The sequence below is a fragment of the Orcinus orca genome, chromosome 2 (assembly GCF_937001465.1).
Source record: "Orcinus orca chromosome 2, mOrcOrc1.1, whole genome shotgun sequence".
Classification (NCBI taxonomy): domain Eukaryota; kingdom Metazoa; phylum Chordata; class Mammalia; order Artiodactyla; family Delphinidae; genus Orcinus; species Orcinus orca.
In genome coordinates, this window is record NC_064560.1 from 57334045 (window position 1) to 57455940 (window position 121896).

Sequence of the window (121896 nt, forward strand, 5' to 3'; positions counted from 1 at the left end):
GTGTTACTCTGGTGGTCAGGCTCAGTAAAACTTTAATCCACTTGTCTGCTGATGGGTGGGGCTGGGTTCTCTCCCTGTTGATTGTTTGGCCTGAGGCAACCCAGCACTGGAGCCTACAGGCTCTTTGGTGGGGCTAATGGTGGACTCTGGGAGGGCTCACGCCAAGGAGTACTTCCCAGAACTTCTGTTGCCAGTGTCCTTGTCCCCACAGTGAGCCACAGCCACCCCCAACCTCTGCAGGAGACCCTCCAGCACAAGCAGGTACATCTGGTTCAGCCTCCTATGGGGTCACTGCTCCTTCTCTCTGGGTCCTGAGGCACACACTAATTTGTGTGTGCCCTCCCAGAGTGGAGTCTCTGTTTCCCCCAGTCCTGTTGAAGTCCTGCAATCAAACCCCACTAGCCTTCAAAGTCTGATTCTCTGGGAATTCCTCCTCCCGTTGCCAGAACCCCTGGTTGGGAAGCCTGATGTGAGGCTCAGAACCTTCATTCCAGTGGGTGGAATTCTGTGGTATAATTGTTCTCCAGTTTGTGAGTCACCCACCCAGCAGTTATGAGATTTGATTTTTTTGTGATTGTGACCCTCCTACCGTCTCATTGTGGCTTCTCCTTTGTCTTTGGAAGTTGGGTATCTTTTTTGGTGAGTTCCAGTGTCTTCCTGTCAATGATTGTTCAGCAGTTAGTTGTGATTACAGTGCTCTTGCAAGAGGGAGTGAGCACATGTCCTTCTACTCCACCATCTTGAACCAATCTCCCCTATTAAAGTTTCTTTAATCTGTTGCCCTGATTTCTAGTTCCACCTTACATTCTATGAGTTTTCCTAGTGACCTTCCAAAAAGTCCTACATCTTTGCTTAAGCTACTTTGTTTTGCTGCTTAGGTTTTGGTATTTGTAAGCCAAAGAGAAAGTAACTTTATTTGTTTACAGTAAATGTAACACAAAACAACATGACAACTGAAACCAAACCTTCACTAATATGAATAAATGTAAATAACCTAAACTCACTTAAAAATCTATATGTATATATAGATTTTAGATCAGTTAACAAAGCCAATGAAACTCTATGATTTTTTAAGGGACACATACACAAAACCACTTCAGAAAAGTTAAAATAAAGGGTAAAAAAAATTTTAAGGTAAAGATAAAATGAAAGCAGGTGTTATGATCTTTGTGTCAAATAATCTATAATTCAAGCTTAAAAGCATTGGGACTTCCCTTGTGGCGCAGTGGTTAAGAATCCGTTCGCCAATGCAGGGGACATGGCTTCAAGCTCTGGTCCAGGAAGATCCCACATGCCGGGGAGCAAATATGCCCGTGCGCCACAACTACTGAGACTGTGCTCTAGAGACCACGATTCACAACTACTGAAGCCCGCATGCCTAGAGCCCATGCTGCACAACAAAGAGAAGCCACCGCAGTGAGAAGCCTGCGCACTGCAACAAAGAGTAGCCCCCACTCACCGCAACTAGAGAAAGCCCACGCACAGCAACAAAGAACCAGTGCAGTCAAAAATAAATAAATAAACAAACAAGCCACTGGAATAAAAAAAAATGATTAAAAGCATTAAAAAATACAAAGAAGGATACTTTATAATGCTAAAAGTGATAATGCATAATGAAGTTGTACATAAATTTCTGTGCACAAAATAATATAGCAGAAACTTTAATAAACCACAAACTATAGAAGATAAAAGGAAAACTAGACAAATCCATACTAATAATAAGAGAATTTAAAACACCTTCCTCTGACCTAGACAGATTAATGAGAAAATATCTAGCAAGGATAAAGAAAACCTTAATACATAATCAATGAAGTATATCTTATAGCTATATATCAACCCTGTCCCATGATAATACAGGGTATTCCTTCTTTTCAATTACATTTAGATCATTTATAAAAATAGACCATATTTTCAGTCATAAAGAAAATCTAAATTAATTCCAAAGATAGAAATATTATTAAGAGCATTCTGATCAGAATAAATAGTGGTTGTGTCATGGTATCTCACTGTGGTTTTGATTTGCATTTCCCTAATAATTAGTGAGTTGAGCATCTTTTCATGTGCTTATTGGCAATTTGGATATGTTATTTGGAGAAATGTCTATTCAGATCCTTTGCCATTTTTAACTGGGATTTTGTCTTTTTGTTATTGAGTTGTAAGAGATCTGAATACCAGTCCCCCTACAGATATAGGACCTGAAAATATTTTCTTCCATCTTATGGGCTGTCTTTTAACTTTCTTGATAGTATCCTCTGAAATACAAAAATTTTTAATTTTGATAAAGTCCAATATAGCTATTTTTCTTTTGTCACATTTGCTTTTGGTTTCATATCTAAGAAACCATTTCTTAATCCAACATCATGAAGATTTACTCCTGTGTTTTTTCCTAAGAGTTTTACAACTTTGGCTCTTATATTTGAGTCTTTGATTCCTTTCAAGTTAATTTTTGTATATGCTTTAAGGTAGCTGTCCAACTTCATTCTTTGCATGTGGATATACAGTTGTTCCAGCACCATTTGTTGAAAAGACTACATATTCGTTCCCTTATTTGTTTTAGCACTCTTGTCAAATATTAATTGACCATAAATGTGAGGGGCTTCTTTTTTCCTGTATCCTCAATTATATCCCATCGATTTATATGTTCATCCCTATGTTAGTATCACACTGTTTTGATTACTGTACCTTTGGAGTAAGTTTTACAGTTGATAAGTGTGAATTCTCCAATGACTTTTTTGGAGAGGGTGTGCTATTTCAGGTTTTGTGCATTTTTGCATTTCTATGTGAATTTTAAAATCAGCTTGTCAATTCCTACAAAAATAGCAGCTGGGGCTTCCCTGGTGGCGCAGTGGTTGAGAGTCTGCCTGCCGATGCAGGGGACACGGGTTCGTGCCCTGGTCCGGGAAGATCCCACATGCCGCGGAGCGGCTGGGCCCGTGAGCCATGGCCGCTGAGCCTGCGCGTCCGAAGCCTGTGCTCCACAACGGGAGAGGCCACAACAGTGAGAGGCCCGCGTAATGCAAAAAAAAAAAAAAAAAATAGCAGCTGGAATTTTGATAAGGACTGTACATTTTACATCTTGTTTTGCTTCATTTAGTTTCAATGATGGGGTTTTTAATCTATGGACACTTTGATCAAAGTGTACTCCACTAAGCAGGAGACACTGTGCTGTTTGCCCTCATGATGCCAGCAGACATCCTAAAAGTCTATAAAGTGCCCTAATAGACAATGAGCCAAGTCAGTCTGTCTTTCCCTGTGTCACCCTGTGAACCCACAGGCCACCACTACTAAGGGACAGGAGGTCTGAAAGTGGAGACAAAATATTCTCTCCTCACCCCCATTTCAAATATTCTTATAAACTAGAAACCCTGTCTGAATATTGCAATTAATGTTCTCAGGTCAGGAGTGGACATAAATCAGCCCTTTCACTAAATCATACCAGTTTGAGTTTGCTACCCATCACACACACACACACACACACACACACACACACACTTCCCATTTGCCCTGCAAAGACTTAACACTTCTAGATAAGCTCAATTATGCATAGAAAAGTGCTTTTTCCTTCGTTTGACAATAGTTTTCAAGAGAGGCCTGGCAAAAGCTGAAAACTCAGCTGTGGGGCTTCTTTTGAAAGAAAAATTGGCCGCTGATTGTACATAAGTGATAATGAACAAGGAATACATATTATGTTGGCCAGATTTCATATGCAAATTAGACTAGCTTCTCTTCTTAACTTCTCTTTCTCCAGCAAAAATATGGTAGGGGATGCCTTAGTCTGATTAAATGTAAATATTCATGTAGACCTCAGCCATCTTTTGGTGAGTTAGGAGCCAGTATATTGAATTACATCAGACAGAAAATCATTCTCGTGATTTCCCTGGTGGAAATCTGCCTGCCAATGCAGGGGACACAGGTTCGATCCCTGGTCTGGGAAGTTCCCACATGCCGTGGAGCAATTAAGCCTGTGCACCACATCTACTGAGCCTGTGCCCTAGAGCCTGTGCGCCTCAACTACTGAGCCCATGTGCTGCAACTACTGAAGCCCATGCACCTAGAGCCCGTGCTCCACAGCAAGAGAAGCCACTGCAGTGAGAATCCCGTGCACCACAACAAAGAGTAGCCCCTGCTGGCCACAGCTAGAGAAAGCCCAAGCACAGCAACGAAGACCCAATGCAGCCAAAAATATATATATATAAAAGAAAATAGAATAAAAAAGTAAATCATTCTCACATCTATGTCCTAAATGTGGACTAACTTTGCATTAAATAAATTTATTTTTTCTTCTTAATGAACTTAAAATGGAGGCTGACACTATAAATAGGTGTGCATAGCTGAAATCCAGGTTTGACAACATACTAAATGCATTCTTTGTAAATTCATCCTTCAGGGACCAGACCCATGCTTTGAATGTTCTGTACATAGTAATCAGGTAAAAATAGTAACATATTGCTGACCTGGCAGACTCTCATCTCTACAGGTTCACTTGTAGTGCTGGAAAGCAGAGAACCTAAAAGCAGGAAAAAAAGATTAGGTGAAATAAGGTGATTTACACAGATGGTGCTTTGTAGGCTATTGTATGATAAAAATGTTATTTATTTCTATGATAGTGATTATTATTATCATCAGAGTATAAATCAAGAGGCCTTGATTCTACTCTCTGGCTATGTTATATCTTTTTTAGTTTTCTGATACTTTGGGGACCCTTGGCCAGATGCAATAGAAATTAACCCTTTCTTTCATGGGAAGAGTAGGATTTCTATCCCACAAGAATGGGATGAATGGGGCTATCTTCTTTTCTGAGTTGGAGACTACAGGCCTCTAATTTTGGGATTAACCTTCAGAGCCTGATTCCAAGCTCTTAGACTCTCCATCTCTTCAACCCCTCTCCCCTCCCACCCCTACTGCACTCCATCTACCACCTGCCAACACCATCTGAAAAGCTGAGCCTACACATGAACAACCTTAGCCTTGGAAATACAACCCATCAATGACAGATGTACAGGACCCACAAGGAGAAAGCTGAGGAGGCACAGTCCTTAGGCAGCAAGACACAAATTCTGACTTAAGACCTGTGGTAATCCATCAACAGAGGAATGGAGATTCCTTTAAAAGCTAAAGATAGAACTGCCATATGACCCAGCAGTCCCACTCCTGGGCATATACCAAGACAAAATCATAATTCAAAAAGACACATGCACCCCAATGTGCATTGCAGCACTATTTACAATAGTCAGGACATGGAAGCAACCTAAATGTCTGTCAGCAGAGGAATGGATAAAGAAGATGTGATACATATATACAGTGGAATATTAGTCATAAAAAGAAATGAAATTGGGTCATTTGTAGAGACGTGGATGGACATAGAGACTGCCATACAGAGTGAAGTAAGTGAGAAAGAGAAAAACAAATAACGTGTATTAAAGCATATATGTGGAATCTGAAAAATTGGTATAGACAATCTTATTTACAAAGCAGAAATAGAGACACAGACGTAGAGAACAAACATATGGAAACAAAGTCAGAAAGGGGGGTGGGATGAATTGGGAGATTGGGATTGACATATATACACCATTGATGCTATGTATAAAATATATAGCTAATGAGAACCTACTGTATAGCACAGGGAACTCTACTCAGTGCTCTGTGGTGACCTAAATGAGAAGGAAATCCAAAAAAGAGGGGATATATGTATACGTATAGCTGATTCACTTTGCTGTAAAGTATAAACTAAAACAATACTCCAAAAAAAAAAGAAATTCTGACTTACGACCTGTGGCAGTCCATCAACAGAGGAATGGATAAAGAAGACGTGGAACAGAGGTGCAAGGCCTTCACATGCAGCACCATGTGAGCAAGTTAAACTGTACCAAGCACAAAGGAAAGAAAGGGGAGACCTTCGAGGTGGTGGAGGAGTAAGATGTGGAGATCACCTTACACAAATACATCAAAAATACAACTACATGTGGAACAACTCCTACAGAACACCTACTGAACGCTGGCAGAAGACTTTAGACTTCCCAAAAGGCAAGAAACTCCCCACTTACCTGGGTAGGGCAAAAGAAAAAAGGAAAAACAGAGACAAAAGAATAGGGACGGGACCTGCACCTCTGGAAGGGAGCTGTGAAGGAGGAAAAGTTTCCACACACTAGGGAGCCCCTTCATTGGCAGAGATGGGGGTGGGCAGGGGGGAAGCTTCGGAGCCATGGAGGAGAGCACAGCAACAGGGCTGTAAAGGGCAAAGCTGAGAGATTCCCGCACAGAGGATCAGGGCCGACCAGCACTCACTGGCCTGAGAGGCTTGTCTGCTCACCTGCTGGGGCGGGTGGGGGCTGGGAGCTGAGGCTCGGGCTTCGGAGATAAAATCCCAGGGAGAGGACTGGTGTTGGCTGCGTGAACACAGCCTGAAGGGGGCTAGTGCGGCATAGCTAGCCGGGAGTCCTGGAAAAAGTCTGGACCTACCAGAGAGGCAAAAGACCACTGTTTCAGGGTGCACAAAGAGAGGGGAGTCCTTCCCCATCTGCCCACAGAAGGCAGAGCACCGCCTAAATGAACTTCAGAGATGGGCGCAAGCCACGGCTATCAGTTCAGACATCAGAGACAGGCGTGAAATGCTAACGCTGCTGCTGCAGCCACCAAGAATCCTGTGTGCGAGCACAGGTCACTATCCACACTCCCTGCCAGGAGCCTGTGCAGCACGCCACTGCCAGGGTCCCGTGATCCAGGGACAACTTCCCCAGGAGAACACACTGTACGCCTCAGGCTGTTGCAACGTCACGCAGGCTCGCCCCGCATTCCAATTATAACTACTGTACCCCTTCCACCCCCCAGCCTGGTTAAGCAAGAGCCCCCTAATCAGCTGCTGCTTTAACCCCATCCTGTCTGGGTGGGAACAGATGCCTCTATATGCAGAGGTGGGGCCAAAACCAAAGCTGAACCCCAGGAGTTGTGCAAACAAAGAAGAGAAAGGGAAATTTCACTGTGCAGCCTCAGGAGCAGCAGATTAAATCCCCACAATCAACTTGATGTACCCTGCAGCTCCGGAATACCTGAATAGAAAATGAATCATCCCAAAATTGAGAAGTAGACACATGTTAATCAAACTATCAAAATTAAATACAAAGAAAAAATATTAAGAGCAGCAAGGGAAAAGCAACAAATAACATACAAGGGAAACCCCATAAGGTTAACAGCTGATCTTTCAGCAGAACTCTGAAAGCCAGAAGGGAGTGGCAGGACATATTTAAAGTGATGAAAGGGAAGAACCTACAACAAAGAGTACTCTACCCGACAAAGATCTCATTCAGGTTTGACAGAGACATTAAAAGCTTTACAGACAAGAAGAACCTAAGAGAATTCAGCACCACCAAACCAGCTTCACAAAAAATGCTAAAGGAACTTCTCTAGGCAGGAAATACAAGAGGAGGAAAAGACTTACAAAAACAAACCCAAAACAATTAAGAAAATGGTAATAAGAACATACATATCGATAATTACCTTAAATGTAACTGGATTAAATGCTCCAACTAAAAGACATAGACTGGCTGAATGGATACAAAAACAAGACCCATACATATGCTGTCTACAAGAAACCCATTTCAGACCTAGGGACACATATGGACTGAAAATGAGGGGATGGAAAAAGATATTCCATACAAATGGAAATCACAAGAAAGCTGGAGTAGCAAGACTCATATCAGACAAAATAGACTGTAAAATAAAGACTATTTCAAGAGACAAAGAAGGACACTACATAATGATCAAGGGATCAATCCAAGAAGATATAACAATTGCAAATATTTATGCCCCCAACATAGGAGCACCTGAATACATAAGGTAAATGCTAACAGCCATAAAAGGGGAAATCAACAGTAACACAATAATAGTAGGGGACTTTAACACCCCACTTTCACCAATGGACAGATCATCCAAAATGAAAATAAATAAGGAAACACAAGCTTTAAATGACACAACAGACCAGATAGACTTAATTGATGTTTATAGGATGTTCCATCCAAAATGACAGAATACACTTTCTTCTCAAGTACGAATGGAACAGTCTCCAGGATAGATCATATCTTGGGCCACAAATCAAGCATCAGTACATTTAAGAAAATTGACATTGTATCAAGTATTTTTTCCAACCACAACACTATGAGACTAGATATCAATTACAGGAAAAAAAACTTTTAAAAATACAATAAACAATATGCTAAACAATACGCTAATAAATGACCAAGAGATCACTGAAGAAATCAAAGAGGAAATAAAAAAATACCTAAAAATAAACGACAATGAAAACACAATGACCCAAAACCTATGGGATGCAGCAAAAGCAGTTCTAAGAGGGAAGTTCATAGCAATACAATCCTACCTCAAGAAACAAGAATAATCTCAAATAACCAAACTAACCTTACAGCTAAAGCAATTACAGAAAGAAAAAAAAACCCAAAGTTAGCAGAAAGAAAGAAATCATGAAGATCAGTTCAGAAATAAATGAAAGAGAAATGATGGAAACAATAGCAAAGGTCAATAAAACTAAAAGGTGGTTCTTTGAGAAGATGAACAAAATTGATAAACCATTACCCAGATTCATCAAGAAAAAAAGGGAGAAGACTAAAATCAACAGAATTAGAAATGAAAAAAGAGAAGTAACAACTGACACTGCAGAAATACAAAGGATCATGAGAGAATACTACAAGAAACTATATGCCAATAAAATGGACAACCTGGAAGAAATGGACAATTTCTTAGAAAAGCACAACCTTCCAAGACTGAACCAGGAAGAAATGGAAAATATAAATAGACCAATCAAAAGCACTGAAATTGAAACTGTGATTAAAAATCCTCCAAAATACAAAAGCCCAGGACCAGATGGCTTTACAGGTGAAATCTATCAAATATTTAGAGATGAGCTAACACCTATCCTTCTCAAACTATTCCAAAATATAGCAGAGGGAGGAATACTCCCAAACTCATTCTATGAAGCCACCAACACCCTGACACCAAAACCAGACAAAGATGTCATAAAACAAAAGAAAACAAGAGACCAATATCACTGATGAACATTGATGCAAAATTCTCAACAAAATACTAGTAAACAGAATCCAGCAGCACATTAAAAGGACCATACACTATGATCAAGTGGGGTTTATTCCAGGAATGCAAGGATTCTTCAATATATGCAAAACAATCAATGTGATGAACCATATTAACAAATTGAAGGAGAAAAAACATATGATCATCTCAATAGATGCAGAGAAAGCTTTTGACAAAATTCAACACCCATTTATGATAAAAACCCTGCAGAAAGTAGGCATAGAGGGAACTTTCCTCAACATAATAAAGGCCATATATGACAAACCCACAGCCAACATCCTCCTCAATGGTGAAAAACTGAAAGCATTTCCACTAAGATCAGGAACAAGACAAGGTTGCCCACTCTCACCACTCTTATTCAACATAGTTTTGGAAGTTTTAGCCACAGCAATCAGAGAAGAAAAGGAAATAAATGGAATCCAAATTGGAAAAGAAGAAGTAAAGCTGTCACTGTTTGCAGATGACATGATACTATACATAGAGAATCCTAAAGATGCTACCAGAAAACTACTAGAGCTAATCAATGAATTTGGTAAAGTAGCAGGATACAAAATTAATGCACAGAAATCTCTGCATTCCTATACACTAATTATGAAAAATCTGAAAGGAAATCAAGAAAACACTCCCATTTACCATTCAACAAAAAGAATAAAATATCTAGGAATAAGCCTACCTAGGGAGACAAAAGACCTGTATGCAGAAAATTATAAGACACTGATGAAAGAAATTAAAGATGATACAAATAGATGGAGAGATATACCATGTTCTTGGATTGGCAGAATCAACATTGTGAAAATGACTCTACTACCCAAAGCAATCTACAGATTCAATGCAATCCCTATCAAACTACCACTGGTATTTTTCACAGAACTAGAATAAAAAATTTCACAATTTGTATGGAAACACAAAAGACTCCGAATAGCCAAAGTAATCTTGAGAATGAAAAACGGAGCTGGAGGAATCAGGCTCCCTGACTTCAGACTATACTACAAAGCTACAGTAATCAAGACAGTATGGTACTGGCACAAAAACAGAAAGATCGATCAATGGAACAGGATAGAAAGCCCAGAGATAAACCCACACACGTATGGTCACCTTATCTTTGATAAAGGAGGCAGGAATGAACAGTGGAGAAAAGACAACCTCTTCAATAAGTGGTGCTGGGAAAACTGGACAGGTACATGTAAAAATATGACATTAGATCACTCCCTAACACAATACACAAAAATAAACTCAAAATGGATTAAAGACCTAAATGTAAGGCCAGACACCATCAAACTCTTAGAGGAAAACATAGGCAGAACACTCTATGACATAAATGACAGCAAGATCCTTTTTGACCCACCTCCTAGAGAAATGGAAATGAAAACAAAAATAAACAAATGGGACCTAATGAAACTTCAAAGCTTTTGCACAGCAAGGGAAACCATAAACAAGACGAAAAGACAACCCTCAGAATGGGAGAAAATATTTGCAAATGAAGCAACTGACAAAGGATTAATCTCCAAAATTTATAAGCAGCTCATGCAGCTCAATAGCAAAAAAACAAAAACCCAATCCAAAAATGGGCAGAAGACCTAAATAGACATTTCTCCAAAGAAGATATACAGACTGCCAACAAACACATGAAAGAGTGCTCAACTTCATTAATCATTAGAGAAATGCAAATCAAAACTACAATGAGATATCATCTCACACCAGTCAGAATGGCCATCATCAAAAAATCTAGAAACAATAAATGCTGGAGAGGGTGTGGAGAAAAGGGAACCCTCTTGCACTGTTGGTGGGAATGTAAATTGATACAGCCACTGTGGAGAACAGTATGGAGGTTCCTTAAAAAACTAAAAATAGAACTACCATAAAACCCAGCAATCCCACTACTGGGCAGATACCCTGAAAAAACCATAATTCGAAAGGAGTCATGTACCAAAATGTTCATTGCAGCTCTATTTACAGTGGCCTGGAGATGGAAATAACCTAAGTGTCCATCATCGGAAGAATGGATAAAGAAGATGTGGCACATATATACAATGGAATATTACTCAGCCATAAAAAGAAACGAAATTGAGCTATTTGTAATGAGGCGGATAGACCTAGAGCCTGTCATACAGAGTGAAGTAAGTCAGAGAGAGAAAGAAAAATACCGTATGCTAACACATATATATGGAATTTAAGAAAAAAAAAAGTCATGAAGAACCTAGGGGTAAGACAGGAATAAAGACACAGACCCACTAGAGAATGGACTTGAGGATATGGGGAGGGGGAAGGGTGAGCTGTGACAAAGCGAGAGAGAGGCATGGACATATATACACTACCAAACGTAAGGTAGATAGCTAGTGGGAAGCAGCCACATAGCACAGGGAGATCAGCTCTGTGCTTTGTGACCGCCTGGTGGGGTGGGATAAGGAGGGTGGGAGGGAGGGAGACGCAAGAGGGAAGAGATATGGGAATATGTATATGTATAACTGATTCACTTTGTTATAAAGCAGAAACTAACACACCATTGTAAAGCAATTATACTCCAATAAAGATGTTAAAAAAAAAAAAAAACAAGACAGACTCTGCCCTCCTGGAGTTCTATTACGGATGCCCGACTTAAACCATCACAAAGACAAACATGCACTTACATACAGTCATGAATGTCATGAATGATAAGTACATGTCATCTGAGTTGAACGGCGTGTAGGACAAGGGGACATCAGGGAAGGCTGCTCTGAGTAAGTGACACTTAAGCTCAGACTTAAAGGCTGCATAGGGGTGGCCAGGCGAAGGGGAGGGAAACTCCAAGCAGATGGCCTAGCATGTGCAAGGGCCCCGCGGCAGAGAAGAGCTTGGCTTTCTCCACGTGCTGGAGAACATGTCTGGGGCCTGGTGGGAGGGAACCTGCTGGGAAGTGAGGCTGGAGAAGGATGGAGGGTCAAACCAGGCAGCCTAAGAAAGACTACGGATCCCATCCTGAGTGCCTTGGAGATCAGTGAAGGGTTAAAGCAAGGGAGGAACGGGATCCAGCTGGAATTTGGGGAGCTACTGTGTGGAGACAAGACACCTGGAGCAGCTCTAGTCATTGTGTTACCTGGGCCCAGCTTGATGTGGGGCTTCAGGGAAGACCAGCCTCCTAGGGGAGCTCTGGTGGGGACAACACACAAAAGAAATGTCAACATCTACAAGACAGGTCTAAATAAAAAGGTTCAGAAGAGGTGAGAAGGGGGAGATGGCATTTTGAGGCAGGCCTTGGAATATGGGTGATGTTGGACCTGAGGGTAGGTGTGGAGAGGGTGCCCAGGCAGAGGGGCCAGAGAGACCAAAGGCAAAGCAGACCAGGTAGTTGTCCTTGGTGTCCATCCGGGCAGGAGGGGGCCTGAGAGGGCACAGCTCCTCTGCTCCTTTTGCCACCACATTCAGCCTCGTGACTGCCAGTGCAGGTCATGGTGATGGTTCAAGTGTCTGGAGTGGCTGCTCTGATCCCAAGGGGCCAACATGGTCACTCAAGCCTGGGTGGGAGATCAAAGATGCCTGGGAGTCAGCAGGAAGCCACCTGAGGTCGTAGCTGGACGTCTGTTGGATGGGCTGGATGGTGGGTTTATTACTTCTAGTCAAACTCGCCCTTGCTCCATTCAAGCCCCACACAAACAAATGAATAACCACCTAAAACTACTTTTCAGTTTGGGAATTTCAGCAAACCTGCATGTGTGTGCGTGTGCATGCACACATGTGCACATTTGTGTCAATATGAACATGCACCTGCAAGTGTCCATGAATGTGCCCCATGTCAACATGCATGTAATTAACAGCTCAAGTTCACAGAGCGCTCACCACCACTCTAGGTTCTCACTTGAATCACCTTATTTAATCCGCACCGTGGCCCTGGGCAGTAGACAATATTGTCATTCACACTTCACAGACTGGGAAACTCAGGTGGGATGTTAGCCAGATACCTCTCTGTGTGCAGAATGCTTTCTTGCTCCCAGAATCCTAAATCATACATCGACTCCTAGAAGGAGAGAGCTTTTCATCTTTCATCAAGGTCACGCACAGAGACAACAACCCATGCTTCTTTCCCGTAAAGCCCTTCAAAAAACTCGAAAAAATTGGACCTGAAATAAAACTCTAACATTTTTCATGTAGTCTATTAGTAGGTGTCTGCCAGAATATTAGGAAAAGGCATGCAGTCCACCCAGGAAAAAGAAAAATAGCATGGTAGAATGCAGCAGAAAATGGCATGTTTCACGATTTCTCTGCTCTCTAATAAAACAAGTCATGGGGGCTTCCCTGGTGGCGCAGTGGTTGAGAGTCCTCCTGCCGATGCAGGGGACATGGGTTAGTGCCCCGGTCCGGGAAGATCCCACGTGCCGTGGAGCGGCTGGGCCCGTGAGCCATGGCTGCTGAGCCTGCGCGTCCGGAGCCTGTGCTCCGCAACGGGAGAGGCCACAACAGTGAGGGGCCCGCGTACTGCAAAAAAACAACAACAACAACAAAAAACAAGTCATGAATCTGATCTCCAAAGGCATCTGTTCTAAATCCACCACCTGATGTAATAACTCTTTAAAAACAAACAAGTAAAATTTAATCTGCTCATAATGAATATTGTTTTTAGGTTTCCAGCATATTAAAAAAAAAATTGTAGGGCTTCCCTGGTGGCGCAGTGGTTGAGAGTCCTCCTGCCGATGCAGGGGACACGGGTTCGTGCCCCGGTCCGGGAAGATCCCACATGCCGCGGAGTGGCTAGGCCCGTGAGCCATGGTCGCTGAGCCTGCGCGTCCGGAGCCTGTGCTCCACAATGGGAGAGGCCACAATAGTGAGAGGCCCGCATACCGCAAAAAAAAAAAAAAAAATTGTAGGTAAAAGGCAAAGCATTCAAGCCATCTTGGCTTTCCCATCTATTAAATCATTTCAGCCTCAGTCCAGCCTTTGACTATCCAAACTGACTTGTAAAATGACCCCGTTAATTAGTGTGGAGGAATGTAAAGCATGCCCGTGAAGTTGCTGGCCTTCCCTTTATGATGACTCCAAAGAAAACCATGCAGATCTTTGTGAATCCACCCTGCTGCCTTGCCCTTTGCTCATTCTTTCCTAAGGAGAATCCACAACACCCTCAGAGCCATGCCTGGCACAGGTAAGCACCATAAAAGCATGAACTACAAGCAGGATGCTGATGGTCCCCACCACCGGCCGATTTCCTCTCCTGTTTGTGCATCCTCTCAGCCCACAAAAGAAACAGCCTCCTACGACCCCTGCCCGCCCTGGAGTTTATCTTAGAAGTCAACTGAGCACCTCACTTTTCACCACACCACCCCATCTCTCCACTTCCACCACCCTGACCTTTCTTGAGTCCTTCAAATTTGCTTTTCTCCCTCCGACAATAAGACCTCGCACACTGTTCCCCAGCCTGGGACACCCTTCATCCCTCTCCTCCCATTTGACTCTTGCTCAGCCCTCAGACTGCTCCTTAGGTGTGGTCTCCCCAGGAAGCCTTCTCTGAGCTCCCCGAGAGTCAAACCGCCCTGCAGTGGACCTTCACCACTGCTTCATGTCCTGCTCCCTCAGGGCACTGTGGGGTGAACGTTCAACTTGTCTGATGGATGGTGTGTCCCCCTAGTGCATCTCCCCAGGTGGACTGGAATTCCAACGAGGCACGACCACAGCGCCCCAGAGCTGAGCACCTGGTCTGCAGCATAGTAGACACTCGGCAATACTAGCTGCATGACTTTACACAAAGGGGGCTGAAATAACAGCGTGAAAGGGAAGGGGCTAGAAGAGCGACAGCAAGAATGAGAACAGATGCTCTCCTTGGCTCTCCTTCATCCACCCTCTGGGCCTCTCCATCCCTATCCTGGTCCTTCCGCAGCCACGAGACACAGGCCCATGCCGGTCCCTTCAGAGCCCATCTGGCTGCAGTGCAATCACTCTCCCCAGAGCTCTTAGGATGCACCTGGTACATCTCAGTGAAGAAGTGGCTCCAAGTAATACCCAGTCCCTGTGTCCAACCCTCCTCTCCTCTCCCTGCCCTGAGGGGAGCTCACCACATTCCAGTGCCATCTGCTTGGGCACAGAAGGTCAGGCTCCCCCTGGCAGGAAGGGCCCTGTTGGCAACAACGGTCCCTGGGCCACCATGGAACCGGCAACCAGAGGAGGTGGGCAGAAGGTGGACACAATGGTCTGGGGTCAGGGACACAGTCCCAGCTGCTGAGTCCCATGGAGGACATGGGAGGTGAGCCAAAGGTCTCCACAGAAGGCAGGATGGTGGAACGGGCCGGCTCTGGGGGAAAACTGTCACAAGCCAGAGGGATGGCGTCCTGCTGGCACTGGGTGTGCCCTGAATCCAGAGGGTTCCTGCCTGGGGTTCCCAGGCTAAGGCAGGAGAGAAGGGCTTTGGCAAGCTCCGTGGGGTTCTGATCTAAGGGACACAGAAGGGGAAGGAGCTGGGAGGAACAAGAGACTGTTCATCACCAAGCCCTTTGGGGAAGTCATGTCAGGAACTGACACTCACGTGTGACTGTGGGCTGTTACCTGGGGCGTGCTCTCAAGGGAGGGGCTCTTGTCAGCTCACGGCCCCTGCAGGAGGCTCAGCCCACAACATGGATGCCGAGGCAACAGTGTTAAGCAGTCGTTTAACTAAACTCTCCACAAGGGGCTAATGTGTGTCCTCATGTACCAGCTGGAGTCAGGATCCGGTCTACACCAGCACAAGAGAAGGCAGGAAACATCATCCAGACCAGGAGAGAGGCCACCAACAGCAAATCCACAGTACTGCTCAACTGCGACAAGGCCCTTGGTGCTAAGATGAAGGCCACCTGCCATCTCTGAAACAGGCTTGCTGTGTGGTACTCCCTCAGGAATGTTAGTAGAAAGAGCAAGGCTTGTAAGTGGGAAGATGTGGGTATGAATTCCAGCTCATTCGCTACCAGCTGTGTGACCTCAGGTAAGTCACTTAACTTCTCTGAGCCTCCTCATCTATACGGGATTTGTAAACACTGCCTCACAGGATTAAGGAAAAGATTTAGGTAAAGTGCTTACTGTGTGCCAAGCTGTGAGCAAGGCTCTGTAGATGAAATTGTGAGCAAAGCCAGGCATGGCTCCTGCTCTTATAGGACTCGGGGCCTAATGGGAAAGATGGACATGAAGCAAGTTATCTCACAAATAAATGTTTCATCACAAATTGAAGTAAACGCTAGAAATAAAATGTATCAGAAAGCTCAACATCTCTAATAATTAGGGAAATGCAAATCAAAACTACAATGTGATACCCTCTCACACCCATGCAGATGGCTAGTATCAAAAAAACCAGAAAGAAACAAGTGTTGACCAGGATGTGGAATAATTGCAACTTTTGTCCACTGTTGGTAAGAATGTAGAAATGGTACAGTTGCTATGGAAAAACAGTATGGGGGTTCCTCAAAATATTAAACACAGAATTACCATATGACCCAGCATTTCCATGCTGGGGTATACACCCAAAAGAAATGAAAGCAGGATCTTAAATAGATATTTGTACACCCAAGTTCATAGCAGCATTATTCACAAGAGTCAAAAGGTGGAATCAACCCAAGTGTCCATCAATAGATAAATGGATAAACAATATGGTATATATACAAGGGAATATTATTCAGCCTTAAAAAGGAAAGAAATTCTGACACCTGCTACAACATGGAAACACCTCGAAAACAGTACATTAAGTGAAATGTCAGTCACAAAAGGACAAATACTGCATGATTCCACTTACATGAGGGCCCTAGAGGAGTCAAATTCATAGAGACAGAAAGTAGAAGGGTGGTTACCAGGGGCTGAGGAGCGGGGATGGGGAGTTAGTGTTTCATGGGTAGAGTTTCATTTAGCAAGATGAACAGAGTTCTGGTGATGGATGGTGGTGATGGTTGCACAACAGTGTGAATGTACTTGATGCCACTGAACTGTGCACTTAAAAATGCTTAAGATGGGGACTTCCCTGGTGGCCCAGTGGCTAAGGCTCCACGCTCCCAATGTAGGGGGCCAGGGTTCGATCCCTGATCAGGGAACTAGATCCCACATGCTGCAACTAAGTGTTGGCATGCTGCAACTAAGGATCCCACATGCCACAACTAAGGCCTCGTGCAGCCAAATAAATAAATATTTTTTAAAAAAATGGTTAAGATGGTAAATTTTATGTTTCATATATATTAACACATAGCATTTTTTCAATTGGAAAAAAAAACCATCAGAAGCTAGAGAGTGGGTAACAGTAGGCCTTGACCTGGTGTAGTTTTGGGGTCCTCCTGGAGAAAATGACATCAGAGTTCTGATGGGTGAGCAGGCAGATCAACAACAGCCTAGGATTAAAGGGGCGGGGAGGGGAAAAGAGCACCTGCCAGGAGAGGGGCGTGTGTGGCAGCTTGGGTGGGAGGACCTGGCACTTTGGAGGGACTGAGAGGAGGTCACAGAAGCAGCCGGAGGATCCCAGAGGGCACTGTCACCCCAACAGGAAGCTGTGACAAGCTTCCTAGGTCTGGCTTAGCATCCATCAGGAGGGCAACCCTCAGCCTTACACGCAAAAGAGCGCAGCACCTACCTCAGGATGGTTTCCAAGTTATTCAGACATTCCCCCAAGAGCACAGGGCAGCCTTGGTTGGGAAATCTTGGAGGTTTCTTGATTGAGAAGCCTCTGAATTGAGCAATCTTGATCCCTTTGTCCCCAGATCGGGCCTTAGTCCCCAAAGGCCTCTCTACTACTGCTCTTGGAAAGCCCAGCACATGCTCAGGACAAGGGTTTCTGGGAGCCGGGCTACGATCCCAGGATTCTCAGGATGGGTGTGCACATAAGGTGCGCTCTGCACCTACCTGCCCCGGCACCCAGCCTGCTCACTCAACAGGACGGACCACGGTGCTTACATCCACCAATCTCCTTGTCAAAGCACCAGCAGAGATTCTTCTTATGTATTTCTTGGCTTTCTCCCCCAAGTCACCTTTTCTTAGAGTCTCTGCCCACAAGCTCCAATAGCTACAGCTTTACAAAAGGGGGAATGCAACACAGCAGTTTCCAACCTCTCAGCTCCCTTAAGTCTCTGCCTCTTCTGTCTCTCTCTGTCGGCTTTGCCTCTTCTAGAGTGTGTAATTAAACCAAAAGAGCATGGAAAACCCCCTTCTAATCAATAAATCAAAACGTTGGTCCCCTGTGACATTTTTTTCATTACAGTTCTGTAGGTCAGGCATTCATTAATTCTCCCGGATGGAGTTCCCTGCTGGGACATCCAAGTAGAATTAATGTAGTCTTTGAGTAATTACGTATTTTTAAACTATCCTCCTTTTCTTTCCTAAACAGCCAGAAAGAATTGTTTATAAATGAAGGAAAATGCTATGGTCTCATGAGTTGGGTATTTGTAAAGAAGGAGATTCAAATGAGGGTACAAATTAGAGTAGCAGGAAACATTTGGGGTATTTGCTGAGTCAAGGAAGACCCATTTAGAAAGAGGTGAAAATAGTTCAAGCACCGTTTAGAAACTCCTGACATGACATTTCAGCTTTATAATGAGTACAACTGGGGTACCAGTGGCCTTGAGCTCTCGTCCTTATGCCCTCCCCCCACCCCCACCATCCCATCATCTCTTTCTTCCTAGCTGTGATAGACATTGCTAGCGGCTTATCCAACACTGATTCTCTCCTTCTCTCGATATTCTATTCCAATAATAGAACCCTGATTTTGTTCAGCATGTCAATATGTCTAATTTAAAACATCTCCCCAACTCCACTGCAGGTAGAAGTGACCTGGTGAATCTGACTAGCCAGTGATATGTCAACAGTAGTCTGCTGTGTGGGACCTTAGGGATAACAAAACCAATTTACCTGGCAAATGGCTGTGCCTTTCTAACTTCTTCCTGCCTGGGATGTGAAAGTGATGCCTAGAGGAAAGGCAGCCATCTTGCAACCATGAGGATAAAACCCACAGGTTAAGAATGACAAAGCAGAGGGCCAAAAGAAACCTAGACTCTTGTTTTCTCCCTTAAGCAGCTGCGCCGGCCCTGAATAGGCTTCTTTAGGAAATTCCTGTGTGTTTAAGCCATTGTTAGATAAGTTTTCTGTGACATGCAGCCAGTGCAAGCCCTATATGATGTACATTTCTAGCTATCAGGACTTGCAGAGCCAACTAAATCATCCCAATTTGCAAGAGTTCCCCTCTGTTAACTGGAAAACTATTACAACAACCCAATTCAGGCAGGACTGCTAATGACCTAAGCAGTAATCAGCAAAATGTAGCCCACAGGCCAAATCTGTCTCTCCATCTATTTTTGTAAATAAAGTTTTATCGTAACACCCATTTGTTTATGTGTTGTCTATGGCTGTTTTGCATTGTAACCACAGAGTTGCGTAGCTGAGAGAGAGACTCTATAACCCTCAAAGCCTGAATGTTTACTATCTGACCCTTTACAAAAAAGTTTGCCAATTCCTGGCCTAGATCCACCACGTAGGGCGTCTGCTGAAGGCAAAGGAAATATTGAATGAGTAATGAAAGAAGGTAATTATAAATGCCAGCTATGACCAGTTGTAGAAAATGAGACTATAATACTCATGAATATTTCTTTCTTATTTTGATATAAATATTAGTACAAATAAGCCAAGTACTTTTCCCTTTATCATCCCCTGATCATCTGCATAAGCTGTGTTAATAGCAGTTAGCCTTATATGTCAGTATTTAATATCTCAAAAGGAGAGTGTGAATTGGCTACGAAAAGAGCGAACATTACCCTAAGACCAAAAAAGGGACTTTATATCCTGTTCTGAGGAAGATACACTGAGTATCTTCCAAATGCAAGATATGCTTGAGGAGCTGCTGGCAGAGGAGGGGACAGAAAGCAATACCTGGACCTCCCACTGTGACAGAAGGAAAATGGGTTCCAATGGTTTTTTTTAGATTATTCATTCCTTTAATTTCTCCTCAGATGCAACCATAAATCCATATTATTAGATTTTCAATGAATACTAATTTCTTAAGGGAAATACATAGATGCTCTAATTTTCTTTTCCCCTCCTAGGTTTATTGAGATGTAAATGATGTAGGACATTGTATAAGTTTAAGTTATACAAAGTGGTGATTTGATACAAGTATATATTGTGAAATGATGACCACAGTTGGGTTAGTTAACACCTCCATAACCTCATATAATTATCTTTTTTAAAATTAATTTTTATTGGGGTATAGTTGCTTTACAATGTTGTGTTAGTTTCTTGTTATACAGCAAAGTGAATCAGCTCTACGTATACATATATCCCCTCTTTTTTGGATTTCCTTCCCATTTTGGTCACCACAGAGCATTGAGTAGAGTTCCCTGTGCTATACAGTAGGTTCTCATTAGTTATCTGTTTTATATGTAGTAGCGTATGTATGTCAATCCCAATCTCCCAATGGACACTAGGGGGTGGGGGGAGTGGGATGAATTGGAAAATGTGTTCCAATTGCTCAAATAAAAAGGAAAAGGGGATAAAGGCCACAGAACAGGTAAAAATAATGTGCTGCAGGGGTGTGGAAGTAGCTAGAGCTTTGGAGACGGCCAGACCTGAATTACAATCCTGGTACCACCACCTACCAGCTGTGTGACCTTGGTAATATCACCCAGTAGATGCCTTTGTTCCTTCCCCTTTTCTGTCTGGAAGGGAACTTCAGGGAAATGACATTTTTTGGTGGTGGGGAACACGTCAGGAAACGTTTCATAGAAAAAGATGTGCAACCAGGCCTTGCAGGAGAGTGGTTCGTATTTTTCCATGGCGTGTAGAATGAGTTAATGCATTTCCGTGGGACAGAGTGGGAAAAGGTCATTCTGCAAATATTCAAAAGCAATTTCATGAAACAGTGAGCTCTCATCCATCTGCTGTAACAAACTGGCTGGGCACTGTGGAGCCTTAAGCAGTATACATTCTGTGAAATTATGACTCCCACCGGGGATATATCATATTTTCTTCAAGGTTGAAATGAAAAGATATACAGTACACTGTACACATAGGCCTATTAGGCTGGGAGAAATCTCGGAGCCATTTTGCTGTTCATGGAAGATCAATGATAAATCAACCTGTGTAATCTGCAACCGACTGTTTCATTTGTTCTTTAATGTTCCTCTGATCTTTTGGAGATGAAGGAATTTCACATAAAACAAGTAGTCTGATGAACTTTAATCTTGCCCATAATTGGATAATAAAATTGGGTACGTGCAGTAATTAAAAGGATTGTGATAGAAGAGTCAATTTGCAGTTTCATATTGAGCCTCTTCCATAAACAGAGGAGTGCAGTTCAGGACACACTCAGCATCAAAAAGTGGCCCCATGGGCAGGAAAGCTACACTTTTTTGTTAGAGGAAAATGTATTTATGGAGAAGATATACCATGTCAGTCATGGCTCATATTACCACCTAAGGCACCTTGAGATCAGGGACATCAGTTTTAAAGATTAGGCTCCAACCTGTTAGTGAGCAGGAGGTTAACCGCTCGATTTTTACTTAAGTGAGTTCATTTTTCCAGGTTATCTGTAGATTGGTTCATCTATTACCCATTCTCCACTGCTGCTGGTTTTGCATAAGTGCAGACTTGCAACTTGCACACAAGTCTGCATGTGTCAGATCTTTGTTTCTGGGCTCCCCAGTGAGGCCTGCCATGCTTGCTCCCAGCCTTAAAAATCTCCAGCCTCTCCTCTGCCCAGTTGCGTCCTGCTGGGCTGGCTCCAACTCTTTTCTTACGGCCTTCAAGTCCTATATCTGGACCCTGAGCTGGACCTCCAGTGAAACCACCTTTCCTGGGTCAATCCCTGCACCCTGAGGAGCTTTCTCCATCATCACTTTCTAGGTTTTCCAACACTTCTCTTTGGCCTGCTCCAGTCCTGGCCATGGCTTGCTACCAACCTCTCCATCCTCAACTAGTAACTGACCACAGACCCAACAGTGTGGACCATCTGCCACCCAGATCCTGCCCAGCTTTAACTCGGCTACCACACCAGGCCATTCTAGTTCCTTCAAAGCCTTGCCCTTCGTGATCTTTAGGAAGACTTTCTTTGCAATACAGCACATAAAAATATGATGGATTTCTCATTTATCAACTGATAATAAAATAGCCAATGGCCTACAAATTGTTGATCTCCTTTGATCAATCCTGCAAGATACAGTTGTGAGGACAAAATCAAACAGTGGATTAAAAAAGGATCTGTAATCAGGAAAGTCCTAAACACATATGAATGCTATTACATGGAGCAAGGGCTGCCTCTATTTTACAGATAAGGAAACTGCCCCTGAAAGAACAAAGGTGACCTGCTCTAAGCCTCTCAAAGCACAGGAGGCAAATTCAGGACTAGAATGCAAGCCACTCTTCCTACACTCTAGTGATCAGTACTACTGCTTTCTTTCTACTGTCTTTAATAAATCATGTTTCTTTGATTTTTGTGTATGATAAAACAAACAGAGATATAGCCATATTAACATTTTAGTATATATTCTTCCATTGATTTTTTTTCCTACAAAATGCAATTGCTGTTTTTTCCCCACAAAATGCAATTATTGTGACACATTGCTTTGTAACCTGTTTTTTTTAAAACGTGAGAACTTGAACATTCCTCCTCTTTAAACATTCATCAACTATATATATATACATATATATATATATATATATATATATTTTTTTTTTTTTTTTTTTTTTGCAGTACGCGGGCCTCTCACTGCTGTGGCCTCTCCCGTTGCGGAGCACAGGCTCCGGACGCGCAGGCTCAGCGGCCATGGCCCACGGGCCCAGCCGCTCCGCGGCATGTGGGATCCTCCCAGACCGGGGCACAAACCCGTGTCCCCTGCATCAGCAGGAAGACCCCCAACCACTGCTCCACCAGGGAAGCCCCATCAACAATATTTTAAACGGCTATGCAGTGTATGATTGGTATAAATGTGCCAGTCCCCCATCATTGTGTGGCTATATTTCACCAGATAACACAAGTTATCACTATGAAAACAGCCCCATGCTGAACATCTTTGTTTATATCTCTGGGCAAATAGCTTACATTATTTCACTGGGATAAATTCCTGAAAGTAAAAATACAGGGTCAAAAGTCATGGAACATTATAAGATATCTGTTACATTTTGCCAAATTGCTTTCCAGAAAGACTGAAAAACTTATACTCTCACAGCAGTATATAAGAGTGTCCATTTTCCTGCATCAGAGCCAAAACTCACTATCATTGTTCTGATTAGTTTTTAGCACTCCTATGGTTTGACTTGTAGCTCTACGATGATATATGAAATTAAATATTTCTCACATATTTGTGGCTATTTGTGTCTCATTGTTTAATTATTTTTTAAACATCTTTATTGGAGTATAATTGCTTTATAATGGTGTGTTAGTTTCTGCTTTATAACAAAGTGAATCAGATCTACATATACATATATCCCCATATCCCCTCCCTCTGGCATCTCCCTCCCACCCTCCCTATCCCACCCCCCTAGGTGGTCACAAAGCAAGAGCTGATCTCCCTGTGCAATGTGGCTGCTTCCCACTAGCTGGCTATTTTACATTTGGTAGTGTATATATGTCCATGCCACTCTCTCATTTCGTCCCAGCTTACCCTTCCCTCTCCCTGTGTCCTCAAGTCCATTCTCTACGTCTGTGTCTTTATTCCTTTTCTGCCCCTAGGTTCTTCAGAACCTTTTTTTTTTTTTTAGATTCCATATATATGTGTTAGCATATGGTATTTGTTTTTCTCCTTCTGACTTGCTTCACTCTGTATGACAGACTCTAGGTCCATCCACCTCACTACAAATAACTCAATTTCATTTCTCTTTATGGCTGAGTAATATTCCATTGTATATATGTGCCACGTCTTCCTTATCCATTCATCTGTTGATGGTGTGTCTCTTCTTTTATGAATTACCTTTTCATATCCTTTTCCCTTTTTCCACTGGGCATATTTCCTTGTTTTCCTATTGATGTGGGTAGCATTTACTGCGTAGTCCATGCATTAGGACAGTGAGAGACCTCCAAAGTGGGACGTGTCCTCCTGAGCCAGAGAGAACTAGGGAAACTGGTCTTACCATACAGTCCAGAGAAAAGGAATTTGACAACTTTATCCTCCTGTCTGAGCTCCCATCTGCTGAGAGGTGGTTCTGGAGAGAGCTGTGGTGAGGAATGATAGAGGGAAGGTACACGAGAGGATACTACAGCCCCTGTTCTGATTCTGGAATAGGGAAAAGGAAGAAGAGGGGGAGTGGTGTGAGGAGAAAGAGGAGAGGAGGGAAGAAGGAGAGAAAAAGGAGCTAAGGAAGAGAAAACAAGGGGAAGACGTTAATGCAGGAAAATGTTATTGGGGGACTCAGCAGAACGGCAGGGAATCAGCAAGGAGATGGCAGAGGAGCCAGCAAGGGTTAAAAAGGATGTCAGTGGTGAAGTTCAGCACTGTACTCTAGTCTTACGACTGGCAATTGGAGGATGACAAACAGATATAGTCAAGCAGGCAAAGGGAGCTTACATTAATGCAGGGAGGAGAGGTGGTGGTAGGGACGCCCACAACTCCTAGGCCACCAAAGTACCCTGGGCTCATCCCTGATCCCCAGATTGCAGGTCCCTTTCTACATTATCACACTGCCTTCTGTGCTAAAGCCATTGCAAATTAATGGACTTCTAAGAGGCAAATAACTTCCTCTTAGACTGAAATGCTGGCAAAAGACCAGTCATTTTTCATCTCTGATTAAAACGTCTAAGGAAGAAATTGGAAATAATTCAGCAAAAGGAAGCTCCCACTCTTGGAGGTGCAGAATGCAAAAGTAATTTGGAGGGGGTAGTAAAAAGGCAGCACCCTGCCCTCTCTGCCAGGCTTTTTCTCACCAATATACACAGGGGTTATTTGTAGGTAGGTAGGGTCACTGGGGTAACTGGAATAAGCTTAGGCAAGCAGAATACAATTGGAAAGTGCTCAGGACCCTAGAGTCACTTGTTCAGTGTTTCCAAATTGTGCCTTTGTTAGAAGTACTTGTTAGAACCACAAATTACCAGTCTTTTCCCCTGGAGACTGTGATTCAGTATGCCTAAGTCAGGACCAGGAAATGAGACTTTTAAACGAGGGCCTCAGGTGGTTCTTATGATCTAGCAAGGAGTTGATTCTGTCCAGTGCTTCTCCCACTAAAACCCCCGAGAAGATCAGACAAACAATACCAAGGAGTTTCGTTCTATGGCACACCAGATCAACATTTCTACTGCAAACAAATAGAAACTATGAACAAAATTACGTTTTTCAAAAATTCTGTTTACAAAACAACAGAGAGCTAGCAAATGTGGCAAGATCTCAAGGCACTGAGATCTCAGAGAAGGAAATCACAGGAGGTGAACTTGACATTGGGCACAGCGTTTGGCCTTGAAGCATTTGCTGATTCTTAAGAAAATCCTAAAAGCTGAGAAGTTGTGTTTTGTAGAAACTGATCAGTGAAGAAGCCAAGAGAAGGAGAAACAAAGTAGAAACCAGCAGCCAACAGGGCGTGAAGCTAAACAGTGTTTTTGTCGTCTCGGCAAACTGGGGGAGAAAAATGGGGGCTCAGGGCAAGACGGGGTATCCTGGTACACACCCCAAGATTTCAGCTAGGATCTGAAACCTAGGAATAAGGACTAACCAGAAAGAGAGCCTTTTTCACAAAGACTAAAGCCTAGTTTCAAATCTGCTCAACCCAGACTGGATTATGACGATCTGCCCCTCCCTTAACTTCCAAAAGCAAAAGTAGATCCTCTCAGAGTCTCAAATTATCTCACAATTTTTCATACACAATATCTGACATTCGATAAGCAAATTACAAAGTATCCTAGGAGGTGTGAAGAGCCAAAAACCAAGAGAAAACATAGACATAGAAAGAGATCCAAGGAGATGCCAATATTGGAATTATCAGATAGGCTTTCAAGACAACTGTGAGTAATATGTCCAAGAAAATGAAGGACATAAAGAAATCCAAATTTCACTTTGCTGTACAGCAGAAACTAACACAATATTGTAAAGCAACTATACTCCAATAAAAATTAATTTTAAAAGTATTAGTCATCAAAATAAGGATTAATAATGAGTTCCAATCTGTAAGTTTGACTGAAGCACTTATCCTGCCTCTCTTGTAAAATCTATACCTCAATTAATCAAATAGTTGATGAGTGGAAGTTGCACCTTTTAGATGTTTTCCAGCTAATAATAAATGAAGATAGAATGATAGAGAATAGGACAGAATGTAGCCATTTTGCAACCCTAATAAATAAAGAAAAAAAAAGAAAGAAAAGAAAATGAAGGACAAGGTGGAGACTATTAGTAAAGGATTAAAATGTATTTTTAAAAATCAAATAAAAATTCTAGAACTGAAAATATATAACTAAAACTAAGAACTCTATAGATGAGTATAATAGTGAATTAGGCACAGCTGAAGAAAGGATTAGAGACTTCAAAGGTCACTAGAGAATATCTGGATTGAAAGAATGGAGAGAAAAAAATAGATGGAAAATATTGAACAGGGATGGGGAGGCAAGTATATAAGACAAAATGGGACATGGCAAACAGGTCCAACACACATGTAATTGGAGCCTCGGAGAGGAAAGAGCAAATGAACAGAAGTAATTTTTACAGAGATAATGACTGAGAATTTTCCAAAACTGACCAAAGACATCAAACCATAGATGAAAGAAGTGTTATGAACCCCAAACAGAATAAGTACAAAGAAAACCGTATCTGGGCACATCCAGTAAAACTGTTAAAAACCAAAAACAAACAAAAAATCTGTACAACAACCAGAGATAAAAATTAAACTAAATTTTAATTTATTAATGTATTTTATTATTTACTTTCATTATTTTATTAATGACCAATTATATCAGAATCCCTGAGAGTTGGGCCAGGACACAGAGTGGGGAGTGCTTTGTACATATGTAGGTTCTAGAGCCCCACCATCAGAGATTCTGATTTGGTCAACACGGAGAAAAGCCCACGAATATGCATTTTCAACAATCCATTGAGGTGATTCTGATGTAGAAGTTCACGAAACACACTTGCTCAAACCTGGCTATCTCCTTATCCCTTTATGTTATAGCTGAGGAAAATGAAGCCCAGGCCAGTTGCAGGGTCACAGTTAGTGTACTGCATAGTCAGGGGTCAATTCTGAGATGCAGCTCTTCTAACCTGGTACCTGCAGCATCCTAGTCCACTGCAGGGAGGGCCTATAAGGACTCAAAACCAGAGGAAAGATGGCAGGGAGGTATTGGAAATTCCTGATCACCTAGATGAGACAGGCACTATACAAGGCACTTTCACAGACTTCCTCTGATTCTAAAAGTGGGCTCAAGCTATATATACCATTTACCCAACTTACGGTGTGCCAGGCACTGTATTCAACGCTTTATCCATTATCTTTTTAACCTTTACCACAAACCTACAAGGTAGATATTATTACCATTCCCCATTTTATAAAGAGGCACAGAGAAGTTAAGTACCTTATACAAGGTCACACAGCTCCTAAGTGGGGGAGCCAGGATTTGAACCCACAGAGCTTGATTTTAGAGTCTATACTCGTAACTCCTATGTTCCACATGCCCCTTTCACCTACCAACTCTCACACATTTACCGCGGAGGCCAAAAGATGGCTCCTTTAACTGCTCCCCATCTAGACTGTTTTTGGTGGTGGGGTAGCCTGATAGAGCAGAAGGTGCACATGACCAGGACTTGGAAAACCCGGGCTACAGCCCTAGCTCTGCTGCTTCATCCTGTGGTTCTGTATTTAAATTCCCTCCCTCCTGTGCTCACCAATTTTCTTCACCTAGAAAATAGGGGTAATAATATGTATCTCAGGATTGTGGTAAGGATTAAATGCCTCTGCAGACCTATAGCTAATCCAAGAGTGAGCTCCAGGGTGTGGCTTGACACCGGACGGGATGAGTTTGGGTTCTACTGCTCTTGGACAGACCTGGACACTTTGCCTGCAGGGTGGCTGGCTGCACGGTGGCAGGTCCTAAGAAGCTGTGAGGCTCCATCTGCAGTGTGACCCCGTGCAGCTGGCCTGCAGCATGCCACAGTGGTTCATTTCCGCAACAGCCAATGCCAGCTGCCCAGGGTGAGCTCATCCTCTGTCCACAATCTGCACCACCGACAATTCCCACATTATTAAGTGGCTCGCCTAGCCGCACTTGTTTTTTTAAAATGGCATGAGCAGCCATGCAGTTATCTATAGGTGTTTCAATAAGCTTAGAAATCTGAGCATCTCATTCTCTGAAATTTCCCTTCTAGTGCCTGATGTGGATGGGATTTTTTTTTAAAACTTTATCTAAGTCTTAATTAAAAAATGGATGGATTCGATGGTAGAAATCAACGCATTTACAGGTGATAATAACACCGGCAGGACTAGGTCTGGGCAAAACTATCAAGAGGTTAAAATGAGGTATGGAACCCCTCTCCTTTTGTCACCTGCTCTCTCATTCTGGGGGCACAGATACCCACCTTCACCCCTGCAGCATCTGCCCCAAATCCAGCACCTTCCAGTGATTTTCCATCATATTCAGGACTCCTTTATGGTCCCTTAGTCCCTAGCAGAACATACCCAGGGCACTGCTTTCCGCTAGATAACATTGGAGGTCTCATAATCATGTGACAAGGACCCTTCCTTTGCAGAAAGCCCCGTCCCCCTAGGGTTCAAAGTGAGGGTGTTGGGGAAGAAGAGAGGGGAAGGGAGAGACATAGAGATGGGAGACGGATTTGGAGGGAGACAAAGAAAGAGGGAGAGAGAGAAGGAAAGAGAGGGAGCAAAGGGATGAGAGGGGAGGGAGATGGGAAGGAAGGAGAGAAAGATAAGGGGAGGGAATGCAGATGTGTAATGGTTGGACCATCTATAGAGAAACTGGAAAGCAAGGAACATAACCACTTGGTGGATGACAGAAAGGCTTCTAAGGAAATCGAGAGAAAGCGCAGACTTGGGGGAAGTAGCCCACTGAGGACTGGTTGAGTGCTGGTACTTTGTGATCAGAGAGAAGTAAGCCAAAAGGGCATTTCCGTAGGACTTCCCTGCAGTCTTGTGGTTAAGACTCCAAGGTTCCACTGCAGGAGGCGCGGGTTCGATCCCTAGTGGGGGAACTAAGATCCCACATGCCATGCGGCACAGCCAGAAAAATAGAGAAAAGCAAAAACAAACAAATGAACAAAACAGAAAGGCATATCTGAGCTGACAGAGAAACCCCAGCTGGCCCAGTCCTGGAAAAAGCTGATTTCACGAACTGATTTCTACAGACCCAACTGGAGGGGCTGAGATACAGCAGCTGCCCTCACGGGGCCCAGGGCTCCCCAGTGGGAGGCCCGGTGAGACCACTAAAGCCACCTTTTTGGCCTTATGATGACAGCCTGGCCTGGCCCCCAGGCGTAGGTCCTGAAGGGGAGACCAAAGTCCAGCTCCACATGAAGGGACCCCTCTCCCAGTCTTCCCATTTACGCCAGGTGACTGTCTCTTCCAATCTGCCACATGCCCAACTTTGTGGACTCAAGTACTCGAGGGAACTCAAGCAACCAAGCCCAAACTGAGCTGGTGGCCCCAGAACCCAGGAGAGCTCCCTGTAAGCGTTCAGGAAGAGATCGAGGAGCACCTCCTTTCTCCAGCATTCTAAACGAAGATGGGGGCACGGGGTGGTGAAAAGAACATGGGCTTTAAAATCAGGGAAGCCTTGGTTCAAATCCTGAGCCTCCGCTTATTTGGAATATGATCCTGGTCTCAGTTTCCTCTTCTGTGAATTGGGCACAGTCCTACCTCCTAGAGGGACAAGGCCCTGAATATGTTAGTGTATGTACATACATGGGGAGTAGCTGTCCTGCACTTCCGTGTCCCTGGCTCAGGTGGGAGACTTCAGCCAGAGTAATACTCCTGCCCTCTCTCCTTTCCTCCTCCCCCCACTGGCTGCTAGGATTCACAGAAGGACCTTGGAGTTTGAAGGATTCAGCCTTCCCTGGTTTCTTTGTTTTGGACCTGTCTCCCCACAGAAAAAGTGCTCTCTGCCACACGCTGAGCTCTTGCCCTGCTCGGAGGGCCTGTGGGTGTCTGGCCAGTTGTACTCATGACTGGCTGAGGATGAGTGCGGGAGAAGCCAGGCAGGAGCCAAGTCTTAGGAAGCCCTACATCTAAGCCCCATCCTCCACCCACTATCAACAAAGCTGAGTCACAGATGTAGAAAACAAACTTAGAGTTACCAGAGGATAATGGGGGTGTGGGAGGTGTGGATAAATTGGGAGATTGGAACTGACATATACACACTAATATATATAAAATAGATAACTAATAATAACCTGCTGTATAGCACAGGAGACTCTACTCAATACTCTGTAATGGCCTACATGGGAAAAGATTCTTTAAAAAAGAAAAAAGAAGAGTAGATACATGTATATGTATAATTGATTCACTTTGCTGTATACCTGAAACTAACGCAACATTGTAAATCATCTATACTCCAATAAAAATTTAAAAAAACAAAGCTGATACTTGACTTACCCTCTGTCTGAGCCCTGTGTCTGTCTCTCAGCTGGTTCTGAACTCAAGAGGAAGAAGAAAGTTAATGTTTGGTGGTTCCTGGTACATAGAAAGCACTCCCTAAAAGCCTGCTACATATGCATCCCCCAGAGGTAGGGTCCCTCCACCAAATCTGGCAGAACTTCCAGGATTCTCAGTCCACCTGAGGGACACTGTTCCTCCTATAAGAAGCCACCCAGCAAGCAAGAACCAGTCAGCAAACCTGTCTCCCATTTCGGTGATGCACCCTGATGGACTTTGGGTAAAGTTTCCAGGGTTTTATTTCCACTTGCTCCTGCCCCAGGGTCAGGGGCAATCCTGTTCTTTGGCAACCTGTGAGCCGTGGCACCCTCTGTTTAGAGCTCCAGTCCTCAGCTAACATATTCAACTTCTTCCTCCAAGGAAACTCCAGATACCGTGGTCCAGAAGACACTTACTGTTTTTCTTTCTTGTCTGCTGCTTCATGTAGTTCTGATGGGGCTGCAGTCACAGGGCCCTTCTTCCTGACCTTAACAAGCCCATCATATATTCCCTCCCAGGAATGTGAATATTGAGCAGAGATGCCCTGACATCCCTCTAAAGGATTTACAAGTTTCTGCCACTAGGATCCCCAGGGCTGCCCTGTTTTCTGTCCTTCGTGCGTTTAGTTCTTCCTTCAGTTCTGTGAACTCCCAGTATCAGATTTCCCAGGAAACAAAGTGAGTTGGAGATTGGTGTGCTGGAAGTTTACCGAGGAATGCTCTAAGGCTTTGAGGGAGGGAAAGAAACAGAACCAGGCAGGGAGAGAACTGGAACTGCAATGCAGCTGTGCACAGCACACAGGCCTCAGCCAGTCCCATGGGAGCGGCAGCTGGGATGGCCCTTCAGTGGCGGCCTGCCTTGAAGCAAGGAGCCAGGCCTTCGTACCTCTACAATGACCAGACACTGGGTATGGGCTGTCACCAAGAAGGGGTGTTAACCTTGGGAAAGATGACTTTGTTTAGCCAAGAGCAATTCCAGGCGAGGGCCTCAGCTCTGAGCTGCCAGCAGCCAACATTCTGGCAGCTGGAGCAAAGCATATTTCAGTCCTAAAAGGGGATCAGGCAGCTCATCACAGCACCCACTGCTCCTTCCAATATCTCTTTTTCTCTTACTTAAGTTCGGTCTCTGCTTGAAATAAAGGACCATAGCTGATAGAGTCAGACACAAAGTAACCTCAGACAGTAGACTCCAATTTACCTCCTGCCTTTGGAGAGCTCTCTTCAACAACTAAATCAAGGTTTATCTGTCCACTGTACATCACCCACGTTCAAAAACGAGAACAAGAACGTGAACTTCTATCAACAGGAATGCCGTGCACACTACTAACCACCATGGAGTTCCGCTTCAGTGATCAGTCTGTGCCTGTCAGCTATCCATGTACAATTACCATGTGTGAAATGTTGTTCCATGGGGCTTTTCCTTGTCCCTGGAATTTCTGCAGTCTCCATGGCAGGGACAATGGTGACAGGTATCTACACATTCTAAAGAGAAGTGATGGACATGTTGTTTTAGCCTGGTCCCCTGAAAATCAGACCCTGGGACAAGGAAATGCATGCAGAAGTATATTTGGGGAAGTGGCCCGAGAAACAGGAACGGGGGACTGAGAAGAGGAAGCAGAGAAAGGTCACGGAAGTTCAGCGCTACTAGCCTGGTGATCCTCTGAGGAGCAATGCAGAAGAGAACTCAGAATTGTCTGCCCAAAGGCTGGAAGTGGAGAGAATTCATCGACGGGGTCCTGACCTGCACTGGTCAAGCGCTGCCCCTTGGGATGCTGACTTCCCCGCACTGCAAGGTGTGCACATGCGCCAGGGTGACTGAGAGGGCTCTTGCAAGGGTCTTACTCAGACAGGACATTCCGGGGTGGGAAGCCCTGCAGGTGAGGAGAGATGCTGTCTTCACCTGTAGGCAGCCAGTTTGCTGCAGCAATGGCTGGAGGAAAACACAGCCCCAGAGGACACAGGAGCAGCACAAGAGGTGTCCAACACACATATCCGTGCCAGCTTTACCAGCAGGTAAAAGGTAGCCAGCATGGTTCTTCAACTAGCCACCACAATCATCCATCTCCAGGTTGTATTAGAAAAGATAAGAGATTAAGACGATTCTTTGAAATAAGGGACTTTGCAGCTATAGAGAAGGCTGTGTCATTTTCCTTGCCCTCCCTGTGCCTCTGGAGGGCAGGGGCTGGGAGGAGGCTACCAGAGGTCAGCGGGAGAGTGGTTCGGTGCACGCAGTCCCAGCAGAGATTCTCACAAAGTGCCTCTATGAAAGATAGCCCGTAAGTGGGCATTTGGCATGCAGAAGGCACTGATGGCCAGGTTACACCAGCACCCACTCAGGTGAGCTTTGTCCTTTTCCTCCACTGTCAGAACTTTCTGCGCCGGAAGAAAGGAGCAAGGGAAGTGAAATACCACACCGAGACCTCTCCCCACTTCCCCACAAGTGGAAGAAAGAAACAAGCATGGAGTTGGATGAGAAAGTAAACTTTTGATATAAGGTTGGACTGAACTTTTTGAAACCTGAGAATGGAACTTCTTTTTATATCTGAAGGTGATCCAAAAACTAGAGGATCTGCCCAAAATATGTTCCTGCACAGAAAAGGGAGATCCAAAAGATCTAAAGAAAAATAAGAGAACTATTTCTGGATTGTACTAACCTGGGTTGAGAGTCATCCCTGAAACTGAATGCAGCCTCTAGTCCGCACCAGATGTTAGCACCCGGTGGACCAGGAGGCATGTGGGATCAGAGAACACATCTGGGACAGGCTGCACACCTGCAGAACACTCCTGGCTTGAGCGGTTTATACCTCTTCCACCCTACATGGCTTTGGTGTCAGAGGTCAGCTCCACCAGGTGAAACCTATTGCACCTGTAGACAACTGGACATATTTCCCATGGCTGACAAGAAGGGCATTCCAATTTAAGCTGAGCTGCTTCTCCATGTTTGTCTCTGATATTTACCTATTCCCACATTAGACTTATCTCTAAACATCAGACTTTACAACTCTGTAAAAGTTTTCCTATAACTTTAGCATGCATAAGAACCCCCTGGGGTGCTTATTTACAATGCAAATTTCCAGTCCCCTATCCCTAGAGATTCTGATTCCGTAGGTGACCTGTAGAAAACAGTCTGAAAAACAGTGCTCTAGAAAACAGTGCTGTCTAATAGAACATTCTACGGTGTTGGAAATGTTTCACCCCTGTGCTATTCAATACAGTAGGCACTTGATACGTGGCTAGTGTGACCAAAGAAGTGAATTTTAAATTTTATTCAGTTTTAAACAATGTAAATTTAAAGAGCTACATGCGACTAGGGCCGCCATCCTGAACAGCACAGCTTAGGGCTTTGCTATTCAGAGTGCACAGCAAACCAGCAGCAACACCTGAAGGTTTGTTAGAAATGCAGAATTTCAGGTCCCACTGTGGACCTACTGAATCAGAATCTGCATGTAACAAGATTCCCCAGGCGGGACTTCCCTAGCGGTCCGGTGGTGAATACTCCACGCTTCGAGTCCCCGTGCGAGCCGTGCCGCCACCGCCGCCTCCAGCCGGAGCCGGTGGCACAGGCTGCGCTGCCGTTAAGTGCTTCTTGCACCCTCAGCGGCGGCAGCGGACCGATTCCCGGGTCCGCGCCGGGTGGGGAAGCCCGAACTCACAGAGGGGAATCCCTCTCGCTTCACCCCAGCCCCCGGCTGCACCCGCGGTGGGGCGGGGATGCTCTGCCAGCCCGCGAACGGCAGAGGCGGAGGCCGCGACCAGACCCATGCATGCGCCTCCCGAGCAGGAGGAGGAAGGAGCGAACAGGGCACCCCGCATCTGGAGGGGACAGCCGCGCGCCCCTCCCCTGCGTCCGGAGCGAGAGAACTCCGAGCCTCCCACCAGGCAAAGCACAGAGGAGCGGACTGTGCACCCCGGGACCAAGGAACCTTGCGCTCCAGACCCCTTGGCAGTGGCCGTCCGGGTCCAGCAGTGCTGACTCGCACGGCACACAGCTGCACCCAGCCTGCCGCCCACAGGGCAGGGCTGACCTGCCAACAAAGTTGCGGACAGCGTGGGAGAAGCCAGCACCCCCTTTCGCCATCTCCAGCTCATGGACGAATGATTCTGCCTGTCTCACCAAGGATTGATGCTCCAGAGTAAGTAAACTGCTCAAAGAACTCATGCAAGTGGAACTTACAGCTTCCTTGATCAGACTCAACATTCAGATATCAAAGTAGACTGCAATACCTGTGTGGAAATAGAGGACAGAAAGCTGCGTGGAGGACACGCTCTTGGTGCTCCAGCCAGGCGTCAAAGCTGTGCCACTGAGGTGGGAGAGCCAAGTTCAGGACAATGGTCCACAAGAAACCTCCCAGCTCCACGTAATATCAAACGGCGAAAATCTCCCAGAGATCTCCATCTCAACGCCAAGACCCGGCTCCACTCAATGATCAGCAAGCTACAGTACAGGACATCCTATGCCAAACAACTAGCAAGACAGGAACACAACCCCATCCATTAGCACAGAGGCTGCCTAAAATCATAAGGACACAGACACCCCAAAACACACCACCAGACATGGACCTGCCCACCAGAAAGACAAGATCCAGCCACATCTACCAGAACACAGGCACTAGTCCCATCCACCAGGAAGCCTACACAACCCACTGAACCAACCTTAGCCACTGGGGAGAGACACCAAAAACAATGGAAACTACGAACTTGTAGCCTGTGAAAAGGAGACCCCAAACACAGTAAAATAAGCAAAATGAGAAGACAGAGAAACACACAGCAGATAAAGGAGCAAGGCAAAAACCCACCAGACCTAACAAATGAAGAGGAAATAGGCAGTCTACCTGAAAAAGAATTCAGAATAATGATAGTAAAGATAATCCAAAATCTTGGAAATAGAATGGAGAAAATACAAGAAACGTTTAACAAGGACCTAGAAGAACTAAAGAGCAAACAGAGATGAACACCACAATAAATGAAATTAAAAATTCTCCAGAAGGGATCAATAGCAGAATAACTGAGGCAGAAGAACGGATAAGTGACCTGGAAGATAAAATAGTGGAAATAACTACTGCAGAGGAGAATAAAGAAAAAAGAATGAAAAGAATTGAGGACAGTCTCAGAGACCTCTGGGACAACATTAAAGGCACCAACATTCGAATAATAGGGGTCCCAGAAGAAGAAGAGAAAAAGAAAGGGACTGAGAAAATATTTGAAGAGATTATAGTTGAAAACTTCCCTAATATGGGAAACGAAATAGTTAATCAAGTCCAGGAAGCACAGAGAGTCCCATACAAGATAACTCCAAGGAGAAACACACCAAGACATATATTAATCAAACTATCAAAAATTAAATACCGGGCTTCCCTGGTGGTGCAGTGGTTGAGAGTCCGTCTGCCAATGCGGGGGACACAGGTTCATGCCCCGGTCTGACAAAATCCCACAAGCCGTGGAGCGGCTGGGCCCGTGAGCCATGGCCGCTGAGCCTGCACGTCCGGAGCCTGTGCTCCGCAACAGGAGAGGCCACAACAGTGAGAGGCCCATGTACCAAAAAAAAAAAAAAAAATTAAATACAAAGAACAAATATTAAAAGGAGCAAGGGAAAAGCAACAAGTAACACATAAGGGAATCCCCATAGGTTAACAGCTGATCTTTCAGCAGAAACTATCCAAGCCAGAAGGGAGTGGCACGACATATTTAAAGTGATGAAAGAGAAAAACCAACAACCAAGATTACTTTACCCAGCAAGGATCTCATTAAGATTTGATGGAGAAATAAAAACCTTTACAGACAAGCAAAAGCTAAGAGAATTCAGCACCACCAAACCAGCTCTACAACAAATGCTAAAGGAACTTCTGTAGGCAGGAAATACAAGAGAAGGAAAAGACCTACAATAATAAACCTAAAACAATTAAGAAAATAGTAATAGGAACATACATATCGATAATTACCTTAAATGTAAATGGATTAAATGCTCCAACCAAAAGACATAGACTGGCTGAATGGATACAAAAACAAGACCCATATATATGCTGTCTACAAGAGACCCACTTCAGACCTAGGGACACATACAGACTGAAAGTGAGGGGATGGAAAAAGATATTCCATGCAAATGGAAATCAGAAGAAAGCTGGAGTAGCAATTCTCATATCAGACAAAATAGACTTTAAAACACAGACTATTACAAGAAACAAAGAAGGACACTACATAATGATCAAGGGATCAATCCAAGAGGAAGATAAAACAATTGTAAATATTTATGCACCCAACATAGGAGTACCTCAATACATTAGGCAAATACTAATGACAGTAACACAATCATAGTAGGGAACTTTAACACCCCACTTTCACCAATGGACAAATCACACAAAATGAAAATAAATAAAGAAACACAAGCTTTAAATGATACATTTTAAAAGAAGGACTTAAATGATGTTTATAGGACATTCCATCCAAAAACAACAGAATACACATTCTTCACAAGTGCTCATGGAACATTCTCCAGGATAGACCATATCTTGAGTCATAAATCAAGCCTCAGTAAATTTAAGAAAATTGAAATCATATCAAGTATCTTTTCCAACCACAATGCTATGAGACTAGGTAACAATTACAGGAAAAGATCTGTAAGAAATACAAACACATGGAGGCTAAGCAACACACTACTTAATAACCAAGAGATCACTGAAGAAATCAAAGAGGAAATAAAAAAATACCTAAAAATAAATGACAATGAAAACACAGTGACCCAAAACCTACGGGATGCAGCAAAAGCAGTTCTAAGAGGGAAGTTTATAGCTATACAAGCCTACCTTAAGAAACAGGAAACATCTCAAATAAACAACCTAACCTTACACCTAAAGCAATTAGAGAAAGAACAAAAAAACCCCAAAGTTAGCAGAAGGAAAGAAATCATAAAGATCAGATTAGAAATAAATGAAGAAGAAATGAAGGAAACGATAGCAAAGATCAATAAAACTAAAAGCTGGTTCTTTGAGAAGATAAACAAAATTGATAAACCATTACCCAGACTTATCAAGAAAAAAAGGGAGAAGACTGAAATCAATAGAATTAGAAATGAAAAAGAAGAAGTAACAACTGACACTGCAAAAATACAAAGGATCATGAGAGATCACTACAAGCAACTCTATGCCAATAAAATGGACAACCTGGAAGAAATGGACAATTTCTTACAAATGCACAACCTTCTGAGACTGAACCAGGAAGAAATAGAAAATATGGACAGACCAATCACAAGCACTGAAATTAAAACTGTGATTAAAAATTTTCCAACAAACAAAAGCCCAGGATCAGATGGCTTCACAGGCGAATTCTATCAAAAATTTAGAGAAGAGCTAACACCTATCCTTCTCAAACACTTCCAAAATATAGCAGAGGGAGGAACACTCCCAAACTCATTCTATGAGGCCACACACTCTGATACCAAAACCAGACAAAGATGTCACAAACAAAGAAAACTACAGGCCAATATCACTGATGAACATAGATGCAAAAATCCTCAACGAAATACTAGCAAACAGAATCCAACAGCACATTAAAAGAATCATACACTATGATCAAGTGGGGCTTATCCCAGGAATGCAAGGATTCTTCAATATATGCAAATCAATCAACGTGATACACCATATTAATTAATTGAAGGAGAAAAACCATATGATCATCTCAATAGATCTAGAGAAAGCTTTCGACAAAATTCAACACCCATTTATGACAAAAACCCTCCAGAAAGTAGGCATAGAGGGAACTTTCCTCAACATAATAAAGGCCATATATGACAAATCCACAGCTAACATCGTCCACAATGGTGAAAAACTGAAAGCATTTCCACTAAGATCAGGAACAAGACAGGGTTGCCCACTCTCACCACTATTATTCAACATAGTTTTGGAAGTTTTAGCCACAGCAATCAGAGAAGAAAAAGAAATAAAAGGAATCCAAATTGGAAAAGAAGAAGTAAAGCTGGCACTGCTTGCAGATGACATGATACTACACATAGAAAATCCTAAAGATGCTACCAGAAAACTACTAGAGCTAATCAATGAATTTGGTAAAGTTGCAGGATACAAAATTAATGCACAGAAATCTCTTGCATTCCTATACACTAATTATGAAAAATCTGAAAGTGAAATCAAGAAAACACTCCCATTTACCATTGCAACAAAAAGAATAAAATATCTAGGAATAAACCTACCTAAGGAGACAAAAGACCTGTATGCGGAAAATTATAAGACACTGATGAAAGAAATTAAAGATGATACAAATACATGGAGAGGTATACCATGTTCTTGGATTGGAAAAATCAACATTGTGAAAATGACTCTACTACACAAAGCAATCTACAGATTCAATGCAATCCCTATCAAACTACCAAGGGCATTTTTCACAGATCTAGAACAAAAAATTTCACAGTTTGTATGGAAACACAAAAGATCCCGAATAGCCAAAGCAACCTTGAGAAAGAAAAATAGAGCTGGAGGAATGAGGCTCCCTGACTTCAGACTATACTACAAAGCTACAGTAATCAAGACAGTATGGTACTAGCACAAAAACAGAAATATTGATAAATGGAACAGGATAGAAAGCCCAGAGATAAACCCACGCACATATGGTCACCTTATCTTTGATAAAGGAGGCAAGAATATACAGTGGAGAAAAGACAACCTCTTCAATAAGTGGTGCTGGGAAAACTGGACAGCTACATGTAAAGGAATGAAATTAGAACACTCCCTAACACCATACACAAAAATAAACTCAAAATGGATTAAAGACCTAAATGTAAGTCCAGACACCATCAAACTCTTAGAGGAAAACATAGGCAGAACACTCTATGACATAAATCACAGCAAGATCCTTTATGACCCACCTCCTAGAGAAATGGAAATAAAAACAAAAATAAACAAATGGGGCCTAATGAAACTTAAAAGCTTTTGCACAGAAAAGGAAACCATAAACAAGACGAAAAGACAACCCTCAGAATGGGAGAAAATATTTGCAAATGAAGCAATTGACAAAGGATTAATCTCCAAAACATACAAGCAACTCATGCAGCTCAATATCAAAAAAAAACCCAAACAACCCAATCCATAAATTGGCAGAAGACCTAAATAGACATTTCTCCAAAGAATATATACATATTGCCAACAAACACATAAAAGAATGGTCAACATCATTAACCATTAGAGAAATGCAAATCAAAACTACAATGAGATATCATCTCACACCAGTCAGGATGGCCATCATCAAAAAATCTACAAACAATAAATGCTGGAGAGGGTGTGGAGAAAAGGGAACCCTCTTGCACTGTTGGTGGGAATGAAAATTAATACAGCCACTATGGAGAACAGTATGGAGGTTCCTTAAAAAACTAAAAATAGAACTACCATACAACCCAGCAATCCCACTACTGGGCAGATACCCTGAGAAAACCATAATTCAAAAGGAGTCATGTACCAAAATGTTCATTGCAGCTCTATTTACAGTAGCCAGGACATGGAAGCAACCTAAGTGTCCATCACCAGATGAATGCATACAGAAGATGTGGCACGTATATACAATGGAATATTACTCAGCCATAAAAAGGAATGAAATTGAGTTATTTGTAGTGAGGCGGATGGACCTAGAGACTGTCATACAGAGTGAAGTAAGTCAGAAAGAGAAAAACAAATACCGTATGCTAACACATATATATGGAATCTAAAAAAAAATGGTCAGAAGAACCTAGGGACAAGATGGGAATAAAGATGCAGAACTGCTAGAGAATGGACTTGAGGATACGGGGAGGGGGAAGGGTAAGCTGGGACAAAGTGAGAGAGTGGCATGGACATATATACACTACCAAACGTAAAATAGATAGCTAGTGGGAAGCAGCTGCATAGCACAGAGAGATCAGCTCGGTGTTTTGTGACCACCTAGAGTGGTGGGATAGGGAGGGTGGGAGGGAGGGAGATGCAAGAGGGAAGAGATATGGGGACATATGTATATGTATAACTGATTCATTTTGTTATAAAGCAGAAACTGACACACCACTGTAAAGCTATTATACTCTAATAAAGATGTTAAAAAAAAAAAAATAAGACTCCACGCTTCCATAGCATGAAGCACAGTTTCGATCCCTGGTCGGGGAACTAAGATCCCACATTACCCACCGTGCAGCCCCCAAAAGTAAATAATAAATTAATTAAAAAAAAAAAAAGATCCACAGGCAATCGATAAGTCACTTTCGAGAACATTTTCGTTCCTCATTGAGATCTCCCATTCCTGAACTACGTGCTGTTAACACAGCTCTCTTATTCTAGATGCATTCTAATAGCCAACTGTATAATGATCTAATCTAGCTCTTACCCAGAATATGGGATTCTGATGTAACTAGAACTATTGGTCTAGAAGAAATGAGGTGTGTGTGTGTGTGTGTGTGTGTGTGTGTGTGTGTGTGTGTGTGTGTTGAGAGAGAAAGAGGGAGAGAGAGATAAGAAGGGAGGTTGTAATAAAGTTATAAAGGGTCCTAGATGCTAGCCAGGGGTTTACATTTTATTCTTTAGGCAACAGAGAACCATCAAAAGCTGTTAAGCAGGCAAGCGATATAAGTAGAGTTATATATTTTACGACGATAACGCACGGAAGCATGGAGGGTGGAGGGGAGGATGTGCCTCCCCACACCGCTATCTCCATTGTCCACTGGGTCTTATATCAATATTAAGCATTACTACAGGGAGTAGCATTGGCCACCGTACCTTCTTGTTAGATTTGAGGAACAGCAAATATTTAGGACTTATAGGATCTATCTATTCTCCAGCATCAACGTCCACAAGTATCCAACCCAGATCTTCAGAATAATATAGTACTCGTTCTCTTTTCATGAGAGGAAATAACAAACACTTTTTGCATTTCAATTCTAAAGAGATTATTTCTCAGTGATAAACCAGATGTTCACCATTTCTAATAGTGAACTCCTTGGGATCTGATTCACCACTGAAACAATTGTTTGCTTCTTAAGTATACTTTTTAAACATATCATTTTAAGACTAAAAGTATAGGTAGGGACTTCCAAGGTCGCCGGCGTTCCGGAGCCCAGACGCAGCCTCTGAGTCACCCAACACCTTCTTTTCGGTCAGCTGCGTGAGGGTCTCGCCGGGGCATGTCGTCCGTGCCGCTCGGCCCGGGTACGCCTGTGCGCTCGCCCCGCCGGCCGGCCTGCGGAGCTCCCGCCCGTGTCCCCCAGCGGGTCCGGGAGGTCCTGGCACCGCCTCGATGGCGGCTCCGCCGGACGCGCAGACTGGACCGCAGCCCGCACCCCGAGCTGACGGCGTCATGAGGCACCTGCCCTACTTCTGCCGCGGCCAGGTGGTGCGGGGCTTCGGTCGCAGCTCCAAGCAGCTGGGCATCCCTACAGCTAACTTTCCTAAACAAGTAATAGATAATCTTCCAGCTGATGTATCCACTGGCATTTACCATGGTTGGGTCAGTGTTGGAAGTGGAGACGTCCATAAGATGGTGATGAGCATAGGATGGAACCCATACTACAAGAATACGAAAAAGTCCATGGAAACTCGTATCATGCATACTTTCAAAGAGGACTTCTATGGGGAACTTCTCAATGTGGCCGTCGTCGGCTACCTCAGACCAGAAAAGAACTTTGATTCTTTAGAGTCACTTATTTCAGCAATTCAAGGTGATATTGAGGAAGCTAAGAAACGACTAGATTTACCAGAACATTTGAAACTCAAAGAAGACAATTTCTTCCAGGTTCCTAAAAGCAAAATAATGAATGGCCACTGATGGAAAGGCATCTTATTTATTCATTCACTGTTTTCTAATATTTTACTGCTCATAACTCTACAGCCTCATCCTGGTTATATTTTAAAAATCAAACATTTTCCTACAGCTGTGAATTAAACAGTACAATGTAGTTACCATATTATGTTCCAACTGTTCAATTAAACCCATCATGTTACAGTACTAAAAAGGTTCATTTTAAAAATCAAGATTCTTTTTTATGTAATATGCTGATTAAAATGTACACTTGAGAGGTCTTAAGTGTTTTTTAATAGAAATGAAATATATATAAATATGGGTAACAGGCAAGTCACTAGTTTGAGATGAGAACTATAATTCTCATGGTAAAATTTTAGCATGCATGTACTGTGTAGCATGCTCTGCTAATCAGAAGGCTTATAAAAGTAACTATATTAAGCAGAGGTTTGACAGTTTATTACAAACCTAAGGGGAAAAATCCAGACTTCGTATTTTTGATATTTTGTGCATTTATATATTATTATAGACATAAAGACTTGTGAAATTTCATTTCAATTAGTCATTTCCTTTAAGGGCTCAAATCATTGTACTGGGTTCCATTTTTGTTACAGCTGCCTCAGTTCTAATTGGTCTAGACTCTCTCCCTATTAGTTTTTTTGTTTTTCTTTTAAAACAGTAAAATGAGTGTTTTTTGAATCTCTAGGTCTCATTTTTGTGTTGTATAACACTTCCCTCTTTAAGAGTAGATATTCTTCAACATTTTTCTTAACCTTTGTTTTCTGTAAACAATTGTGTGTCAGTTTTTCCATTTAGAATATCCAACTCTACATTTACAAAATGTAGAGTTTCATCTGCATCTGTATCTGCCATCCCATCCCTTCACTATATGAAGAGTGATTAAGTGCATATCTCTTGCATTTTAGAAAAAACACCCAAAACTTCATCTGTAGGTTTCCCCAAAGTTTAAATGAACACCTAGCAGTTCATTTATATATACCAGTTTCTTAAACAACACAAAATACTTGTTTCCCCCCTAGGGAAACTAGTTAAGAGCCAACTAAACTATGAAATACAAAGTTATTTGTTTTTAATGTAATTATATGTTCCTGAGCAAATGCAAACTGTTGTAGCTGTGTGTGCACAATGTAATTTAAGGCTAAAGAGTGCTATCTAGAAGGTAATTTTAAAGATAACTCATTATAAAACCATTTTCCCCTAATCTGCATAAATGAGAGAACTGATTTTAACAAAACTGTTTATATAATATTTAGAAAAACATCTAAAGCTAATGTTGGAGAAGGGGGAAGCAGGAATAAATTCAGTTGGATTGTTTTGACTTTTTGGTGTATGAATTTACGGCAAACAATGTAGTATGTGTCTTTTTCATTTCTTATTTATAGAAATACTTAGAAAATGTAATTTCATGTTAGAAATCCTATACTTGAAAGAAGCCCCAATTATCAGTGGTTCTATGAAACAAAGTTAAAAACAAACATGGAAGATGTAAAAAAGATGTGTTTCTTTGAGTAGCTTGTGACTGATTATATCCTCATTAAGTGTGAAAATTCTTTGATATTGTCACCTTACATTTTGTTAAATAACTTAGTGTTTTTGAAAAACCTATAGTGTGTGGTTTAGGACTTAGTTAATAGTGTCTACAATTTTTTAAGTTTTATATTAAGTGTTTATATATTATAAGAAATGGCAGTAGGGCCACTTTTGATTAGTCAGTGTTTTCAGGCCTTGAAATAAACCTTGATCAAGTGAAAAAAAAAGTATAGGTAGGATATTTACGGGACACATATAAGAAAAACAGCTGCAACTGGGGGGTGGGCAGAGATATGAAATGCAAAGAGAATTGAGGGACTTAAAAAGTGCTCCTCGTCTTTTATTTAGGCTCAGAAGTTCTCTGATGCACCCAAACAGTGGATACTGGTCAGCCAGGCGAAGTCTGAGAGGAAAAGAACCAAAAGAAAGGCATCTGCTGTTTCCTAGGTGACAGGGTTCTTTAAGGCACTCTGTTTGTCAAGGACTAACTTAGAGAAATTATTTCTCCTAGTACTCAAAACACTGTGGGCAAGAGAACAGCCCCAAAAGATCACTCAGAAGACAAGGAGACCAGTATTGGTACACAGGGGACCAGCGAGATGAAAGGGTCATGGGAGGTCAGATACAAACATGTGGTCAACAAGAGCCAAGGAGAGGAGGGGCGGATGAAGTCAGTGCCCTGCAGCTCAGGCCGTCTCTTAATGGAGGGACCAGAGAACCAAACCCTCTACCCATCCAGCTGGGAGGACATGTTCTTAGAGCACTGGTCTCCAAACAGGGTGACACGCCCCAGGGAGTGGGCAAGGTGAACCACTGGGGCTTGGGAAGAAATTAGAATCTCTAGTTATATTTATTTTTTATCTTTAAAAGACAAGGAATTAAGTTTTGCTGAAGCTTAAAACATAGATTGACGTCGGCCCCTCACTCTGCCAGCACATCAGAAGGCCCCATGTCCAGTTAGTATGCAAGCCAGAAAATAGCTGTTGGATACTGTGAAAGGAAGTGTTTCGTTCCTTTCAGCATACTGAGACGTACTGTGTTATTTTAATATTTCCAAGCACATGGATTTATGTGTTACATTATGTAGTTTTTACTAAACCAACCCTCTTAAAATGGAAAAGTGGCTTAAAAAGATTCTTGCAAAGAAACAGTAGCACAAAGATAATTCGAATAATGCAAACACAAGCGAGCAACAACAGCCGATATACTTCTGCTACGGGTAAAAGCTATTCATCAGCCATATGACAAGGAAAAAGAACAGTGAGATTTGCCAGCAAGTGAGCCGCCAAACTTGAAATGATCACAAAGATATTTTGTATCAGGGATCTGTGCTCATCATAGTAATGATGAACCTCACTCTTCAAATATATACTGAAAAGTGTGAAGCCACTGTGGTTAGCAGAAGCTATGGGTCCAGAAGATGAAGACAAACCTCCATAATGTTTTCAGTAATATTTAATATCATGAATTACTAACTAATATACTTTAAACAATGTTCCCTAAATATAATCCTAAATGTTTATGTCTTTTTTCTTCCTTAATAGTAAAAACCCAAAATGTAGCATACCATGTAGAAAACACTTGTTCTTCCTGCCATGGAAATATGGATGAAGTACTCATAAAACAATTTAGGGGTAAAAATATCTGGGCACATTTGTCAAGATATACTATTGGATACCATGTAGAAAGCACTGCTGGGACTTCCCTGGTGGTCCAGTGGTTAAGACTCTGCACTTCCACTGCAGGGGGCCTGGGCTCGATCCCTGGTCAGGGAACTAGATCCCACATGCATGCCGTAACTAAGAGTTTGCATGCCACAACTAAGGAGCCCGTGTGCCACAACTAAGGAGCTGGTGAGCCACAACTAAGGAGCCCAGAAGCTGCAACTAAGGAGCCCAGATGCGACAACTAAGGAGACTGCCTGCTTGGACTAAGACCTGGTGCAACCAAATAAATAAACACTAAAAAAAAAAAAAAAAAAAAAGATGAGTTTTGCACGTTTTTTTTACACAAAGGTTGAGTGTTCAAAACTTTTTGACTTTTCTATGATTATAAATGGCCACCAGTAAATTGCTACCTAAGCAAATATCTCCCTGCATTCCACACCTCCACACCAAATACATCTCATTTGAATCTTCAGGGTAAAAGTCACATATCATCTAAGACACAGAAAGGAGCTTTTTTCAGAAAGAAACATGGTATGGAGAGAGCATACTGAAAACGGTTATTTGGAAATATTTTCATCATTATATGATTATGTTGCGATAAACTATGCTTGACATCTATAAACACTTTCGTATCTGCACAACTAAAAAACTTGGAAGCAGAATTTTTCTAATTCAGTTTAAAATCTTTCAAGGAGTTTCAATAAGTTTAAAACCCATTTACTAACAAAGTAAATGTGCAGCAGCTTCTGATTAATATGCAAGAATAATCCACCTCAAGAATATGGATACTTACTCGCCCAATTTCAACTTTTTAAAAAATTTGCAAAACTGACAGAACTGCAAATTTTAGTGTAAGGGCAGTACTGCTTCCATGTGGATCTGCTTATTTCTGGAAGGCATCTTTTTCAGCTATAGAAGCCCTTAAAACCAAATACTAAAATAAACTGAAATTAGAACTAGACTTTTGAATCATTCAAAAGGGGTTAAAATAAGGTTTTCAAAAATAGTAAATTTCCAAAAAACGTCCATCATGTTGCTCTCCTTTATAGAAATTGAGTACATTATATTATAAATTATAGATATAACTGCTTCAATGATCTCATCTTTTCCTTTTATGTATATGTTTCCTAACATACATAATTATTATTTAAAAAGAAATTTGCCACTTATTTTTTTAACATCTTTATTGGAGTATAATTGCTTTACAATGGTGTGTTAGTTTCTGCTGTATAACAAAGTGAATCATCTGTACATATACATATGTCCCCGTATCTCCTCCCTCTTCTGCCTCCCTCCCACTCTCCCTATCCCACCCCTCTAGGTGGTCACAGAGCACCGAGCTGATCTCCCTCTACTATCGCCCATCTCTGGAGCTTGCTTAGGTGGTGTTCTGCCTTCTGTGGGCACACTGGGATGGAATCCCCTCTCCTCATGCACGCCGAAACAAAGGTCTTTCGCCTCTCTGGCAGTTCCAAACTTTTTCCCCAGACTCCCTCCCAGCTAGCTGTGGCGCACTAGCCCCCTTCAGGCTGTGTTCATGCAGCCAACCCCAGTCCTCTCCCTGGGATCCACCAAAGCCCGAGCCTCAGCTCCCAGCCCCACCCGTCCCGGCGGCTGAGCAGACAAGCCTCTCGGGCTGGTAAGTGCTGGTCGGCACTGATCCTCTGTGCGGGAATCTCTCCGCTTTGCCCTCCGCACCCCTGTTGCTGTGCTCTCCTCCGCGGCTCCGAAGCTTCCCCACTCCGCCACCCGCAGTCTCCACCCGCGAAGGGGCTTCCTAGTGTGTGGAAACCTTTCCTCCTTCACAGCTCCCTCCCACTGGTGCAGGTCTTGTCCCTATCCTTTTGTCTCTGTTTTTTTTCTTTTGCTCTACCCAGGTATGCGGGGATTTTCTTGCCTTTTGGGAAGTCTGATGTCTTCTGCTAGCGTTCAGTAGTTGTTCTGTAGTTGTTCCGCATGTAGATGTATTTTTGATGTATTTATGAGGAGGAAGGTGATCTCCACATCTCAGTCCTCCGCCATTTTGAACATCTCTCCACTTATTTTTAAGCACATAAATAAACATATATTTGGGGCAGGGGCTTGCAGGGATTAGAGATCACCCTTACAGGGCAGGAGGCCTAAGACTGCCTGGACATAGGAGGAAAGATGACCATAAAGATGCAAAGAAGAAATGTATTAACAAGGCCAAACAGCACAGATAATGCAACACACACATATGGACTGGCCAAGGAAGGAATTGCAACTGCAGTAATAGAAAATGTGTTCCAGAATAATCCAACCCTGAGATGATGCTGAAAGGAGAGAATCTCAGCAGCAAATAGCAACCAACGTAAAAACCGGCAAGGTCACCACGCACTCAGGGCAACAAACACATTGGTTCATTCCTTCATCAAGGATTTATTGGCCATTTATTTTGTGCTAGGGACTGTGATAGGTACTGGAGTAAACCATGAACTTGGCAGAAAATCTTCTTTTGAGGAGGTGACAGGCAAGTGGAGGAAATAAGTATGTTAACTTATGACTAAATGCAATGTGATTAACTGAATTTCAATGATCTCTGAAAGGAAAAAAAAAAACAAAAAAAGAACTGGGACCAGAAACCAATAAGCTTCTGCACCATGTCACCCACGCCTAGACATAAGACACAGTTATCCATCTCTTACTTAGTAGAATTCTGTAATTAGTGTACTGTTCTTACTGATATCTGTTAGATGAACTAAAGTTAATGGTTTACTTTCTGGTTAAATTAAGCACAGTTCTATAGAATAGGCAATTATAGACATACATATATTTCCAATTCCCCAATACTAAGGATTGTTCTGTTCAGATCTCGTTGCTATTTCTCTTCTGCCTGGACTGTCCCCTCACCTAAGACCATCATCATTCTTCTTTCATGTTGGCTCTCTTCCTGAATTCGAGGCCTTGTTCTCAGCCTCTGCTTGTGTCATCATCACCTGCACCGTCAGGGCTTTTTCCCCTTTCCTATACCCTCTGCGCAATGACCACTGCCCATTAGTGGTCACTGGGGAAAGGTCCTCTTTCCAGGCGAGGGACCCTGCAGCCCTCGGGCTTTCCTGGATCTCAGCCCCTGGGTCTTCTGGCCAGTTGATTTTGTGTTCTGTTTGCACTTGAGGAGCTGGGGAGGGGCTTTTCAATGCTCTCCTTTGCCAGAAGAACACAGATTAAGTTCTAACGTGTTAAAGTTCTAAAGTTTCCAGACCTGCAGCCGTCCAGGAATTTTACTGTTTAACCACTTCAGACCAACAGCCATGTCAGCTATGTTAACTTTCACCTTAACCTTATGGTTGAAGTAACCCTTAAGATTTCTCACCAGTACAGTAATGTGGTTTCACGGCTTGTAGAAATTCCGTCTCCCTCCCATTTCTCACTGTATATACTATATTGTGAACGTTTGATTTTAGCCCAATTGACATTTTTTAAGTGTTTTTACTTTTGTGCATAAAACACCAAATCATACGGTATTATGAACAGGGATGCGTGTTTCAAATGAAACACATCTGAATGTATTCAACTAACTCATTCAAAAAAAATTCTCATTGTCATACTAGGTAGTCAAAATCTGAATCAGCACTTCTCCATTCAGACTGGCCACACGTCCAGAGTTCAACGGCCACATGTAGCGCTTATGCTGGCCAGTTCTAGAAAACCGATTTGTTCATGTGGACGAGAGTATCAAATGAGGAGAGACACAGGTCATTAAATAAATTGTTTCTTCACAAACTAGAAAATATGTTTCTGGAGTCGAAAACAATGCCGAAGAAGTAAAGTCTTTCCTCCAAACTAACAAGTATTAATTTCTAAGCTAAATAATTTTATGTCAATATAAATTACAATTAGCAATCTAATAAATTCTAGTACCTTGGATTTTTAAAAAAATTATCTAACACCCACCATTGTCTGTGTGTCTACCAAAAGGGGGAAGTATAAAGATTATCCCTGTTCTTTGGCACTCACAGTCTGGTGAAGGGGTAGGCATGGCCATTAATATTTGACATGTAGGACAATGTGATAAGGAGGACAATGACCAGGGCCACTTAAACAAGTGAAGGAACACAGGAAGACTTCATAGAAGAGGTGACATTGGAGCTGAGTCTTGAAGGATAAACAAGAGTCTTCCAAATGAACAAAAGAGGAAAGAGCACTGCAGCCAGAGGAAAAGCACACTTACAAGGCACAAAGGGCAGAAGAAGCTGGCAGTGTTTAGGGAGCTATGTGAACGTTTGCATAAGTTGTAGAGAAGAAGAATATGGGGAGAAGAGAGGCTAGAAAGAGACAAGTAGGGGTCCTTCATGATCAGGTTCATGTTTGATAAGATCACTTTGACTGTAGTTTGAGAAATAAAATGAAGAGGACCAGACTGAAGGCAAGGAAGCCACGGCTGAGGCTCTTGCCCAGTTCAGCTTAGAGATGCTAAGAGACTGGACAAAAGGCACGACAGGGCGAGGAGAGAAGGGAACAGATATAAGAGGGTTTCCAGAAGCAGAATCAACAGGACCTGATGAGAGGTAGGATGTGGGGTGTGAGTGAGAGAGCAGGACCCAGGAAGCCCCCTGGGTCTCTGGTTATAACCAAATCTTCCCCCCACAAAATTCCCTTTCCCTGGCTGTGATGGCATCTGCCAACCTTCAGCCCAAATTTCATTTCCAAAGCAGATACCACCCAAAAACAGAAATAATTTCTAACTTACAGGATATCAGATCTTAAACTCGTAAGTGACTGACACACAGAACAGCAGAGATGGAAACAAATCGGCCGAAATTAAAATATCTAAATCAGAAAAGGTTTCAGTCCTTGAACCATCAAAAGCTACAAACTGTCAGACATAAAATTTCAGGTTGAGTAAGTGAAGCCATGATGAAAGGGTATAATATTCTTGGAGAACTTTGTACACAAAGCAAACACCAATAAATCATTTAATAATTGCTGAATCTCCATATGTGTGCCAGACTGACCCAGGCCCATGACAGGACTTAATGAAAGTGTCCACTACAGATGAGCTTATTTTCCCCTCACACTCTGAGTTGGAGCATAGTGCCTCATAAATATTTAACTTAAACTATAAAACAGAAAGATCAACCTGGGACATTAATACCAGAAATTTAAGCTGAAAATCATATGGTGATAGGCTCCGTTTTAATTAATGTTCTATTACACACACTGCTATTGATTTTTTAAAATGGTTTCATGTTCGGTATCTAACAATTACACTGAAAACAGCCCATATTCACATTATTGTGCAATTTCCACTAATTTCTGACAAGGGAAAATACACATGTTTGGCTTTTCTCTGGCACAAAACCTTGATTATTTGGCTGTGGTCATCAGGATTTAAGATGCTGAGGAGTCTTCGTAAAGCACTTCATCTACCTTCATGTCATTTTCATCCACGGGGACCTGAAGGCAAATCTGCTCTTTGAAAGCCAAGGCCAGGGTGTAGGGCCTCACATCCTGGGACTGCAGACAGCGCTTCAGGTAGGCATCGTAGTAGCCCTTGCCCCGCCCCAAACGGTTGCCGTGTTTGTCAAACCCAAGACCCGGCATGAAGATGAGATCAAGTCCCCCTGCGGAAATGAGGAATAAAGTTATGAAGGTTAATGGTGTCTGGAAAAGACTGATCGCTTCCAGATCTGGTTTTTGTTTTTTAATGACATCATTTTCTCTGATTTTTAAAGAAATACATGATCACTCTAGAAAAATCCTAACAGTAAAGAGTTGGACAAAGAAAGAAGTAAAAATTACTCAGCAACTAGTAAGTCCGTCATCCATCCCCTGGCCGTTCTTTCATGTATACCTGTACAGAAATGCCAGATTCCCAGGCCCCGTCCACACCTAGTTAAAGAGAATCTCCAGGGATAGGGCCTAAGAATTCCTTTTTCTCTAATTTTCTTTCTTTAAGCATACAGCTGACCCTACATACTGTCCCAGGACACTGACAACTGAAGGAGTGGGAGAGGGTCAGAAAGAAGCCAGAAAGGACGGAGCTATTCTCAAAGTCGATGAGCAGAGGAGGGTTAGCTGTTAAGAGGACCAAGCTTACCCTCTTCATTTCCCCTCTTACTGGAGAGGGAAGGCCGGGTTGTCCTGCTTCCCTGGATTCATGTGAGAGCAACCTTCGACCCACTCAAGAACATTCCAAAGGTACAAGATGGGGACCCATAATTGGTCCTCTGGCTGGAACTCTCCCAGGGAACACAGGGACCAGAACTGGCCATGGCATCATCAGGGCAGAGCTGGCTGCTGGGGCTCAAGGTAGAAGGCAGGGTCTTGAAAGTTATAAAAAGCTGACCACAGTGAAAGGTGTGATGAATGCTATAAAGGTCACGAGGATGTCCATGGATTTTGTGAGGTCCAGGGAATGGTCTCCAGCCCCTTGCAGGGAGCACGACGCACCAGCACTACTCAAGAGGCACATCACTTACGCAACGCAGCAGTCTGTCTGTAGCCTTCCTGTACTGAGCCTTGGCCTTTTGAGGGCTGTCCTGGGGGCTTCTGGGTGACCTACAGCTTAGCAAGGGCTAACCACTCATACAGCATTGCTGGCAAGGACATACCAGGGTTGGAAGCCATGAATTCTCTGGAACAGGGTGTTCAGGGTAGAGGTATTCAGACTGCCAGCTAGGCTGGCCCCCACTGTAGCAGCTGTTACGACTCCCTGCAGAGCCGTGAGGTGAACTCAGCTTCTCTCCGGCTCCCAGCACACACCTGTAATCCCTTGCCTGCAAAAATCTGGTAGAGCACGCCTCAGATTACGGTCCTGACCTTCTCATGGAAACCTGCTCGCCTACTCCAATCCCAACTTGCTAAGAGGCCCTGGTCTCTGACTTTCATCTTTCCTCCCTGTCTCTGCCCTGCTCATCTCTCTTGGGAATAATGGTAGCTTGTGCACTTGACTTTGCTTCCTCCAAGTCCTCCTGCTGTTGCCAGAGCACTCTTGGGCTTAAAGTTCAGCTCCGTCATTATACCCAGAACACACACGCACACAGCTTTTCCTAGGTTTCTTGCGTCTTTACAGTGTGGCAAAGGTGCTTTGTAAAGTCCTCTGGGGGATACACAGATACATCCCTGCCCTTCAGGAGACGGAGTTCAGTTAACATAAAAAATGCACACGTGTAACATCCATTCCAACGTAAGGCAGCAGTGCCTGCCAATTGCCCAAAAAGCATTAGGAACAAGAAGTCCTAGAGACTTCAGCAGAGGGACAGCAACATGGCTGGGTGGTCAGGGAAGGATCCATGGGCAACTTTGACTTGACCTAGGTTTTTAAGAATGTGCCAGAGTTGGATCTGAGTGTATTTCAGAAACCAAGGGAAGGGGCTTCCCTGGTGGCGCAGTGGTTGAGAGTCCGCCTGCCGATGCTGGGGACATGGGTTCGTGACCTGGTCCGGGAAGATCCCACATGCCACGGAGCGGCTGGGCCCGTGAGCCATGACCGCTGAGCCGGCGCGTCCGGAGCCTGTGCTCCGCAACGGGAGAGGCCACAACAGTGAGAGGTCCACATACCGCGAAAAAAAAAAAAAAAAAAAGAAACCAAGGGAAGAATGGCAGGAGCAGAGTGATGAGGAGGGAATAGGGCAGAAGGACCAGGCTGAGGAGTAGCAGAGGCATGTGGAGTTCGTCAGGTAGGGGCAAAAAGATTTAGGAGTTAAAGGCAAAGAGACCCCTACAACCCAAAAACAAGTAACCCAATTAAAAAAATGGATGAAAGACTTGAATAGACATTTATGCAAAGAAGGCCAAAAAAATGACCAAAAAGTATATGAAAAGATGCTCAACATCATTAAATCATCAGAGAAATGCAAGTTAACACCTCCATGAGACATCACCTCACACCTGTTAAGACAGCCATATTTTTAAAAAACAGAAAACAATAAATGTTGGTGAGGATGTGGAGAAATTGGAACATTTGTGCATTGTTGCTGGGAATATAAAAAGATGCAGCTGCCGTAGAAAACAGTATGGAGAGTCCTCAAAAAACTAAAAATAGATCTCCCATATGATCCAGCAATCACGTCTCTGAGTATTTACCCAAAAGAACTGAAGTCAGGGTATTGAAGAGATCCTTGTACTCCCATGTTCACTACAGCATTATTCACAATAGCCAAGAGTTGTTAATAACCTAAATGTCCATCAACAGATAACTGGATAGACAAAATGTGGTACATACAATGCAATATTATTCAACCATGAAAAAAAAGGAAAATCTGTCATACGCTACAACGTAGAAGTACTTTGAGGACATTAGGTGAAGCAAACTAAGCCAGTTGCAGAAGGACAAATACTGCATGATTCCACTTACAGAAGGTATCGAAAGAAGCCAAACTCATAGAAGCAGAAAGTAAAATGGTGGTTGCCAGGGGCTGGGGGAAGAAGTAAATGAAGAGTTAAATCTACTGTACAACATTAACAAGCCTGTACCATATATTTTAAAATCTGTTAAGAGGGTGGATCTCATGTTATGTGTTATTTACCATAATTTTTTTTTAAGGCAAAGGTAACAAAAGGACAGCCAGGAAAATTTCCATCAGAGTCAACACACGAGAAAAAGAAGGTAGAACTTCAGAGCATTCACCTGTGGGCAGTTGGCAGACGAGAATGAAGGAAGGAAACAGAAAGCTAAGAAAACAATGTTCTCAAATCCTTCGCGTTAGAATTAATGCTGCCCCCTCTATTCCTGCTCCTCTCTGTACTCCGATTATAGCTCTCCCGGAAGTCTACCTTGTACTACAGCTGTTTGTATATGTCTCTGGCTGCCCTACCAGATCGAAAATTTCCTTGAGGACCATAATTTTTTCCAAGTCATCCTCCATGCTTGAATTTTAATAGAATTCTAGGCCAACCTGAAAGATGAGTGTATATATATATATATATATATACAAATATATATATATATATATATTTTTAATGATTTTCTTTTATGTGGACCATTTTAAAGTCTTTATTGAATTTGTTACAATACTGCTTCTGTTTTATGTTTTTTTTGGTTTTTTGGCCATGAGGCATGTGGGATCTTAGCTCCCCAACCAGGGAGTAAGGTAAGGACAAGACAATATCATTAGATTCAGCAACAAGGGAATCAGCAGGGCAAGGATACTTTAAGTGGGGAGATGGGGACAGACGCTGAGCTGCAGAATCTTCACTGACCAAAAAAAAATGAGGAAAGAGGATTCTACAAAGGCCTTTATTTATTCTTGAGGCTGAAAGTCTGTGCTAGGCACTGAGGATTCAGTTCACCTTCACAAAACATTCTTTTTAACTCTGGCCAAGGAGGCAGCAGCTGGGCCACAGACACCTCTTAGGATGCTCTGAATTCAGACTCCCCATCCTGGGTTCTGCAGAAGAATATAATCAGCTCAGCCAGTGGACTATCTTTGCCCTAATACTAAAAAGAAGGCTGAAAACAGTCAGTGTGAGAGCCCAGCAGTTAAACAGAGCTTTCTAACCCTACTTTCAACATGTCCTGTGCAGAGCCTTCTATTTCTTTCTCCTCTCTCTTCTTTCTAAGCCGGGTGTCATGGCCATGTCTCCCACAAAGTCCTCCTCAGGAACTTCATGACTCAGGGACTCCTTCTCCAGGCACCTCTCTGCACTATTGCCAGAGTCCTCAGCTCCACTTGTGATTCCGAAGGTGCCATTTCTCCCAGAAGTCCAACTACTCACCCCACCTCCAGGCACTGCTGGTCCCAATCCATCCTAAAACGTGGCCTTCATCATGACTCCCCATGCCCCAGAACTTTTAGTCACTAACGATCTCTTAAAGATAACATCAAACTGGGTATGCGGAGCCCACTACACTCTCACCCCAGTCACCTCTCCAACATTACCTCCCGTTCAGTTATACTTGGGAGATCCTAGTTAAATGGATGGACTCGTTATCCCACAAGCCCACCCCCCAACTTCCCGCTTTTGCTCTTGTGATGCTATTTTCCATGCCTGTAAGATCCTTCTAATCTTTTCATTAATTTGTCTAATCACAACAGTCCTAACAAACCTCAGTGAAACTTCCATCTAGTCCTCCCTGCCCATGCAGTTCAGTGTGACTGGCTCTTATCCTACACTGCGAGGTGCCCATGGTCCATTAAGTAGGACGAATCCTTTCCCCTACCTCTGGGAGCAGAATTGTTGTGCTTCCCCAGAGAGATGCTGAGCTCAGTTATATTTACTATGAAGGGAAGAATGAAAGTAAAAGACAGAATGAGATGTCTTGTGACCGTATTTATCTTAGTTCCCTGACTATATTCAAGAAGTTACCAATCCCAGGGCTTCGCTGGTGGCACAGCGGTTAAGAATCCGCCTGCCAGTGCAGGGGACACGGGTTCAAGCCCTGGTCCGGGAAGATCCCACATGCCGTGGAGCAACTAAGCCCGTACGCCACAACTACTGAGCCTGCGCTCTAGAGCCTGAGAGTCACAACTACTGAGCCCATGTGCTGCAACTACTAAAGCCCACGCACCTAGAGCTCATGCTCCGCAACAAGAGAAGCCACCGCAATGAGAAGACCACGAACCACAAAAAAGAGTAGGCACCACTCACTGCAACTAGAGAAAGCCTGCATGTAGCAACGAAGACCCAGTGCACCAAAAAATAAATAAAATAAGTAAATTTATTAAAAAATAATAAGTTACCAATCCCACTACTGGGCATATGCCCTGAGAAAAGCATAATTCAAAAAGATACGTGTACCACAATGTTCACTGCAGCACTATTTACAATAGCCAGGACGTGGAAGCAACCTAAATGTCCATCGACAGATGAATGGATAAGGAAGATGTGGCACATATATACAATGGAATATTACTCAACCATAAAAAGAAATGAAACTGAGTTACTTGTAGTGAGGTAGATGGACCTGAAGTCTGTCATACAGAGTGAAGTAAGTCAGAAAGAGAAAAACAAATACCATACGCTAATGCATGTATATGGAATCTAAAAAAATGGTACTGATGAACCTAGTGGCAGGGCAAGAGTAAAGATGCAGATGTAGAGGACGGACTTGAGGACACGGGAGGGGAAGGGGAAGCTGGGACGAAGTCAGAGAATAGCGTTGACATATATACACTACCAAATGTAAAACAGATAGTTAGTGGGAAGCTGCTGCATAGCACAGGGAGATCAGCTTGATGCTCTGGGACGACCTAGAGGGGTGGGATAGGGAGGGCAGGAGGGAGGTGCAAGAGGGAGGGGATATGGGGATATATGTATACATATAGCTGATACACTTTGTTGTACAGCAGAAACTGACACAACACTGTAAAGCAATTATACTCCAATAAAGATGTTAAAAAAAAAGAACAAATAGATTATATGAAGGCAGAGCAGGAGCAATAATCTATAAAAATACTAATTGAGCTTAATGCAAAAATGCAAGAAGAGAGCACTTCAATAAAATATCCTTGCATGAAAAAAAAAAAAAGGAGTTACCTGTTCAGACCGTCCTACGCAGCATCTAACTCTCATCCAAAATCCAGCTTCTGGAAGAGGAGAAGAAAGCAGAGAAGCTAACACTTGTTAAGTCTACAATTTGTCAGACACTATTCTATGCCCCAGGGATAGAAGGATGAATTAAATCAGCTGCTCAGTACATCTACCTGGTGAGGCAGGAGGGCAAGGATTACTACTCTCCCCTGAAACTTCACAGGTGAAGAAACATACACAGTGCTCAGAGAGGTCAAATTGCTCCTTAAAGGCATTCAGCTTATAAGAAATGAAGCTGAGGGCCAGCTGCCCAGGCGGATCACGATTTGACAGCACACAGTGCTCCTACTGCCAAAAGTACAAGTGGCCTTAGGCAAAGGCACAAAGGAAACATGACCAGGGCAAGCGCCTTAAAGACAGTGGAGCAGAGGGGTGGCGTGTGCAGACTTGGAGACAGCCTACCTGGGTCTGAATCCCAGCACTACCACTTATTAGCTATGAAACATCAGTCAAAATTGCCTTCACCTAAAATGGATAAGCATACTATGCTGTAAAGAGTCTCTAAGCTATTAATACCAAATGTCAACTTAATCAATTGCTGCATGCATACTCCTTAGGCCATGTAGAGACACGGGCGCTTCCATTAAACAGGCTGCTCAAACATGAAGAAGCTGGAACCCTAAAATAAAATACAGAATCAATAATTCTTAATAGCTCTTATGGTAGAACTCTCAAAAATCAATACCATATGCTTTGAATTCATTAATGCCTGCCTCAGAAAGAACAGATTGAAGCACGACCCCCTTGAATCACTTGATAAATGGAAAATTTATAAATGGAATATTTCCTGCCATATCAATAAACAAAGGATGTCACAGTCACCAATGATTGCAGCCCTCCAGCGTGAGCTGGTGAGCCAGGGCTGAAAAGAATACAAGCCATCTAGCAGCCATCAGACTGCAGCCACTCCCTGTGGTGAGCCCTGAGGAAACTCGGGATGTGAAAATACAGGATACAGCCCCCAGATAGCTGAGGTGCACATCAAAGGAATGATTTCAGTGAGCCCAGACTCTTGCATCTTCCCATACATAGAAAAGCGCTAATTTTCTTAACTTGAGATATCTGGTTTTCTTTGTTTAACAATAATCTTTTGACATTCCCGACTACCTGCCCTTTGTTGAAAAATTCCTATATATCCTGGCTCCTCCCTCGCCCCCTCGGAGCAGTTTCTAAGAGCTATCTGAGATGCTGCCTCCTGGGCTGCAGTCCTCATTTTGCCCCAAATACAACCTAACTCGCAACTCTCACATTGTGCATTTTGTTTTAAGTCAACACACTCTTCACAGTAAAACAGTGGAGAGCATACAAGCTAGTAAACAAAACCATTTATGTGCTCATAGTCATAAAATATACTCAAGTTCTGATTATATATAAAAATTGGGTTTTCAAAAAATGTCTTTCCCTGCAAATCCATAATGCTCTTAAAGAGTGTTCAATGAAACCACCTAACGCAGACAGCTATTTTTAAAAATCTCATTGTAAATGCACCTCTACTCTTTCTGCTATGTTTGGTCACAATGTATTCTGCCCACTTGGGAATCTCCATATAGAATCAAACACACTATAGTAAAAACCATCTATTAAAGACACGATTATCATATGATTGATATTTCTGTGTTGTTATTATAAGATCCTTTCTTTTAGCACAGGTCCTAACTAACATTCATGTCAAAATACAGGGACTGTATTTGTCACAAGAGCACTGGGACAAGCACCCAACACCATGTGAGGCATCCGTTCCCCTAGGATCCCCAGGTATGACAGGTCACTCCACTAATCAGCTAATGAGGTATTCAGAATGTAAGACAATCTCTGTGTGTCTTATATTTAAAATCTAAGTGTTTCCAAGTTCAAGCTTGTAAACCCTGCAAACACTGACTATGTGTTTAAATGAAGGAAGTAGGAGATGATAGAAATTTAGATTCTTCTAGGTAAAGCTAAGAGCAAAGAAATAAGAAACATGAATAGTAGTTGGTGACTTAGCTGCTGAGTATCTTATCAACAACATCCTCCTCCTCCTCCTAACCCAGAGAGCCCTGAAGAATATCGAGGACAACAGGACAGAATTTGAGCTAAGATGGATTATAAAGACCGATCACTCTTTTACCTATAATAAATATTGGTAAACCCCTATAAGAATATCTCAGGAAGGATCCGAAAAAAAAACAGTAACAGTGGTTGGCTCTGGAGAAAGGAATCAGGGAACAGGACGACTTACTTGGGTGGGAAGGACACTTTACACTTTCACTCTATCCTTTGGACAGTTTGTATTTTTTACCATGTGCCTATATAACCAAATTCTGCTAAAACCTTTTAAAACATGAGCCTTCTAGTGTTTCAAGGACAAGAGCCTTGGAGGTTATATAGCAGAGCAATTGAGTGTGCTGGCTTCTAGAGAGACTGCCTGGGTTTGAATCCCCTAACTACCACTTACTAGCTAAGAAACATTAATCAAGTTACTCTCTCTTAATTCTCAGTTTCTTCTCCTTAAGACGGAAATAATACTACTACCTACTTTGATAGAGTGACTAAATAAATAAAGGCAGGTATGTAAAAGCTCTAGTAAATGTTCAATAAGTGTTAGCTGTTATTATACTTAGGGTATGAATAATACTTATTCTCTTTCTGTGAACTCTGAAAGTTAGCTCTTGTTGAATAATCAAAACAGTCCCAGCACTAATACTCCAACAGTTACGGTACGTAGATTTCCAATTAGCCCAAACCACCTGTAATGGTGGGTAGACTCTCTATTGCCAACTGTGTGCAGGCCAGAGATATTCACAAGTGAGTGCCCGAGCCCTGAGCAAAGCAGGGGGCCACGTGGACTCTCTGAAACACGAAGTCTCTGAAATAGATGTCATGGAAAGGATCCCGCCTGTTACAAATGGCCTTTCCCTTTACAGCGATCCTTTGAAAAGAAGCTGTTGGGACTTCCCTGGTGGTGCAGTGGTTAGGAATCTGCCTGCCAGTGCAGGGGACACAGGTTCCAGCCCTGGTCCGGGAAGATCCCACATGCTGCAGAGCAACTAAGCCTGTGTGCCACAACTACTGAGCCTGCGCTCTAGAGTTCATCTGCCACAACTACTGAGCCCACATGCTGCAACTACTGAAGAGAAGCCACCACAAAGAGAAGCCCACGCTCCTCAACGAAGAGTAGCCCCTGTTCGCCGCAACCAGTGAAAGCCTTCACGCAGCAACAAAGACCCAATGCAGCCAAAAATAAATAAATGTATTTATTTTTTTTTAAGTTAGATATGGGGCTTCCCTGGTGGCGCAGTGGTTGAGAGTCCACCTGCCGATGCAGGGGACATGGGTTCGTGCCCCTGTCCGCAAGGATCCCACATGCCGCGGAGCGGCTGGGCCCGTGAGCCATGGCCGCTGAGCCTGCGCGTCCGGAGCCTGTGCTCCGCAACGGGAGAGGCCACAACAGTGAGAGGCTCGCGTACCGCAAAAAAAAAAAAAAAAAGTTAGTTTATTTCCTTAAGTGCTTTTTATTCTATCATAAGGCTAGCAAGATATATAGGAAATAACTCTAAAATTATGTCAATAGGAAATGATAATTTGATACATATTATTTTCTAAATCATCACCATCACCATAAACAACTACAACTGTCTCCTATATGAGAGAGCAAGTTAGACGCTGAAGACCAAAAAAGTGAAAGTGAAGGTCCCAATACTTTACTATAGGGGCTGGAAAACTATGACCTATGGGCCAAATCTGGCCTGCTGCCTACTTTTGTAAATAAAGTTTCAATGGAACACAGCCATGCTCTGCTTTCACACTAAAAAAGCAGAGCTGAATGGTTGCAACAGACATTGTTTGGCACATAAAGCCCCAAATATTTACTATCTGGCCCTTTACAGAAAAAGTTTGCAAAGCCCTTATTTGGAGCATCTACCATAGGTTAAAAAAGAAAAGAAAACAAAACAAAACTATATTTCAGCTTATCCTATCTTCGCAGATATCGACCAAATAAACCTTACTGGAAAAAAAGAATTAAACTGTCTTTATTGCAGATATGCAAAAATGCTTTGCAGAAAATAGATCAACAGCAGCAGTAGCTTTATCCAAATGGCATTTTCTATATGTTTACTTTGGCTCTGAGTTTGGGATACTTTCACCGTTGTTCATAATCAGATGGACCTTAAAAAGTTCAACAAAACTGAGAAGAAATTATAGAACTTCCTACGATTTTTCACTAACCTCAGGCAACGTCTGGTTGTCTGATTTTTCTCATCTGTAAAATGGATAGACGGAAACCTTCAATTTCCCAGATCTCTTTAGATTCAAAGCTTAGTGATTCTGAGAATTTTAAGGACAATTCCCTGTATATCTGTGTGACACAATCAATAAATAAATTAAGCCAGTCACAAAAAAGCAAATGCTAAATGATTCCACTTATATGAGGTATCTAAAATAGTCAAATTCACAGAAACAGAAAGTAGAACGGGGGTTACCAGGGACAGGTGGGAGGGGGAAAGGGGGATTGTTTAATGGACACAGTTTCAGTTTTGCAAGATGAAAAGGTTCTGGAGATCTGTTTTACAACAATGTGAATATACTTAACACTACTGAACTTATACACTTAAAGATGGTTAAGAGGAAAACAAAGGAAAGATCAGAGGCTTCAGAGAACCAGGCAGAGTCTTCAGGAAAATCAGAACTCCACTGGCAGGTGGGGAAATCATGGAGAACAAGCAGGCAGTATCTTCAAGATTACAGACAGGGGAGAAAGCAAATAGATCTTTTCTGCCACTTAAAAAAACTCGACATAGAATATTCCTAGTTAAGCGGTTTCGTTCCTTATAAAATTTATTACAAAACTGCCCGCTCTTCCTACACACTACCAACGATATGTCAGAAGGGACTCCTGAGAGGGCCCTTGTCAGCCAGATCTCTGGGCTGCAAACAAGACCCAGGACTCTGGACACCACAGTTCTAGCCCTCCCTAGCCATAGAAAATTGGATTTCCTTCGAAGCTTTTAAAAATCTTTAGAAAGGGTAAGACAAATACGTTCCTTTGTAGTCAAGAAACTGTTCTGTATTTTGATAGTTGTAGTGGTTACACAAATCTATACATGTGACAAAACTGCATAGAAATATGCACACACATACATATAATGAGTAGATGTTGAAACCTGAATAAGGTTGGTAGATGGTACAAAGTCAATGTCCCATTTTCGACCTTGTACTACACTTGTGTAAGAGATTATTATCAAGGGAAAATGGGTGAAGGCTACTTAGGACCTCTCTGTACTATTTTTTTCAACTTATTATTTCAAAACAATAAACCTTTAGGAAAGCATCACATACTGTGACTTCCACCTCAGAAAGTCTAAAACCATGATACAACCACTATGGAGAACAGTATGGAGGTTCCTTAAAAAACTAAAAATAGAACTACCATATGATCCAGCAATCCCACTCCTGGGCATGTATCCGGAGAAAACCATAATCCGAAGAGATAAATGCACCCAATGTTCAATGCAGCACTATTTACACTAGCCAAGACATGGAAGCAACCTAAGTGTCCATTGACAGATGAATGCATAAAGAAGATGTGGTACTTACATACAATGGAATATTACTCAGCCATGAAAAAGAATGAAATAATGCCATCTGCAGCAACATGGATAGACCTAGAGATTATCATACTAAGTGAAGTAAGTCAGAGAGAGAAAGACAAATATCATATGATTATCTCTCATATGTGATATCTAATTTTTTAAAATGATACAAATGAATTTATTTACAAAACAGAAACAGACTTACAGATATCAAAAACACACTTATGGTTACCACGGGGAAACATTGGAGGGGAAGGGATAAATCAGAAGCTTGGAATGAACACACACACTACTATATCTGACAGATAATCAACAAAGACCTACTGTATGGCACAGGAAACTCTACTCAATATTCTGCGATACCCTATATGAGAAAAGAATCTAAAAAAGAATGAATATATGTATACGTATAACTGAATCACTTTGCTGTACACCTGAAACTAACAGAACATTGTAAATCAACTATACTCCAATAAAATTTTTTTTAAAAAGTCTAAAGCCAAACCAGCCCAAACCTACCCTCAATCTTACCTTCGTTTCATTGACCTTAAACTCTAAACATAATCACCTTTTCACCAGGTGTCCTGATAGATTCACTTTCTAGCCTTCACAGGCTTGTCCCATGTTTCGAGTCTCTGTACTTTGTGGAAGTCCCACCCCATCTTTAAGATTCAGTCCATGGGTACTTCCTTCACCTTCACACCAATCCACACGGGCTCTCACTCCTCCAAAATCAGGTGAGCGCTGATGTCAGAGGGGTAGGTACTTAGCATATGTAGCCTGGAAGCTTCCACCTCTGTGATGAAGATTAAATGGCCTATATTTTTTCTATAAGCAGATATTGATAGGGAAGAGTCAGCTGATTAAAGGAAGGCTATTTCTCTGAAACTGTCACTTTGCCTACTTCATAACTTTGTCTAAAGCTGCCCTTAAGTGTTACCCTGGTTTCTTTACCCTGAATTCTCATAAGACAGAATAAAAAAACATTTTTCTATTACTTGCTGTATTTACTGGAAAAGATTATAGATTCTTGGATAATACTTTCTGACACAGGGGGTACTGAATGATTTATATCATTTCTCTTAAACATAACCAATAGGCTGTGCAGAGAGTGGGCAGGGAGTTGTTCCATTGGCCGTATACAAGTTCTGATGTTATATCTACAGTATGAAGAACAGGACATTCTATCAAAGGTCACTTTCACATCCAATAATTCTACATTCAGGTAAGAAAAGCCAACTGTTTTCTGTTCATTTCACCCAATTATTATTATAATCTAAGAATCTAACATCTTGTTCATAAAAATTTTTTAATATTTACCTATCCAAACAAATGGAAGAGCATCTGCTTCCCTTTCTCCCAAATACAGCTTCTATACTGGACTCTACACATTTTCTTCTCTGTGGTTTTGGTGACTATCTTTTACCAGTCTTTCAGAGAGAGGGTGTTTCAGAAACAGGAACACCTGAGTTTCAGCCTCACTCTGTGTGACTGTGTGACCTTGGACAGGTCATTTCCCATCTACTACACCTGTTCTTTCTTCTGCAAAATCAAAGGACAGACTTAGATGATCTCCAAAATCTCTTCCAGTTCAAATAATCCCCAGTATGCTAATTAAATGACTAAAGAATATATAAATGTGGGAGACTGGAGACAAAACCTCCACCTCAGACTAATAAATTTATAAAACACTGACATCTGCTGGAAATTGGTGAAACTACTCAGCCCATCCAAAACATAGCAGCCTTTAAAAACCTAGTCTTAGATACCTCACTTTGAAAACATGTTATCAAAGATGCAAGTTTCTTATGAAATTAAGTTTTCTAAAATTTCATTTTATAGAACTTAAAATTTTGAAGGAAATAACTTTAAAATTACTTCAGAGACTTCTGGAACCAGAAGTCTGGTTCAAATAGAACCATTTGGAAATTTGAGCCTATGTTCCTAAGCCTTCCTATATGACAAAAATAACCAACTTGAAAATATAATGAAGGAGGAGCTTCAAGTTGGCGGAACAGTAAGACGTGGAGATCACCTTCCTCCCCACAAATACATCAGAAATACATCTACATGTGGAACAACCCCTGCAGAACACCTACTGAGTGCTGGCAGAAGAACTCAGACTTCCCAAAAGGTCTTTTTAAAAAGTTTCATCATGGGGGGCCCTGAACCAAGATGGCGGAGTAAAAGGACGTGCTCTCACTCCCTCTTGCAGGAACACCAGAATCACAACTAGCTGCTGGACAATCATCAACAGGAAGACACTGGAACTCACCAAAAAAGATACCCCACATCCAAAGACAAAAGAGAAGCCACAGTGAGACGGTAGGAGGGGCACAATCACAGTAAAATCATATCCCATAACTGCTGGGTGGGTGACTCACAGACTGGAGAACACTTATACCAGAGAAGTCCACCCACTGGAGTGAAGGTTCTGAGCCCCACGTCAGGCTTCCCAACCTGGGGATCCGGCAATGGGAGGAGGAATTCCTAGAGACACAGACTTTGAAGGCTAGTGGGATTTGATTGCAGGACTTTGACAGGACTAGGGGAAACAGAGACTCCACTCTTCAAGGGCACACACAAAGTAGTCTGTGCACACCAGGACCCAGGGGAAGGAGCATTGACCCCATAAGAGACTGAACCAGACCTACCTGCTAGTGTTGGAGGATCTCCTGCAGAGGTGGGGGGTGGCTGTGGCTCACCGTGGGGACAAGGACACTGGCAGCAGAAGTTCTGGGAAGTACTCCTTGGTGTGAGCCCTCCCAGAGTCCACCATTAGCCCCACCAAAGAGCCTGGTTAGGCTCCAGGGTTGGGTTGCCTCAGGCCAAACAACCAACAGGGATGGAAACCAGCCCCACCCATCAGTAGTCAAACAGATTGAAGTTTTACTGAGCTCCGCCCACCAGAGCAACAGTCAGCTCTACAGACCACCAGTCCCTCCCATCAGGGAACTTGCACAAGCCTCTTAGATAGCCTCATCCACCAGAGGGCAGAGAGCAGAAGCAAGACGAACTACAATCCTGCAGCCTGTGGAACAAAAACCACATTCACAGAAAGATAGACAAAATGAAAAGGCAGAGGGCTATGTACCAGATGAAGGAACAAGATAAAACCCCAGAAAAACAGCTAAATGAAGTGGAGATACGCAACCTTCCAGAAAAAGAATTCAGAAAATTCATAGTGAAGATGATCCAGGACCTCGGAAAAAGAATGGAGGCAAAGATCGAGAAGATGCAAGAAATGTTTAACAAAGACCTAGAAGAATTAAAGAACAAACAAAGACAGATGAACAATACAATAACTGAAATGAAAACTACACAAGAAGGAATCAATAGCAGAATAACTGAGGCAAGAGAACAGATAAGTGACCAGGAAGACAGAATGGTGGAATTCATTGCTGCAGAACAGAATAAAGAAAAAAGAACAAAAAGAAATGAAGACAGCCTAAGAGACCTCTGGGACAACATTAAATGCAACAACATTCACATTATAGGGGTCCCAGAAGGAGAAGAGAGAGAGAAAGGACCAAGGAAATATTTGAAGAGATTATAGTAGAAAACTTTCCTAACATGGGAAAGGAAATAGCCACGCAAGTCCAGAAAGTGCAGAGTGTCCCATACAGGATAAACCCAAGGAGAAACACACCGAGACACACAGTAATCAAATCAGCAAAAATTAAAGACAAAGAAAAATTATTGAAAGCAGCAAGGGAAAAATGACAAATAACATTCAAGCAAACTCCCATAAGGTTAACAGCTGATTTCTCAGCAGAAACTCTACAAGCCAGAAGGGAGTGGTATGATATACTTAAAGTGATGAAAGAGAAGAACGTACAACCAAGATTACTCTATCCGGCAAGGATCTCATTCAGATTCGATGGAGAAATCAAAAGCTTGACAGACAAGCAAAGGCTAAGAGAATTCAGCACCACCAAACCGGCTCTACAACGAATGCTAAAGGAACTCCTCTAAGTGGGAAACGCAAGAGAAGAAAAGGACCTACAAAAACAAACCCAAAACAATTAAGAAAATGGTCATAGGAACATACATATTGATAATTACCTTAAACGTGAATGGATTAAATGCTCCAACCAAAAGACACAGGCTTGCTGAATGGAAACAAAAACAAGACCCATATATATGCTGTCTACAAGAGACCCACTTCAGACCTAGGGACACATACACACTGAAAGTGAGGGGATGGAAAAAAATATTCCATGCAAATGGAAATCAAAAGAAAGCTGGAATAGCAATACTCATATCAGGTAAAATAGACTTTAAAATAAAGAATGTTACAAGAGTCAAGGAAGGACACTACAAAATGATCAAGGGATCAATCCAAGAAGAAGATATAACAATTATAAATATATATCCACCCAACATAGGAGCACTTCAATACATTAGGCAACTACTAACAGCTATAAAAGACAAAATCGATAGTAACACAATAATAGTGGGGGACTTTAACACCTCACTTACACCAATGGACAGATCATCCAAAATGAAAATAAATAAGGAAACACAAGCTTTAAATGACACAACAGACCAGACAGATGTAATTGATATTTACAGGACATTCCATCCAAAACCAGCAGATTACACTTTCTTCTCAAGTGCGCATGGAACATTTTCCAGGATAGATCACATCTTGGGTGACAAGTCAAGCCTCAGTAAATTTAAGAAAACTGAAATCATATCAGGCATCTTTTCTGACCACAATGCTATGAAATTAGAAATCAATTACAGTACAGGGGGAAAAACCGTAAAAAACACAAACACATGGAGGATAAACAATACATTACTAAATAACCAAGAGATCACTGAAGAAATCAAAGAGGAAATCAAAAAATACCTAGAGACAAATGACAATGAAAACATGATGATCCAAAAGCTATGGGATGCAGCAAAAGCAGTTCTAAGAGGGAAGTTTATAGCTATACAAGTCTACCTCAAGAAACAAGAAAAATCTCTAATCAACAATCTAACCTTACACCTAAAGGAACTAGAGAAAGAAGAACAAACAAACCCCAAAGTTAGTAGAAGGAAAGAAATCATAAAGATCAGAGCAGAAATAAATGATATAGAAACAAAGAAAACAATAGCAAAGATAAATAAAACTAAAAGCTGGTTCTTTGAGAAGATAAACAAAATTGATAAACCATTAGCCAGACTCATCAAGAAAAAGAGGGAGAGGACGCAAATCAATAAAATTAGAAATGAAAAAGGAGAAGTTACAACAGACACCGCAGAAATACAAAGCATCCCAAGAGACTACTACAAGCAACTCTATGCCAATAAAATGGACAAATTCTTAGAAAGGTATAACCTTCCAAGACTGAACCAGGAAGAAATAGAAAATATGAACAGACTAGTCACAAGTAATGAAATTGAAACTGTGATTAAAAATCTTCCAGCAAACAAAAGTCCAGGACCAGATGGCTTCACAGGTGAATTCTATCATACATTTAGAGAAGAGCTAAAACCATCCTTCTCAAACTGTTCCAAAAAGTTGCAGAGGAAGAAACACTCCCAAACTCATTCTATGAGGCCACCATCACCCTGATACCAAAACCAGACAAAGATACTACAAAAAAAGAAAATTACAGACCAATATCACTGATAAATATAGATGCAAAAATTCTCAACAAAATACTAACAAACAGAATCCAACAACACATTAAAAGGATCATACACCATGATCAAGTGGGATTTATCCCAGGGATGCAAGGATTCTTCAAAATATGCAAAGCAATGTGATACACCATATTAACAAATTGAAGAATAAAAACCATATGATCATCTCAATAGATGCAGAAAAAGCTTTTGACAAAATCCAACACCGATTTATGATAAAAACTCTCCAGAAAGTGGGCATAGAAGGAACCTACCTCAACATAATAAAGGCCATATACGACAAAGCCAAAGCAAACATCATTCTCAACGGTGAAAAGCCGAAAGCATTTCCTCTAAGATCAGGAACAAGACAAGGATGTCCACTCTCACCACTATTATTCAACATAGTTTTGGAAGTCCTAGCCATGGCAATCAAAGAAGAAAAAGAAATAAAAGGAATCCAAATTGGAAAAGAAGAAGTAAAACTGTCACTGTTTGCAGAGGACATGATACTACACATAGAGAATCCTAAAGATGCCACCAGAAAACTACTAGGGCTAATCAATGAATTTGGTAAAGTTGCAGGATACAAAATTAATGCACAGAAATCTCTTGCATTCCTATACACTAATGATGAAAAATCTGAAAGAGAAATTAAGGAAACACTCCCATTTACCATTGCAACAAAAAGAATAAAATACCTAGGAATAAACCTACCTAGGGAGACAAAAGACCTGTATGCAGAAAACTATAAGACACTGATGAAAGAAATTAAAGATGATACCAACAGATGGAGAGATATACCATGCTCTTGGATTGGAAGAATCAACATTGTGAAAATGACTCTACTACCCAAAGCAATCTACAGATTCAATGCAATCCCTATCAAATTACCAATGGCATTTTTTACAGAACTAGAACAAAAAATCCTAAAATTTGTCGGAGACACAAAATACGCTGAATAGCCAAAGCAGTCTTTAGGGAAAAAAACGGAGCTGGAGGAATCAGACTCCCTGACTTCAGACTATACTACAAAGCTACAGTAATCAAGACAATATGGTACTGGCACAAAAACAGAAACATAGATCAATGGAACAAGATAGAAAGCCCAGAGATAAACCCACGCACCTCTGGTCAACTAATCTACGACAAAGGAGGCTAGGATATACAATGGAGAAAAGACAGTCTCTTCAATACGTGGTGCTGGGAAAACTGGACAGCTACATGTAAAAGAATGAAATCAGAACACTTCCTAACACGATACACAAAAATAAATTCAAAAATGGATTAAAGACCTAAATGTAAGACCAGACACTCTAAAACTCTTAGAGGAAAACATAGGAAGAACACTCTTTGACATAAATCACGGCAAGAACTTTTTTGATCCACCTCCTAGAGTAATGGAAATAAAAACAAAAATAAACAAATGGGACCTAGTGAAACTTCAGAGCTTTTGCACAGCAAAGGAAACCATAAACAAGACGAAAAGACAACCCTCAGAATGGGAGAAAATATTTGCAAACAAATCAACGGACAAAAGATTAAGCTCCAAAATATATAAACAGCTCATGCAGCTCAATATTAAAAAAAAAAAAACCCAATCCAAAAATGGGCAGAAGATCTATATAGACATTTCTCCACAGAAAACATACAGATGACCAAAAGCACATGAAAAGCTGATCAACATCACTAATTATTAGAGAACTGGAAACCAAAACTACAATGAGGTATCACTTCACACCACTTAGAATGGGCATCATCAAATCTATAAACAACAAATGCTGGAGAGCGTGTGGAGAAAAGGGAACCCTCTTGCACTTCTGGTGGGAATGTAAATTGATACAGGCACTATGGAGAACAGTATGGAGGTTCCTTAAAAAACTAAAAATAGAATTACCATATGACCCAGCAATCCCACTCCTGGGCATATACCCAGAGAAAACCATAATTCAAAAAGACACATGCACCCCAATGTTCACTGCAGCACTATTTACAATAGCCAGGGCATGGAAGCAACCTAAATGCCCACTGACAGATGAATGGATAAAGAAGATGTGGTACATATATACAATGGAATATTACGCAGCCATAAAAAGGAACGAAATTGGGTCATTTGTAGAGACGTGGATGGATCTAGAGACTGTCATACAGAGTGAAGTAAGTCAGAAAGAGAAAAGCAAATATCGTATATTAACGCATATATGTGGAACGTAGAAAAATAGTACAGATGAACTGGTTTGCAGGGCAGAAATTGAGCACAGATGTAGAGAACATTCATATGGACACCAATGGGGGAAAGCGGCGGGGGGGGCGGGTGGTGGTGTGATGAATTGAGTGATTGGTATTGACGTGTATACATTGATGTGTATACAATTGATGACTAATAAGAACCTGCTGTATAAAAAAATAAATAAAATTCAAAAATTAAAAAAAATACGGCTTCCCTGGTGGCGCAGGGAATGCCTGCCAATGCAGGGGACACGGGTTCGTGCCCTGGTCTGGGAAGATCCCACATGCCGCAGAGCGGCTGGGTCCATGAGCCATGGCCGCTGAGCCTGCGTGTCCAGAGCCTGTGGGAGAGGCCACACCAGTGAGAGGCCCGCGCACGGCAAAAAAAATAAATAACTAAAATAAAATATATATATAATGGAAAAAATTCCATTCACAACAACAATATTAATTGATTAGGAATACACTTATGAAGAAATGTGCAGAAACAACATGATTAAAAGCAAAAACATCTATAAAGGAGCAAAGAAAAAGTCTTGATTAGGGAAGCATGCCATATTCCAGGAGAAGGCTAATGTAAAGAAATCCATTTTCTCCAAACTAATCTAAAAATCTGACACAATTCCAACCAAGGTCTCTAGAGGATCTGAGGGGAGAAACTGACAAAATAGTTTTAAAGTTAATCTCAAAAATGAATGTTAAGAATAGTCAGCTAAGTTTTTTAAAAATAAGAATAATTAGGACTTATTCTACCAGGTATTAAAATACATTAAACAACCCTTATACAGCTATGTTAATCAAAACACCATAGCACTAGTGCCAGAATAAGCAAACAGATCACTGGTAAAGAACTAAAATGTCCAAAAACAGACCCAAACATATACAAGAATTTATACATGAAAATGGTGCCATTTCATACCAGCAAGAAAGGGGTATATTATTCACTAAATGGTGTTAGGACACCTGGCTATTTTTTTGTTTTTGTTTTTTTGTTTTTGTTTTTGTTTTTTCACGGTACGCGGGCCTCCCACCGCTGTGGCCTCTCCCGTTGCGAAGCACAGGCTCCGGAAGCACAGGCTCAGCGGCCATGGCTCACGGGCCCAGCCGCTCCACGGCACGCGGGATCCCCCCGGACCAGGGCACGAACCCGTATCCCCTGCATTGGCAGGCAGACTCCCAACCACTGCGCCACCAGGGAAGCCCCTGGCTATTTTTTTAATAAAAAGTTAGGTTCCTTCTCTATACGTTAATGCACATTCAAAAAGGATTAAGACTTTAATATTAAAAAACATGAAATAATAGGATAAAATGAAAATTTACAGATTCTCAAGAATAAAGATTCCCTAAAAAGAAGCCAAAGGTAAAGATAGTAAAGGAAAAGACTGACAGATTTCACTAATAAAATTTTAAAATATCTGTATCCCCCCCAAAATAAAAACATATACAAAATTAAAAAGAAAATAATAAAATGGATAAAAATATTTGCAGCATACATTACAGACTAATGATTAAATTTAATATATAAATAATTGTTACCAACCAGAAAGAAAATGATGAATACAAAAAAAAAAAAGATAAATTCTCCAAAAGAAATGGGGCCAAAAAAGCACTTTATAAAAGACAAATTAGGAAGGGTTAAAGAACATATAGAGAAAAGAGAACCTTTGTACACTGTTGGTGGGAATGTAAATTGGTACAGCCACTAGGGAAAACAGTATGGAGGTTTCTCGAAAAACTAAAAATAGAGCTACCATACAATCCAGCTCCACTCCTGGGTATAGATCCAGAAAAAATGAAAACACTAATTTGAAAAGATACACGCACACCAATATTCATAGCAGCACATTTACAATAGCCAAGATATGGAAGCAACCCAAGTGCCCATCAACAGATGAATGGATAAAGAAGATGTGGTGTGTGTGTGTGTGTGTGTGTGTGTGTGTGTATTTATATATATATATATATATATGTATATAATGGAATATTACTCAGCCATAAAAAGGAATGAAATTCTGCCATTTGCAGCAACGTGGATGGACCTAGAGAACATTATGCTTAGTGAAATAAGTCAGAGAAAGACACATATTATATGATGTCACTCATACATGGGATCCAAAAGATAATACAAATGAATGTATGTGCAAAACAGAAACAGATTCCAGATATAGAGAACAAACTTGTAGTTACCAAAGGGGAATGGAAAGGGGGGAGGGGCAAATTAGGGGTATGGGATTAAGACATACAAACTACTACGTATAAAATAGATAAGCAACAGAATATTTTATATAACACAGGGGATTATAGACATTATCTTGTAATAACGTTTCATAGAGTATAATCTGTAAAAATACTGATTCACAATGCTGTATACCTGAAACTAATATAATATTGTAAATCAACTATACTTCAATAAAAAAACATACAAAAGCTTATTATATATTTTGACATTTTCCATAATGAATACATATTAACCACTGTTAATTTTCTGAAGGAGGAAATTAAAATAAAATTGAGGATTACTCTTTTGATTAACTCTTCAAAACAAAACCAGAAACATTGATAAATCAAAACTAAGATATTTCTAAGGTTGAAAAAATTCAAGCAGTAGGGCTCATAAGATGACCCAAATGAATTTCTTCAGAGACTGTTAACCAACTTTTTCAATCTATTTATACATTGAGTATACATTCAATATACTAGTCAGGTTTCCTGTGGCAATGCACTTTTTTGAGAAACTTATTAAAAAGGATATATTTCCTCCCAATAAAACCTCATAACAAACTACCATTCACACTTAAAGACTCGGCTCAGATAGTACTTCTCTTCCCAAACACTTCCGGGCAAAGAGAACCTTGTCCTGGGTCCCCAGAGCACTCTGGGCGCATACCACCCCCAGTGATCCTTACAATCAGGACTGAAATCGCTATTTCATGTAAAAGAGTAGTGATCCTCCTCATCATCAAGCACTAACTATGTACTAGGCATTGTACTAAAAGCTTTATACAAATTTTATTTCGTCTTCATAACAATGCAGTGAAACAGATACCCATTTTCAAATGAAGGAACAGAGACTTAGAAAGAGGGGGTTTACTCATGTCCATTTGGCTAGCACACAACAGGACCAGTAAACAAACCCAGCTCCATCTGAGACCAAAACCCCACTCTTTTTTTTTTGGCTCTGTTGGGTCTTTGTTGCTGCACACGGGCTTTCTCTAGTTGTGGCGAGCAGGGGCTACTCTTTGTTGCGGTGGGCAGGCTTCTCACTGTGGTGGCTTCTCTTGTTGCAGAGCACGGGCCCTAGAGCACACGGGCTTCAGTAGTTGCGGCACACAGGCCCTAGAGAACTTGGGCTTCAGTAGTTGTGGCTCTCGGGCTCTAGAGCGCAGGCTCAGTAGTTGTGGCGCACGAACTTAGTTGCTCCGCGACATGTGGGATCTTCCCGGACCAGGGCTCGAACCCGTGTCCCCTGCATTGGCAGGCGGATTCCCAACCACTGCACCACCAGGGAAGTCCTGATGCCTCTATCATTTTATCCTTCCCTTTCTACAGTAAAAGCAGAGGTACCAAAAAAAAACTACCTTTAACTGTAGTCTCTTAATTCTAGCCCATAATTCATACTCATTTCCATATACATAAGGATTGCTGTTTTCTCCTTTCAACTAACCCTTCCCAAATTTATATTTACAGTTTCTCTCCACTTTTACAATTATCCTAGTCTAAGAAATAATTTCAAAATCAAAATGTGACCTAGAAACCTCATCTAGAATGAGGAATTAATATTAGTCTGGCCCTATTTGTCATAGCCTCATCTTCTAGCTACCAGGCTCCTGTCTGTAATCTCAGGATTCACCCCATAACCATACTCTGATGACTCCTGAATCAGTATCTCCTGTTTCCTAACCTCCAGATCTATACATCCAACTAGCTATCTCCCAGAAACTCCCTGAGGCCCCAGAGAAACCTCAACTGGGATTCATTCTCTGCTACCTGAACCCCACCAAACCTGCTCTCCCTCTCCCTCCTGCATTCCCCCTGCCTCAGTTAATAGCCTCACACGCAGATGGCAAAGCCAGACTGTCCCTCAATATCCTCAGACAGTCAGTCACCAAGGCCAGCAGGCTCTACATCCTGCCGGTACCTGCATGTACCCCTCCTCTTCAATCAGGTGGTCATCATTTCTCATCTATTCTATTCCATCAGATTCCATCTGATGCCTCACTCCTTTGGCCTTCATCCCCCCAGCTGGCAGAGCAATCTTTCCGAAACACAGAACTGGTCATGTTACTCCCCTGACTGAAGTCCTTCAACAACTCCCCAGCACCGACAGAACAAAGTTCAACCCCTTAGGTATGACATACAACACCCTCTGTGATGTGGACCTGCCAGGCTCCTCCAGCCTCGGGTCAGCCCACGACCACCAACCGAGTCACAGCCTGCCTCTGGCTGAGCATGGTACAGGCTGCTGGGGGCCCACCTAAACATCCATTCTCCCCTTCCTTCTTAGTGGCAGAACTAGGACTTTATTCAGGAGGCCATGAATCCCACTGTAAGACTGTATTTCTCAGCTTCCTTGGCAGCCACATACGGCCTCGTGCCCAAGCTCTAACAAATGGGGTTGACGACACAAGGGGTGCTCTTTTTCCCACACCACCCTCTTTTTCCTCCTGGTGCCTGGAATGCAGAGTTGACAGCAAAAGCTTGAGATGCCATGCTGGACCATGTGGCAGATGAAACAAGACTTATCCCTGATGACTGTGGGGCTTCCACAGCAGCCACAGACTTCTAACACTACTCCCAGACTTCTTTTCCAAGTAACCCACTGTCACTTTAGGGTTTTCTGCCATATACAGCCAAACCTAATTCTAACTGATAGGTTCAACATGCCCTCCTCTTATTCTCAGCCATGCACACAATGGCAGCAAGGAAGGGCACTGTGCTGTGTCACAAAGAGCGTGCCTTTGGGGAAAGCAGCCCTGGCAGGAACTCCTGGCTCTGCCTCTTAACTGCAGCGTGTCTACAAATAATGGCCTTTCTGAGACTCATTTTCCTCATCTGTGAAACTGACAATATTGTTGTCATGATGAATAATGAGGTTCCATATATAAAAGCAGTTAGCATAATGCTTAGTATGTACGAAGACACTCAAAGGGTAGCTACTCATAATTTACCAGTATCTCTGCTTCTGAACATAAAGTTCCTTGGGAGACTGCTGCCTCACCTTCTGTGCCCACTACGATTAAATCTCCAGAATCTGAGCTCTCAGAGTCCTTTACACACCTCATGGTGTTTCCTCCTGTAGAGTCTAAGATACTTGACCCTTATAAGCAGGCCTCGGGCTATGCCAACTTAGTACTCTCATTCCTGGCACAAAGCCTGGCACATAGAGGGCGTAGAAAATATGTGCTGCATAAATGATTGAGCAAATAAAACATTTTAGAAAGAAAAAGAAAAGGGCAAAGTTATATAATTGATCACTGGGCTCCATTTCTGATTTTTACTTGCTTAATTCTGACTTCTTTTGGACATTTAGAGAATGTCTTTATGGCTGGCACTTAACAGTTTCTTAGAGTTAAAAAAAAACACAAAAAAATTTTGTTCAGTGCATGCAGATTTCCAAATATTATGATACGGTTTTTGTTTGCTTCAAGGGAGGGGTTCATAAAAACAAAATCCTGTAGCAACTTTTATGGATAAATCCAAAATGTTATCAGTAATATAACTACCACAGTTCACAAAGAAAAATCTTGATTTGCAAAAGATACACAATTTCTACTACAAGGAGACAAGGTAGAAACGAACCTGAACTTGTCAAATTACCATTATTAAGAAATAAGTCTTAAAATTCAAGATAAGGACCTCAGCACACCTATCTGACTTTCTATACTTCCAGTGAAATGAAAAAGGAAAATAAACTTGGGAGAAAATATCTATTAGTATTAGAAACCAGGAAAGGATGCCATGTCTATGTCAGAAACTTTGAGGTATTTTTACAAGGTAAAATTTAGGAAAAAAAGAAGATGATAATGAATCACCTATTAAAGAAAAGCCTGCCTTGGGAACAGCTGGAAGAACAACAGCAGAACCTCAGTCAAGTCACAGGCCAGGAAGAGCAGGTATGTTATGTAATGGTAGGTCTCTGGGCAGCAAGCATTCAGGAAGCAAACTTTGACCCTTCTAGGGCCTTGGACACCCAGTGCAAAGTCAATTTAATAAGAAAGATGCCTGGGTCCTCATCCCAGCTTACACTTGGTGCAGTGTGCTGAGCGAAGTGTAGGTGCAGCCACAGCTCCTAACAAAGGCTCCAAGACATAGAGTTTCTGCCCCTTCAAATCTAGGGCTGTCACTACAATGCAGAAAACAAACTCTTTTTTTTTAAAGTTTAGGTATAATTGGCATAGCATTGTATTCGTTTCAGATGTAAAATGTAATGATTCAATGCTCGTATATACTGCAAGATGGTCACCACCATAAGTCCAGTGAATATCTGTCACCATTACTCAGCCATAAAAAGGAACGAAATTGTGCCATTTGCAGAGATGTGGATGGACCTAGAGACTGAAGTAAGTTACAGAGAGAAAAACAAATATCGTATAATATCACTTATATGTGGAATCTAGAAAAATGGTACAGATGAACTTATTTGCAAAGCAGAAATAGAGACGTAGACGTAGAGAACGGATACTGGGGGAGAAGGGAGGGGTGGGATGAGTTGGGAGATTGGGATTGATATATATACACTATTAGGTATAAAACAGATAGCTAATGAGAACCTACTGTATAGCACAGGGAACTCTATTCAGTGCTCTGTGGTGACCTAAATGGAAAGGAAATCCAAAAAAGAGGGGATATATGTATACTTATAGCTGATTCACTTTGCTGTACAGCAGAAACTAACAACATTGTAAAGCAACTATACTCCAATAAAAATTAATTATAAAAATATCTGTTACCATACATAGTTACAAAATATTTTTTCTTGTGGAGAACTTCTAAGATCCATTCTCCTACCTATTTTCGAATATACAGTTCAGTATTATTAACTATAATCACCATGCTGTATATCACATCCCTGTGACTTATTCATTTTGTAACTGGAAATTAAAACAAACTTCATACACTGGCAAAGTTCTCTCCAGCAGTTGCCTACAACACACTTGCTCCCTGCTCCCTTTATTACATCTCTAATCAAGGAAAATAAACTAGCACATTTAAACTTTTCCCTTCTTTCTCTATCTGGGCCTGAATATTCAGGCACATAATCTCTAACAGAGCCCATCAGAAGTACCAATATGGGACAGACCTAAACTTCTTTCAGAGGAGTGAAGAAGGAAAAACCACTGCAGTCTGAAGTTTTAGAAGTTTAATTAAAAAGAAGAGAAGGAACAGGGGTAACTTTTTGCCTGTGTGACAGCTATGATGGCTTTTGAGAGGCTAATGCCTGAGGATAAATACAGTGGAAGGAATATAGGCAGACCTCATGAATAAAAGGATTTGTGTTTTTGTCCAAGGGAGGCCCTGATCATAGGTCTAGAAGACCACTGCTTTGAGTTCCACAGTTTCCTTTCAGCCTCTAAGTTCTCCCTTCGTTGTCTCTCATGATTGTCTCTTTATGTAAATATTAGCCTTACCTGTAAGGTATACTGTCCAAACATTTACCTTGACAGAGAGTCTGAATCTACACTTCCCAGAGGTTACCCAATGGCATTTAAAAAGAGCACTGAGAAAGAGTCCTGGATACAGCAGAATGAAAAAACCTCTTGTTGGAAGTTAGGATCTGGGCAGAACCCAAAAACAAAAGGGGAGCTGATGTGGATATGTCTACAGTGTGGTGGGGTGACAGACAGCAGCTTGATAAAACAGATACACAGGCCATATAAAGCACTGCACTCTAGGTGTGCAGGGTCTATGCAGTGGCAACACTCTGGGGCTATGTGATCTACTCAGTGAGTGTGCATACACAGGGATGTGAATGCAAACATACAACCTCCAGAACATTTTTCTGCAAGAACTTCTAATAATAAAAACATACTCCTGGGACTTCCCTGGTGACGCAATGGTTAAGAATCCGCCTGCCAATGCAGGGGACACGGGTTTGAGTCCTGGTCCGGGAACATCCCACATGCCACAGAACAACTAAGCCCATGTGCCAGAACTACGGAGCCTGCGCTCTAGAGCCCGTGCTCCGCAACAAGAGAAGCCACGGCAACAAGAAGCCCGCACACCACAACAAAGAGTAGCCCCCGCTCGCCGCAACTAGAGAAAGCCTGCGCGCAGCAACAAAGACCCAATGCAGCCAAAAAATAAATAAATAAATTTATTTAAAAAAAAAATACTCCTTTAGTATCAAAAAGGCAAACCTGCAAAACCACGTGCATTAACTATTTATTTTACTTCCCACAGTTTCCCCCACTCCCCAGCCTCCGTCTAATTCACCTCTCCTCTGAAACAGCTTAAGACGATGTTAAATATTTCTATTCAAGGTAGTGCAGGTATATCATCACCACGCTCCTCACTAACTCTCCCAACTCAATAGAAACGTAAAAGTTAGCAAACTATGCAAATGAAGTACAATTCTTGATTGATTCCCATCATCAGTTAACTGTTGAGGTGATCGTAGAAAGCCAGATTCTCAATGGAGTAAAATCAATATGCTCTTTCCAAAGACATAAGATTGCATAGCAAAAAACCACTTTTTTAAAAATGGTGAAGGGACGCAGGTTTCCTGTGTGCCTCTTTATGTACATTTCCATATGTCACATATGCCAAATATATAATATCATTTTCATTCATTATTTTGATAGATATTTTTCTTATGGTGACCCAAAATAAATAGACTGCCAGATATTTCTCCAGCAAAGACGGGTTTATTCAGGATCTGCAGAGAATTGCAATTAGGGGTCTGCAACCATGGTGAGCCACATGCAAGTCTCCCCACGGCAAGGGAAAGAGAACACTTTTATGGAAGGGGAAAAGGAAGCTGAAAGTGGGGAACTATAGGAAACAAAGAGTCCATGCCTTTCATTGGCTGAGTCCTTGCCAGGAAAGGAGTCTATTCTTCCCACTGGGCTCTGCTATCACCCCAGGGCATGAGCGCTCCCCGTTTCTGGTCTCCTGACTATTTAACTGAGGCTTGTGTTTATTAATTTTTTACATTTATACTGCAGCTAAGTCTCTTTTTCCCTTGAAGCTTGTTATAACCATCAAATTCAGAAATATTTCTTAAGTTTTTTTAATGTGGATTAGTGAAAAGTATAATGAGCAGGAAAAAGTAAGATGGTCAGAAAAACCAACAGAAGTTTTCCAACCACATTTATTAAAGACACCTAGTTACCAGTGAGCAACTAGAACAAGTGTGGGGAGAGGGGCATACCTAATGACAGTTCTAAGAACTTTTTCTAATGAAAGCTTCTGTCACAACTATGGAACTTGTAACTTGTCCAATCTAAAAATTATGTTTCTAAATAAGAAGATTAAGAACCAGCACTAAAGAGGCAAAATTTTAAATCCATAGAAGTCTTCAAACTCTTCAACTTGGAGACGTATCTCCAGTTAACACACAGACCTACAATTTAGTAAGAACATAGGAGAAGACATGTTGAAGCTTTGGTACAAGTGTATGTGGGACAGAGAAGAGGGGAGGAGAGGAGAGACAGAGAGAGAGAGTGTGTGTGTGTGTTCCGAGCTGCCCCAGTAATCAGTTATCCAAGGTCAGTACGGGGCGCTCTGGAATTTTTGATTTATGATTTCAGTGAGGTCTGAATGTTCCCTAAATGCTTTGTGATTTGTAGCGCAGTGCCAGGAGACGTAAAAGCAATAAGCAAGGCGCTGCATGCAGAACGAAGTATCTAGCTTGTTTTTAAGCACTCTAAACTTAAATAGGAATTTCCACTGAAACTGTATTCAATTCAATTGAATAAAAGAGATTAGAGAGGAAGACAAAATATGTAATAGTTTGTACTTCATATTAACTTTTTCTCTCCCATTTCAATATGTTATAATAAATTTTCTGCCAGTTATAATTTTATGATGTGAAAATGAGTCATCATTGAAGGAGTTCTTTATTGGGTTTCTGAATAGAGCAGACACTTTCTTCACAGAAGATAATCTTCTTAGATTCAAAGTGAAATATAACTTGTATTCTGAAGGCTTTGGAGAGAGATATTTCTAGGTATGTTTTTCAAAATATAGATCTTTTCATGAAAAATGAAAGAATGGGGAGTGTTGCTGGTTTATTTGGTAATATAAATATCAAAGCACTGAGTCCTAACTACTGGACCACCAGGGAATTCCACTAAGTATCAATGAATTCATAAAATTAATGAGTATGAAATTTGTAAATTTCAAAGATAATAAAAATTCCTAAAAGAACCCAAGCAACAAAAAAGCAAGTTTCTTACTAAGGAAAAAATGGATATGACACAAGACTTCTCATCTACAGCGCTAAATACCACAAGAAAATGGATCAATTGTCTGGAACAGGTCAAGAAATTACAGCCCCAGGGCCAAATCTGGCCTGCTGTCTGTTTTTGTAAATAAAGTATTACTGAAACATTGCCATACCCTATATAAATATTGTCTATTTTATATTACAACAGCACAGCTGAATTGCTGTTACAGAGATCCCACGGCCTACATATTTACTATCTGGCACCTGACAAAAAATGTTTGCCAACCCCTGGTCTAGAATTTTGAGTGAAAAAAAAAGTGTGACCCAAGAATTCTTACTCCATTCAAGAATTCACTGCATATACAAACACAGGCTCAAAAATAAAAGCATTCCAGGGCTTCCCTGGTGGCACAGTGGTTGAGAGTCCGCTTACTGATGCAGGGGACACGGGTTCGTGCCCCAGTCCGGGAAGATCCCACATGCCGCGGAGCGGCTAGGCCTGTGAGCCATGGCCGCTGAGCCTGTGCGTCCGGAGCCTGTGCTCCGCAATGGGAGAGGCCACAACAGTGAGAGGCCCGCGTACCGCAAAAAAAATAAATAAATAAAAATAAAATAAATAAAAGCATTCCAAAAATATGCCACCCACAGATCATACTGAAAAAAATTACTTAAAGGAATACTCCATCTGACCAAGAAATTAATAAAAATACATGTCAAGAATGAGGAAGACATGATTTAAAAAGCAGAAGCAATGAACCATGAACCTAGGAAAATTTAGAGTTGACTTTAAATGACTGTTCCTTATAAATATAGTAAGAAAATAATCAAATGTCAAAAAATTCCTTAAAGAATAGATACACATTTTAAAATTATTATTATTGATTTTAAATCTCAGTTTATGTTTATTAAAATCTAGGACAAAGGGCTTCCCTGGTGGCGCAGTGGTTGAGAGTCCACCTGCCGATGCAGGGGACACAGGTTCATGCCCCGGTCCGGGAAGATCCCACATGCCGCGGAGCGGCTGGGCCCATGAGCCATGGCCGCTGAGCCTGCGCGTCCGGAGCCTGTGCTCCGCAACGGGAGAGGCCACAACAGTGAGAGGCCCGCGTACCGCAAAAAAAAAAAAAAAAAAATCTAGGACAAAAAAGCACATTCACTTTCTTATCTTTTACAGGAGTAAAAACGTCAATCAATATTATATTGATAATGCTAATGAGAATTTGAGGTTCAAAAACATGTTAATGTAACCAGTAATAGAAATGGATACCTGACTATGAAGTACTAAAGAGAAAAAAGGATACAAAGGAAAAACAAATGGCAAAAAAAATTCTTTTTCCAAAAACAGAAACCAAGATAACAAGTAACAGAAGGGAACGCCAAACACACCAGTTATCACCAAAAAGAGGACAGTCTGAATCCTTCTGATACAAGAAGACTCCCAGTTGGGTGTAAAAACAAAAATCCAATTGTATGCTATTTACAAGAGGCATGCCCACAGACAATGGCACCAAAGATTCAGGAGAAAGTCTAAGGCATATTCAAACACAAAGAGGTAGCAAAATTGATAATAAGGTAGAATTCGAGACATAGAGCTTTACATGGAAAAACAAGGTTGGTTTATATCCATTAACAAAATCCACAATTAAACACAATAGTTAAGAAGTCTTCAGTGCTAAGAAACATAGTGTTGAAGCATATAAAACATGTTAAAAGTTAGAGAAATTAACAAAACTTGCATTTGTTTTCACCAAAATGTTTAAGTAAAATTAACACTTGAAAAAAAGGTACTGTTTGTCCTATTGCTCAGTGAGTCCACTGATATTCCACCAGGGGCCAACTAAAAGATACACGCCCTTTTGAGAAGTAGATGCATAAACCAGTGGCTTTCAAACTTTCTGGAACCTACAGTAAGAAAAACACCGTGACCCATTTTATATACACATAGACACAGACATATACACATGCATGTACACATACACAGATACACACAGACACACATGCAAATCTTTACTTAAATAAAAGGTTTTTTTCTATGTCTTTCTTGTTTGTTTGTTTTTTAATGCTACTAAACTGAATTTAAAAGGCCCAATGAGTCAGGCTTGAAGTGTGAAAACAACTGGTCTAGACAATCGGATAAACTAATTCATCCCACGACTTCTTACAAGTGATTCTGGCTTCCAGCACCACTACACCCAAAGAACACTTATATTATTATGTGTATTTGTTTAAACCAAAGTAATGAGATGGGCAGTTAGGAAGACATTTTTTGTTTCTGTTCAATTTCCATCTCATAGCTCCCTGCCCACTTCATCCAATAGTAATATTGGCTTGTTCTGCTTGCTTATTTGTGGATAATTAGTTAATACATACCTGATTTTATAGATGATGAGAATAAAAAAAATAAACATTGGTAGATTATGTTCGCATTTCTTTGCAGCTACTATCAACCATTCATTCAACATACAATCATTAGGCTTATAGAATTTTTTTTTTTTTTGGCTGCGTTGGGTCTTCGTTGCTCCGCGCGGGCTTTCTCTAGTTGCAACGAGCAGGGTCTACTCTTCGTTGCAGCGTGCGGGCTTCTCATTGCAGTGGATTCTCTTGTTGCGGAGCACGGGCTCTAGGCGTGCAGGCTTCAGTAGTGGCAGCACACAGGCTCAGTAGTTGTGGCACACGGGCCTTAAAGCGGGCAGGCTCCAGTGGTTGTGGTGCACGGGCTTAGTTGCTCTGCAGCATGTGGGATCTTCCCGGACCAGGGATCGAACCTGTGTCCCCTGCATTGGCAGGCAGATTCTTAACCACTGCGCCACCAGGGAAGCATGGGGCTGTTGATGTCGTAGAGAATGTCTAACCACAGGTTAGGGATAGCTTCCATCTTCTCCGTTTTATGGGCAGGAGCCCAGAGGATCTATTTCCTCAAATGCCTTCAGCAGTGAAAACAGCCCTTTAAAATTCTTCATTAAAGCATTCTGAGGGGACTTCCCTGGCGGTCCAGTGGTTAAGACTTCGCCTTCCAGTGCAGGGGCTGTGGGTTTGATCCCTGGCTGGGGAGCTAAGATCCCACATGCCTCGTGGCCAAAAAAACCAAAACATAAAACAGAAGCAATAGTGTAACAAATTCAATAAAGACTTTAAAAATGGTCCACATCAAAAAAAATAAAAAAGCATTTTGAAAGTCCACAAGACTGGGATGTTTCTTTATGATGAATTATAACCTGTTCTTCTTTCCGGGGAAGTGACTTAGGGAATTTTCTCCATTGAAAAATGAGGACAAGAGATGATTTCAAGGAAGCTGGGCCAGTAAAGTGAAATGAAGTTCTGCCTTTGTCCACTTGGCAAATGTCAGGGCTGAATTCTCTATCTTAGGTTATTGTGGTGACCTCCTAACTGGCCACCCCTGTCCAAACACTTGACTTCTCTGTCTCATGTTCCTGCCAAAGTGACCTTAAAACTCACCTGGATTGTATCACTCCACCACTTGAAAACTTTGTTTTCACCCGCTCACCGCAACTAGAGAAAGCCTGTGTGCTGCAATGAAGACCCAACACAGCCAAAAATAAATAAATAAATTTATATTAAAAAAAAAAAAGGACATCAACAGCCCCAAAACTGTTCCATTAACCCTTGAGGACAGAGTGAGAGAAAAGGAGAGAGGACTTGCCGATGAAGAGAGCAGGAGTGGGGCACGGACACCCGTGGTGGTATTTATTTACAAACCAGTTTTCACCACTCCCACTTGAGGTTTGAGGATCAGAAGACGAAACTAAAAACACCTAATTTTTTTCTAATTCAAACTCCTCTTAAAAATTCTGCCTCGGGACTTCCTTGGTGGCACAGTGGATAAGACTCCGTGCTCTCAAAGCAGGGGGCCCGGGTTCGATCCCTGGTCAGGGAACTAGATCCCACATGCATGCTGCAACTGAGAGTTCACATGCTACAACTAAGGAGCCTGCGAGCCACAACTAAGGAGCCCACGAGCTGCAACTAAGGAGCCTGTGAGCTGCAACTGAGGAGCCCGCCTGCCACACCTAAGGAGCCCATGTGCCGCAACTAAGACCTAGCGCAACCAAATAAATAAATAAATAAATTTTAAAATTCTGCCTCTTCTCTCAATTTAACATATACAGAAACATACATAAACCTAATAGACATTTTAATGTCTTGATTAAAGGTAATAAAATAAAAACTGAATTGGAAAAGGAGTTTAAAAACCTGAAGTTCTATAGGTAGAGAGTTTTAAGTCACCTAGGTTAGCCCTTTTAATGACACTTAAGTGTTCCACAGTACATTCAATGAATCACTATGTTTGAACAGAACATTTGGCAGGCTAACGCATCTTGGCAAGAATAACAGGCCATAATCCCTAAGGAAGTATCTTTTCATCTTAATGGGCTGGGAGTTAACAAAAAGTAAACCACCACTCTCGGAAATGAGAATATAGTCTGAAGTTGCTGCTGCAAAAGATAAAATAGACAATCCTGGAACAGCTCCAAGGAAGCCTACCATGTGTACACTTATCATTCATATGAAAGGCCCTGTTACAAGTGAAAGCCTAGGCTGTTCTTCCTGTGCATTTACTTGAATATAAAATGACTGAAAAAAAAGCTTAACTTCACAACCAGTGTACTTTTAGATACATGTGACTTAGAGCAAGTTCTTCCTTGGGAAAATATGACGATGTTCCCATGCATAAAATTATCAACAGTACCTGTTCCGTGAATAATTGTTCTGGCGCAGTATACTGTCAGGAGAGAAGGAAAGTCCAGGTGGTAAAGCAACATTAATGAATGAGGTGTTAAGAAAAGAAATGGCACTTCAAAGGGCACTGGAGTGGAAAACAGGAGAACTGGGTGACCACTGCATTGTTATTAACTGCCTGTATGAACTTGGGGAAGTCACTTGACCTCCGTGGGCTTCCATGATCCCCTCTGAAAACAAGGAAGATGGAACGAGGACCATTAGTGTTTGTTCCACCTCCCCCAGTGCCTAACTCTGAAGGCAACGTTCTCAACTGTCCTGAGGGAGAGGTCACCCAAAACTCCTGCGAAGGCCTGTGGAGTGTGCAGAAGAACGTGGTATGTTAATGCCCACAGACTGGATTAGGAACGCAGCAGGGACCCAGAGGCTGTTACACATTTCACCAGGCACTCTGACTCAGGAGATGCAACAGACTTCAGTCTAGGTATGACTGTGCGTACTTGGCATTATAGAAGGACACAGAACAGCATCTCCACCTCCTCCTGGGCCCAGGAGCTACCCCAGCATGCAGCTTCTTTTGCTCCCTCACCCACATGGGGTGCATCAAGAGCCAAGGTGTGTGCAGGTCCCCTTGAGACCTGTGAGTTCCTACCAGGTTTTTACATGGGTCAAGACTCAGAGACCCAAGGCCTATGCACCAACTCATAGCTCCCAACCCAGGTGCAACGGCACACAGCAGACACGGCAGGTACAACATTCCACCTGGATCTTAACTCTACAGCTTCCCCAAAGCGAGTGCTGGGAGAAGATCAACTGCAAGGTTATTCCAGCCCAGGTCTAACGTGAACCCTCTATTCCCAAATACCAAATAAAAGTGTCACAGCATCTTATAAAACAACTATTTCTGATATACTTTTTAAAGTGCCCCTAGGTAGATGCTTATTATTTTTTAAATCCATCTTTCCTTTAATGACTATAAAATATTGATCATCCATAAATTTATATAAGCATTCTTTGAATTCATAATAGTGTTGGCTTTACCTCAAGACACTTTCACTGAAAGTCTGATGTGAACAACATGATGCTGGGGGACTTCCCTGGTGGCGCAGTGGTTAAGACTCTACACTCCCAATGCAGGAGGCCCGGGTTTGATCCCTGGTCAGGGAACTAGATCCCACATGTATGCCGCAACTAAGAGTTTGCATGAAGCCACAACAAAAGAGCCCGCCGGCTGCAACTGAGACCTGGCGCAACCAAATAAATAAATAAATAAAATATTTTTTAAAAAATAAGAAAACAAACAAAAAGAACATGATGCTGGCACCAAGAGTACAGGTGATTTAGGAGAAGGGCTCTGCTCTTAAGGAGTCCAAGTCGGGGCTTCCCTGATGGCGCAGTGATTAAGAATCCGCCTGCCAATGCAGGGTACACGGGTTCGAGCCCTAGTCTAGGAGGATCCCACATGCCGTGGAGCAACTAAGCCCATGCACCACAACTAGTGAGCCTGTGCTCTACAGCCCGCAAGCCACAACTACTGAGCCTATGCTCTAGAGCCCATAAGCCACAACCGCTGAAGCCTGAGCGCCTAGAGCCCTGTGCTCCACTTGCTGCAACTAGAGAGCACCCGCGTGCAGCAATGAAGACCCAATGCAACCAAAAATAAATAAAAATTAATTAATTAATTGAAAAAATAAATAAAGAATCCAAGTCTCCAATGCTTTTCTCCTGGGCCACCAAGCAATTCTCTGACATCCAACTGGGTGTCCTACAATTCAACTCAATTCTGACACAATCCACCTGGGGACAGTGTCAGATCCTACAGGGTAAGGGCTCAGTCCCACAAGACTGCCTGCCCTACCTGCAACCCCCATGCCAGATGCCAATGGCAAGTCCAGGTTGTTACCTGTACTTCTGACCTACAGGCTATACACCGGAGGTTCCCTCCTTGGGTTGGATTAACTTGATTAGTTTGCTAGAGCAGCTCACAGGACTCAGAGAAACATTTTACTAACTAGATTACCAGTTGACTGTACAAGGATACAGCTCAGGAGGAGATATACAAGGCAAGGTACAGGGAAAGGGAGCACAGCATCCAGCAGCTCCACAGGCTTGCCAGCCAGGAAGCTCTCCAAACCCCATCCTTTGGGTTTTTATGGAGGCTTCACTGCAAAGGCATGATTGATTAAATCATTGGTCACTGGTGACTGATTCAACATCCAGCCCCTCTCCCCTCTCCAGAAGTCAGTGAGGTGGGGAGACTGAAAATACCAACCCTCTAATCAAAAGTTGATTCCCCTGGTTGCTTTCCAAAGTTACCACATCAACATAAACTCAGGTCTGGTTGAAAGGGGTGTGCTATGAATATCAAGACACCTTTATGGCTCTTATTACTTGGGAAATTCCAAAGATTTTAGGAGTTCTGCCAGAAACTGGGATGAAGACCAAATATGTATTTCTTATCATAAATCACAATACCACAAAGTCTCTCAGCAAAGAAAAGAAATATACCCCCTAGGAGAATTTGTACAACAGGTGGATATATGTTAAGTGCTGGGTGAGTAAGAATTAGAGAAGAAAGGGACTTGAGGACTGGAGGCAGTCAAGGAAGGGTTAGAGAAGGTGAGAACAGCTTGTTGTTGACAGTAACTGCCATTCTTGATCCCTCACTACATGAGCCAGTTCACTACATGAGCACTTCACCTACATCATTTACTTTATCCTCTAAACAGCACAATGAGTGGCCACTGCAACTATCCCTGATTTCATAGGGAAAAATGTGTACTTTGTGATGTTGAGTAATTTCCCCAAATGGTAAAGCCTAGATTCAAATTCAGATCAGTCTGACTCAAAAGGCAATGACATTAAGCGCTAGACTAAAAGGTACCACCTGGAAGAAACACCGAAGACATTCTAGCCTTGAAAAACAGTAGGTGTAACCAAATTTCACAGTAATGCACATAGTGTGTTGTCAGATGACAACTCAACCACTGCAAAAACAACAGAATCCACATCAGCAACAAGAGCCCCTTTACTGGGCACCTACTATATGCCAAGCACTTTTCATTCAAGCTTCATAACAGACCTGTGAGGTAGCTTCATCCACTCACGGGTGACAAGACTGACACTCAGAGGAGTTCAACAACCTCCCCAAAGTCACATAGTTAGAAAGTAGCAAAAGTAGAACTCACATCCAGGCTTACCTGATTCCCAAGTCTGGGTTCTCGATTGCTACGAAATACTGTCTTCCAGCAGACTACTTTGCCTGAAGCAGAGGAACTGCACCAGGCGGAAGAAGGAGTCAAGGTAAAAAGAGCGGCCCAGACAGTGGCCTGAATGTTTACATGTTATCCAGTATCCCTTCTCTTGGCAACAGTTAGCTAGCAGGGACCTCAGTCTGCTCAGGCACACAGACCTATGCTGGGTACCGGGAAAGGCTTGAACAGGGTAGATGGCCTGTACAAAAAGAGGTACTTTAGGAAAGGCAATATGGCCAGAAAACCAACTGGAAGTGTATTCCAATGGAACAGATATGAAGAATCAAAACTGTAGACAAAGGATCCTCTAAAACTGGAATTAGAGAAAGACAGGTGATAAAAACATTACAAAGAAAAACCTGGTAATACTTGATAACTGGATGGGTAGAAAAGAGACAAGACTAAGTCTATGTTTACAAACTGGCTACTAACAGAAATGTGAAAAACACAAAGAGAACTATAAGAATGAATTCTGACATGCTGAAATCCAGGGACAGTGGGACATCTAAGTGGCGACAAAAAGCTGAACAGGACAGCACAAAGGAGAGGGCCCTGTGATATGCTGGCACAAACCTGCCTCCAGAGGACAACAGGTTGGTTAACTCCACAACTGCAGGGACCAGGTCCACCCTGTTCCCTGCTGCATACCCCATTACGCCTCCCACAGACGAGCACTCACGAAATATCTTCTGAATAAAGTATTACGATCCAACCCAAATTTTTCCACCCTATCCTCAAGGATATCACAACTCTGCCAAATGCCTTGATGAAATTCATACCCACTCTCTTTACTATATTCTTGCAGGTGCCATGCAACCCTACTGAAGAAAGAAAGGAGCTCAATTTAATGGGAATGACTTCAATAAACCAATCCTAACCCTCCCAAAAGTACGGATCATGAACAACCTAGAGGGATGTTACACATGTCAGGTTCAAAGATTCTGTCCTTGACACTGCCCCATTCAGTCATTTTTAAATGTTTTGGTTGAGGACTAGAAAGTCTTCATTATGGTCATTTATTTATTTCAGTTATGTGTCAGGCACCCACACATAGGTATGAATTCCTAAAGAGCTTCCAGAAAGATCAAAAATAAAAAATCAGCTCTGACAAAGTTATGACTGCAAAGAGTCTGTTATATTCTATAGAATTTCAGAAATGATTGACAGCATAGGTGAATTTGATTTTGGACTGTCCGGTATCCATTGCCCTTGTTCTGGAAACCGTACTTCGTTTTCCTGTGGTGAATCACTCCCAGCCCACTCTCAGCTCAGTGGTTTGGGTAGGGCCGCACAGGTGGGCACAGGACCGTGTCCAGTCAGTCAACACATCCCTTCTCCCTGGTTACAGTGCGTGGCTCAGGGATGGACAAGTAAGACCCAGGCCTAGGTCACTCAGCCTCGTCCATGTCCTTGGCCACAGTGATTGATTTCAGGATGGCCACTTGACCCAATTCGGGTCAATAAGAGTTAAGACCAGGACTTTACTGGGACCATTAGAAAACAGACTTGCTCTTTTCTGCTGGGACTGCTAGCAGTAAGGATGCTGTGGAACCTGGAACTACCACGGCCACCTGTGGCACCAAGAAATGAAGCCAATATAGAAAGGCAGAGATAGAGTAGATCCTAATGACTCTGATCTGGCCATGTCTAAAGCTAGCCCTTCTGTGGATTTTTCAGTCTCTGGGCCAATACAATCCTATTTTTGCTTAAGCCACGTTGAATTAGATTATGGCCTTTCAGTGGAAGGATTGCTGGCTAATCTAATTGCCCAGGCAGCCCTCACTTAGAGAACAAATGCAGTAAAGAGGCAGCCCCTCCACTTCTTTTACACTTCTGTTATTTTGCTGTATACATAATACAAAAATAGCCCATGTGAAATTTTTGCTTACGAACTTATATTTGCAACTGAGGACACCAGAGCTCACTTTTTTCTAACCTGCCATAACGTGAGTGAACCAGAAAGATAAGCAGGCTACATAAGCTATACTGGGAACAATCTGAGCTCTAGTCAGCTTGTCACAAACACGATGAAGCTAGATTTATGCTGTAGCACTGAAGATGCCACATTCTAAACTGCTGATGTGAGCAAAAATCCACGGTGCAGAATGTGATGCTGGGAGATAACAAACAGCAGAGACTGCAAATCGAACATTCTATAAACAACAGCAAAGAGCATTAGCTCCCAGGCTGCAATTGCAAGAAACTACAGGTATAATTCCCTAACCCTTTGCAATGCCAATTGCAAGCATCTGCAAAGAAAAACACATGGGGAGAAAAAGCAACCCATCCCACAAATACAGTATGAATAAATGGTATGGAGGAGAAAAAAAATGAACAAGCAGTTTTGTGAGTGAACTTTTTTCTATTCAGGGCCAAGCCCTGAACTTCTATATTCTTAATATTCTTTTCATTTGACTTATATTTGATATATACAACAGGTTGGGATAGTCATTCTACTTACATATGTTTTCTGTCTCCCCAGCTAGAGTGTGAGCGCCTTGAAGTCCAGGACCTTATCGTCCCAGAGCTAATACAGTGTCTGATACAAAGTAGACGTTCAGAAAATGTTTGTTGGAAATTATCAAAATGTTAAACACTCAGGTAGCATTGAGTTGACTGCATAATGAATAATCCTGCCTTCCTTGTTTAAAATTAATAATAGTTACCATTTACTGAATAGCTCCTATGTGCCAAATGATGTGCTAAAACCTATATATAAATGATTTACCTCACTTGTTTGAACTGAGTTTATCCTAACCAGGAAGTACAGCTAAATTAAGAGGAAAGATCATGCTTCTTCCTTACTCTTCCCCGCTATCGTACTTAAACAGAAATAGAACTAATGCATGAAGGTTCAGGGTGACACATTTTAGCTCAACCAAAGGAATATATTCTACAAGGAGCAGAGTTGTTCTACAAAGACAATGGGCTGCCTCTGGAGAAACTGGTTACTGGAGGATACCAAGTAGCATTTCAATTAGCCAGGACATCACAGAGTGATGCAAGCATGGAAGGAGATGTTAATATGGTCAACCAGAATTAGGAAAGTGCCCTGGGCTCCACCCATAAGCCCGTGAGTCTGGAGAAGTAGCTGATGAAGTGTGAGCAATGCCAGAGCCTACAATTCCTATCTTTCCTTATCTATAAGCCTGGGCTACCTCCCAAGATACACTACATTCCCTTATGTTTCATTGTCTTAAAATTTTTATAATGTTGGCATTCATCTGGTCTAGGAGGTAGATCTGAGTGTACTTTTGGTGTCTAAACATCTAGCAAAGCACAGGACTCTATAATATAGGAGAAAAAGTAGCAAAGTAAATAATCCCCCTACTACCATGAGACCTTGACTCTGTCCCTTCCCACGCTGTCATACTGATTTTACAGGTTATGTTGTAAAAATGAAAAGGAACAGAAATTGAGAGAAGATTGCATAAAGCTTCACTGGGATTTCTTTGCAACTGTTTAAGTCTTAATCAAAAATACATACCTCTACGACAGGTTTGAGGCATTGTAGTACAAAATAGTACCTTAGCTTGTTTTGCTTCCAGCTCTTCGACTGCTTGATAATGATTAAATCTCCCAAGTGGCTGTTGGCCAGGGAATAGCATGTATAAAGGTCCAGCAGTAGAAAAAGCAAAATGGGGTCGGCCTAATTTGAAAAGATACACACACTCCAGCGTTCACAGAAGCTAAGTGCAATAGCCAAGACATAGAAACAACCCAAGGGCCCATCGACACGTGACTGGTTTAAGAAGATGTGGTGTACGTGTGTGTACACACACACACACACACAATGGAATACTACTTGGCCATAAAAAAGAATGAAACATTGCTATTTGTGGCAACATGGATGGATATAATATCAAATATTATACGATGTCACTTGTATGTGGAATCTAAAAAAATAATACAAATGAATCTATATACAAAACAGAAACAGACTCAGACATAGAAAACAAACTTACGGTTACCAAGGCGGATAAATTAGGAGTATGGGATTAACAGACACAAATTACAATGTATAAAATAGATAAGCAACGAGGATTTACTGTACAGCACAGGGAACTATATTTAATATCTTATAATAACCTATAATGGAAAATATACATATATATATGACTGAATCATTTTGCTATACACTTGAAGTTAACACAATATTGTCAATCAACTATATTTCAATTTTTTAAAAATGGGGTTGGGAAACTGGGAGAGATTCAGAGTGGCTGAAACTCAGACTATAAAGTGAGGGAGTAGAAAGATGTAAAAATGGAAAGAATAGCAAGGCCAAATCAGGAAAAGCCTTGTTAAGGAATGTTTGATTCAAACTAAGGGCAGCAGAAAGTCACTGAAAGACTTTAAACAGGGGAGAGAAATGGTCAGCTTTGCATTTCAGAAATCTTGTTTCAATTACTACATAGATAATAGATTGAGAGGGAGGAGAGGAAGAAGAGTTAGGAGGCTGTTATAATAACCCAAGCAAGGGAAGATGGTGGCTTAGACTGCAGTGGTAGCAGTGGGATTAGAGAGGAGTGGACAGGTTCAATAAATAACTCAGTAAGTAAAATCACCAGGGCTCAGCAATGGGCACACATGGAACATGAGGGAAAGAGAAGAGTCAAGGATGATCTTGAGATTTCTGGCATGGCGAATTGGGTGGTGATGGTACTATACACTAAGAGAACCACAGGATAGTAGGCATGAGGCAATATGATTCAGTTTGGAACATGTTGTGTTGGAGATGACCACATGATACCCAAGTAGTTGACAGGTCCGAGCTGGAGATATAAATGCTTATAGCATTAATAATAAGGTACTCATTACCATACAGACCATAACTGAAACCATGGGAAATGCAATATTATTCAGGGAAAATGTATAATCCAACCCACAAGGTCAGGGCAGGAGTCTGAAAAGGCAACAATACCTTAATACCTTACTATTACAGTTGACACTTCACAGTTTACAGAGGGCATCGCACCCTGAACTAGGTTAGGTCGGTGTCTTGGAATATAAGTGAAATACAAATTCATCCCTGTAGGAAAAGTGACCCCCATAGACCCAACCGTAACAAGCGGATCAGAGGTCTAACAACCCATCACAGCCTGAGAGCATCCTAAGGTGCGGATTCTAATACCATAACACTCACCTGTGGACAAGGCCTCCTCCCGAACCTCGACCTCACTGGGCTGATGAATATTCCAGGATGTTTTGGGAAGTGAAGAGATTTCCTCAGGCGATGCTAATTTCACCATATCCATGTGATTGCTCTGGAACTGGTACCGTGGGATAAAGCAGGTTTTGCCTTGTTGGAAAATGTCCTTGATGATCTCTTCTGTCTCAATTTCATCTTGCATGCTCAGAAAGATGGAGATTCTTTTGGACTTTTGATATTGACTATGGGTAAACACCTAAATGGGAAATGATGGCGGTTATAATTTCCAAGGTTATACTTTTAAAAAGTAGTGGCTCCCCTTAACAGTTTTAATGCTTTCTCCCTTTTCTCTCAGCCTTCTCCAACCTCTTTATCCAAAAACAAACAAAAACATCAGACTAGTATATAATAGGTCAAATAATACGCATCCTGAAGCCTGACTTGAACTTCTGGACCCAACACTTACTTCTCTGATCCCTTTACACTTCTCTGGCACACTTACTCTGGCAGTGTGACAATTCATTAAAAAGTCACTGTGAGGGGCTTCCCTGGTGGCGCAGTGGTTGAGAGTCCGCCTGCCGATGCAGGGGACACGGGTTCGTGCCCCGGTCCGGGAAGATCCCACATGCCGCGGAGCGGCTGGGCCCGTGAGCCATGGCCGCTGAGCCTGCGCGTCCAGAGCCTGTGCTCCGCAAAGGGAGAGGCCACAGCAGCAAGAGGCCCGCGTACAGCAAAAAAAAAAAAAAAAGTCACTGTGAGGCCCTGCTGTCTACATCAGGAATTCCAAGCTTGAACCCCATCTACCCGTTCTAGCAGACTTCAATCCTGTCACCCACTTCCCCGAGAGTCTCTTCTTTGTTTTAACTCTGAAGCTCTCACAAGCTTCTTTACTCCCTGGATGGTCAGGCTTCTCTCCTGCCAAATTCTACCCATTTAAGCCCAACTCAAGGCCTAACTTTTCCTGACTCCTAGAGAACCCTTACTATGTTTAGAGTCACTATACAACCTAACAATTATGTGTTGTCATAATTTGATTATTAATTGTTTGGTGTGCCCTAAATGTAGCATCCTGGTCAGTCTGTAAACTCCCCGTGGCGGACAACATGCCATACAGTTCTCTTAGCTCTACCCACCTCCATCCCATCTGCTATAAGCTCTTCTGTTCAAATGAATGTTAAAATGTTCACAAAGACGGAAGGTAGGGGGATCCTGGAGAGGCAAAGGCCCTCTAAGAGCAAGTGCCATGTTGTAAAGAAGGTGCACCTGGGGGAAAGCATCCCTTTGTTCTCAGTTTAATTAATTAATTAATTAATTTTTTGGTCGTGCTGGTGTGCGTGATCTTAGTTCCCCGCCTAGGGATTGGACCCGTGACCCCTGCAGTGGAAGCACGGAGTCTTAACCACTGGACCGCCAGGGAAAGTACTCCCTTTGTACTCAGGTTAATCATTCATGAGGCAGAAGAAACGGGCTGAGCTTTGCTCACATTAGAAATTTTAATAATCTCAGAACTTCCCCAGTCTCAGAAGTTAGCTCTTTTTATTTTCTTCCTTTTCTGTTCTTCCCCGTTCTCCGAGCTAAGAAGGAAAAGTTACTGCAGAAGTGACTTATAGGGCTTTCCTGGTGGTGCAGTGGTTAAGAATCCACCTGCCAATGCAGGGGACACGGGTTCGAGCCCTGGTCCGGGAAGATCCCACATGCCACAGAGCAACTAAGCCTGTGCACCACAACTACTGAGCCTACGCTCTAGAGCCCGCGAGCCACAACAACTGAGCCCATGTGCCACAACTACTGAAGCCCGTGTGCCTAGAGCCTGTGCTCCGCAATAAGAGAAGCCACCACAATGAGAAGCTGACGCACCACAACAAAGAGTAGCCCCAGCTCGCCACAACTAGAGAAAGCCCGCATGCAGCAACGAAGACCCAACGCAGCCAAAAATAAATAAATAAATATTTTTTTAAGTGACATAAATACGAGTGCCAGAAAGACACAGGCACAGAAAGTCAAGTTATTCCTAATAAAAAGGGACACAGAAGTTAAGTAAATAGAGCACACCAAACCAGTGCTAATGAAGGAAGTTAACTCTACCTTTCTGAGCAGTTATATAGCTATTATCAGGCCTAAAGTGGGCAAAGCAAATGGAACTGTGAAACCCAGACGTTGGGCAGATCTGAGGCTTTTGGCACCCAAGTACTTTCTGGGAAAGTTAAATGTCTATCTTGTTCTGTTTAAAGCAGAACACAGTAAATCAGAAGCTGAATAAGCAGTAATAAACATCAGTTAAAATTCAGTGTGAGACTATGTATACACACTTATCTTTCTTTCTTCCTCAAATCTCACTTATATGACAGTAAAAAAGCACACAAAAAAGAAAGCCATGATAGCCCTGATAACAAGAGGATAGAGATTTGACTACTTTCTGCAAGACAGAGTGGATGAGACAGTATTTACAGACAAAAGAGTAGCAGATCACAACACTTGGGGAACATGGGTGTAGGTCAGACAGAATCCATTCTTCCCATGGAATTCCAAAGTGACTAAAAAAGCAAAGGAAATCCCCATTAGCTATCACACCTTCCTTCATAAATATGTACAGACAGTAATGGTTCATCAAACATTTTAGAAAGCCAAAACACAAATTAGAAGGATTTTTTAAAAGGGGAATTGATACAGCCACTATGGAGAACAGTACCTTAAAAAACTAAAAATAGAACTACTATATGATCCAGCAGTCCCACTCCTGAGCATATACCCAGAGAAAACCATAATTCAAAAAGACACATGCACCCCAATGTTCATTGTAGCACTATTTACAAGAGCCAGGACATGGAAGCAACCTAAATGTCCATCAACAGAGGAATGGATAAAGAAAATGTGGTACATATATACAATGGAATATTACTCAACCGTAAAAAGGAACGAAATTGTGCCATTTGCAGAGACGTGGATGGACCTAGAGACTATCATACAAAGTAAGGCAAAAAGAGAAAAACAAATTAATGCATATATGTGGAATCTATAAAAATGGTACAGATGAACTTATCTGCAAAGCAGAAACAGAGACACAGATGTAGAGAACAAACATATGGATACCAAGGGGGAAAGGGGGAGGGGGTGGGAGGAATTGGGAGATTGGGGTTGACATATATACACTACTATGTATGCAACAGATAACTAAGGAGAACCTACTATATAGCACAGGGAACTTTACTCAGTGCTCTGTGGTGACCTAAATGGGAAGGAAATCCAAAAAAGAGGATATATGTATAAGCATGGCTGATTCACTTTGCTGTACAGCAGAAACTGACACAGCAGTGTAAAGCAACTATACTCCAATAAAAATAAATAAATAAATAAATGAAAATAAAAGAGGAGGTGGGTGGAGTGATCCAGCAGGAAAGTGAGATCATTATAATTCAGAGAACATGGATTTTTAAAAATTCTAATTAGTTTTCTCAGACAAGTTCAAGAAGATAGATGCATCTATAAAACAACAACAGGCTGCTTTGGAAAGAAAGCAATCGGAGAATTAAAAAATACCTGGAAATTAAAATTAACATTACCAAAATTAAAACAATTCAGGAGAAAGCCTCAAGTAGGGGAAAAAGACAAAGACGTGGGGAAAATAAGAAAAAATATTAAGAGACATAGAAGATCAATCTAGGATTTTTACTATTTGATTAACAGGAATTGCAGAAAGGAAAAGAAGTAATCAAAGACATAATAGGTAAAGATACCAGTCTTCAGATTGAATGGAGGTCATGGATGCTGAGCAGAACAAGTAAAAATAATTTTAAACTTGAAATTCAAACTCTCAATCAGGTAAAAACATTTCCTAATGTATAAAGTATTAAAGAGTTTACCCTCATAGATATTTTCTCCCCAAAAGTTACTTGAGAATACAATCTAATAAGATAACAACAACAACAAAAGGGGCTTCCCTGGTGGCTCAGTGGTTAAGAATCTGCCTGCCAATGCAGGGGACACAGGTTCGAGCCCTGGTCCGGGAAAATCCCACATGCCGCAGAGCAACTAAGCTCATGCGCACAACTACTGAGCCTGTGCTCTAAAGCTCGCGAGCCACAACTACTGAAGCCCACGCGCCTAGAGCCCGTGCTCTGAAACAAGAGAAGCCCCCACAATGAGAAGCCCACGCACCCCAACAAAGAGTAGCCCCCGCTCACCACAACTAGATAAAGCCTGCACACAGCAACGAAGATCCAACGCAGCCAAAAATAAAGAAAGAAAATAAAGAAAAAGAAGAAGGAAGGAAGAGGTCTAAGAGAGAAGATACTGGATTCAAAAAACAGCCCTAACTTAAAAGCAGAGAAAGAGGAACCCCAGGGCAATGGCTATAGCACAGACTCAAAGTCAACCAGACCAGAGGGAGCAGTGGACTAGAGTGCTTTCAAGAAGAAAGTGGATTTATTTTAACAAACAAAATGAAAAAGAATCTATTGATAAGGCATATTCTTATTTTGCCAAAAAGGAAAAACAAAGGCAATCGGAAACTTGAACAGAGAGCTAAATTATAAATTTATACACCAGATAGGAAAATTAAGAATGCCATAATTTCGAGCAATTATAAAGCATAAGAAAAAAGAAAGTATTTGATATTAACACTTGAAATATTCCCCTCCTAGCCACACACGTCTAGTGACATTGAATTGTATATCCTTTTCTTACACATTCAATGATACAATTTGGTTCTGTAGTGAACACTATATATATAACCACAATACTGTAAATACTATTTACTTGAATTTCAAGTTTGGAAATCGGGCACAGAAAATGCTCAGTAGACTCATTACAGTTACAGAACAGAGCACAAATATTATAAAAACTTGGCAATGTAAATATAACGATAAAGGTGTCACAAATTGGCAGATAGAATGGAAAACAAAATGAGTACTTGGCACTAATTTCCTCAACTTATTTGTTGAGGAGTCAAGATATGGCATAAAGTATAATTTCTTTACCATACATTACTTTTCTGATAAACTTGTAAATTATTAAAAAAGTGCTGTGTCAATAAGAATAAATTTGCCTTTTTTTAAATTATTGGGAGAAAGGCATCATTTAATACCTTTACTGTATTGAACATGCACTATGGCAAAACATTGTTCTAGTCCCAGTATGTTGATATTTTGTGCCTTGATCCATTGGTTGGTCATGAAGTCAACAGTGGGTTACAATCAGCAAATGAAATAGAAAATATTAAAGTTCATTGTATATAGTAAGAGTTGTCAAACACCTGGTTGTGAAACAGATTTCTTATATGAGTACATTTATTTGTATGGAGTAAAATGTGTTTATTACTGGGAGTCATGGGTCTGCTTTTGAATTTTTCTCTCTCTTATGCCAGCTCTCAGTTGTCAATCTACTGGTATCAGTGGTTCTGTCTCTATATGGCTACTATTCCCACCTGGAGTTTTTTTTAATTCTGATCTACTATAGACAAACCAAACTGAACTCACCTTTATTGTCCCTATGCCCCTCCAAAATCTGCTCCAACTCTTACCTTCCTTGTGCCTAGTAATGTTCAAAACCCTTTATCCGCAGCTCTAAAGTTTGGAATCATAGGTGGCTCCCCTTTTCCAGTACTCTCTCATCTCCATCCAGTTAATTGCCAAGTCCCGCTGATTCTCACTACATAGTCTCCCATTCACCTGCTTTTTCCCCTCACCTTCACTGCCCATGCCCTCGTTTACATCTTTATTACCTCTCACCCAAATTATCACAACAGCCCCTTACTGGTCTCCATGTATTTTTTTCTCATTCTTCCACCCCCAACCCATTTTCCAAAAATGCTGCCAATATTCTCTTCCTAAACGATATATCAAAAATATGTGAAGCACTCAATGCATCCCTTAACACACTGCTTTAACCTTCACAAGAGGTCTTCAAGGATGACATTATCCTTTTACAGATAAGGAACCAGAGGCTCAGAAAGATTAGAGGACTTGTCCAAGGCCATATGCAGCTAAAACACAGTGGAGCCAGATTAAATCCAGAGCTAAAGAGTTCCAAAACCCATGTTAAATTGTCTTTCCTTCTCTTGCCAAAATATTCCTGCACATGTTCACCCACCCTATCTTCCCTTCACCTGACAAAATTCATCTTGTACTACAAAATATTTCTCAAACTTCTCCCTACAGAGAGAAAGCCTTCTGATCCCCCTCCCCTAAGCTAGGTTTCTACAGCTTTGGTGTTTACCTTTACCCTATACCTCAAAGCACTGCAATTCTTGATTCACATGTCTGTTTCCTCTTGAAGACTCTCTGCTCCTTCAGAGTAACAATCCTACCCTAATATTTATTTATTTGGCTGCGCTGGGTCTTTAGTTGCAGCATGTGGGATCTTTTAGTTGCGGCATACAGGCTCTTAGTTGCAGCATGCAGGATCTAGTTCCCTGACCAGTGATCGAACCCGGGCCCCCTGCATGGGGAGCGCAGATTCTTAACCACTGGACCACGAGGGAAGTCCAATAAGCCTATCTTTTTCATTCCTACAACCCACTACATAGCAAAGTATGGCCCACAGTATGAGTTCAATATATGTGAATTAATTAGCTAAACTTTAAGCACCTAGAGAGTAAGGATAAGATGCTATACTTCTCTACATCTACTAAAGCAACTAATGCCTTCCTCATATAGCTAAAAGTACTGAGTTTGAATAAATAAGCTAACATCTGCATAGATCCCCTCCCGCACACCTATGTATATGGAGAGGGGAATGAAATGCTTGTATTTGCTTTACTGCTTTAACCCATAGGAACCTTGAATTTGAGAAACTAATGGATGATAGACTAGTGAAGGATAATTAAGAAATTCTTACGGCATATCTAATTTCAAGGGGCATCAAGGAAAAGAACTCCCATGCTAATTTCCGAATATAACATTGGTATCTATGTCAGAGACAGGATACTGGGGAAGAGGGATCATTAGTTTGATTTAGAATTACTAACATTTACTTATTCACGGGACATCAATTTTTTTTCCTTCGTGCGTCCAACAAAAACCAGTCTCCCACACACGTGCCTTCAGGACAGGATCTGTCCGCCATTTTACTGATACGAAAACTGGCATTACATGAACGTGTATTATACTACAAGGTAGTATATAACAAGTCAGTCTGCGAAAGTAACAAAATCGAGGTATTATAACCAACAGGCACGAAACTGGACTCATTCCCCTAATTTCTCTCTTCTGCTTCCTATCTTCTTGGGCAGCCTAAGTATGAGAATCAGTTCTTTCATTAATTCAAAAAAGCATTTAATGTTCACCTACTGAGTGATGTGAAGGCTAGGCCCTGAGGCTACGGAGACAGGGCTCTGCCCTCCACAGGCTCACTGAAGGGCTTCCATCCTTGAGCATCTCTGCACCCCATTTTGGGCTCCCTCGTCTGAAGTAATTGCATCTTTCTCTGTTCAATTTACTGCAATGACTGGACTCTATTTTTTTTTTTTTTTTTTTTTTTTGGTCGCGCTGCGTGGCATGTGCGATCTTAGTTCCCCGACCAGGGAGCCAACCCGCGCCCCCTGCAGCGGGAGCGCTGAGTCCTAACCACCGGACCGCCGGGGGGAAGTCCCCTGTAATTCATTAAGACTCTAAGACTCACTGAAGGCACACTGGCGCTCAGGTGTCCGCCCGTCTCCCCCTCCAGATCTTTCTGCTCTCACGCTGCTCTTACCTCAGCAGTCTGTCACCCACTTCCATCCTCTCCCTCACAAACCCCATAACTCTCCACGGCGCGAACACTGAACCCAACAGCGTGCCAACACCCACAACTGGACTTGCGCGCGCTGAGGGGAACACTGCGCGCCCTCAGAGGAACACTGCGCGCCCTCAGAGGAACACTGCGCGCCCTCAGAGGACGTGCGCGCGCCGGGCGGACGTGCGCGCGCCGGGCGGACGTGCGCGCGCCGGGCGGACGTGCGCGCGCCGGGCGGACTGCGCGCGCCGGAGGCTTGCGCCTGCGCAGATCCGCAGGCCTGGAGGCTTCCGGGTCCGGCGTTACGGTGGCTGTTGTCGCATTCTCCCACCTTCTGGGCCAAGAGGCGGGACTGGCGCAGCCGCTCCTCGGCGCTCAGCGCCCGCAGACGCCGCTTCAGCTCGGCCCGCAGGCTCCGCTTGGCGCTGCTCACGGCCGCCGCCGCCATCTCGCGGGTGCGATCCGGGTCCCGTCCGCAGGCCGCTGGGTCCGCTGGCCCCCCGCTTCCGGGTCGCCGGGCGCACCACGCCTCCCGCCCCTGGTACCCGAACTACGTGCAGCCTTCGCGGTCAATGTACGCCCCTCCCCCAGCAAGTCGAGGGCAGCCGTGACAGATCTGCACGCCTGACCTCCCTGGGCCGGCTGTACTACTGGAAGGAGTTATATAAAGACTCAGGATTCCCTGGGTGCCACGTGTCGTGTAGTACTGGGGCTCTCTGGGGGCTGAAAAGGCAAAGGCAGGCCGAATAGAGAAATTTACATGATACACAGACCTGTTAGCTAAAGGGAAGATGACTTTTTTTTGTCTGTAATAACGCCTTCCTCTTTTTCTTTTCCAGTAGCTGGGAGGGAGCTGGTTTACTGCCGATGGTCGGGACAGATGCTTGATGAAGCAAGTGATTTTCTCTTACTATCAGCATGTCTCTTCTGTTCACCTCTGGAGAACTCAGGACTGAAAGTTAGTTCATTACAGGCTCAAGGTCCAACAATATTTTCACTGTAGAATAACTGGAACTTGCTCCTACTATAAAAGTTCTGTTTCGGGACTTCCCTGGCGGTCCAGTAGTTAAGACAACGCTTCCAAAGCAGGGGGTGCGGGTTCATCCCTGGTGGGGGAACTGAGACCCCACATGACGCATGGCCAAAAAAATAAAAAGAAATTTAAAAAAAAAAGAAAGTTCTATTCCTTCAGAAACTGAAGACTTGAGGAAGTGGAGACACCAAGAATTTTTTTCTCTTGCAGGGCATGTGACCTGGATTGGGAGGAGAGAGGATAGTCGCTCAAGGGAATAACTAGGCGTGGAGAAAGGCTCAGTAATCTGATGAAAAGGTGAGAAAGTTAATAATTCGGTGGGTAAAGAAAATAAACTGAAATTGTTGGAAGTTTAGAGAAAATAAGCAGTGTGGTACTGCCACTTGAATATACAGTGTGGTACTGCCACTTGAATATACAGTGGACCAGTGGAATAGGATAGAAAGAACAGAAGGAGACATAGAACAGACTTACTAGCCTCCATAATCACATAAGCCAATTCTTTATATTCTCTTTATAGATATTGTCTATTTGTTCTGTATCAATACATACATATATATATATACACACGCATATACATATATCAGGAAATAATATTAATAGGAGATATATTATCAGGTATATATAATAAGATATAAGATATATATCCTACTGGTTCAGTTTCTCTGAAGAACTCTAATACAGATTTCTATATGCTAACAATGAATAATCTGATATTTAAAAAACAATTCCATTTACAAGAGCATTAGAAAAATAAAATACTTAGGAATAAATTTAACAAAGGGAGAGTTAAACTTCTGAAAGCAACATAGCATTGTTGAAAGAAAGAAAACCTGTATAAGTGAAAGGACAGCTCATGTTTATAGATCGGAAGACTTAGTATTTTTAAGATAGCAGTACTCCACAAATTAATCTATAGAATCAATGCAGTCCCTATCAAATTTGGCCTTTTTGCAGAAATCAATAAGCCAATCCTAAAATTCATATGGAAATGCAAGGAACCCAGAATAACCAAAACAACCTTGAAAAAGAAGAACAGAGTTGGAAAACTCACACTTTCCAACTTCAAAAGTTACTACAGAGTTACAGTAATCAAGACAGTATGGTATTTGCTTAAAGATAGATAGGAAAATGTCATAGAATTGAGAGTCCAGAAATAAGCCTTTACATTTATAGTCGATTTTTTGTTTTTTTGACAGAAGTACCAAGATAATTCTATAGGTAAAGAATAGTCTTTTCTAACAAATGATGCTGGGACAACTAAATGTCTACATTAAAAGTTAACTCTAAGTAGATCAAAGACCTAAATATAAGAGCTAAAATGAAACTCTTGGAAGAAAACATAGGCATAAATCTTCATCACCTTGGCTTCGGCAGTGGTTTCTTGTAACACCAAAACCACAAGCAAGAAAGGAAAAGTAAATTGGACTTCATCAAAATTAAAAACATTTGTGCATCAAAGGACACTATCAAGAAAATGAAAAGACAGCCTACAGACTGGGACAGAATATTCACACAAGTCATATATCTGACAAGGGACTTGTATCTAAAATATATAAAGAACTCAAACTCAACAATTAAAAAAATATATATATAATCCAATTTAAAAATGCACAAAGGACTTGAATAGACATTTCTCCACATCAGATATCCAAATGACCAATAAGCACTTAAAAAGATCACCATTAGTCATTAGAGAAATCCAAATCAAAACCACAGAGAGGTACCACTTCTTACTAGGGTGGCTATAGTCAAAAAAACAAGAGATAAATGTTGACAAGGGTGTGGGGAAATGGGAACCCTTATAATGTTATACATACAAGAAGGGTGTGGAGAGAAGCCAAAATAGAATACAAGCAGGGACGAACAAACTGAACTGTATTGTCAGTGATTAGCATAACCACAACAAGTGGGTGGAGAAGAAAAAAAACTAAGTTAAGTAAGTTTGGAAAACAGTATTTTGACTGTATACTGTAAGGCCAAAGACAAAAATAACTTTATACAAATATTGCACTCTAGTTAGTACGTTTATTTTTCACAGGGGTGTATATTAACAATTGTGAAGCGACTTTATTCTAGAATTGAACAAATAAGGAAAGATATTATGGATAATGAGTCAGGTTTCTCCTTGTTGGAAAAACAAGTTACACATAAAGAAAGAGGGAATTGGGGAATGAACCCTGTGGTGCTAGATAATTAGAAGTGTCAGTATTGAAACTAACACAACATTGTAAATCAACTATACTCCAAAAAAAAAAATGAAGTGTCAGTATGAACCCATGATTTTAAATATATAAACAAATGGATAGATACAGAAATAAATAGAGATATGTATGTTAAAAGCACACATATAGGGCTTCCCTGGTGGCGCAGTGGTTGAGAGTCCGCATGCTGATGCAGGGGACACGGGTTCGTGCCCCGGCCCGGGAAGATCCCACATGCCGCAGAGCGGCTGGGCCCGTGAGCCATGGCCGCTGAGCCTGCGCGTCCGGAGCCTGTGCTCCGCAACGGGAGAGGCCACAACAGTGAGAGCCCCACGTATGGCAAAAAAAAAAAAAAAAAAAAAGGCACACATATATTTCCTAGCTCTGTTTGGGAGAGGGCCAGAAGCAGTGACACTGCAGTAGCAATGAAATCTAGCATCCAGATCTTGATTTCTAAATATTCTCTGATAAACAACCAGGGCTTCTTGATTCTAGAGTTGAGGCAGGAACAAGATGGGCCTGGAACAAATTGTAGGGCCATAGAGTAAGGAAGTGATTTTTTAAAAAATAAATTTATTTATTTATTTATTTTTGGCTGTGTTGGGTCTTCATTGCTGCATGCGGGCTTTCTTTAATTGCAGTGAACAGGGGCTACTCTTCGTTGCAGTGCGCTAGCTTCTCATTGCAGTGGCTTCTCTTGTTGCAGAGCACAGGCTCTAGGCGCACGGGCTTCAGTAGTTGTGGCTCGCGGCCTCAGGAGCGCAGGCTCAGTAGTTGTGGCGCATGGGCTTAGTTGCTCCATGGCATGTGGGATCTTCCTGAACCAAGGCTCAAACCCATGTCCCCTGCATTGGCAGGTGGCTTCTTAACCACTGCTCCACCAGGGAAGTCCCTATGTTTTTATTTCTTTTGAATAAATACCTAAGAGTGGAGTTGCTGGGTCCTACAGCAAGTATGTGTTTAACTATATGAGAAGTTGCCGATCTGTTTTCCAAAGCAGTTGTACAGTTTACCATTATCACCAGTGGTGGATGAGAGTTCCAGTTATTCCACATCTTCCTCAAGGGTGGTATTATTAGTCTTTTTTATTTTAGCCATCCTGGAGGATGTGCAGTGGTCTCATTGTGGTTTTAATTTGCATCTCCCTCATGATTAATGGTGTCCAGCATCTTTTCCATGTCTGTTGACCATCTACTTTTGTGTGTGAAGTGTGTTCCAATTTTTTGCCAATTTTTTTTTTTGCGGCACGCGGGCCTCTCACTGTTGTGGCCTCTCTCATTGCGGAGCACAGGCTCCGGACGCTCAGGCTCAGCGGCCATGGCTCACGGGCCCAGCCGCTCCGCGGCATGTGGGATCTTCCCGGACCGGGGCACGAACCCGTGTCCCCTGCATCGGCAGGCGGACTCTCAACCACTGCGCCACCAGGGAAGCCCTTTTGCCAATTTTTAAATTAGGTTGATGGTCTTGTTGTTATCGAATTGTACGAGTATTATATTTATTCTGGATACAAGTCCTTTGTTAGATAATAATGTGACATATATTATCTCTCATTCCATGGCTTGCTTTGAGATTTTTTTTTAAACAGCTTTATTGAAATATAATTCACATACCCTCTCTTTGAGTGCTTAACTGTGTCTTTTTAAAAGAATTTCAAAATTTTGGTGATTTCTAAATTACCATTTTTTTTCTTTTCTGGTTCAGGTTTTTTGTGTTGTAGCTAAGAAATCTTTGCCTACTCCAAGGTTGTGAAGATTTTCTCCTGTGTTTTCCTCTTGGAGTTTTATAGTTAACATTTAGGTCTGTGATCTGTTTTCACTTTCATTTTTGTGTTTGGCTTGAGGTAGGAGTTGAGGTTCATGAAAGTCTTTTTTCTTTTAAGCAAAGTGCTAAACAGAACACACAGTGAGCTGCACTTTGAAAGACCAGGTCACCAACCAAGCCAGAAACAGAAACGGTCAGTGATATCTCAGTGTCACTTTGTTAAATAGATCATGGCAGTGTAAAAGCCAGGGTTTGTGGTTTCTTGTGCAAGTGTATTCCAGGTAGCAGTACCCTTACACATGCTTCCTGTTTATGTCCGTTCATGACTATTCATTCCCACCACTTAGCTCTGATTAATGCAAAAATGAATCAAAACGTAACACATTTCAGAAGGGGGAGGGGAGGCACTTGGCTGAAGGAGGAAGAAGAAAATGCTCCCTGCCTCCTGCAGACACAAGCCCAGGTGGCCTAGGTAGTTGCCTCTCAGATGTGATTTGATAAGTAACCAAAGCAACTTTTGTCAAAAATATTTCCCTGCTAGCTTGCCCCAAAGTCCTAATCCCCACCGTTAAGAATCACTATGAGAGGTAAAGCATGAATTAACTGAAAGCCCCTGTGAAAATGCCCATAGCCTGAAGGGGGTTGCTGGGGAGGGAAGGCTCTGGTTTCTTTATTGGATCAATCAACAACTTCCTAGGAAAGGAAAAGCAAGCCCCAGTGGGGCAGATATTGTATTGAGGGAGGAAAAGGAAGAGTGGGAAAGTCGAGAACAAGGTACCGTGCTCCCATATCGCAACCAGATTTGCTGACCTAAAAATCAGAACACAGGGGCTAATAAATGACATAATTTTCTACTTTGTGAAATTTTTAAATAGAGAGTTTACCAGTGGCCCAATGTTGAATCGTTTACCTGTCTTTGTTCAGACTATCCCGGAGTCTCCTCCATATCTGGTTGCCATATTCGTCAACTTTACATGGCAACTGTAAAGTGTGGCAGAGAGGGCATTGGTGGAAAACCCTATGTAAGCATCTAGGGGCACTGGGGACTCCAGAAAGCTTGGAGCCCAGAGGTGCATGGGAAGCAGACCTCACCCATCATCAGTCTAGACTGGTGACACCGAAAATGATTTTTGGGTAATGGACACACCCTTAAGAAAATCTGCCGAAGACATCACCTTCCTGGTCATCATTCTCTTAATTCAATCTCTGTACCCTGTATTGAGCTTTACCCTCTTGTTGGACCCGCAGGCAGGACACAAATTACGTATAGAAACAAATACATACAATTTATTCATTAAAATGGGGACAAAATTCCCATAACTCTGGAATGTCAAGTTATATCATCAAAGTTATTTGTTTAGAAGTAGAAGTAAGTGTTGGCAAGTGCTTATTGTACGATTCAAGAAAATTAGGCAGATTTCACAATATGGAGTGTCCTTTTTGGTCAATAGTACTGCTTCAGGAGACATAATATTTCACAGGTCTTTCCTGTAACTTCCAGAAAAGTCAGCCAGCCAGATTTGGGTTCAAACTTCTTTACAAAGCCATTTTCCTATGAGAGAACAAATTTAACATTTTAACAATTAGTGGAGACTAAGTTTGCTGGAATGAAAAGCAAAGAAACTTTCATTTAAATAATGCAGGTAGTCAATCTTCTCTGTACTTTCACCAGTTTTATTCTATTCATCCTATTATCATTCTCTATCATTCTCTATCTCCCATTCTCTATCATTCTCTATCTCCCATTCCAGACAGCGCTGTCCAATAAAAATATAGTGCGAGCTTCCTATGTAATTTGTTTTAGTAGCCACATTTTTTTTTTTTTTTGCGGGATCTTAGTTCCCCAACCAGGGATTGAACCCACACCTTCTGCAGTGAAAGCGCAGAGTCCTAACCACTGGGTCGCCAGGGAATTCCCAGTAGCCACATTTTTAAAAGTAAAAAGAGGCAAAATTAATTTTTCAAATATATTTAGTTCATCTAAAATGTTGTGATTTGGGGAGTTCCCTAGCGGTCTAGTGGTTAAGACTCTGCACTTCCACTGCAGGGGGCGTGGGTTCGATCCCTGCTTGCTGAACTAGGATCCCGCATGCCTGCCTCACAGCCAAAAATAAATGAATGAATGAATGAGTAAATAAATAAACTCTTATGATTTCAATATGTCATCAATATGGAAACAAGATATTTTACTTTTTTTTGTACTGAATCTTTAAAACCCAATGTGTGTTTGTACTTAGGGCATCTCTTAATTCAGACCAGCCACACTGCAACTGTTCAAGGGTCACAAGTGACAAGTGGCTGCTCTATTGGATGGCATAGCTCTAGAGGACAGAAAATCTATCTTTTTTTTCCCTCTTTTTCTTTCAAATGTCTGGTATTGAAATATGCATTTATATTTGTAAACTCCATTGTGCTGAGAGTCATAAGGACTCAACAGTAAAGCGAGATTAAATCAGTGCCTCTGAGCCTGTGAGAACATTGTGGTTTCCATTACAGTTCATTCTCTTTTTGATTAGACATGTTTTTTTTAAAAATAAGAGTATAAACCGGACACTGTATGTAATTAATTTATAATCTATTCTTATAGAGCATCCTCACTGGAAAGTACCTATGAGATCACCCGGCCTAATGCCCTCTCTTATTTTCACAAATGAGGAAACTGAGGTCCAGAAGAAAATAAGTTACATAAGGTTACTTGACTTCTTAGTGCTTGGACCTCTACTGGGATGCAGACACCGTTCTTTTCACTCCGTAAATTTTCAAACCACCACCAAGAAGATTAGAAAATAGTTAAAATAATTTTTTTTTAATGTTCGTCCTGTAAACATTTGCTCTACCTCCAGCAAGTTCCATTTCTGGGGGTTACAAATGCCTTCAAGTAGTTCACAGTCTAGTGTGACTAACATCAAAATGTAAACCAAGCAGATTTCTTTGACAGAGAACTCTGTAGTGCCTTGGAATTGCCTTTTTGAGCATCACTGGCAGCACAGACAAACACCAGTCAGGTAGATTTTCCATTGAAAAGACTGAGCAAGAAAGCCAGCGTCCACTAACCCTCTGTGTGAAGTGTGGAGTCATGCTGGGAGATGCATGCTGTCACATGCTAACAGAGGAGACAGACTGCCCCTTCTCTTCTTCCTCTGTCCCCTGCCCTTACACACTCACACATTTCCCGTACGTTCTAGGTGTGCATGCACTTCAGTGCTCGCCTTCCTAGAATTTTCACAAACCCCGTGTTAATGGGGCACTCTAAAATGATTTTTATTATTGTTACAATGATCACCATCTATTACAATTAGGCAGATAATATGTCATCCTCATATATATTAAAGTTCTAAACTAAAGCATGAACAAAGGAGGGACTTCCCTGGTGCTCCAGTGGTAAGACTCCGTGCTCCCAATGCAGGGGGCCCGGGTTCGATCCCTGGTCGGGGAACTAGATCCCGCATGCATGTCACAACTAAGAAACCCGCATGCGACAACTAAGACCGGGCGCAGCCAAAATAAATGAATAAATATTAAAGCGTGAACAAAGGAAAAAACTGACAAATTCAGCAATATGAAGATGAAAGTTTTTTTAAAACGATAAGAAACTAAAGAACAACAGACCAGGAGACTATTTACATTTGCCATGAAAGAGTTCGTTGAAATGTAAGAGAAAAATCATCAAGCCCTTAATAGTTAAAAAAGGCAAAGGCTGGGCTTCCCTGGTAGCACGGTGGTTGGGGGTCCGCCTGCCGGTGCAGGGGATGCGGGTTCGTGCCCCGGTCCAGGAGGGTCCCACATGCTGCGGAGCGGCTGGGCCCGTGGGCCATGGCCGCTGGGCCTGCGCGTCCGGAGCCTGTGCTCCGTGGCGGGAGAGGCCACAGCGGTGAGAGGCCCGCGTAGCAAAAAAAAAAAAAAAAAAAAGGCAAAGGCTATTAAAAAGAGAAATATATATCATTAACAAGTATATGGGGGGAAGAGGGGGTGGGATGAATTGGGAGGTTGGGATTGCCATATATACACTAATATGTATAAAATAGATAACTAATAAGAACCTGCTGTATAAAAAAATAGAATTGTCTTTAAAAAAGTATATGGGAAAAAATTCCACATTACTAGCAGTTAAATAAATTCACATTTTAATATATGTTATTTTTTTTAGACGTATTAAATTGACCTTGTTATCTTAAGCCTATTAAACCCTCAAAATTATATCTAATGGTTCCGCCCAATGCTGGCAAAGTTGTGACATTGTCCCATTGATACAAACCTTCTGAAAGCAATATGTATTCCAATATGTATAAGTAGTGTAATTATACTCATATATGAACCAATCATTCTAGTGTTAGAAAGTGATCATGAGGTGGTCTTCTAAAATGTGGGGGGGAAACCATCTTCATGTTCAGTATTGAAGCATTATTTCTAAGAAGGGAAAACAGAAACCAACCCAAATGTCTAACAGTTGGGAGTGGCTTAAGTAAATTATGATGCCTAAAACTGGAGGGATATTCTGTAGACACTGAAAGTGTTAACATGGAATAAGTGAGGCAAGTTGTTTAAAAAATCACTCTGACTGCTATGTGGAGAACAGACCATCGCAGGGTAAGCATGGAAGTAGGGACACTGATAGGAGGCTCTTGACATAGTCAAGTGAGAGAGGAAAGTTGCCTGGAGGCACTGGATATGCAGTATTTCAAAGGTGCCCCCAACAGAATTTGCTGATGAGTTGGACAGAGGGTATGAGGGAAAGGGGTCACGGGAGACTCCCAAAGGTAGAGAGCTGAACTTAGGTTTCCTGAAGGACCCACAGGAAGACTTGAACTATGTTTCACCTTAGTTTTCATTAAATGATTTTTAAATCTCAAGTTAAAATTCAAAAGAAATACAAGATGAATCTGGCCCCCAAATCTATTTAATCAAAGGATATGTAAGAATTCTTGAGATTGTATCACAGTGCTGCTAGATCTTTACGCCTTTTGGAGATGCCTTTGCCGGATTGAATACTTAGTCAGTCGTCTACATGCCTGTGTATGTCCTTTTATTTGCCTTCACCAGACCATTATTTAAAGCAAGACGATCATAAAAAAATGCAACCTACTTTGCCTAACTCTTACGACTCAGGCTTTAATATACTGGTCACTTGGAAAGCACCAATTCTGACTGTACCTCCCTACTTTCAAAAGGGGCTTTCTTTTGGTGTTAGAGTAGTTTTAAGAATTACATATTTAAACTTTCTGGAATTTCCCATATAACCTTCATAGTTGTATTAATATCTGACAGTTTACAAAGCATTCTTACAGAAATGTCCTTTAATCTTTTAACTTCCCTTCTAAGGTATGTATTACTGTCTTCATTATATATTACATATAACATAATATAATATTTATTATATTAGGAATTTGAGTTTCAAGTTACTTCTGAAACTCACTCAAGATCACACTTCTAGTGAATGGGAAAACCAGAGTTCAAATCTCAGTTTCTGTGCTAGTTCATTCAATCACTCCATCAACAAATACTTGTTGGCTACCTTCTATACCATAGGCCCTGGGCCAAGCATGCAGTATTCGGTGGTGCATTAGGTAGACATGATTCCTCCTGTGTGGAGCTGAGGGCTGAGTGTCCTTTCCACTCAACCAGCACAGGCACAGGAGAATGCTTAACTGAAGAGGGCAAAAGTAAGAAAGCCACCTAGCTGCAAAGGAAAGGCAATCCCAAGGGGTGAGATGAATTTCATCTCAGGCACATTCTAATGGTTTTTAAGAACAAGCCTTTCCTCATGAATGCCAAAGACTGATAAAAAACAAATAGCACTAGCTCTCCTGTGAGATCTATGAGAGCCTATTCGTTTTCAGCACGTCAAATTGGCAGAGGGACAGGAGGAAATAACGGTAAATGTGGAAGAGGAATAGAAAGCGAGATGAGAAGCAGCAAAGAAAAAAAGGAAAGAAAAGAAGGGAGAAAGGGAGGGAGGGAAGGAAAAAGGAGAGGAAGAAAGGAAGGAAAGTAACTCACTTAATCTCATAAATAATCTAATTTATGAGATTATGACCCCATTTTTGATACACTGGTCTTATTTTTTAACCTTTAGGGCATCTGTTTTAGATGGTGGCTAATATCTAACTATAGTTGATGATATAATTTCTGGAGATTAAATCTATTCAGGGAAGTTAGGCAATACTACTACTAATAATAACAATAGCTCTAAGCTTGTATTGAGTTCTTATTTGTAGAAACTGTGTTCTGGGTGCTTTATATATAATATTAATTGATTTAATCCTTACACCAGTCCTGGGAGATAGACGGCAATAGTGTCCCCATTTTACACATGAGGTTTAGGGAAGTTAAATAACTTGTTTACGTCACACAGGTAGTAAGCATGAAATGAACTCAGGTCCGTCTGATTCAGAGTTGGTGCTCTTATTATCTCTGCTGTCCTCACATACCACATTCTTGATCCAAAAGTTTTCATAAAATCTCTGGGCACACTTAAAATTTAATTAAATATGGGTACTCTCTAGTTGTAGGTGAAATGCCCCTCTCATCTCTCATTATAGGCATGCATCTTTAATCTGGAGCCAATGACAAGCACATATGAATGACTGTCAGGACAAGAGAGCAGTGATTTTTTTGCAGAGTTTTCCAGGACGGTAGAAAGTCAGAAGTTGGTGCTTGCTTCTTGATGAAGTTGTAAAATGCCTCCTCATCTTCCTCTCTTCCTATGGGCCACCTGACTCCACTAGCACAGGCATGGGATTGTACCCTTTCCCTGGAAGTAAGTCATTCAAGAGTAGGTTCATTCATTCGAGCAGATTTGGCAGCATCAATATGCAGAGAAGATACTGGTTTGCCATGCTGGTCTGCACTGATTCACAAAAGCACTGCCCGTCTTGAACAGATTCAGTGTCTCCTATGAGCTGGGAAAGGAATATTGAGGTTGCTTTGAAATGACATCTTAAAGGGCATTTCTATTCTGTCTAAGCTGTTCAAGTGGAAAAGTCAAGAGCTTAAAACCTACATAAGGACTTGGTGAAGGCTGATGTGGGGGGGGGGGGCACATGTGTGTTTATATCCTGCCATACTCACTCACACTTACACCTGTACCACCCCCAAAAGATGAGTACACTTCTAGACTTTCTCAGAGACAATTCCACACCCTCCACTAGTTATGACTTCCAGGAGCTTACAAAATTTATTGTTAAGAAGTTAAAATTTTCAGTAACGTTTATTCATTTTCTGGGTGTTCCAAATACAGTGCAAACTCATGCAGAGCTTATAAACTAGTATGCTCATACGTGGGCCTCTGTGCTAACAAACTTCTGCCTTCACTTGAAACCTACACAGCGTAATAGCTGAAATTTCCACCCGTCCTTCAGTATAGCTTTCCACAGCAACCAGAAAAAAACACGACCAAATATCTCACATGCTTTGTCTAGCCCCAAGTCAGGCTGAGTTCCAGGAAGAAAAGGTGATGGAGAAAGGGGAGTGGCTGCAGTAAGCCCTAACGTTATGCAGGAAGACCTCAACAAAATGCAAAAATCATCAAGTAAAAGATTTCATCAACGTTTAAGACATAAGCACCGAAGACATCTATAGTTTTAAAAGACAACAAATTAGAAGATATCTACCACATATATAAAAATAATTTGTGTCCAGAATATTCCAAGAATTCCTACAAATCAGTGAGAAAAAGACAAAATAATAGGAAAACAGCAAAGGATATAAATAGGCAGTTCTCTGAATAAGAATTACAAATGGTCAATAAACATATGTAAAGACGCTCAATATGAAAAGATGTTTAACCTCACTAGTAATCAAGGAAACAAGAATTAAAACAAGATAAATTAGGTATATATTTTTAAGCCAGCGGAATAGGGAAACTATGACAGACTACTATAACCTAATGTTAGTCAGCCGGGAAGGGAGGAAATGTGGGATATTTGAACAAGCTGTGACAGGGAGCATGACTTGGTAGAACCACTTTGGAGGACAAGAATCTAGTAAATTTTAAAAAGTGTTTACACCATGACCTAGCAATTCTATGTCCCAATATCCATCCTAGAAAAACACACACACAAGGGAAGACATGATTAAAGATATTCAATGAAGTATTGTTTGTGATAGCTCTGGAAATAAATAAATATCCGTCAGCTAGAAATAACCAAACATTCAACAGCATTTACATACAACAGCGTATATGTAGTACTTTTTTTTTTTTTTTTGAATATGCTGCAACTGAGCCCCCTGCAGTGGAAGCTGTTGTCTTCATTAACCCTTGGACCGCCAGGGAAGTCCCTGTAGTACTCTTTTAAATACTTATTAACGTGGAACAACTAAGCCCATGCACCACAGCTACTGAGCCTGCGCTCTAGAGCCCACGAGCCACAACTACTGAACCCCTGTGCCACAACTAGTGAAGCCCATGCGCCTAGAGCCCATGCTCTGCAACAAGAGAAGCCACTGCAATGAGAAGCCCACACACCACAACGAAGAGTAGCCCCCGCTCACCCCAACTAGAGAAAGCCTGCACACAGCAACAGAGACCTAACACAGCCAAAAATAAATAAAAATAAATAAATTTAAAAAAATAAAATGCCCTTGGATGAAAAAAAAAGAATACCATGTACTATTTATACAAATAATTTATAAATACTATAAATTATTTAGTATTATATTAGTATTGTTACATAGTATTTAATAATTTATAACAATTGTTTTTACAAAGAAGTGCTGAGTATATTTTCTATGGATATGTTCAACAGGCATGTTTTGCATGTAAAAGAATTGATACCAGTGGATAGCTCTGGGAAGAGGGGAGGCCAGGGTTTGTGTTGAAGAGAGGACATAAGTGCTGTAAAAAAGTAAGTATTCAGTGTATTGGAATATAAAGAAAAGCATATAGGTCCAGCTGGGAAAGGCCCCTTATCAATATGAGTTGTAATATAGGCTCCCTGCACGATCTTAGCTTTTTGAGACACTGATAATAAAGTGAATTTTTATTTGGAGATTCTTGAATAGTTTCTTGCTGGTGGTGCAGTACATTATTTTTTTTTTAGTCACCAAGCTTTACCAGCCAGAATTTGTCATATTAGAAAACTGAAAAAAAAATCAATTTGTAAGCAATGAACTTGCAAAAATTTACACCTGTCTTTTGTAACATAATATCTAAATATAACAGCATCTAATACCAACTCTTTCTGTACTAATTCTACATTGTCATGACAACGCTAACAAGAGCTAAGTCTCAGACTAGACTCTGACTCTAAAGATGCATTAGGGAGGTGCATCTTTTATTAATCCCCAAAACTCACTCCTGCAATTTACACGGTTAGGAATAAAAACTGAAACCACAAGAGTTTTCCAACTATAAAGTTTTAAGATTCATTGGAAATGAGCTCAAAATTTTATTTTAAAATTTTAAAACTTTTAAAACAAACTACCCAAGGAAAATATAATCCTTACGTAGTTTTTCTTTTTTTTAATCAGCAAGGAAACTGTCAATTCCTATTTCAAAGTAAAGAACAACGAAGAACATTTCCATCACACATACCCAGCCTCCATTCTGCCTTATCCATTCTCCTGTGTTTTTGGTTATGAACTCTGCAACAAAGTAAGAAATCTCCTTGTAAGTGTCCACATCTGGGGCAATTCGCCTTCCTAGAAGTTTCTTGATGAGAATGCCTTCAAATGCAAATATGGTCACAATCCTTCCCCAGTTAACGATGCCATCTTCAAATTCCCTTTCCATCACTTGGTTGAATATTGTTCTGGCGGTGTCTATGGACACAACATCAATATTGTCCAAGCATGGTTTCAAATTCTTTTCAACTTCGTTTTGGACTGAGAAAGCAACGTCTTGTAACACCCTGGATGTTTTGCTTGGACCAGATCCAGGTTGCGGTATCTGCAAGACGTACTTCAGGTAGTCCTGGGCCAGCATGTGAATATAGCCAAACTCGCTGTCGGTCATCTTCTTCCTGCTGGAGAGCAAAGTCTTGAGCTTGTTCACCTGGAAGTGACCAAGGCAGTCTGAAGCACAAACTCACGCAGCTTCGCGTAATATGACACATGGTATCTGGAGGCTGGTGGAATTTCTGTTTGCATCACTTGATAGTATCCTTCCTCCTTGTCACTTTCATACGTAGGCTCTGTGTGAAAGAGAAAGTTTAACATGTGAAAGAAGAAGATGTTTCAAAGAGAGGCCACTTCCTCATCCTGTAAGTGATTAATGCAGTTTTTTTTTGTTCTTGGTTTTTTTGGGGGGTGTACGCGGGCCTCTCACTGTTGTGGCCTCTCCCGTTGCGGAGCACAGGCTCCGGACGCGCAGGCTCAGCGGCCATGGCTCACGGGCCCAGCCGCTCCGCGGCATGTGGGATCTTCCCGGACGGGGGCACGAACCCGTGTCCCCTGCATCGGCAGGCGGACTCTCAACCACTGCGCCACCAGGGAAGCCCTAATGCAGTATTTAAAGTTTTAAATTCAAGGATGTGGAGAAATTAGAACCCTTATACACTGCTAGCAGGATTGTAAAAGAGTGCAACCCCTGTGAAAAGTTTAGCAGTTCCTCCAGAAGTTAAATACTATAGGGACTTTCCTGGCACTCGAGTGGTTAAGATTCCGCTTCCACTGCTGGGGGCACGGGTTCCACCCCTGGCTGGGGAACTAAGATCCCACATGCTGTGCAGTGCGGCCAAAAAGAAAAAAAAAAAAAGAAAGTAAATGTAGAATTACCTTATGACCCAGAAATTCCACTTATAAGTATATGCCCAAAAGAACTGAAAACAGGGACTCACACAAATCCTTACACACGAATGTTCACAGCAGCATCACTTAAAATAGCCAAAAGGTGGAAACAACCCAAATGTCCATCTGCAGATGGTGAGATAAACAAATTGTGGAAGATTATTCCGCCAAAGAAAGGAAGTGCGGATACATGTTACAGCATGGATGAACCTCAGAATCATGACGCCAAGTGAAAGAAGCCAAACGTAAGAGGTCACATATTGTATGATTCCATTTATGTGACATATCCAGAATAAGTAAATCCAGAGACAGAAAGCAACTTGGTGATTGCCGGAGGCTAAGAGGAGAGGGGAGTAACTGCTTAGTAGGTACAGGCTTTTATTTTGTGATGAAAACGTTTTGGAACCACATAGAGGTGGTGGCTGCACACCATTGTGAAGATACTAAACGTCACTAAATTGTTCACTTTAAAATGGATCATTTTAGGAACTTCCCTGGTGGTGCAGTGGTTAAGAATACGCCTGCCGATGCAGGGGACAGGGGTTCGATCCCTGGTCCGGGAAGATCCCACATGCCACAGAGCAACTAAGCCTGCGAGCCACAACTGCTGAGCCCGCATGCTGCAACTACTGAAGCCCACACGCCTAGAGCCGGCGAACCGCAAAAAAGAGTAGACCCCACTCACCACAACTAGAGAAAGCCCCCACTCAGCAATGAAGACCCAACACAGCCAAAAATGAATAAATAAAATAAATAAATTTATTAAAAAAAACTAAAGGGGTTCAAGCTTCTCCATCCCTTTCCTTTCTGTTATTCATTTCCTAAGTCCAGTCTCCTGTCAAAACAGTCTAGTATCTATGGCTGCCCTAAATGTAAGAGATCCTCTAAAAAGTCGCACTAGGAAATTAGTAGCTTGATATTCTACTCCTGAGCACCAGGATTATAGAAGAGGTTGATTAGAAGGGACTCCTTAACCCAAAGGAATTCTCCTAGGATAGATTTCCTGATCTAGACTTTCAGGTGGATCATCATCCTCGTGGCAGTTGTGGTCACAGCCACTAAAGGTGTGATCACGGTGTTCCAAGCTCTCTTAACAGCATTTTACTCACAGTAATTCAAATACGTTAATCTTTACAACCCAAGAACTTCTGATAGAATACAAAAACCTGCTATAAGCCAATACCTCTAATTCCTCTTTTTAAAAAAAAAAAAAATTATTTATTTATTTAGGCTGCACTGGGTCTTAGATGCGGCATGCGGACTTCTTAGCTGCGGCTCGTGGGATCTTTAGTTGTGGCATGCAAACTCTTAGTTGGCGGAATGCACGCAGGATCTAGTTCCCGGACCAGGGATCGAACCTGGGCTCCCTGCATTGGGAGCTCAGAGTCTTACCCACTGGACCACCAGGGAAGTCCCCCTCTAATTCCTCTTAAGTCAGCCAAATTGTCCAATGTATGGATAGAAATTAGGAGCCAGAAAGAACACTAGACTTGGAGTCAGAGGACCCAGCCTCGGTCCTCCCCAAATCCCTGCTCCCTTACTATGTGCCCCGGGTTTGTAAAATGCGACCATACACATTGACCTCAGAGGGGTGAGGTATGAAACAGATGACCCCTGTAGCGCCTACAACCACACCTGGTGCAATGTGGGGGCCTAATCAGCCCTGGTTCCCCATCATTCTTTTACGGACTAATGAGAAATCGGGCTTCCCGGGAAAGGCATAACTTCCTAAGTGCACAGTTTCAAGTGAAATGCAAATCTGCCATTTATTTAGCTTTGGCACCAATTCTGGGAAACAGCTAGCAGGCGTGGTGAAATTACTGGCTAAGAAGAGCACTGGGGGTTTGGGGGCGGATTTCAAGTCTCTTCACCAGAGTACCTGGCAATTAAGGCAGTTAGGGAACCATATCCCTGTCTGCTGGCTGCGTCTTACTGTCGACTGAGGAGCCAGGCTCGCTAGTAGGCAGGAGTAGTGGGTGGGAGAAAGAGGAGATAATGCAGGGTCCCTTGAGAAACGGAATTCACTTTTTTGTTTTCTATCCACTTATGGAGTAACTTTGATTCTTTGCATCAGTGTCTCTGAAGAGCTGCAAACAGGAAAAAAAAAATCCATTTAACTTGTAGTTCTGAATTATCTCCAGAGAAGGAAGGGAGAGATGGTGCTTAGGGTGCTGGTTCATAGGAACTTGTGGGCCATGAAAACGCACCTCTCAGACCTCATACCACGAGAATGTAATTGACTAAGGGCCCCAGGTGCCGGGCCCTGAATCTACTGCCTACCCGCCTCTGCACTGAGGCCACGCTACCCACAGGCTGTCCCAGGTCAATGACTGGGCAAAGCAGGAATAGGAAGAGCGATTCCTGTAGGTCAGCCTCCTTCGAAAGGTGACTTTGATTCAGTGACTTGCCATCAGCTTTGTGAAGCCTTGCTTAGACTGCACTCCAGCCTGAGGCTCTTCTTGCCCAATCTTCCTTCCTCCTGGCTCTTCTGCCAGGTCAGCCCTGCGCTGTGGTCTGACAGCTCTCCCAGCCTCTTCCACCTCCCTCCCCGTTTTCCCCGCACAGGCATTTCCCCCCACTAAATCTCTCACACATCTAATCCTCTCTTGGCATTTTCTCCATGGAGTTCTAAACTGACACAGGACCTGTATAGAACAAGGGAGCGTACAGACACGTGGTCAAGCCACTTCTCCAGGATGTCCCCTGGGGAAGTCGCCCCCTCCCCTCCTAGAGGATGCCTGTGGGTTCACAGGAAGCCAAGGGCAGGCAGCTTTCTCTCCTCCAAGCATCGTAAGAACCACCACAGGGATGGGAAAATTTATTTTCTCCCACCATTACATTCCCATGGTGATGAGCGTTTCTGGAAAAGTAGTATAAGCATGTGGTTTAAGAGTGGCAATTAAGCCTTCCAAGGTCAGGGTCTACCTTTTTTCTCTCTCTTGCCAGTGTCGAAGCCTGGACCCAGGGAAGCCAGGTAGTTGATCTTTGTTGAACAAATGAAATGCACTGATGTCACAACTGGGGCCAACTACGTTAAAGGCTCTATATTCCTGACCTTCTGGATCTGAAAAGGAATTATTTTAAAAATTCTGAAGTATGGTAGCCTGCTTTAGTTTATCTTGGAACATTTCCAAATACTCACTTTTCAAGGATAGGTGGAAGAAAGACAAAGTCTTTTCCAAAAAGAATTATTTGTATATAAAGTGCAAAGAGACTGGAGTGGGGGTGTGTTGCGGTGGAGCAAAGTGTGGGACAGAGACAAGTAGCTGACCAGGAACCAGGCGGGGGACAAAGGGAGGTATCCTTTCTCAATGCCACTGTCACCTGAGTCTGCATTCGCCAGGGTCCTGTATCTAGGCCATTAAGGACCAGCACATGGTTCCCTATCTCCTGAGCAGCTCTGTCCCCATGAGGAGCTTTGTATGAAATCAGGGGATCACCTGAGTACAGTCTGAGGGAGTCAGCCAGAATGGGTGGGGTCTGGAAACCATATGTGTACATTTTTTTTTTTGAGGTATAGTTGTTTTACAATGTTGTGTTAGTTTCTACTGTACAGCAAAGTGAAGTAGAGTTCCCTGTGCTATACAGCAGGTTCTCATTAGTTATCTATTTTATACATATTAGTGTATATATGTCAGTCCCAATCTCCCAATTCATCCCTCCCCCTCCCTTTCTCCCCTTGGTATCCATCCACTTGTTCTCTACATCTGTGCTTCTGTTTCTGCCTTGCAAACCGGTTCATCTGTACCATTTCTCTACATCCCACATATAAGTGGTATTATATGATATTTGTTTTTCTCTTTCTGACTTAATTCACTCTGTATGACAGTCTCTAGGTCCAACCATGACTCTGTGTCCAACCATGTCTCTACCATATGTGTACTTAATTATTCCATAAACACACACTAAGCTGCTACTGAGTACCGGGGTTTGTGTTAAATGCTGGAGAAAACTTTCTGCCCCTAAAGAATTTTTAATCTAGAAGAAACTATGCCACATTATAGGGAACTGCATCAAAGGAACTGCAGAGTGAATAATTAGAGGAAGTTGCAGAGGTATAGCTTCAAATATGGGGATCCTTCCTGGAACCCATCCTAAGGCCATGGAGCCAGGCTTCTGAGAGTCTGGAAGTGCACACGTATGACACTGATCTACTGTGGACTGAGGGGTACAGATGGATGGGGGAGGCGGGTTGACGGTAGAATATGATTTCCCAAATCTGTGCACACCTAGTAAGCACCTATGGCCTGATGAAAGTGTTCTCCATACTGCACTCATTTTGCCAGAAGTTTCTACTGAAGAAGCATGGCCTCTTGGCTAGGGCTGAGGGAATTACTAGTGTTTGTCATGAAAATAAGAATAGGAAGAGTATGAAGCCTCCTAAGAACTAATTAACAACTTCTTCCAGTTGTAAAGTACTGGGGGCTGCAATGTTGCAATTATTATCACAAACATATATGTGAACTACAACCTCGTGTCTAGCCATG

The 121896-nt window shown here is 42.0% G+C and overlaps 2 protein-coding genes, 1 long non-coding RNA gene and 1 pseudogene across 5 annotated transcripts; 2 read left to right on the forward strand and 2 right to left on the reverse strand.

Moving 5' to 3' along the window:
- The first annotated feature begins 34694 nt into the window (after positions 1–34694).
- LOC101281522 (riboflavin kinase-like) lies at positions 34695–42665 on the forward strand (annotated as a pseudogene).
- Positions 42666–47022: 4357 nt separating this feature from the next.
- On the reverse strand, positions 47023–102149 carry MTHFS (methenyltetrahydrofolate synthetase). 2 transcript variants are annotated; one of them, XM_033402984.2, is made up of 4 exons: positions 102018–102149; positions 93971–94232; positions 57017–57066; positions 51061–51159 (listed from the first exon to the last, which is right to left on the reverse strand). In XM_033402984.2, exons 1-4 carry the CDS (start codon positions 102132–102134, stop codon positions 51067–51069), a joined length of 522 nt encoding a protein of 173 aa, XP_033258875.1. In that variant the 5' UTR covers positions 102135–102149; the 3' UTR covers positions 51061–51066. The 2 variants fall into 2 exon arrangements, with proteins under 2 accessions (XP_004278385.1, XP_033258875.1); XM_004278337.4 differs by lacking the exon at positions 57017–57066 and having other exon boundaries at positions 47023–51159.
- On the forward strand, positions 102120–110226 carry LOC117196011 (uncharacterized). Of its 2 annotated transcripts, none has more exons than XR_007474922.1 (5): positions 102120–102260; positions 102526–102644; positions 102930–103016; positions 106803–106877; positions 108732–110226. It is a non-coding gene; the product is annotated as an uncharacterized LOC117196011 (long non-coding RNA). The 2 variants fall into 2 exon arrangements; XR_007474921.1 differs by having other exon boundaries at positions 108922–110226.
- On the reverse strand, positions 107945–116885 carry BCL2A1 (BCL2 related protein A1). The gene is made up of 2 exons (XM_004278336.4): positions 116217–116885; positions 107945–108236 (listed from the first exon to the last, which is right to left on the reverse strand). The coding sequence occupies exons 1-2, from the start codon at positions 116634–116636 to the stop codon at positions 108129–108131; spliced, it is 528 nt and encodes a 175-aa protein (XP_004278384.1). The 5' UTR covers positions 116637–116885; the 3' UTR covers positions 107945–108128.
- Positions 116886–121896: the final 5011 nt, after the last annotated feature.

Bases quoted from the DNA above. Each gene is read 5' to 3' on its own strand.
- BCL2A1 (XM_004278336.4), bottom strand. From the start codon at position 116,636: ATGACCGACAGCGAGTTTGGCTATATTCACATGCTGGCCCAGGACTAC. The intron at 108,237-116,216 runs GTATGTGTGATG...GTTCTCTCATAG, and splicing joins TAAGGCAGAATGGAGGCTGG to GAAAATGGCTTTGTAAAGAA.
- MTHFS (XM_004278337.4), bottom strand. From the start codon at position 102,134: ATGGCGGCGGCGGCCGTGAGCAGCGCCAAGCGGAGCCTGCGGGCCGAG. The intron at 94,233-102,017 runs GTGGGAGAATGC...TTTCCCATTTAG, and splicing joins CCCGCCTCTTGGCCCAGAAG to GTGTTTACCCATAGTCAATA. The intron at 51,160-93,970 runs GTGAGTGTTATG...TCATTTCCGCAG, and splicing joins GGAGGAGGCCTTGTCCACAG to GGGGACTTGATCTCATCTTC.